Source organism: Silene latifolia, chromosome 1, assembly GCF_048544455.1.
Source record: "Silene latifolia isolate original U9 population chromosome 1, ASM4854445v1, whole genome shotgun sequence".
Taxonomy (NCBI): domain Eukaryota; kingdom Viridiplantae; phylum Streptophyta; class Magnoliopsida; order Caryophyllales; family Caryophyllaceae; genus Silene; species Silene latifolia.
The window spans coordinates 10,096,631-10,239,864 of NC_133526.1; the positions used below are offsets into that span (position 1 = coordinate 10,096,631).

The window sequence follows — 143,234 nt, forward strand, 5'->3', positions numbered from 1 at the left end:
TTTCGTATAACATTTCCCCCCTAATTTAATTGAATTAATAAAATTAATGGATCGATATATCAATTTTATCGAAATTGTTCGAAGCAGGTTTGTTTACCACGCTAGCTTTGTCGAATAATGCCTCTTCTAGCCTTGACTGCTCTCCTCGGCCTCTCCTGCAACAATGAGCAAACTGAGGGCTTGGCTTTGTGCCAAGCGTACTCACTCCGACGCTCTAGTCAGTGAACTTACTGTGATTAAGTAGGATGTAGCTTGATGACGTGTATTGTAGAGAGATGAGAGAGATAATACCAATTTAAGTGGTTCTTAGGTTAGATTCTGGATCGCCTCCTCAATGAGGATTGAGGAGTATTTATAGACTTTCACCTTTTGTCACGTAGTGGCCAAGTGGGCCAAGTGGCATAGCAGGTGGAAAGACTGATCTACCCTCGGCCGAGGGACCTATGGCGGCCGGCGAGCACAGTTGACTCCATGCGAGGGTTCTTGGATGTGAGTACGCGGGTATGGGCCCCGGCTGTAGGTTGCCATGCCGAGACCAGTGGCCGGGCAGAAAAGGCTGCATCGGTAGGATGTCGAGTCATTGGCTTCTTTGTGGATGTCTCGACCCCACTCAATATGTTGACTTGGTCGGCGGGTGCGAGAATATGCCCCATCAATTTGCCCCAGCGTAGTCTATGCCGTGGTATGGGCTCCGATGTATGTTGAGCGTATATTCTGCGCAAGTGAAAATTTTCTCGCCCCGGCTTCTTTTCCCTCGGCTTATTACGTGCGGGCCGTTCCATATCCCCCTCCACATGGATGGGTAATGGACATCAAATGTGGAAGAGAAAATGTTACTTGCCGGCGGACTCAAGGTTGAGAGTGCCGGTGTACTTTTGATTGCCCCCGGCCGGTGCTACCTAGCTTGGTTAGTCATACTGCCGGCGGAGAACAGATACTTTAGGATTTTGCTGAGGAAGATGAATAGTCAAAGGGATATAAAGGGGCGTGTTGAAGACGCTTGGTTACTGTTGCATTGATTGACATTCAACTGTTGCGTCGATTGACATTCCGTGTACGCATGCCTGACATGTGTCTCTTCGTTGATTGGCTGACGCTTTATGGGCTGCGTTTTGATTGGTCCTCCTTTATGGGCTTTTGCCTATAAATACCAGACTTTTGAAGTGAAATTGGTTAGCAATTTCATTCATTCTAAAAATTTTCTTCTTTCCAAAATTCCAAGTCTTTCCCTCTCTTCCGATCTTCAGAATTTTTACGTCGGCGTAGCACTTTTCTTCAAGGTAAACCGAAAAACCTTTTCAACTTTTTGTTTTGTTTAAGTAATTGTTGTGAACCATGTCTTCTATCGATGCCGGTCCCAAGATGCCGTGCGCCGGGGTTCCCCGTCGCGTTTTGATGAGGAGGAGGTGGTAGCCGCAATTCCGTTAAGGTCGAGGGCCCTAGGTCTCCTTCCCTAAAGTTGACCGCAGAGTTCTGGAGGAGTGGGAGGACGATGACGATGTGGATGACGGTGATGATGATGAGGAAAGGAATCCTTCCGGGGCGGAGAGGGCGGCGATCTTGCATCATTACGATGCCTGTACTACGGCGCCGATCGTGGTTTTATCGATAAGTTGGTCCGCTGCTCCGCTCTGAATTTTAAGAGCACTTCTTTTTTGGCAAGGGGTACAACATTGTCATCCCTGGGGAGGGTCAGGCCGTCTGTTGCCCTCCCCCGGGTCACATCGGCGTATATATGAGGCACCTGGAGTATGGTCTCCGGTTTCCTCTCAATATGTACGTCTCTTCCATAATTCAGGCGATGAACGTTGCAGCGGCGCAGCTTCACCCTTTGGCCGTTAGGACTATAGTCGGCTTCGTGTGGTCGTGTCGCCAGGGGGTGATCCCAACGGTAAACTTATTCCGCCGAATTCATTTTCTTCGAATGAATGTTCAAGGTGGCCGGGGTGGTATAGCGTCCCGGATCGAGCGGGCTATCTCACCGTGCCTAAGCTCACCTCTTGCAAGGGCTGGAAGGAACGGTGGGTGTATGTCGAGGTCCCAGATGATTATCCGTTGCCTCGGTCTTTTGAGCACCATGTTAACTTGCGGTGCGAGAGCAAAGGGGAGCGTGAGAAGATGATCCCCAAGGGCAAGAATAAGATGGACGCCGGAATGTCTATCTTAATGAGGACGAAAGCGAGGCACTCAAGCTTTTCGAGGTCGATGATGATGGGCGCCGAAGGTTTGGTTGCCCCAGACGCAAGTCATCCGGATGGATGAGCCGCTTTGCCACGTCGGCCTCATACCGGCCCTAGCACGGGGTGAGTGGGGTCGGTGTGAGGCCCATTTCTGCTTTAATGTTTTTCGTTGTTTGTTTCTTGACATGTCCCTTCGTCTAAGTTTTGCTTTGTTTCTTTTACGAGCACTTTGGTCCCGAATGTCGAGCAACTCCTCGAGAAGATGGGGCTGGACAAAGACGGAAACGTTAAGGAGAAGAGTCCGAAGGTCGATGTGCATGACCGCCGTCCGTCGCCTCGACCTCCTGAAGGGCTTGGATGATACGGCGGCCCAGGCCAAGGTAGCTGCTTGCCATTCCTCGCCGGTCCGAAAAGCCAAGTCTACGGCGGCGACGGTGTCAACCTCTGTTCCGCCTCCACCCACCGGAGGTGGAGGTCGTTGACATTGTCGATGGAGAGGATTCCGATCTTGAGGATCTCCGCTTAGGCGCAAGAGGAAAAGATCGACCCATGACACCGATGCTTCGCTTCCGTCGCTCATGTTAATGCCGGTAGCCGAGAAAACGGATCAATCGGCCAAGAGGAGCAAGCCCTCCGTGCGGTCTAACTTGCGGCTCGGTTTAGCCGGCTCATTAGATATACCTGATGACCGGCTCTACGGTATGTCCATGAACGTTGACGTGGACTCTTTGGTTGAATTTTTGTAGATCAACCGGCGCGATCTGTCCCGATTCTTGAGCGGCGAGTTGAGAAGAGGCCTATGCAGACGGCGGGAAAAAATGCCGACTCCGTACTCGCGTCGATATCCAACGACCGGCTCATAGCGGAGGGTACAAAGCTGAGCAAGAAGGTTGGGATTTGGTCCGATCTGGTCGGCTCTCGTATTAGGGAGCAAGAAAAGGCTTTGGCCGAGACGGGGCCGTTGATAGAGCAGCTGAGGCTCGATGTTGTTGCCGCAAAGGGGGTGGCCGGAAAGGCTAAGCATGACCTCCTTGCCGCACAAGCGCGGGTCGAGGAAATTGAGAAGCTGCTGTCGGCCGAGAAGGCCAAGGTAGAGGCTGCTGACTCTGCCGCCGCCAAGGCGAAGGAGGAGGAACGGGACGGTACAAGGGCGGCTACGACGTCGTTGTCGCCCAAAGGGAGGAGTCGAAAGGGCGTATCGGCTCCAGCGAGTCGCATAGGGAGACTAGTGCTATCCTTGCCCAAAGGGAGAAGGATATTGAGACACTTCAAAACACGCTTCTCCCACGCATGTGTGCTCAGTATAGGGACCTGACCGAAGAAGCTTTCAGGGAGGTGGTAGATGAGGTCTATCCGGATGGCTCCTTTCTGTGGACAAAATTTGACGAGCTGTTCGATGATAGGCTCGAAGCTAAAGAGAAGGCTGCGGCAGATAAGGCTGCCGAGGATGCCAGGGCCAAGAAGGAGGAGGAGGCGACCGGCTGCAAAGGCGGCCCTTGCGAGAGAGAAGACGAGGGCGGCCGAGGAGGAGTCTCGCTGATCGAAGGCAGGTGAGGATGCTAAGGCGCTAAGAAAGCCGAGGATGCTAAGGTGCCCGGAGCGCATCTAAGTCGCTCACCGAGGGTAACGCTGGCGATGGCGGTAAGGGCAAGCGACGACAGCATAGGGAGACGGGCGGTCGTCACCGAGGCTCACCCGGCGTCTCGGATAGCTTCACTATTCGGGGGCCAACTATTAAGCCTTTTCTCCCGCCATCCTTTTGGCGCTTCAAAGAACCAGTCCGTAACCTTTTGCTTTACTTTTCCTTGTACTTTGTAAAACCTTGGTAGGTAGAGTCTTGGCTTATCCCAAAGGGGACGGCCGTCGTCTGTATTTCTCCTTCTTGTAACTTTGTTATCTTTTCCTTAAATGTGAACTCGCTTGTTTTGCCTCTGGCTTGGCCGAGGCCTTTGATTTATTCCTTCACTTGTCTTCTTGCGTTAATTAATTGAGCGCTTTTTCGTTTCTACCTTCGGCTTCAGCCGAGGCGGTTTAGATGCGTATCTCAATCGTGTTTAACGTCTTTAAGCTCGGTCTTAATTTGCCGAGGCGATTGCGTTAACTAATTGAGCGCTTTTTCGTTTTTACCTTCGGCTTGGCGAGCGGTTAGAATGCGTATCTCAACCTGTGTTTAACGTCTTTAAGCTCGGTCTTAATTTGCCGAGGGCGATCGCGTTTCACTCGTCTCTTCCCGGCCGATTCCGGGGCAACGGAGTTTACGTTTTGACCGCCGTTGAACATATGTTAGCATATCGGCTCGTCCCCGTCACTCCCGTTAAAGGGGATGAGACGAGGTTTTAGCTCCGTCTGTTGTGTACGTATGTTAGTATGCCTTCTGATTGGGGTGGATTAACACTTTGATGAAAAAACTTGGATGACTCCTCATTAGATATGAATATGCATTGGGGTGCCAACAATTGTTTTGGGCAACTCATTTGTTAAACAAAGTATTTTACGAGATTGTCGGTGTTCCAATGGCTCATCAAAGGTACATCTCCCATGTCCGTCAGCCGGTATGTACCCGGCCTCATTTCTTCAACTACCTTGTAGGGACCCTCCCGATTGGCCGTCAACTTGCCATGGATGTTTCCTTTGTTGGTGGCGGCTGACTTCCTTAGGACCAGATCTCCTACTTTTAAGTCCCTTTTGTGGACTCTTCGGTTGTAGGCCCTTTTCATTCGGCTCTGATATACGGCTAAGTTGAGGCGTGCCGTATCTCGGCTTTCTTCGACCAGGTCCAGGGAGGTTCTTAGGCCTTCCTCGTTTTCATCCGGGTTAAAAGTGGCCGTTACGAATGTTGGCACCGTTGCTTCAATCGGCGGGGATCGCCGGACCCGTAGACTAGGTGAAAAGGATCGTACCCGTTGCTTCTTTCTCCGTGGTCCGGAGGGACCATAGAACGCCGGGTAGCTCATCGGCCCATCTTCCCTTGAGGTCTTCAACTGTCTTCTTCAAGCCGTTGAGGATCGTTTTATTGGTCGCCTCACTTTGTCCGTTGCTGCGGGGTGGCGGACGGAGGAGTATGCAAATTTGATGGCGAGCTCTTCCAACCAGCTCATTATTGTGTCACTCCAAAATTCTCGGCCATGGTCGAACACCATGACTTGGGGTAACCCAAAACGAGTTATGACATTTTCCCGGATCACCTTTCTTACGGCCGCCGCGTTTTCGCAGAGCCGCCCACGGCCTCAACCCATTTGGTGAAGTAGTCGACGGCGACGATTAGGAACTTTCTTCCTCCTGGATGCCGTTGGAAATGGCCCTAGTAGATCCATTCCCCACATGCAAAGGGAAGGGGATTAAGCACTGTTGCGGTCTCGGGAAGGTGCGTGTATCACCGGAGCGTGCATCCGATAAATTGTTGCATTTTCTGGTTTTGTTTCGGAATCCTCAAGCATGGTGGGCCAGAAGTAGCCGGCTCGGAGAGCTTTGTGGGCTAGTGTTCTTGCCCCCATGTGATGAGCACGATGCCTTCGTGTATTTCACAGATTAGCTCTGCATCGGTTGGACCGACACACTTCAGAGTGGCCTTGTCACGGACCTCCCGTATAACTCTCCTTCAAATACCAAGTACCTTCTGCGATCCTCTTTATCTTTTGTGAGAGATTGCGGTCCTCCGAACTCATTTGTCGGTTTAAACCTCTTTATCGGACTCATCCATGTCGTCTCGGCTTCCACGTCGCACACCATGCCGATGGTTTCGTCAATGCTTTTAGCGTTCTCGATGTCCACCAAAGACGGTGCGGCTGATATTCTTTATGGTCGAATCGGCCGGCTTTGAGAGAGCGTCGGCCCGGTTGTTCTCGGACACAGGGATGTGTCGCATTTTGAATGACTTCAATTTTGAGGTCTCGGCTCTTACCTTTTCCGGTATCTTACCATCCCATCGTCCCGAGCCAGTACTCTCCTTCGTATTGGTTAGTCACCAAGAGAGAGTCTGTTTTCAAAATGATGTGTTACTGCCCGGCGGCTCTGGCTAACTCAACTCCGGTTATCACTGCCTCATATTCGGATTCGTTGTTTGAGGTCGAGAAGGTGAACTTCAAAGCGTACTCGAATTCGTCCCCGTTTGGGCTGATGATAAGGATGCCGGCTCCCGAGCCGTTCGTTGTGGAGGATCCATCGGTATATACCTCCCACATGCCGGGACACGATTCTTCCCGATACGTGCATTCGGCCAAGAAGTGCGCGGCGCCTGCCCCTTTATCGAAGGCCTCGGTTTGTATTGAATGCCGAAGCCGGATAGCTCTCGCCCATTTGATAAGTCTCGCTTTGATCGTTCGAATTTTTCAATGCTTTTTCCAATGGCTGGTCGGTTAAGACCGTCATGGGATGTGCGTCAAGTAGGGTTTCAACTTCCTTGCGGCAACAACCACGGCAAGGCTGCTTTTTCAATCAGCGGGTAGTTTCTCTCGGCGAACAACAGTGTATGGGCGATAAAGTAGATTGGTCTTGCTTGTTTTTTCTTCTCGACGATTACGACCGACCGTGGCCGAGGTTCTTGCTAGATATAGATATAGTGTTTCCCCCAATCGGTCGGGCGGTGTCGGGAGAGTTTGCGGATGGGCCTTCGATTGTTTGAAAGCCGTGCTCTGTTCCTCCCCCCTGCCAAGTCCTTATTCCCCTTTAGCACTTTGAAGAATGGGGTGCTCTTGTCGGTGACCGAGAGATAAAACGGGCAAGGGCCGCCATCCTCCCGGTCAAGATCATGACCTCTTTGCGATTCCTCGGCTCCGGCAGGTCTAGAATTGCTCGCACTTTCTCGGATTGGCATCAATTCCCCGGCGCCGATAAGCACGCCGAGGAATTTGCCGGCCCGGTTCGAAGTTGCACTTTGTAGGGTTAAGCTTCATCTTGTATTTCCTTAGTGAACAAAATGTCTCGTGTAAATCGGCTAGGTGCTCGCCGTCGGACTTGCTCTTGACAATAGCATCGTCGACGTAAGCCTCAATGTTTCGTCCTTTTTGATTTTGGAACACTTTGTCCACCAGTCTTGTGTAAGTCGCGCCGGCGTTTTTCAAACCAAACGGCATCATCTTGTACATGTAGGTGCCGTGTATGGTGATGAATGCGCATTTAGGCATGTCTTCCTCTGCCATGAATACCGATGGTATCCTGAAAAGCGTCGAGCGAGGCTCGGCATTGTGTAGCCTGCCGTTGCGTCTATTAAGCTATCTATCCGAGGCAAGGGGTAGCAATCTTTCGGGCATGCTTTATTAAGTTGCGTAAAATCAACACACATCCTCCACCCCCCTGATGACTTTTTAACCATGACAACGTTAGCTAGCCATTCAGGGTATGTACAAGGGATGATAAAGCCCGCATCTAACAACTTATCGACCTCGGCCTTGATGGCATCTTCTTTTTCGGCCGAGGAGTTTCTCACCCTCTCGCTTCACAGGGCGGGCGCTGGGAGTACGTTCGGCTTGTGGACGATGACCTCCGGCTCACACTGCATCTCGGTGGCGAGTATGCAAAGACATCTTTGTTCCTTTTCAGCAGGTCTAGGAGATCGGCCCTGAATTTTGGTTCCAGTGCCGACACCGACGATCACGGTGCGTCCTGGATCAATCTCTATCTCTGTTCGGTCTCGGCCCCTTCGACCATGGCGACGTGGTTGGTGCTCATCGGTTCGTCCTCCTGTCTTAAGGATGGGTTCTTCCCTTTTTCCTCTTTCTTTGCCACTTTGAAGGATTGCATGTTGCATCCTCTTGCCGATATTTGGACGTTGACCACCTCGTCTTTTTTGTTCTTTGAGACGAGTTTATGAACCTCTCCGCGGTCCGAGACATACATCGGTGTCGGGGCCGGATGGACATTACAAAGATCGACCTCACTCGGGTGACACGACCGATGAGAACGTTGTATGCGGATGAGCCGTCGATGACCACGAACTCGGACATCACATTCTTGGCCGCGTCGGACCGGCCGAACATCACTGGTAACTTGATAGACCCCGGGGGACCAAGCCCGCCCGGAGAAGTCCGTACAATGGGTTGGTGCATGGGCTAAGGTCCTCAATTTTCGTAGCCGAGCCCCGAAAGCACTCCCTGAACATGATGTTCGTGTAAGCACCCGTGTCAATCAGGCATCTCATGACCAGGTGGTTGGCTATGTCTAAGTGGACTACGAGTGGGTCGCTATGCGGGGCGATGACTCCTTCGTAGTCCTTCCTCCCAATAGTTATGTTCGGGATGTTGGAAGGGCGGGCCGCTGTAGTGGGCACGAAGTTGACGGCCTGATACAGTTCGTTCAGGTGCCGCTTGTGCCCGTGAGCGGATCCGCCGTTCTCGTTTCCCCCGATGACAACATGAATTGTTCCCATTCGTTGAAAGACGGATTTTTTATCTGAGCCGCCGGTGCTAGTCTTTTGGCCTCCGGCAACATATTTGCCGAGGCTGCCTTTTCGGATCAGTTCTTCAATGGCATTCTTCAAATGCCGGCAGTCGTTGGTTAAGTGACCGGTGTGGCCGTGGTACTCACAAAGATGGGCTCGTGTCACCGTCCCCCCTAGGTTTGGGGGGCCTTTCCCACTTCTGCCCCTCGTTTCTGCTCAGGGAGAAGACCTCGGCGGCCGATACGACCAGGGGGGTGTGATCTTTGTACTTCTTATGGTAGTACGGACCTGAACTCCCCGGCGTCGGTGGGTTCTCGCTTCCTGGGGGGCTGTCGGTCCGCGACCTATTATTGTCACGGCGCCCTTCATCCGGCTTGTCCTCCCGGTGGCTCTTTCTTTCTCGAGTGCCGGCCTCGCCGTGGCCTATCCATATTTTGTGATAGTCTTCGACCTTAATGGCCTGGTCGGCCAATTTCTGGCGGACTCAAGGCTCGAGCCACCGCACTTGATGAGCTCGTTTTTCAAGTCCCCTCCGGGGAGGCCTTTCATCGCGAAGGCCGCTAGTTCATTTGTTCGGCTCCCTAATCTGCCGAACCCGGCATCGAACCTTTTCACATAGCTTCGGAGTGACTCGCCTCCCTCCTGCTCGATGGTCGGGAGATCCGACGTCTCGACGGCTCTCCTTTATTGGTAGAGTCTTTGGGCCAAAACGCGTCTCTTAGGTCGGAATAGGAGTATACCGACCCACGGGGTAGCCCCTTGTACCGGCTTTGCGCCATTCCAACCAAGGTCGTTGGGAAAACTCGGCACTGCACCTCGTCAGGTTGCTCCCACACCGACATGTGAGACTCGAAAGCCTCGGCATGATCGGTTGGGTCGCCTCTCCTTTGTATGATATAGACGGTAGCTTTAGCTTTGGCGGCACACAGGTCTCTAGGACGTAGGCACGAGGGGGCAGTCGACCACGTGTCTAATGACACGCGGCGATCGGCTCCTCGTGTCCCTAGTCCGGCCCCTCCCCGTGGCGGGAAGGGCTTCTTCTCCGACTGCGGTGAGTCGGACTCCTTCTTCGACTCGCGGTGAGTCGGACTCCTTCTCCGACTCTGGTGAGTCGAACTCCTTTCGCTCGTCTGGGGCATGCCTCGTGGGTGTCGCGGCGACATCGTCCTTCCGTGAGTGCGGGAAGGGCTTAGTTCTACCACCGACACTCTGGGCTCCCAGGCGTCTTGGCGGTTCGGCCTCTCTTAGTGCTTCGTTCGGGTTTCTCGGAGTCACCTTTTGGGCCCTAGCTTCCTGGATCAAGCTTCCGCCGCTCTTATCGGTGTGACGGTGTGAGCGAGCGCGGCGACAATCGAGTCCGGAAGGCGCTTCGGCTTTCTTTGCATCAACCACACGCCCCATGACGGTGACCTGGTCGGCGGGCGGCGGCGTATCGGCATTATTGGCATCCCGAATTCGGTTGAATTATCCGGTGGTGGAGGGGCACAACCCCAGGTGTGGACGGTATCACCTGGTGGAGGGGCTCTTGATTCTACGAACACCTCTTGTTCTTTTGACATCTTCTTAGCTTTTTTGGGTGGGTTTTCTTTTTTTTTTTTTTGTTTGGGAATGACTAGCTTCTAGTATCGGGCTCCCCACGAGGCGCCAATTGTTCCGGGTAAGAATTCAAAGCGGGTTTGTTTACCACGCTAGCTTTGTCGAATAATGCCTCTTCTAGCCTTGATCGCTCTCCTCGGCCTCTCCCGCAACAATGAGCAAACCGAGGGCTTGGCTTTGTGCCAAGCGTACTCACTCCGACGCTCTAGTCGGTGAACTTACGTGATTAAGTAGGATGTAGCTTGATGACGTGTATTGTAGAGAGATGAGAGAGATAATACCAATTTAAGTGGTTCTTAGGTTAGATTCTGGATCGCCTCCTCAATGAGGATTGAGGAGTATTTATAGACTTTCACCTTTTGTGACGTAGTGGCCAAGTGGGCCAAGTGGCATAGCAGGTGGAAAGACTGATCTACCCTCGGCCGAGGGACCTATGGCAGGCCGGCGAGCCTGGTTGACTCCATGCCGAGGGTTCTTGGATGTGAGTACGCGGGTATGGGCCCCGGGTAGGTTGCCATGCCGAGACCCGGTGGCGCAGCCCGAAAGGCGCATCGGCTGGGATGTCTGAGTCATTGGCTTGCTGTGGATGTCTCTGACCCCACTCAATATGTTGACTTGGTCAGCGGGTGCAGAATATGCCCCATCAGTTTTCGTCCTAAAATAAGTAATTCGAATGTAACCCTAATCCAAAATGCAAATAAACAGAAAAATTGTTTATTCAATTGATGATGAACCCTAATTGAAATCGTTCTATTAAGAATGATGAAACCTAATTTAATGACTTTGTGAATTTCATTGGTTTGGAATTAGTCGAAAATTTGAGGCTTAAAAAAACAAAAACAAAAAATATTGTGTTGGGGTTCGAACCCGCGTTGATGAGTATTGGGTAAGTTAGTTTTTGCAAGCATACTCGTAACCAGTTAAGCAAGGGGTATCAACACGTCAATTATACAATATAATTGCATTTTATAGTGTGAAATAATCTCAATATATAAAATAGTCAAACTTTCTTAATATATTGCATTAATATTCCGTCATTATTGTTGCCTATTTGGGTGCCCTAAATTTCGGCCATTTTGATTTATATGCATATTCTTTATTTTTGTAAATAAATTATTTAAGGAATATTTTCTATACCATTTACTTATTTAAATTTATTCTAAAATAATCTTATTATATTGTGTAATCTTATATTTTATATTTTTAATGGATTGTAAATTTATTCTTAAAGATTTGGTAATTCTTAAACGTGGGTATGATTTGTGGTTATTTTTGGAGGGAAATTTTGGAGGGAAAAAATGGAGGGAAAAAATGGAGGGAATTTTGAGTTGGAATTGTATTTAAGTTCAACCATTTGCTCATTTTAACTTGCACACAAATCATCCATAATACACAAAAAATTCTAAAACCTTATCAAACTAACCCTAAATTAGAAATGGATAAGCGAGATGAAAAAATTGCAAAACTTATGTTACAAAATCGTATGTTGAAGCATCGACTTGCAAAGGAGAAGAAAGGTCGCGCACAAGATGTTTTGGAAACAAGACGGTTCATTCAAGCAATGATGGAAATAACTACACAAAAGGAATTTGAAAAAGCTCTTTATGGGGTCCCTTGCCAAAATATCGAGTACATATATGAAGAGGAGTTTAATGCGAAAAATGCTCCAATTCTACCCGATGACCATCTTAAATGGCGTCAAGTAGGTGACTTGGAGTATCTACCCATGCCTGTTGCGGACGCTGCAATAGAGGTTCGGGATGAGTTTGGCAATAATGGAGATCAACCTACACCTCCTCCTCCTATCTATTTTGGATGGAGGTCTAGGGATCGATATCGAATGCCGCCACACGCAATTAAAAGCCTCCAGTTTTAGTTTCTTTATAGTTTAGGTTTATTAATTTTGTCATTTCACACGTTTTGCAAGTTTAGTTTTGTATTCTTGAATTTCATTCAGTTTATGCTATAGAATTTTTAATTCAAATAAATTTGATAGTCATTTCATCAATATCCTTTTAATTATTTGTTTGAATTAAGAATATGTGTGAACATCGAATCGAATTAAACGAATTATGGTTCAAAAGCAATTAAACTACTTGAAATAAATCGTAAAGTAACTTGAAATGATAAACCCTAAAGTGATGGACATGATGGAAAAAATGTGGTTTTTGTAGGTTCGAACCCACGATGCATAAGAAGACCTAAAGGGATAGTCATGGAAAAAAAAAGTTGTGTTTTGTAGGATTCGAACCCGCGTTGCATTAGAAGAGATTATTGTTTGCATTTGAGTATAATTTGAATGAAAATCAATTGAATTAATAAATTAAAATGTGATCTCCCAAAATAATATGATTTCTGAAACTTAAGTAAAGTTTCCTAATTTTATGCCCTAAATTTTGGCCCTAAATTTAGTTTCCTAATCGTATCCCTATATTTTTGCCAAAATATCTTGGTATAATTTTTAAAATCTTGAAATGAATATATTATAGCAAGATACAATAAAATTAAAAACGGAAAAGATATGAAATATATAGTTTATTATGAATAAAATTTGAAATGTAAATTTAAGAATAATGATTCGAAGATAGAATATTGCGTGAATCAAATTGAAAGCGGAAAATATATGTTCCTAACAATAAAAACGCAAATTCGATGTAGTTTATATTTCAATTTAAGTGATTAGTAATCGTGCTGATACCCATTGCTCAATTGGTTTCTGATAATAACGCATAGCGTAGGCCAATCCGTGTTCGATTCTTCATAGACACATTTATTTGATTTTTTTTAATTTACCAAATTTAAAACCATTGGCACAAAATTAATTAGTTTGACTAAATTCAAACATCATTGGTGCAAAATTGAATAATTTAAATTAAGTTTGGGAAAAAAATTTGAATTTCACACAGTTGGCGCAAAAAATGAATATACTTGTTTTGGTATAGAATATAGGGTTTAGGGTATAGAATATAGGGTTTAGGGTATAGAATATAGGGTTTGGGGTTTAGAATATAGGGTTTAGGGTTTAGAATATAGGGTTTAGGGTTTCTAAGTTTGATTGTATGGAATTACTTAATAATTTATTTTATGTAATTATGTGCTAACTAGTCCGACTATAGCTTACTATCGACAATTTACGTAAATTAGGAACTAACTTGTTTCGATTCGATTATAGCTTACTATCGAAATTTTACGTAAATATGGAACTAACTTGTTCCGATTATAGCTTACTATCGACATTCCATGTAATTATGTACTAACTAGTTCCATTATAGCTCACTATCGAAATTTTACGTAAATTAGGAACTAACTTGTTCCGATTATAGCTTACTATCGACATTTTATGTAATTATGTACTAACTAGTTCTATTATAGCTCACTATCGACATTTTACGTAAATTAGGAACTAACTTGTTCTGATTATAGCTCACTATCGACATTTTACGTAAATTAGGAACTAACTTGTTCCGATTATAGCTCACTATCGACATTTTACGTAAATTTGCCACTAACTAGTTCAATTATAGCTCACTATCGACATTTTATGTAATTAGCACTAACTAGTTACGATTATAGCTTACTACCGACATTTTATGTAATTAGCCACTAAATAGTTTTGATTATAGCTTCTTATCGACATTCCATGTAATTAGCCACTAACTACTTACGATCATAGCTTATTTTAACTATTTCATGTTAAAACGTAATTACGGAGCTATATTGATCCAATCTTTGTTTAGGGTTTAGTTTTAGGGATTAGGGTTTCAAGGAATTTGTTTTAGGGGTTAGGGTTTCTAGGGTTTGGGGTATTTCATAGCTTATTTTAAGTATTTCATGTAAAAACCTACTTAGCGATTCCGATCATAGGTAATTATCATATACATTGAAGGTCATACTTCATAGTTGATTTTTACTATACCGATCATAGTTTAATATCTTTATTTCATGTAAAAGTGTTTTAGATTTTTTTTAATTTTTAGCTTAATAACAAGTTAAACGTAAAAGAAAAAAAAGGTAAAAATGGGTTTTCCTATAAATCTAACCATATCCCTCCTTCAACTTCCTTCTTTCCCAGTATCGTCCTCCTCTACCATATCCCCCCTTCAACTCTTCCTCCCTAAAAAACCCTCTCCTTAACCCTAATTTTTTTTTCTCACAACCATCTCATCAAAATCAATGGCTAACCAAGGGGAACCTAATTGGGCAATCTACTGTCCTGCCCCTTATCGTCCTCCTCTACCAAAAGCCATTAAAGATCTCATGGGATCGTCTTCTGTCAGTATTGGTTCTACCCACGGGAATACCGCACAATTTCAAGTTGCTGCATGCAACGATTTGGTTGTGCACGAAATCATTCCAAGGTGTTACTCGTGGGATCGTGGTTCACTAGTAGCGGTTTGCAAGGCATGGGGCCGTGGATGGGCAGAGTACCAAGACCAGAAGTTCCGAAAGAAACATGGACTTGCATGAGGCCATGGATGGTTATACTAGCAATGGGTTACGTAAAATAGGTTTTTAATTATATAAAATCGTATATTAGGTTATCCTTTAGTTGCGTTTTAATTATTAGTACGAAAACTGTAATCCGTTTGCATGCAATCGGATTTCATTTTGGTAAAAAATCGGCCCAATTTGATTGCATGCAATAGGATTTGGTTTTGGTAGATAATGATCAATCTAATGTTGCATGCAAGGGTAATCATGATTTAGTTGGAGTAGACTGTTGTACAAACTGCTCTTTTAATTTTTTTTTGCATGGCGGCCTAATTGATGTAAACGGGTTGTATAATATGCCGTCTAGTCTCGTATTTAGGGTTGTAAATTGGTTGTAATCGGCATAATCTGATGGTTTTCCGTCTTTTAATCAGATTAATCGGATGGTATTTTCGATTTAAACTTCAATTTCAATTTCGATTTTATGTTCAATTTCAATTTTATGTTCAATTTTGTTAAATTACGATTTTATGTAATATTTCGATTTAATCTGATGGTTGTAATTTGCTTATAATCGTTCATTGTCGCTTGTAATCCCGTTAATTTAAGTTCAATTTCGATTTTGCATGTTGTTTACCAAGTGTAAATGGTTGAGTATGAAGATGAACATAATCATCACATGCACTTTGACTTAGGTTGAGTATGGAGATGCAAGGGTAATCATTATCTTGTAAAGATAATGATCAATCTTAGTAATTGGGCAGCGTAATTGGTTGATTGGTTCATTAGCATTGTGATTCGAGTTTACGAAAATAATAAAAACCGTAACACAATGAAAGTAATCATGTTTTCCTTAATCAATGGTAAGTCATCATTAACCCGTTTTTATACCACGGTTTTTAACCCGTTTTCATACAAAGTCATTAAAATCACCCTAAATTAAAACGGTTTTAAACCCGTTTTTAATTTAAACCCGTTTGACTGAATATGACTTTTACTAATTTTGTCAATTTTTGTCTAAATTTTGTTCATAATTTGACTGAAATTAAATACTCAATCCTATTACAAACCCGTTTACTAACCCGGTCACAAACCCGTTTACATACCCGGTCACAAACCCGTTTACATACCCGTTTACTTCCCCTTTTTTCTGTGTTAAAAAATAAACCAATTTGCGTAACTCGATCAATTTAATGACTGAAATTAACCCGTTTACTACTTTAACTCGATTTTAACCCGTTTTTTACTTTAACCCGTTATTTTAACCCGTTTACTAAAATGCCATTAGATTGTCTTCCTTCCGTTGTAGTCTCCTTTTCCCCCACAACCGATTAACTTCGCAACCTGTACCCATGTCGTTGAGGGTCTGAATGCCAACCGTTGCTTCCATTTCTTTCACCATCTTCGATGTATCTCTATCATATATGGCGAAAGCATCATCGGATTGTAATGCTAGCCAGAATATGTAGTCGTTCCTCAATGTCACCCCAAGTGAACGCCTAAGGCGTTCCGACTCACCAGGTGTGTGGTAGCCAACTCGAAGATGCTCATAACCTCTAACCAAATCCTTTCAAACCGAGGCAAAATGTACTTATCAGAATTAACCGCACTTTCTTCAAAGAACATAGCACGGATAATATGCCTACATAAAATTCCTCGGAATTCAAAACGTTGACAACTACAATTATACTCACCGTGCCCGTGTTGATTGTGACATTATAGTTCTTATCCCGTGGAGCCCAAAACGGATGTTTCACCTCCTCGGTTACAAAATAAAAGAAGAGAATTGCCCGATATTCATTTCACTAGAAGCATTAATGTGTATAAGGGCGTACACCTCTTTTTTTACCTTCGCGAACATCTTATTAGTATAAGCTTTTTGGAAGACTTCCTCAACGATTACACTCTTATCGTACGAAGACGGTTTATTGGTGCAAGCAAAGTTTAATCGTTCTTCCTCCTCGACCTTCACTCGTAGGGCATTTTCGTAGTTGCCTAGGAATGCGAACAAAGTTGTGTGCGGATTAACATAATTCTTGAAGAATCTATTCGTCTTCTCACTTCTTTGTGTGGATGACATACCTGCGCAAAACATGTGCCTCCAATACAACGGAACCCATGACTCCCTTTTTTCATACATCTCCTTGATCCAGCTATTCCCTCGTATCCCATATTTATCGACAAAAATTTGCCAAGATGCCTCAAAATCATCGATGTCCTTACTCTCATAAACCACATCCCTTAGGTCAGGCTTAATTTCACGGAACCTAGCAAAGTTCCCCAAATTCTTAAAACCATTTCGCATTATGTGCCAAAGACACAAACGGTGTGGCACATTAGGAAATACTTCTTCACAAACATAAGCCAATCCCCCTACACTGATCGGTGATTATAACTGAAGGAGGTCTACCCATACAGTCTAACCATCTCCTAAACACCCAAGTAAAGCTTACGGCGTCCTCATGTGAAATCAAAGCGGATGCAAGTACAACAGTACTACCGTGATGATTTACACCAACAAACGGAGTAAACGGCATTTTGTACCTGCAATTTAAACATAAGTATAAGCATTTTAATGTAAATTGAAATCGTATTTTAACCAAAATACGATTCTCCGATCCTACAAAAACAGCAATCAAGGATCCAATTCAATAAGAAAAAAAACCGTAGCATAAAAGGGTTCTCATGAATGACCATTTCGTTTTTTAACAATTACCCAAGCAATTGAAACACACTTAACACGAAATCAAACGAAAATCCAACAAAGATAAGGTCAAACAAGCAACGATTCAAGGATAATAACGTCTGATCAATTTAACCAAAAAAAAAGGAGAGAATTCAATTGTTAACTCTAATATCAATTTTATTTCGAATAGGTAATTTTATTTCGAATAGATAATTCAATTGTCATACCCAGCAATACTTGTACATACAACACGATTTTAATTACGAATGTCCAATTTATGACTGATAAAATTTGTCAAAAAATTAGGTGGAATAAAAGAAATTAACGGGGATGATAATGTTACCTGTTACAAAGGAACGTAGCGTCATATGAAATCGCATCACCAAATACCTTTGCCATAGCCCTGCAACGTCCATCGGCCCAAAATACATTAACCAACATCCCTTTTGAATCCGTCTGGATTGCATAGTAAAAATCGGGATCGATTTCTTTCAACTTAATAAATCTTTTTTCAAGAGCGTTAGCATCACCTTGAATTCTAAAGCGTCGTCGTTCTTGATTGAGCATGTTCCTCAAATCACGCTCAATGACTGTTAAATTCGCGTGACCACCGACTTCTCTGACCAAGGTGTTAAAGTTTTTAGCAATTGGGATACCGGCTTCGTCATTCATCATGACTCGTCTCTTAAAATATGCATCCCATACCCTATATCCGACCATATGTCGACTATTTTTAGGATTGAGATCATCATGATTGTGGTCCAATCTAACCTGCTTGATGACCATGAAATCATCAAGTAAAGTGGCTTCTACGACACATTCGCATGGCTTAAATGAGGAGACGTCAATGTTCTTTTTCCGTGGTTTAGCCGCCCATGTGCAACATAATCTGACTCGTTTATACATGTAGAAACGAGGCTCGCTCTTTCCCACACCATATCGCTTTACCCCTTTTTCTGAATAGCATTCCAATAGTTTGCTAGTCCTGATATAAAATTGAAAGCCTTGATTATAGGCATATTGGTAACAATATGCACCAAGCTCATCACCATTTGCAAAATGCATTCCTTGTGTCGGAGGGTCAAGTTCAACATTGTCGGTGTATCCGCTTTTTAGGAACTTAGCGACCTTCTGCACATACCTCCCTTCAACAACAGGAGGTTCATGCAACTTATCTACCTCATTTTCGACGACAGTATCATCGTTGTCATTGACGTCACCCTCATCGTTGACGTCATCATCATGGTTGTAGTTATCTCCAATGTTGATAGGTTCACCATCACCACCGTCATCATATAAAAAATCATCTAAGCTAAAGTTGTCAAAGCTAACAACCTCCTCTTGATCATCCTCATCCAGTTGAACTTCCACGTTATTAACAACGTCCTCTTGATCATCCCCGTCCTCTTGATCTTCAACGTTATTATGAACATCTTCTAAACTGATATTGTCAAGATCGTCTTCCCAAGGCAAAGGCACATTAAGATCAAGCTCATCATCTTCCCCAGGCAAATTAAGATCAAAATCCATCTTCAATTACTAATGCTTGTGTTTTTCTTAAAAAAAAAAATATCTCTTTGTTTTACTGTTAATACTTCAACGTTGATACAAGAAAATAAAAATAATTATACCAAAAAAATCTCAACAAAAAGATATGATTTAGAATACGGTATTCAAAATTATACTCGTATGATTTAAGAATCAATTTAAATAAATAAATTTAATTGTATCAAATAAAAGATTCTTATAACCATTTAGTTACCAAAAAAAATCTAATATGAGAATAAAACAATAAAAGGAAACAATAAAAGGTGAATATTTAGGGCAATATAATAGGAAAATTTGACTATTTTATGAATTAAGATTATTTAACACTATATAATAAAATTAAAAGGCGAATATTTAGGGCAATATAATAGGAAAATTTGACTATTTTATGAATTAAGATTATTTAACATTATATAATAAAATTAAATTGATTATTAGATGTGCTGATACCCCTTGCTTAAATGGTTAAACACCCTTCTAATGCACAATGCATCTCGTGTTCGATTCTTATTAACAACATTTTTTGGTTTTTGTATTCTTTTTTCCACTTTTTTTTCCCCCAAATTGCACGAATTAGGGTTCATCACGAATTAGGGTTCATCAATCATTAATGATAACAAATATCAAATTACATACTAGATCAATTTCACCTATTTAATTACGGTTCATAATCATTTGATTACTCGAATTAGTGCTAAATTTTTGCACCTATTGACGAATTAGGGTTCATCAAATCGCATTCAAGTTCAAAAAAAATCACGAATTGAATTAGGGATGGTATTTCGATTTTGATTAATGTATATGAAATATTAATCAATTTAACACTAGGTGTACAAATTTAGAAAACTAAATTAGGGTTCCAATAATTGATTTTTCGGATAAAAATTAGGGTTCCAATAATTAGGGGTTTTTCGAAAAATTATGCAACCATAAAAAATGGTGAATAAATTCTCATAATGTTTACGAAAATAAAGAAAACTAAATTGGAAATTTAGAAAACTAAATCAAATATAACAAACATAACCATAAATAATGTTAACTAAGTGTAGTTAACTAATTAACTATATATGTAAAATGACTAACCTAGCCCTAAACTAATCTAACCTAATTTACCACGGTTAGCCACGTGTCAAGCCACCATTGGTTTGTGTACAAATTTTTTGTACACTATGTGTATCTGTATCATCTTCCTAGGATCGATGCTATCTTATCTTATATATATATATAAAACTGGGTTGAAGCGTTGTGGATGCGCCACGAGTTAACCCAGTCATAAATACAAGTATTTGTTACAATTGAACATTAAATATAAACCTAATAAATGCTACATAAATCTCAGCAAAGTATTTATTACAGTTTAATAAATATATTATAAAATTATATATAACAATTACGGTAATTTGATACTAAATTTAGTAAAAATCATTTTGATAAAAATTCTAAAATGTAAATAATTACGTTCATTGCGAAAAATGCTTCAAATTGAGTATAACTTTCATTATATTTATTGAAATATTTTTATTTGTAGAGATGATTAAAATGAGTGTCTTATAATGTTTTATGTTTACATAAAAAAAAAACATTTTGAGAAAGTTATAAAACTTATTAAATCCTAAAAAAATATATTTGGAAGATTCTTTCTATTTCTTAAAAATATAACTTCAAGAAAACTATTAAAAGATAAGTTTTTATGTGGAAATGAAAAAAAAAATATATTGCGAAAAATTTAATACATGTGAGATTTTCATAGGTTTAAATAGTGTGATAACGGGTATCAGAGTATGTATGTACAAAGTAATCGAGAGTGCATTTGAATATAATTAAGACAAAAGTAATGATTATTAAATCATATTGTATTATAAACGACATGAAAAATTCGAAAAAACGTTGCAGTTTTCTTTAATATCTTCAATTAAAATATGTATACGTCAAGTATAAATATTGATTATGACTAGCTATTATTACTTTTAGTTAAATATTTGATATGTTATCTTTTAAATACTTGAAATTAAACCTCAAAAAATATTACTTAAGAAAGTTTAACCTATTTTATTTACAGGTAAACTCTTAAACATCATTTATATATAGTTGTTTAAAAATACAAAAGGTGCAATTCTTATATATATGTTTGACACATAACACATGTAAGACACAATCAAAACATTTGAATAAGTTGAATTTGAACTTTATATGTTTGATACACAAATATCACACGTTATACATAAAAATCTAAAAATACATAAAATTATATTCACATCATTTTAAACAAATATTAATTGATTTGGAACATAACGTATAGTGAAATGATATAATTTGAGAACTTAATGTTGATTGTTGCATTATTCGAATAAATTTTATTTTAGTTAATATGATATTTGATCAGTTACAAAATAAAATATAAACGTTGATCATGCATAATTAATTATCACTTATCAGTTTTAATTAAAATGATATGTATTTTTATTTTAAGACATTGAATTTAAATCTAAAAAAATGATTTATTTTTATTTATAATTAAAAATATTAAAGGTCATATAGAAATTATGTTATTTATTCTTCAATTATAATAATAAAATTTTAAAACAGGCCGCGCGAAGCGCGGGATACTACCTAGTAGTATATACTAATATGCGGTTGACTTAGCTTGCAACTGAGTTTTTCTCTATTTATTTTTCTTTTCATTTCCTTCCATTTTTTAATAATGGTCTAGATTCCGTCTCAAAACGATCTAACGGTCAGTTGAATGAAAAGATTGAAAGTGGATAATGATTAAATAATGTTCTATAAGAAAAAATGAAAGGAAATAGAGAGGATCCCCTCTCCTTAGTTTGCTTTAATAGGATTTCAAAGGAGAACCAATTCAACTATCACTTCGAGACTACTAAATTTATCTTCAATTAGTCTTGCTGAAGACGGGTTTCTGCCCAAATTAATAATACGATATAAACATAAACAAATCACGGGCCTAGATAGCTAGCCCAATATACCTTATTACCCCCCGGAGATGGAGCATACTGATTAAGAATGCCCAACTTGGAAATTAAAGATACAAAACGAGACGAGCCAAGTGCCTTGGTGAAAACATCAGCGAGCTACGTCACAGTATAGACATGGGACAGAGCAATGAGACCATCGCGAATAGCATCACGAACAAAATGCAAATCTATCTCAATATGTTTTGTCCGTTCATGAAAGATGGAGTATATGAAATAGTAATATTTAATGGAGTTGTGTGAGAATTTGATCCCACGAGGGAAACGTTGTACAATATGTGTGATGGCAATATACGTAATAGCCAAATTGGCAATCACCACGGTTTTGTAACATGTGATTTGATTCATCTTCACATTTTTGTTTTCACTATTAAACGAGTGGCGTCTTATCTCTCCGTCCACTCATCGAATGCCAACAGGGCTTAATGGATAATGCAAACACATGGAAATTCCATGATGGAACTAGAGTTGGCCATTAGCACGGGCTGACCGGCCCGACCTGCTCTGTTCAGACTGACACAACTCGGCTAGCCTGCCTCCTCTCTTTGGCCTGGCCCGGGTCACAAAATCTAAACACGCCCCGCCCTTGACCTGCCTATTTAGTGTAAAAAAAAAAACTACACAAGCTGCCAGCCCAACCCGGCCTCCACCCACCACGGGTCTGGCCCAGGTCAAACATACTCCTAGTCTGGCCCGGCCCGGGTCTCTCCCCCTAGCCGGTTCAGGGCCTAACCACATGAGCTCGGCCCGCCCTCGGGTTATCCCGAATCCGGCTCGAAGACAGCTCTACATGGAACTACGGAAGCATTGGTTGGTTGACAATTACGGAGTACAAAATATAAGAATTAGAAAATTTTATAAATAATAAATTTGACGGTTGATTAATTGTCATCGTCTTATGCTTATGATAAAATGGAATAATTCTAAAATTTCGATTTCAATATCTCTCATTTCTAATTGAATGGAGTAATTGAATTGCACAAGTCTCCGAAAAATATTACATTACAGAAGGATTTTATTTTGCATCAATGAAATTGTTACAATTAAATCTATAAAATCAAATTGTAGAATCAGCAAACTAACTATAAAACATAATTTTGTTGTTAAAATATGTTACGAGAAATTTATGCTTAAAACTCATGTCACTAGTTAAAAGCACTTTTAAATAAGAAAATTACTCGGTATATATCACATTTTCTATAAACCTTCTCGCAAGGTATACAAACAAAAAAGGAAAAAAAAAATTATATTGGGAGTGTAGATATCAGTAAGTGGATTATACATCTGAAGTAGTGTACATCAGATGATATAGTTTTTGAGCATTAAGAAAAAGTTTTTGAGTTTTAACTAGTTTTGCAGCCTGTGAAAAATCACGGGCCGTTGAGGATTTGATTAATATATATTCTTCGTTAATATATTTCTATAATGTATTATCAAATACCTCGCGTATACATACATAATAGTTTCTTCGGTGATAAAAAAGAAGAAATTAAAAAAGATGATTTTATTTCAAATTTTACGGATGTATGTACCTTTGGTTTTCCTCCATTTAGTAAATATTAATTTATTTATTTTTTTGTATCTGTTATTTTTGAATTTCATTTCATGTGTCAATCCAAGTCTAGTAGAGAATAAATCTTTTAATTAAGTTTGTCTAAACTTTACCGCTTCATTATTACGAGAAATCTCCAAGGTTGCATAAGTTATTCCATAAGTTAGGTTGTCATTAATCTACACCTATCAAGTAAAATAATGGAAAACTAAATGAAGGTTGTTAAATTTGTAATAGTAATCACTTTCTTGCTTGTAATGTCTTTTTCATTACTTTTTCGTGAAACGATTAAGCTTACCTCATCGGTTATATTTATTTCTAAAAATTGGGTAATTACTTTTAAAATGCATGATGGACATTGTTTCTTCAACTCTTTGGTATGTTTTTTTCTCCTTATAAACTTTACTTTTAGTCATCCTTGTTAATAATAATATATGCTCAACCTATACTGCCTTCATCTAAATTGATAACATTTCGGTGCTTTTAATATTATACTTTGTAATTAACAATTTATTTTAGTTTTGACTTTGTTGGTGACATAATTTTTACATTGGTGTAACCTTGTCGATAAGTTATAAGGATTCAGTTATGAAAGGTTAAGACCTTTATAAATAACCTACTTCTTAAAAAGATAACCTTGTTTACCATGACACTTGAAATTGATATTGTTTCTCATTTTATTTTAGATGACATTATATCATAACCCTGAATATAGAGATAACTCTTAAATAATCTATGTATGCATAAACCTAACACATCAAATGTTTTGTCTACTTGTTTTCCTAGGAAAAAAAATATAAGTTGCGTCTAACAATTCTATCCAAATGAAAAATTCATACAACGATAGTGGAAGAACATATTCCAAGAATCTTGATGATCTCATAGTATACACTCTTCCTTAATAACACCAATGCGAATCCCTAAATATACATAAAAAATTTCATCAAAGACTAATTATTTGCTCTACCATGATCAATTACCCAAAAAATATGTGGATTTACACTTCTTTAATGTTTAAACTCGTAAATATCACCCTTTGATAAATAGATTCCAACAATTTTCTAGCTTAACTCATTGAAGGAAAATGCAGAGTCACAACCGCATACCTGATTAAATAAGAACATGGTTATAAGTTAGTAAAACAAAAGACAAAAATATAGAGATCTAATCGTTCTAGGTAAGCATAATATCACAGAAGTAATAATTAATTGTTCTATAGAAAATTGGACACTAACCCATTACTTTCTAATAAATACACAACAAATATAAAAGTATCACCAAGACGATAAGAACACATTGACAACTTATGAGAAAGGTAATGTATCAAAATTATAATCCATCTTGAGCATATATTATATCCATATTAACTCACACGGAGTATATGTCCTCATATTAGAAAGAAAAAATAAAGACGTCAGAAAAGGAGAGAGCGCGATAAATATATTATTATTTTAGAAACAATTATAGATCAGAGGACGTGAATTTAGCAAATGTTAACACATTATAACCTTAAACTAACCATTTGGTATTATGTGTAAGAGAGATCTGGTTCACACTATAAAATTGTAACATTATCAAATAAGTTTACAATATTAGTTAATATAAAATTAGTAGCAATAGAGTTAAAATGCCAATACCTGATGCCAAATAACAAACTCAAAGGAAACGACTTGTAGAATAACCTTCCGAAATAATCATTTAAAAAAAAATTACATAAAAACACCGAGGATAACAAATACTATAAGTCCTCTATTAGATACCTTAAACACAACTAAACATGCAAGACAAACATTAAAAAAAAAATTAAAAAATGGTCGGAGGAAAAATAGCTTAGGACAATAAGAAGAGATGAAATGTTATGAGAAATTGTGAAACTTTTTATACAAAGAAGATTGATATATCATGAGTGTAAGTTAAGGGAAGATGAAAGGTGAAAGGGTGTAGTAAGATGAATAACTTTACTTTTTTTTTTATTAATAGCTGGGTAATAAATAAAAATTTATCACGAGAGTAATAAGTTAAGGGGAGATAAAAGGGGTGCTAGAATATGAATAGTTTACTTTTTTTATTAATAGTTTTTATTAATAGTTATATAGTAAATAAAAATTTATTCCAAGAGTAAATTAAGGGAAGATGAAAGGGGAAAGAGTAGGACGTACTTATGAATAGTTTTACCATATATTTTTTATTAAATAGGTGGCTAATAAATAAAAATAATGATTATTGTATAAATATCTATTCTAGGTGGAAGAAATTTAGACGTGACACGTGGTACTTCAAAAGAAGCTCAACATGCATTTTTATGTTATTATATAGATTTAAATTTTTTGAGTTATTATAAAAATTTTGAGTTCATTACTTAAACATTGATCTCAAAAGTTATATTATAACTCAAAAAAATTACATATAAGCTTAGAAAAATTTGATTTTTGACGTCACAAAACTAAAATGTAATTTAGAAACTCTATAGAACTAAAAAAAATACATAAAAACTCAAAAACTCATTAAGTATGAGGTAGTACATCTGATGTACAATCCTTTTTCTCGTGTAGATATGGATCATTGGGTCATAAAATAACGAATATTATTTTACTATTGATTTTTTAAAATAAAATTAAGCTGATCGATGTTACAAAATGTTTTTTTTTTCCGTCGACCGACAAATAAACGTTCATGGTTTGGATTTTTTAAAGAGTTTAAATTGCATGATCTACCAAACAATGAAACAACCATTGAGGTTTCTCTAGTAAAAGACCTTGTCATATAAATTATCATATAGAGAGGTAGTAATTCAATAAGTAAAGATTTAAACCTCACAAAACATGTTACTACTTATTTATTTATTTATACCCTTCAAACTAGAGTAGGCAATGGGCCGTGCTGGGACGGCCCGCGTGCCAGCCCGTCGTATCTTCCCCCAAAATTGGCCCGGCTTAGGCACGGATATTGGGCTCCTCGGGCCGTGCCATGCCAGGCCCACTGATCCAAACCTACGCTGCGACCCGCTCAAGGCACAACCATTTTCGTGCTCAGGCCTTATTCGTGGGCCGGCCCATGTGCTTTAATATTTTTTTTATTTAAAAAAAACGTTATATAATTGATATATTTTTAGTACTTTTTATTTAATAAATGATGATTAATGGTTTAAATATATATTTTATTAAATTAAATATTAATGTACTTTTTGTTTAATAAATGATGATTAATGGTTTAAATATATACTTTATTAAATATTAATGTACTTTTTGTTTAATAAATAATTATCAACGGACCATTCTTCGTGTCGGGCCGTGTCAAGCCCGTCGTGCCTAGTGCGTGTCGAGCTCCATCGTGCCTGGGTCGTGTCGTGCCTAGGCACGGATTTCTGAAGAAAATCGCGCCGGAGCCCGTCTAAAGCCCATTCATGCCGTGCCCGTACTTCCTCAATTTTTTCATCGGGCCGGGTCGTGCCATGCTGTGGGCCGTGCCGCCTACCGGCCCGCATCCTTTTATGCCAACTCTACTTCAAACCACTATACCAGGTCAGAGACCCGTGAGTATATTCCACAATTTAAATAAGGAAAATGAAAGAAGGCGCGCACCGGTGACATTTACCACCTTTGGGCGCCACCCTCACACACGGAAATGAGTGCCCTTCAATAAAGAATCTTGTGAGAGGGTGGACTAAATCAAAGGCCACCCGTGACGCTCTATCACTATCGTTTAAATAATTCCCTCTTTTATCCGGTACATAAATGTATGGTAATGGCCAATGGGGAGTGGGGACTCTTCCTATTTAAAGGGCCAATCTTCATGACTTTTTTATACCACAAAATCAATCAAACAACAACAAGCTCAGCTACGTTCTGCTACATATATGTAAGCCTCCTTGCCTATCTCAATATCAATTACTACTAATTACTCTACTTGTTTTGACGAGTTTATGGTAAAGTCGCTACTCTTTTTATTACATTTCATAAGATTAGTAAATTGTATGCTCAGATATGTCTAAGAAGTATTTTAGAAGCTAATTTACAAGTTGGTTTTATAACAAGCTCATGAATAACACAAATTCTTGTTTAAGACGACTAGATGAATGAATGAATTTTAGTATGATTGTTTGACTTGCTAGTTTTATTCAAGTAATTTGTTGGACAAATAATGTTAGTCACTCAATCTCAATTTTGTTGCCTCTGGATTTTTAGGCCATTAAGTAAAGATCCTCTCCATTTCTTTCTCTCTATTTCCTGTCCATTTTCTCTCATATTATAATTTAATGTTACACCTCTCTTTCTATTGCATGTTTCTGTTATTTATTGATTGAAAACATAAACCGTTAGATTACTGTGAGATGAAATCTTGACCCTTAATAGGAAATGAACCCCTCATTTCTTTTAGGAAATGGAGAAAATCCTAATTGGTTTTAATGAGATGATGTGGGGGTAAGAGCGAGGCCAGGAAACGAGGGGTTCAAAATTTTTTGGTTGATAATCAATCGTTCTTTGAACATTTATAATAGCACAAAATTCTAAAATGAAATTGAGATTATTACGAGAAGACAACTCCAGAGTTGATAATATTCTTGTTAGATAATCCTATATAATACTCCCTCCGTCCCGGTCATTTGTTGTCCTTTGATTTTGGCACAAAGACCAAGGAAAGAGGAGGGGTCAATGACTAAATGACAAGTGGAATAAATTGAATGTGAATGATCAAATTACTCATCAAATTCATTCTTAAAATAGAAAAGACAACAAATGACCGATACACCCCAAAATAGAAAAGGACAACAAATGACCGGGACAGAGGGAGTAGAACTGTAGAAGGTTCTATCGTACAATAGACAAAAGAATCGAGTGAAGCACGGCACATATGATAATACTATAATAGCACAACTGACATTGTTTATTGAAATAAGAACATGTTAAATGTTTTTTGAAATAGTTTTATAGAGCTATGTTTTGGTAAAGTTCGAATTACATTATTACAATTTACAAAGGTGTTAGCAGCTAGTTGCAGTAAGTAACAATTATAATGCGGGTTTATAATTTCCAATGTTTTAGCAGCGAATTGGTCACAAACTCGAAACAAGTCATAATGAGGGCGGAGGCCGTTTTAAGCCGGGTGGCAGCAGCAATAACATTAACATGCATGTTCCTGGTTATTGCACCGGCAACGTGCAATGATGTATTGTTTACGCTAAGACAAGATCAATACTCTCAATTTGTACAGCGGGTCCGAAATCAAGTCCGGGATCCCCGATTGCAATACCATGGCATACCTATGCTTAGCCCACCCAATCAACGTAACCTTTATTTTTACATTAATTTAAATGCTCGGTAAGTCACTCTTATGTACATATATACGGACCATTAATTTCGTGTTAATAGATTACCATAACTAATATATTGTGTGCAATGCAGACTCGCCAACAACCAGGCCTTCACAATGGGGCTCCAATTCCGAAGAAGCGACTTAAATCTGGTGGCATACCGTGACCTAGTGGACGGAAGAAGAAATCGAGCATTTTTCTTCCGAGGTGAAATTCCTGAAGCAGATGTTTTCCCTAACATCGCGAATATGCAACGCTTACCAATGAGAGTTCACTTTACTTATCAAAGCCTTGAATTTGCGGCGGGTCAACTCATAAATACCTTGCAATTTGGCGTAGATACTTTAGAGAGTGAAATGAGGAATATTTACGGCAGGAAAGACGAAATGTATGTAAACCCGTTTACTAGGGACCAGGCTAGGTTCCTCCTGATTACTATTCACATGGTTTCTGAAGCAGCGCGATTTATATACGTTGAGAGAAGGGGCAATTTCAGTTGGCGTAGTGATTATCAGGTGAAAAGCCTGGTGAACAATTGGGGTCCGCTTTCAGTGCAAATTGCAAATTCTGGGGAGAGTGGAATGTTTCGGAATCCTGTTTATTTACAGATCGCTTCTGACCGTGTTTGGACAATTACCAACGTTAATCAGATTAGGCCTGATATCGCGCTTCTTAGGTACGAGAGAGTATTGTCTGATCTTAATGATAATGTTGTTGATGATGATGATAAGCTGCCTCGTAGCAGCTTGGAGGATGCTCAGATTGGCCGTGCTGTTGCTTACTAGTACTCTCTGTATGTAAGCTTAATAATATCTCTGAATAAATGGATGTAAGTCAGGTTTATAATGTGGTATGTATTTCAAATCATGGCAGCGTTTGACGTTGAATTTCAAGCTATTGCTCACTAATTGATCTTCCGTGATAATCTTAACACAAGAAGAATTGTCCATTTATATTAGTAACTTCGTTATACAAAGTGGTTTCGTTGATTCGCTCCCTCTAAGCCGGCGAGAAGAGCTAATAACTCAGCCTTCTATAATATAATTGGATTGCATGAGAAGGTAGATTGCAAAACTCATCACTCCATAGTTCTCTAATTTCACGAGGCCACACGAGGGGAACGCCGTACGTCCCATGAAGGGTAATGGCAATGTACACGTAAAAGCCAAATTGGCAATTACAATAATTCAATTTTGGCACAAAAAAGTACAATAATTCAGCAAAGATTTGCAACATGTGATTTGATTGATTCATCTTCACATTTGTTTTCACTATTGTGAGTGGCCGTCTAAACTGTCTTATCTCTTCATCCACTCATCGAATGCCAACGAGGTCTAATGGATTTGTGATATCAGAAATGGATTTGTGATATCAGGATACAGTTGGCAGATTTTATTAACAATTTAACCATCAAATTAAATTAATAGAATTAAAAAACGTGTTTTGTAATTAGCAATTGAATATGTTATTACTAATAGGAATATTTATAATAGTTAGGCTTCAACCATCACCTTAAAATTTTGGTTGAGATGATTCATCTATCATGGTTTTGAGAACCATTGTGACTAAAGGTCACGGGTTCAACCTCAAAACCCCTGAAAAACTCGAAGTGGAAACCCAGCACATAGTACGGGGAAGCCGGTGCACAACTAACCACTCTTCAAGCTCGACGGCCATTTGAGTGAGGGAGCGTAATAGGAATATTTATAATAGTTGGGCTTCAATCATCACCTTAAGGTTTTGGTTGAGATGGTTCATCTATCAATTACAGCACATGGTACGGGAGAGCCGGTGCACAACTAACGACTCTTCAAGCCCGACGGGCATTTGAGCGAGGAAGCGTAATAGGAATATTTATAATAGTTGGGCTTCAATCATCACCTTAAGGTTTTGGTTGAGATGGCTCACTTATTTTTTCCTCTTTACCCTTACTTTTTTATCCATTTTCTTAAATTTTCTCAACTTCCTATTGTTACTTTTGGTGTAGGTTGGAGGAAGCATATGAATTATAAAATTTTATAAATTGTAAATTTGACGGTTGTTTAACTACCATCTTCTTATTACATTTTCGGTATCTCTCATTTTCTATTTAATGGAGGAATTGAATTGCTTAAGTCTCCGAAAAATATTATTACTATAATGATTCTACTTTGAATCGATGAAATTTTTACAATTAAATCGGTAAATTAGATTGTAAAATCGACACTGTAAAACATAATTTTATTGTTAAAATATGTTATAAGAAGTTTATGTTTAAAACTCATGTCACTAAAACCATTTATATAAAAAAATTACCCATTAATATCACATTTTCTATAAATCTGCTCGCAAAGTATACAAAAAAGAAAAGGTAAATTAGATTAGGAATGTAGTAGCAGTTCCCCTTTTAGTTTAGTCATTTGCCTGAAACGCGCAATCAGATTTCTGATTTTGAGTCGTCGGAGAATGTTACGTTGGTTGAAGATGAGGTTATTTTTCAAATTAATAAGAAGAAATGCCTAACTTTGGACTCTTTTATTGTTAGCAAAATTTCCATGAATCAGTATCATTTTGCAGCATTTAGAGATCATTCAAGCACGAATTGTAGTCGCAAGATGGATCACTTCAAAGGTTGAGGTCGAATGGCGTGAGATACGAGTAATTTGAAGGCCAAATCTTTTATTTTTGTGTAGCATTTTACATTTGTTTGCAAGTACAGTGAGACAATAACTGCGATTAAGAGGACTAAAAGAAAGGATGTCAACCTAATTCAATTCGATTACCATTATCATCCACCTTTAAAGAAATGTCTACTTTCATCATCGTTAGTTTCATCCATTTCTAAGATTAAGCTCGGTTTGTTAGACATCAAATAGCTTTGGGTATCTACTATCTAACACCCTCGTTTGTATTGTAGCTAGTTATTACGGAGAAGTATGTAATCAAATATTATGTAATCTCTTTTTAAATCTTAAGAAAAAAAAAAAGCTTAGTCATTCATTTGTGTCAAAAAGAATAATTATCACAAATAACCTCCTTTGATAGTTTACACTATCCATATAAAGTTGTTTTTTTTTTGTCTAAACCATCCGGTAATCCGAACCACATTAGGCTGACTAATCCGGATTTTGGGGCGTGTCCAAGGATTACGGTATTTAAACCCCTCACAATCGCAGTTGTGGGGGATCGATCCGCAGACCTCCCTACCAAGCGCAGCGCCATGCTACCACTGCGCCATCCAACAATTGGTATCCATATAAAGTTGTAGAAGGAGTAAATATGTGACTATTTACCTAATAAGACAAACAACAAGTGACATCGTGGGTTACTTTTCATGCAAAAATGAGATTATTTGACCCGTTTACATTTTTAGACAGATATATCCGTCTACATCTTTAGACAGATATACCAGTTTACAATGAGACTAATTGAATTTGGTATACATGTCAGTTGTCACACTACTATTTGCGCAATAAACTCTTAATATTCGTCACAAGCTTGCGACGGGCCAAATACAACCCACATAAGGAGATAAGACAAAAGCAAATTGTCTAGGGATTAGCATTCTCTTTTGTCTTATCTACCCATGTGGATAGTATTTGACCCGTCACAAGCTTGTGGCGGATATACCCGTCACAAGCTTGTGGCGGATATACCCGTCACAAGGGAGACTTGCTGAATTCTAAAATAAGACAGTCCATTTTTATAAAATGTTTATACATTTAATGAATATAAATGAGTTGGTTTTTATATAATAAGACCGTAACCGTCTCACAATGAGAGACTGTCGGCCCGTGCACACAATAATTGGTGCTATTTTATATAATCAAAAAGTAAAGACTATTTTAAGCATAGGAAAAAACACGATTAATCTTATCTATATAAATTAAGAAGACAATACTCAGTGTACAGCGCGCCACCTCATTAATGCAGTTTTTTTTTTTTTTTTTTTGAAAATCCATGGTACGGTGGGACCCATGAGTGTGCAATGTATTTAATTATTCAGATATCCGTCTTTTCAAACATGCTATAAATTCCGTCTTGCAACAAACTATATAAAATCATATTATGAAAATATTCTTCAAATTAATATTATGATAAAATTTTATGCATTCCGTATAAATAAAATTAATAACATATATGAAGAAGTAATTACAAATGCAAGTAAATGTAATGGAATTACATAATTTTTTAAACAAAATTACACAATAAAATTACATAATTTCAGGAAGGAATTACACTTATATACGGGATCGAACATAAAACGGAAATGATTTACAAAAATGAATTACATGTATTTTTGTTATTATTATTGTACCATGCAGCAACAAAATCACAACATAATTTTTTAAAACTATAGGGTACAATTTTTTTTTTCAAAAAATCAATCATGACGGAATATTTACTTGGAATATAAACTCGGCATCTTAACTATCAGCCGCGCACATCGAAATTGGTAGGTGACAATGATAGCCTGATAGGAAACCGAGTTAATATAGTCTTCAACAAACATTTAAAGCTATTATTATTTTATTTTTTACTCTAAAAAAACAAATAAATAAATTTTATTTTAATTTACAAGTGATTAAAAAAAATTTAATAATTTTTTTTAATAATTTATTTAATAAATAATTCACAATTGTTATAATAAATATTGTTTAAATAATAACAACACAATAAGGTAAAAGTCGAAAAACTTTAAAATATGTTTTTTTAGGAAAAATAATCCTCTCAGATCTGTATAGAAAGCCGTTCATCACCGAGGATTTATGTACATGGAACAAAAATTCTGGCAATTTTACTATCTGTCTCGCACTCCGAATTCGGAAGATGACAATGACAGTCTCGCACGCATGATAAGATGTATTGTCTTAACTGCTAGTCATAAAGATGATAGAGTGCATATTGCTCGACTAACACTTACTCCATCGGACACGAGTAGATTTTCGGTACGTTTCAGTAGAAGACAATTCCCCATCGCTGTTTGTTTTGCAATGGTGATAAACAAGAGTCAAGGACAGTCTTTATCTCAGATCAGCATCTATCTTCCAAGACCAGTGTTTAGTCATGACCAGCTTTATGTCGCACTTTCCAGGGTCACCCGAAAAGAAGGCTTGAAAATTTTAATTTGTGACTCAGATATGTGTACTTCTACTACTACTACTACTAATGTAGTGTATCATGAAATTTTTCAATTTTTAGAATAACTTGCATATGTTAAAGTTGATTATTAGATCATATTTCTTTTATCCGAATGTAAACTTTTTTATGTATGTAATTTTTATTTATAAGAGTTGATTACGTTATTTCCTTATAAACCAGTGCATGTGAACACAGTTTGTAACAATATAAACATTAATTATGTACATCATTGATTTAGACTAATTAGATAGGTACAATAGAAATGCAAAAACAAATATATATAAAAAAAATATTAATATTGACCCAAATACATACTCGTACAATTTTACACAGGTTTAAAACTAGTTGTATTTATTCCATAATTTAAATCCAATAAATAATTCCCTCTCTTATGCCGTACATAAATGTATGTTAATGGCCAATGGGGACACCTCCTATTTAGCAATAGGTCTTGGTATAGACGGTTGGGGCGAATAGACGGATAAAGACCTTTAATAAATGGGTAGGGGACAAGGTGGGACACTCCCATTTGCTTCCCACTTTATGGTAAATGGATACTTTGTAAGAGAAAATGGTATCCGTCTATACGTATAGACGGATAGTGTTCGTCTATAATGAGAATTTGTGCCTATTTAAAGGGCCAACCTTCTTTACTTTGTTATACCACGAAAGGAAATCAATCAAACAACAAGAAGCTCAGCTACGTCCAGTTTATGGTAAAGTCGCTACTCGCTACTTTCTTTATTTACGTTTCATAAGATTTAAATTGTATGCTCATACTGTCATACATGACTTCTGTATATAATCACTCTATGTTTCTATATATTATAGACCACAAAAATTTCTGAAGGACGGTTTCTCAATAGCGTTATTTGAGAGACCTCTCACATGATGGACTGAGCGACCTACCGATTTTTCTTTTTTCTTATTATGTCTTCCACTAAATTAGTGAGAGACGGTCTCTCATGAGACCTACTGATTATAGAGTATGGAGTATTTTAGAAGTTAATTTATTTATAAGTTGGTTTTCCGACAGGCTCATAAATAACACAAATTCTTGTTTAAGATGACTAGCTGAATGATTGAATATAAGCATGATTGTTCGACTTGAAGTTTTATTCAAGTAATTTGTTGGACAAATAATGTTAGGCCCTATTCTTTTGGACTGAAACTTATACGATCTGAACTGAACTGAACTTATAAGATCTGAACTGAACCGAACTGAACTTATAGGATCTGAACTGAATTTATAGGATCTGAACTTAACTTTACTTATAGGATCTGAACTTAACTGAACTTATAGGATCTGAACTGAATTTATAAGATCTGAACTGAATTGAACTGAACTAAACTTATAGGATCTGAACTGAACTTAAATTAAGTGACGTATAGGATTTGAACTGAACTGAACTTATAGGATCTGATCTGAACTGAACTGAACTTATAGAATCTAAAGTGAACTTAAATTAAGTGACTTTAAGTCCAAAAGAACGGGACCTTAGTCACTCAATCTCAATTTTGTTTTAGCAGTGAATCAGTCACAAACTCGAAACAAGTCATAATGAGGGCGGAGGTCGTTTTAAGGGTGGCAGCAGCAATAACAATAACATGGATGTTCTTGGTTATTGCACCGGCAACGTGCCAAGATGTGTCGTTTACGCTAAGACAAGAACAATACTCTCCATTTGTGCAGCGGGTCCGAAATCAAGTGCAGGATCCCCGATTGCAATACCATGGCATACCTATGCTTAGCCCACCCAATCAACGTAACCTTTATCTTTACGTTAATTTAAATGCTCGGTAAGTCACTCTTTTGTACGTACGGACCATTAATTTCGAGTTAATATATTACATTAATAATATATTGTGTGCAATGCAGACTCGCCAACAACCAGGCCTTCACAATCGGCCTACAACTCCGAAGAAGCGACTTATATCTCCTGGCATATCGTGACCAAGTGGACGGAAGAAATCGAGCGTTTTACTTCCGAGGTGAAATTCCTGAAGCAGATGTTTTCCCTAACATCGCCAACGTGCAACGCGAACAAATGAGAGTTCAATTTGATTATATAAGCCTTGAAACAGCCGCGGGTCAACCCATAAATACCTTGCAATTTGGGGTAGCAAGTCTAGAGAGTGCAATGAGGAATATTTATGGCAGGAAAGACGTATCATCAACAAACCCGTTTAGGAGGGACCAGGCTAGGTTCCTCCTGATTACTATTCAAATGGTTGCTGAAGCAGCGCGATTTATATACATAGAGAGAAAGGGCGATTTCAGTTTGCCTAGTGATTATCAGGTGAAAAGCTTGGTGAACAATTGGGGTTCGCTTTCAGCGCAAATTGCAACTTCTGGGTCTAGTGGTGTGTTTCGGAATCCTGTTACTTTACAGGTCGCTTCTAACCGTTTTTGGACAATTACCAATGTTAATCAGATTAAGCCTGATATCGCGCTTCTTAAGTACGAGAGAGTACTGTCTGATAATCTTAATGATAATGTTGATGATGATGATGATAAGCTGCCTCGTAGCAGCTTCTGAAGTACGAGAGAGTACTGTCTGTATGTAAGCTTAATATCTCTGAATAAATGAATGTAAGTCAGGTTAATAATGTGGTAATGTCTGTGGATGTATGAAGCTATGTAATGTCAAATAAGAGTATGGTAATGTCTGTGGATGTATGAAGCCATGTAATGTCAAATAAGAGTATTCGAGTTGCTACGTTTGTGTTACAAGGAAAATTGTCAGCAAAAAACCAATAACAGTATCTCAACCAGAGCTCGACTATCATATCAAGTTTTGCACCAAAAAACCGACATGTATTACAGCTTTACACGCCGTCAGTTATAAAAGTAAAGGAGTTGGGTATGAAACATTGTATATCACCTATATCTGAGTATTTGAGAGCCAAAAATTCAAGATAATCAACTGATGAAACTCAGTGTTGTGTAATTCCTGCAATACTTCAGTTTCGAATCCCAACTTCATTTCTTACGCTTCAAAGCCTTGCAAATGTAGCTGATAACCTCCTTCATTGTCGCCTTCCTTTTCTCTTTGAAATTCCACAGTTCACTGACAACGTATCGTCCACTTGGATTGTACTCGTTGAGCTCTTGCAAGGCCACAGTGACAGCACTGTAAACGTCGTCTCCCCATTTCTGCCTCAGTTTCTTCAATTCCTCATCTTCTTCATCCATTATTTCCTACACATTCATATCTTCCGGTTTAAGTTTCAAGCAAACAAACAAGCAGACAAATTTTTGTAAGTTGTGCTTTAAGATACCTCAGATTTTCCATCATTCTCAATTATCTTGTAAGGATGCCAAGCTGGATTTCCAATTTTGTCCTGCCACAGCGAGCTTGCTTTGGATGCCTTTAGCAATGCCTCGTCATATCTGAATTTCTTCTTGCATACAGCAACAAATGGTTTCTCATCAATTTCACCCATTCTCTTAATCCCAATATTAGTTCGGCGATTACTTGGCAGGTTTTCCAGCAAACCCTATAACCAACCATAAACACAAAGATTACATCTTTTCAGGCATGAAAAGATGACCGAGTACTCTGCAGGAAAATTTTCTAGGAGAACTTACCGCGATTAACTCTGAACGAGCTGGTAGTAGTTCATCATTACTCTGCCTTTGCTTCACCATAAGAACTTGATTAACAGATTCAATGTGGTTGAGATCTTCAATCTTTTGATTAAGTTCTTCAGTCATTTCCTTAACCTTAGACTGGATTTGAAAATTATCAGAATCTCCGAGTCCTAGATGCTTCATCACTTCCAATTTTCCTTTTAAATCCTCAATTTCGAGTTCCAACTTCTGCCTTGCATTCAGCTCTTTTTCTAGCTGAAGGATCTTTTGTAGAGCTTCTTCCTTCTCTTTCTGAACATTCAAAGCTTGGCAGGTAAGTTTTTCAGAAATAATTACCTCGTTATAACAACATATACTAGTGATAAGAACATTCACCTTTTGTTGTTCAACGAGCCTCAAAATATTGCCTTCTGCCTTTTGTTGCTCAATGAAAGCCATTTCGAGTGATTTATTTCTCTCGTCATTCTATCACATCAAACCAGAAAGAAAATCAATACATAAATGAACCACACTTGAAATTCACTTGATCAATTATTATCAAGCAATGTAAAAAAATTTGCATCACCTGCCGCTTCTCCTCATTGAGTTTGTGGAGTTCAAGTGCAGTCAGCGCCTCTTGCTTGCTTAATTCTTGTACACGCAAAGCAAGCTGTCTTTTTTCAGACTCTAATTCTTGATTCATCTTCTCTTGCTCGATAAATGCCTTACGAAATTGCTGCTGTGCATTAATCTGTATCTTCCTAGATTCTGTTATTTAAAACAGAAGTCATGTGCATAGAGTAATAATGCTTGTTGGATTACAAGATGTACAAGATAGAAGAAAAGAAATTGCCGAAAAGGTGAAAATATAGGTCTGAAATTGAGTTCGGAAAATCCAAGTGAATGGACTTTCAGAAAATAATTCCATCAGTTGAAAATTTAACAGTAAAGTGTATGATCCCACCATATACAATGTTTTCACAATTCTTTCCAAAAATTTCGATATCCTAATAATCCTGCACATTACTTGACTGCAAATAATGAAGTTATAAAAACTGCATAAAGAAGATGAATCAAGCAAGAACCAATACTGCAAAAATGAAAATAAACAAGGCAGATTCACGGAGTAACATTTACTGAAGCAGGAAACGAGCAGTCTAGAAATACAGAATCAGACAAGAACCAATACTGCAAAAATGAAAATAAACAAGGCAGATTCGCGGAGTAACATTTACTGAAGCAGGAAACGAGCAGTCTAGAAATACAGAATCAGACAAGAACCAATACTGCAAAAATGAAAATAAACAAGGCAGATTCGCGGAGTAACATTTACTGAAGCATGAAACATGCAGTCTAGAAATACAGAACCAGACCTTCATTAAAATCTTGTTCCATCGTGTCTTTCTCTGTAAGCATCCGGCTATAGGACAGATGCATCTCGATTACTTTGGAATTCAGCACATTCATATTGTCAGTCTTCATGTCAATCTCATTTGTCAAGGTCACAACTTTACTCTTAGAAGGATGTTTAAGTTCTTGATCAATATCAACAAGTGTCTTAGTTACTGTATTCTTCCGGAGGTACTCTCCTAATTGCCCTTCTAGATTATAATCCTCTTCACGAGCCAACCATCCATAAGCACCACAACCAAGATTTCCTCTATTTGCAACCCATTCCTTCTTACCTTGTTTACAGCTCTCAAATGACCTTTCAAAGTCCACAGCTTTCTCGAACCCTGTCCATTCTTTTCCAAACTGGATCACGGCTTCTCCTCCTTGAAAAAACTCGACTCCCAACTTTCTATACTTGGCATAAATTTTCTCTTTACTGTCATCATTCACAATGTTGCTGATGATTCCAATCCAAGGCCAGCAGAAAAGGACCAGTTGGTCAGTGGGTTGCGGGCCTGCCAAAGCGGGCTTGCTAGCGTGAGGATCGACATAGCCCAAGTCAAGTTCAATATATTTTGCCAGTGCGAGATGGTTGGCTTTTTGAACGGCACTTCTATGGGCGGCTCCTTTACCAACACCTGAGGAATGTTGATACAAATCCTTAAACCCGTATTCCTGTTTTTTCTTACCAGAACAAAACGGACATCTGAGGGTACCATTCGCGTTCATGACTTTGTATTTGTTATTTGTGAGTTCTTCATAGGGTTTCGACATGTATTCTTCAATCTCAGAGTCACTGATCCCAGAATCATCACCTGAACTGGACTCCATTGCCCCTGAAAAATTAAGAAAAGTTTGACATTTCACATCAAATATGTTCTGAAAATAACAGATACAGGTTTACAGTTTTACAGCATTACAGGCTTACAGTTTGACTGAATTATGCAATTAGTGCATTAAGTATAAAGAAAGCAATTATAACTTAGGAAGGACCAATACAAACAAGTAAACAATACATACCAACTACTAAAAAACTACTCTAAAGCAAAGACAAAGCCTGGACAGTCGTGTCACCGACCTAAAACCCTTGGTGCTTATTCTGAATGGGGGTTTCAGACGGAAAGGGAGGGATGTTCAGGGAGGTAATCAAAATCTCTTTCGATTAACATACAAAGTAGGAGGGATCCATTTTCCCTCCTAGTTTCAAGCCTAATCAAAATCTGTCTAACATAGCAGAAAATTCGGATGCAAAATCCCTTGCATTCTCCCCCCCTTCCCTCCCTTCCCTTCTCGTCTCTTTTCATCCACTTTTACCATCCAAACACACTCTTAAAGTTGGACCAACAGTCGAACATTTCCAAACAACAACATTTCTCCAACACGTAAAAGGACGACCAAAATTCAAACAAGACTTACAAACTATCAAGTTTATGACCACCAAACAACGTTAATCATATACGAGTGACATGAAAGCGCTATACTTCTTATTATCTCACAACTTAACAAAAAAAAACGATAACAAGCGAAAAGACAAAAGCTTTAAGCAATTATGCCTTGAACCATCTCAAAACCATTCGCGGATTAGGGACCAAGATGAATACAGGTCCTAGGATACTGTAAGTTAATTTTATTTATAACATTTCCCTATCGTCTCAAAAGATCGACCAAACCCGAAGACAAAATCACTAACAAATTGGGAAAACGCGGGAAACTGACGGACAAAATCCGTCAGTAAAGGGCAAACACCCTGACAACATTACTAAAGCACTACGTCAAAGTGTGAAAACTAGATCTAATGCAATATCTTCCATAATCGCGACAAATTTCGATGAACTGACAATAAAGATATAATCTTTCATGTTATACACAACAAAAAGACTATGAATGAGTTAACAAAACGAAATTTCCTTTACCCATTTCAATGAACTGACGATAAAAGATTATAAAGATTCAATCTTTCATGTTATACACATTTCAATGAACTACTGACGATAAAGATTCAATCTTTCATGCATAGATTTCATGTTTTCATTAACATACATACAAGCTAAGTAATGTCTTTTCTTTCATTACAAGCCAACCAAACAATATAAATTTCAACAAACCCATAAAAGTTTACATCTTTCGCAACCTTTTTACCATTTCATGTAGATTTTACCGTTAATAAACGAAGAAATGAACATGAGATAAAAAGGTTAAAGTATATTTACCAATATATGAGTAAATCTTCAACAACAGTGCTCAGATGAATATGCAAGCTAAGCTGATATATGCAGGTCTTTTTGTGAAAAGGGAAGTTACAGAAGTTTCAAAGAATGTGTAAAAATAAAGTGAAACTTGTTTTATTTGTAAGAAAAATCAGGATGTTTTTGAATTACCCCAGCTGGTTTTTACTGAGTACAAGACATTTGTTTGCTCAAAATGGGTAATTTTTAGATGTACTTTCTCAGAATTACTGCTCCACTTTGTTTCATGGAGTGTGTCTCTCTATACGTGAAAACTTTACAAAACAATCTTTTCTACGGACTACAGTACTTTTTTACTTCTTTCTTTAAATTATTAAGTATGGGTACCGGCTTCGTTCGGGCTACCTCTATTTAGCTTTAAATAATATTTTCAATTAACTTAAACTATTTTAATTTGCATAACTCATAAATTTATCATTAATATATTTTTCTATGATACGGAGTATATCTTAAAATTACAATAATGAAATAAATTATGAGTCAAATTCGCTACTTCTGCTATTAATATTTTATACTTAAATCGATTGCTTAGTTAATTGTTCATATATACTTTATTTTGTTCTTAGTATTGTTACTTTTTATATATAAATAATTAACATTTACTTTTTATATTATATTTTTTATGTTTAAATAATTAACATCTTTATACTAATTAATACTATAAGTGGGACATGTTTATTTTAAGGAAAATCATCATATTCCGGTGTTCTCTAAATTTATACTTCAACCAAAACTATATTATATTTACAATTAAGTCCTTTGTTCAGGTCCATCACACGGTGCTATTGATTTAAAACTTGATGGGGCATATTCTGCACCCGCTGACCGAGTCAACATATTGAGCAAGGTCAAAGCCAAAAGACAGGAAGTCAACGCTTTAGACAAAGATAACCGACGCACTGTCGGCTGTCACTGGGTCTCTACTGGGCAACTAGCCACCGGGAGGCATATCCGCGTACTCACATCCAAGTCCCCTCGATGGAGTCAACCAGGCCGTAGGCACCATGGGTCCCTCGGCCGAGGGTAGAACGATCTTTTCCACCGCTCGCCACTTGGCCACTTGGCCACTACGTGACAAAAGGTGAAAGTCTATAAATACTCATCAATCCTCATTGAGAAAACGATCGGATAATCCACAATTCACCCTAATACTCACTATAAATCTGGTATAAACTCCCTTATCTCTCTACAATATACTTTGCCAAGTAACACACAACTTAATCTCTTTAAGTTTACTGACTTGAGCGTCGGAGTGAGTACGCTCGGTACCAAGCCGAGCCCTCAGTTTGTTCATTGTTTCAGGAGAGGCCGAAAGGAAGAGTCAAGCAAAGACATCATTCTACAAGCTTATGTGGTAACAAATCCTGCTCCGGAATTACACCCGGAACAATTGGCGCCGTCTGTGGGGAAGGTACTAAAAGCTAGTCACCTCCCTTACAAAAAAAAAAAAAACAAAAAAAAACCCACTCAGCAAGCTAAGAAGATGTCAAAACAACAAGAAATAATTGTGAGCGACGAAACTGCATTCTACCAGGATGACACATTCCCTAATTCTGAGATCGGGCAGTCCCCCACCGGCCGAGTAATTCAACCGGCGTACGGGATGCCGATACTACCAGAAACACGCTGCCCACCGGCCAAGTCACTGTCATGGGACATGTGGTCAATGCGGCCAAACTGAAGCTATTCCTGGACCTGATGGGTAGTACGCCGATCACCCCCGCCGCAACGACGGTGACGGCAGCGCACCCACATGAGACCAGGGCCCATAAGGTGACCCCGAACAACTTGTCCGGGGCGATACAAGGAGCCATGCATACTAGGACGCCGGCGGAGCCCGTGCTGCCAGTGGCAGACCAAAGTCCTTCCCCCACTCGCGGGAGGACAGCGTCGCCACGGCAACAACGAGGCCCGCCCCGAAGAGACGAAAGAAGTCCGACCCTCCACAGATGACCAGGGCCCACAAAGTGACTCCGAACAACTTGACCGGAGTAATACAAGGAGCTGGGCATACAAGGACGCCGGCGGAGCCCGTGGTGCCAGTGGTAGACCAAAGTCCATCCCCCACTCGCGGGAGGACAGCGTCGCCGCGGCAACAACGAGGCCACCCCCGAAGAAATGAAGAAAGAAGTCCGACTCTCCAAAGTCGGACAACAAGAAGCCCTTCCCGCCACGGGGAGAGAAGCCGGACTAGGGTTGCGAGGAGCCGATCGCCACGTGTCATTCGACACGTGGTCAGACAGCCCCTCAGTGCCTATGTCCTCAGAGTCTCCGTGTCGACCAAACTGAAGCTGCCGTCCCTATCATACAAAGGGGATAGCGACCCAACCGACCATGCCGAGGCTTTCGAGTCGTACATGTCGGTATGGGAGCAGCCCGATGAGGTATGGTGCCGAGTCTTCCCAACAACCCTGCATGGGATGGCCTAGAGTTGGTACAAGGGGCTACCTAATGGTTCGGTATACTGTTATGCCGACCTGAGAGACAATTTCATAGCCCAGTACGCTTGCAACAAAAGAAGGGCCGTGGAGACATCGGATCTCCTCACTATCCGACAGGGGGAGGACGAGTCTCTACGAAGCTATGTGAAGAGGTTCGACGCAAAAGCTCAGCAGATCCGTGAGCTGAACACCGAACTGGCGGCCTTCGCACTGATGAAAGGCCTCCCGAAAGGCGAGCTCAAAAATGAGCTAATCAAGTGCGAGGACCTCAACCTGGACTCCGCCAGAAAGATGGCCGACCGAGCCGTAAAGGTGGAGGATTACCACAAGACCTGGGTAGGCCACAGTGAAGCTGGGCACCCGAGAAGGAGGAGCGCCCAGGGAGAATGCTGATGAAGGTCGTCGTGACATGAATCGGTCACGGCCTGAGAGATTTAACAGGAAGCAGAACTCGGCGGGCGCCGGGGGGAGTTCGGGACCATACACCCAGAAGCGGTACAACAGTCTCACCCCCCTGGTCAAATCACCGGCCGAGGTCTTTGCCCTAAGCAAGAATGAAGGGCAGAAATGGGCGAGGCCCCCCAAGGCGAGGGGGGACGGCGACATGAACCAGTTTTGCGACTACCATGGCCATGCCGGCCATAAGACCGACAACTGTCGGCATCTGAAGAACGCCATCGAGGAGCTGATCCAAAAGGGGGCCCTCAGCAAGTATGTAGCTAGAGGCCCAGAAACAAGCTCCGACGGGGCGAATAGAAAATCAATATTCCAGCGAATGGGAGTGATCCAGGTTGTAATCGGAGGAAACGAGAACGGTGGGTCGGCTAATGGGCACAAACGGCACCTGAATGAGTTATATCAGGCCATCAACTTTGTGCCCAAAACAGCGATCCCCGCTTCCACCGTCCCCGATATAACCATCGGAAAGAAGGACTACGACGGAGTCGTTGCTCCGCACAGCGACCCGCTTGTAGTCCACCTAGACATAGCCAACCACTTGGTCAAAAGGTGCCTGATTGACACAGGCGCCTACACAAACATCATGTTCAGGGAGTGCTATCTCAATCTCGGCCTGAAGATTGAAGACCTAAGCCCCTGCACCCACCCGCTATACAGCTTCTCCGGGGCCGGCCTGGTACCCCTGGGGTCAATCAGACTGCCGGTGATGTTTGGCCAAGCCGATGCGGCCAAGAACGTTTTATCCGAGTTCGTGGTCATTGATGGTTCGTCTGCCTACAATGTTCTAATAGGCCGAGTCACTTTGAGCGAGGCCGATGCAGTGATGTCCATCCGGGCCCTGACATTGATGTATGTCTCGGACCGGGGGGAAGTGCAAAAGCTCGTCTCAAAGGACGAAAGAGACGAAATTGTCAACGTCCAAATATCTGCCAGAGGGTGCAACATGCAATCCCTCAAAGTGGCGGAAAAAATCAGAGAAAGGGAAGAGCCCATCCTTACGACAGGAGGGTGATCCGATGAGCACCAACAACGTCAGCATGGTCGAGGGAGCCGAGACCGAGCAAGTGGAAATTGACCCAGGTGCACCGTAACTATCGGTGTCGGCCTGTAGCCAAAATTCAAAGCCGATCTCGTAAACCTCCTCAGGAAGAACAAAGACGTCTTCGCGTACTCAGCCGCCGAGATGCCAGGCGTGAGCCGAGAGGTGATCGTTCACAAGCTGAACGTACTCTCCACCGCTCGCCCTGTCAAGCAGAAGATGAGGAACTCCTCGGCCGAGAAGGATGAGGCCATCAAGGCCGAGGTAGACAAATTGTTAGAGGCAGGCTTTATCATGCCTTGTACTTACCCTGAGTGGCTAGCAAATGTTGTAATGGTGAGGAAGTCATCAGAGGCATGGAGGATGTGTGTAGATTTTACCAATTTTAATAAAGCGTGCCCTAAAGATTGTTATCCCTTACCTCGAATAGATAGTTTAATTGATGCAACGGTAGGCTACACCATGCTGAGCCTGCTAGACGCTTTCTCAGGGTATCATCAGGTGTTTATGGCCGAAGAAGACATGCCTAAGTGCGCATTCATCACCGACAACGGCACATACATGTATAAAATGATGCCGTTCGGTTTGAAAAACGTTGGCGCAACTTACACTAGGCTAGTGGACAAAGTGTTTCAAGATCAGAAAGGGCGAAACATCGAGGCTTACGTCGACGATGCTATTGTAAAAAGCAAGTCTGACAACGAGCACTTGGCCGACTTGAGCGAAACATTTTGTTCACTAAGGAAATATAAGATGAAACTTAACCCAATGAAATGCAACTTCGGTGTCCGGGCAGGTAAGTTCCTCGGCGTGCTTGTCAGCGCCAGGGGAATTGATGCCAATCCAGAGAAAGTCCAAGCAATACTGGACCTGCCGGAGCCGAGGAATCGAAAAGAGGTTATGACGCTGACCGGGAGAATGGCGGCTCTTGCCCGCTTCATCTCTCGGTCGGCCGACAAGAGCACTCCGTTCTTTACAGTGCTAAAAGGGAATAAAGACTTTAATTGGGGGGAGCAACAGAGCACAGCTTTAAGGCAACTGAAAGCTCACCTTCTGACACTGCCGACCCTGTCCAGGCCGATGCTGGGGGAGACGCTATATCTATACTTAGCAGTTACCTCGGCCACGGTCAGTGTCGTAATTGTTCGGGAAGAAGACAAGCAGCAACACCCGATCTACTTTATCAGCCATACACTGTTGCCCGCCGAAAGAAATTACCCACTGATTGAAAAAGCGGCCTTCGCCGTCGTCGTTGCCGCAAGGAAGTTAAAACCCTACTTCGACGCACATCCCGTGACGGTCTTAACCGACCAGCCATTGGAGAAAGCCTTAGAAAAATTCGAAAAATCAGGCAGACTTATCAAATGGGCAGTGGAGCTATCCGGCTTCGGCATTCAGTACAAACCAAGGCCTTCGATAAAGGGGCAAGCACTTGCAGACTTCCTAGCCGAGTGCACATACCAAGAAGAATCACATCCCGGTGTGTGGGAAGTATACACCGACGGGTCCTCCACGGCAAACAGCTCAGGAGCCGCCATCCTTATCACCAGCCCTAACGGGGACAAGTTTGAGTACGCCTTGAAGTTTACCTTCTCGGCGTCAAACAACGAATCCGAATATGAGGCGGTGATAACTGGAGTCGAGTTAGCTAGAGCTGCCGGGGCGGAATATATTGTGTTGAAGATAGATTCACTCCTAGTGACCAACCAAATCAGAGGAGAGTATGAGGCTCGAGACGATGGGATGGTAAGGTACCTGGAAAGGGTAAAAGGCGACACCGCAAAACGAAATCTTTCAAAATACGATGCATCCCAGTGTCCGAGAACAACCGAGCCGACGCTCTCTCAAAACTTGTCGATTCAAGCATCAAGAATGTCGATCGAACCGTCTTTGGTGGATATCAGGAATGCCAAAAGCATCACTGAGACCGTCGGCATGGTGGGCGACATCGAAGCCGAGACGATGTGGATGACTCCGATAATGAAATACAAATTAACAAAAGAGTTACCGGAGGACCGCAGTCTCTCTCAGAAGATAAAAAGGATCACCGCAAGGTACTTGGTGTTCGAAGGAGAACTATACAGAAGGTCCATGATAAGACCACTTTTGAAATGTGTCGGCCCAGCCGACGCAGAGCTCATACTGACAGAGATTCACGAAGGCATCTGCGGACATCACATGGGGGCAAGAACGCTAGCCCACAAAGCTCTACGAGCTGGCTACTTCTGGCCTACCATGCTTGGGGATTCCAGAGCTAAGACCAAGAAGTGTAAGAATTGTCAGATGCATGCTCCGGTGATACACGCACCTTCCCGAGACTTGCAACCAGTACTTAGCCCCCTACCATTTGCATAGTGGGGGATGGATTTATTAGGACCATTTCCGACGGCCTCCGGAGGTAGGAAGTACCTGATCGTCGCCGTTGATTACTTCACCAAATGGGTCGAGGCTGTCGCGGTACCTGCCAAGACAACGGCGGCCGTAAGAAAGGTGATTTGGGAGAACATCAAAACTCGTTTTGGGTTACCCCAAGTCATGGTATTTGACCACGGCCGAGAGTTTTGGAGTGACATGGTGATGAACTGGCTAGAAGAGCTCGGTATCAAGTTTGCATACTCCTCCGTCTGCCACCCTCAGAGCAACGGGCAGGCGGAAGCAGCTAATAAAACAATCCTAAACGGGCTGAAAAGGAAGGTTGAAGATCTAAAGGGAAGGTGGGCTGATGAACTACCCGGCATCCTATGGTCCCTTAGAACCACGGAGAAAGAAGCAACGGGGTACAGTCCATTCCACCTTGTCTATGGGTCTGAGGCCGTCCTGCCAATTGAAGCAGCGGTGCCGACATTCAGAACGCAAACCTTTGACCCAGTTGAAAATGAGGAAGGCCTGAGAGCCTCCCTAAACCTGGTCGAAGAAAGTCGAGACACGGCACGGCTAAACTTGGCAGTATATCAAAACCGGATGAGAAGAGCATACAATCGTAGGGTCCACAAAAGGGACTTAAGAGTAGGAGATCTAGTCCTAAGGAAGTCGGACGCAACAAACAAAGGAAACATACATGGTAAAATGACGGCCAACTGGGAAGGACCTTACAAAGTGGTTGAAGAAATGAGGCCGGGGACTTACCGGCTGACAGACATGGAGGGTGTGCCTCTAATGAGCCACTGGAACACAGACAACCTAAGGAAATATTTCATATAGCGGCGGAGGTGTCCGAGACCGTTGTGGACACCCCAACGTGTGATTATACCTTATGAAGAATGATCCAAGTTTTCCATCAAAATGCTTGTCCCCTCCGAAGTCACTACCAAAGTAGACGCCGAGGCCAAAGCCGGGCAGTCACTACCAAAGTATAAGAGCGTATAAGCACCGTTGAGACGCAAATCGATCGCCCCGCCAATCCGGAGTGGCGAGGAAGCGATCAATATGTCTATAGATACGGAAAGCGATCAAAACGTAAACTCGATTGCCCGCCAAAGCCGGAGTGACGAGGGAAACGCGATTTGCCAACAAAGCGCTTGATACTGCGAAAGCGACCAACATGCTTAGGAACGTATAAGTACGGTTGAGAAACGCAAATCTGACGCCTCGGCCATACCGAGAGTGAAAGAGGAAGCGATCAACATGTCTACAGATACGAACGCTGTCGAGCCGTAACCTCGATTGCCTCGGCCAAAGCCGGGAGTGACGGGGACACAACGACCGATACGCTAACATGTTCACAACGGCGGTTGGGAAGCGCAAATCTGACGCCTCGGCCAGACTGAGAGTGAAGGAGGAAGCGACCGACATGCCAACATGTTTAAAAACGTTTAAGTACAGTTGAGTTACGCATTCTAACTGCCCCGGCCAAGCCGATGGTAGAAACAAAAAAAGAAGCACTCAATTAAAAACGTAAGAAGACAACTAAAGGCAAATGGACAAACTTTATTAAAAATATTTACAGGTGATACAAAACGAAGTCGACGGCCGTCCCAATAAGGATAGCCTAAACTCAACCTACCAAAGTTTTACAAAAAAAGAAGAAGGAACAACAAAAAGTATCACATTGAGACAATGAAGCGCCAAAAGGATGGCAGGGAGAGAAGGCTCAAAAGTTGGCCCCCGAACAGCTGAAGCTATCCGAAGGGCCAGGTGAGTCTGGTGACGACCGCCCGTCTCCCTATGCCTGTTGCTGCTCGCCACCGGTAGCAGCCGCACCATCTTTGGTGGCCGGCCCAGAAGAAGGCTTGGCAGCTTCACGTGCCCTTGCTCTTTCAGCCTCCTCTCTGGCCTCCTTCACCTTGGCATCCCGGGTCGCCCTCTCCACAGCCACCTCAGCGGCCTTTGCCGCCTCTGCCTTCTCCGCAGCCTTTGCCTCCGCAGCAACCGCCTTCTCATCAAGAAGCCGGTCAAAATCCTGCCACGGGAAGGGGTCTTTAGGAAAGAGCTCTTTGATTACTTCCCTCGTGGCATCTTCGGCCTGGTTCCGGTACTGGGCACACATGTTAGGGAGGATGACAGTTTGGAGCGTCTCAATGTCCATCTCCCTCTGGGCGAGGATAGCCTTTGTGTTCTTGTGACCCTTCGCCTCAGCCGAATGAAGAGTCTTCCACCTCTCCTTTTGCCCAACCACGGCGTTGCAGCAGCCCTCCAATTTGTCCCGCTCCTCCCGCAGCTTAGCGGCATCAGCCAGTACAGCCTCAACCTTGGCCCTCTCGGCTAGGACCGCCTTCTCAGCGTCCTCCCTGAGCTTTCGCTCAGCGAGGAAATCATTTTCGGCGGCCTGTAAGTCCTTCTTCGCCTTCTCGGCCTTTTGCTTAGAGGCAGCAAGCTCAAGCCTAAGCCGTTCAAGCACAGGGGCAGCTTCAACCATGACCTTTTCTTGCTCCATAATGTGAACGCCGGCCAGTTCAGTCCACTTCGCCAGCATCTTGGACAACCTTATGCCTTCCGCCCTAAGCTGGGCGGGGGAAGGCTTTAGGGATGAGGAGTCGACAGTGGCATTTTTATCGCCCGTCTGCACAGGTCGCTTCTCCAATTGTCGTTCAGTGAGAGGGACAGCCGGCAGCGGTTGATCTACAAAAAATTCGGACAAAGCATCCATGTCAACATTCATTGACATGTCAGAAAGCCTGTCATCGGGAATGCCTAATGAACCACTAAATCGAGCCATAGGTTAAATCCGTACCAGCCTTGGCCTTCTTGGTTGGAGGACCCTTTTCTTTACCGGCCTCGGTAACAGCGGCAGCAGCAGACGCTGTCTCTTTTCTCTTATTTGAAAGAGGAGGACCCTCCGCAACGGTGACCTCCTCTTCAACATCGACGACCACCACCACCTGCTCCTTTTGGACCACATGGATTGCATATTGAGCTGGGGTTGATGTCGTTGCCGCCGTAGACGTTGTCTTTGGTTTCCGGCGCAGCACGTTACCGGCAACCCGCGCCTGAGCCGCCGTCACATCCAGTGCCTTCAACTGCTGCTCCATAAGTTCGTGAGGAGCCGGTCTGCGATCACGTGGTCCGGCCTTAGGATGCATCTGAACAACTCTCCCGTTCTTGTCAAGTCCCAACCTCTCGAGGACGGAGACAGGCAGTTCCGGGCCAAATCGGTCTACAGAAGAAACGAAGCAGGAGTTAGGTAAAAGAAATAAACCAAAGTTCAAAAACAGAAACATAAAAAGCAAAAATGGGCCTCACACCGACCCCACTCACCCTGTTCGAGGGCCGGTATGAGGCCGACGTGGCAGAGCAGCTCATCCTGAAGAACGATATGCGTCGGGGGCATCCATCCCTTCGGCGTCCCATCCTTCTCAGCCTCAAACAGCTTCATTGCCCGTTTTTCGTCCTCATTAAGATAGACCTTCGAGGCGTCCATCTTAAGCTTATTCCGGGAGACGTATCTGTCATGCTCCCCTTGATTCTCGCACCGCAAATTGACGCGGTCCTGGAAGGACCGGGGCAGTGGATAGTCCTCCGGAACCTCAACGTATACCCACCGCCCCTTCCAGTCCTTGCAAGAAGTAAGCTTAGAGACGGTGATATAACCCGCTCGATCAGATCTTGTACCGGCCGGGCCGCCTAGGGTAGTCCCCCGAAGGTGGTGGAGCCGGCGAAAGAGGTTCACCGTTGGGGCCTCCCCTTTGAAAAGACACAACCATACAAAACCAACAATCGTCCTGATGGCCAACGGATGCAGTTGGGCCACGACGACATTCATGGCTTTAATAATGGCAGCAACGTATTCATTCAGAGGAAACCGGAGCCCATACTCCAGGTGTCTGATGTATACGCCGATACAACCCTCGGGAGGGCAACAGACGGCCTGACCCTCCTCAGGGATAACAATTCTATACCCCTTGCCGAAGGAGTAATGGTGTTCAAAAAGTTCAGAACCGGAACAACTGACGAACTTGTTCGTCCAGGCACGATCAGGACTGATCGAGCAGGCATCACCGTGCCACGAAACAAGCGGCCTCTCTACAGCAGAAGGGGTCGCCTCATCATCGTCATCATCAATACCCTCCAAATATCTCTCATCAATTTCAGGAGAAGGAGACCTGGGCCCCCCGAACCTTAGCGGGGTAACGGCAAGTGGCTCCTGCTCATCGAGATCGACAGTTCGCCCCCGGCCAAATCTGGTCCAAGATCATCGAAGACATGACAACAAATACTTAACAAATGAAAGTTGAAAAAATTTGTTTGTTTACCTTGGAAAAGTGTTACGTCGAGTAACGCTTTGAAGACTAGAGAGAAGTTTTTTCGAAGAAAGCTAGAGAGAAGAAATTTTTTGAGAAAATGAAATTTGTGCGGAAAATTAAGGGGCACACTGCTCTATTAATAGAGCAAAGCCCATGAAATGGACCAATCAGGGCAAAGCCCATGAAACGTCGACCAATCAATACCAAGCCACGCGTCAAGCATGCAGCCATGGAATGTCAATCGACATACAGTTACAAATCTTCTTCAACACGCTCCTTGGTATTACTTGCTAACGGCCAGCTAATCAACAAAGCAAAGACAGCACCGGCCGGGGGCAATCAAAAGTACAAACGGCACTCTCAACCTTGGTCTCGGCCAGCGCCACTTTCTTTTCCACATAGGATGTCCATTACACATCCATGTGGAGGGGGGATATGGTACGGCCTGAACAGAACCAAGCCGAGGAAGAAGAAGCCGGGGAAGAAATTCAACTTGCGCAGAATACGCTCAACACTCATCGAAGGTCCATACCACGGCATAGACTACGTTGGGGGCAAATTGATGGGGCATATTCTGCATCCGCTGACCGAGTCAACATATTGAGCAAGGTTAAAGCCAAAAGACAGGAAGTCAACGCTTTAGACAGCATAACCTACGCAGCCTGTCGGCCTGTCACACTTGGGTCTCGGCTGGGCAACTAGCCAGCCGGGAGGCATATCCGCGTACTCACATCCAAATCCCCTCGGCATGGAGTCAACCAGGCCAGCCGGCCTGCCATGGGTCCCTCGGCCGAGGGTAGAACAGTCTTTCCACCTACTCTGCCACTTGGCCACTTGGCCACTACGTGACAAAAGGTGAAAGTCTATAAATACTCATCAATCCTCATTGAGAAAACGATCGAATAATCCACAATTCACCCTAATACACACTATAAATCTGGTATAAACTCCCTTATCTCTCTACAATATACTTTGCCAAGTAACACACAACTTAATCTCTTTAAGTTTACTGACTTGAGCGTCGGAGTGAGTACGCTCGGTACCAAGCCGAGCCCTCAGTTTGTTCATTGTTTCAGGAGAGGCCGAAAGGAAGAGTCAAGCAAAGACATCATTCTACAAGCTTACGTGGTAACAAATCCTGCTCCGGAATTACACCCGGAACAAAACTATATAGTATAATTAATTTGTATAGATTTATTTAATTACATTGAAATCCCTTGATTTCTGGAATTAATATATAATATTGATTGGCTTAGAAAAATCAAAGAAAGCAGATGAGCAAAAGCTTCTAAGGCCTTGTTCTTTTGGACTTAAAGTCACTTAATATAAGTTTACTTCAGATCCTATAAGTTCGATTCGATTCGATTCGAGATCCTATAAGTTCGATTCGATTCTATAAGTTCGATTCGATTCGATTCAAATCCTATAAGGTCGGGCTCGATTCGAGATCTTATAAGTTCGATTCGATCCTATAAGTTCGATTCGATTCGAGATCCTATAAGTTCGATTCGGATCCTATACCTCACTTAATTTAAGTTCACTTCATATCCTATAAGTTCGATTCGATTCGATTCGGATCCTATAAGTTCGATTCGAGATCCTATAAGTTCGATTCGATTCGATCCTATAAGTTCGATTCGATTCGATCCAATAAGTTCAGTTTAGATCCTATAAGTTCAGTTCAGTTCAGATCAGATAAGTTTCAGTCCAAAAGAACAGGGCCTTGATTCTGATTGTCAACGGTTAAAAGTATTACTTCCGTTTTACACTTTTACATTTATGGGCCGGATATATATGTGGGTAGGGTTACGTTGTGTTATACGTATTATATATAGTGGCGGAGTCGGAGTCCTCTTTTCGGAATTTCGGGACACCGTAAATAGGAATTGTTGGTGTATTTTAATTCAATTTTTAGGTAAAAATAAAGTGAATTTATATTTTCATACAGGAGTAGTATTATTTTTTCATGGGAACCAACAAAGAAAACATTTCGGATCCGCTACTGAATTTATATGTATATATAAACGTGAACATTGTAATTGTAAACACGATAATACGAAAAGGAGTAAGTTTTTAAAACGGTTTTACAATATCACATTGTAAAACGGTTTAACAAAAGACTTTAATGCCCTTATTACGAAAATTGGTGAAAGTTATTTTAGTGGAGGTTTTTAGATGAATAATCATTTTAATGACTCTCTGTGTAGGTGATATTTGTAGAAAGTAACGAGATCGATGGAGTTTCTGTCTATGCATGGCCAACCACTCGTTATTCTCAAAACACCAGCAATTGCTGCCGGCTACCCCTGACAAACATATCTTGGGTCCTTCGTACGTCGAACGACTATTGCACAATAGACAACTCCATAAAGAATATGGTTGTTCTATACTTGATGGCTTCATCAAGAACACCTTTCGAGTTATCCTCATATACTAAGACTCTTAAATATCCTCATAACATAGTTGCCCGTGTGAATACACATAGCTAATTACAGTTTATTTCTTACCTCGTGTTATGGTATCATAATACGGGTTGTTAGTAAACATTGACTTAATATTCATCGTCATCCATAAAGAACATTAACGGTGTTCATTCATGGACAAGTTTTACTCTTTCATGAATGTAAATGGCAAATTACCTTTCTCATTTCAACACACATATATTCAATTTCGACATACTCCCTCCATCCCGTCCCTAACCACCCCCTGCCGCAACCAGCCCACAATCCTGCCACCACCAGCCCACAACCCACCACCGTCAACCATGACCGCATATGTCCTCTGCAACTATCATCTCTCCACCACGACCTATCCCTCAACTACCTATGATTGAAAAAATCCAGAATTGAGGGAAAACCCTAATTGAAAAATAACTTAATTGATTCAATAGAAATAATAATTCATGTAATTTGTTCAACAACATCGAATATTGACTTATTTGATGAGGGGATTAAGATTCTTCACCGAAGAATTTGAGATCAATTTGATTATTAAGTTTGAAAGGAGAAAAGAAAAAAAGATATAATTTTTAGTTTTCATTTTTTATGAAAAGGGTAATGAATGAAATTTTTTTGGAAAAATGTCCATGATTAGGTAAAACCCGTCCATAATGTTTCATAATTCATACTCATCATGTAAAATATTTGTAATGTTAGTTATAGCATAAAAAAATAAAGAATATAATCTCAATATTAAATAAACGCTCCAACAATAAAAAATCAAGAATATAATCTCAATACTAAATAAGCGCTCCAACAATAAAATTATTTACTCATTTATGATGTGTCAGTACGCAAATTATATTATGTGTCACAAATAATTTAATTATTTACTCATTTAAATTTTTATAATAATTTGTCAGCCATACGATCAGGGTATTATATGTGAATCTAATTGACTCAAACCAATTACAAAGCAAAAAAATTTCATCATAAACTAAGAAACTATCTGAATCTGCGCACGTATATGAATTTAATCTATATTCATATCCACTAAATCTAAAATATTACGATCCGAAATCGACCTAATTAATCTGAATCTTAGGATCTAGGCAGAATTCGGGATCCATGTTATCCCTAATTCGGAGCCTGCTTAAACCGATTAGTTGAATTGGGTCCAAGAGTAATATGGATAATTGGGTTTGGGTGGGGCAAAATTGAATCCTTTTCTTAAGTCTGAAAACGGTTGGCGTCCTGTTACTGTAACAAAAGCGACAAGTGAACGAACCCCAGTGAAAGAGAAAGACTCAGAAATGTTGCCGACAATCAACGGCGGCGACACCAACGGCCACCACCAAATTCCGTCGGGAATGAGTCTGAGTCACCGGGATAAGCAGCGTAAAGCTCGTCGATTATCAGGTGAAGATGTTGTCTCCGACGACGCAGCTCCTCCTTGTACTGATTTCGACGTCGCCTACTTTCACTCTTACGCTCATTTGGGCATTCACGAAGAGATGATTAAGGTCTTTTCTTCCCTTCTTTCTCTTTATTTACACTTCTATTCAATCTTTTATTCTACTGCATTCGTCTCTCGTTCATTTGTTTACATTTGATTAAAATACCTCTTTGTGTTAGGTTTTCTGTTATTCATTCTTGTAGTCAAGAACATTGACTGTTACTCCTGCTACATATTCCCCCAAAACCAAATTGTTACCGTGTTACCGTGTTACCGTATTTACATTATGGATCTTCTTGCAGGATCATGTCAGGACCGACACTTATCGGAATGCAATATTCAAGTATCAACACTTGATTGCAGGCAAAGTAAGCCCCTCCTATATCTAGGTTTCTACTAATTCCTTATGTCGGATACTCGTGATAATTAAGTCATCTCTGAGGCGAGACGCTAAATATAATTAGTACTCCCTCTGTCCCGGACTCCCGGTCATTTGTTGTCCTATTCTATTTTAGGGTGTCTTAGTCAATTGTTGTCCTTTCTATTTTAAGAATGAACTTGATGAACAATTTGATCATTCACAGTTAGTTTGGTCCACATGTCATTTAGTAATTGACCCCCTCCTATTTCCTTGGTCTTTGTGCCAAAATCAAAGGATAACAATTGATCGGGACGGAGGGAGTACTACAGATGGGAGACATCTTGCTCTTAATATCGCCTTTATCATTGCCAATTTCACTCGTATTTTTTTTAAATAAACCTTGGTAGTTAATCACAACCGCTAACAGTTGTATCTTATAGCTAGACACTACTCTACCATGATGCAGAATTGATACTGTAACTTCTGGTATCATGACATTGTGCTAGATGGAAGTTATTGTGTGCAACAAGATACGATAGGAAGGACGAATTCTGCATGCTTACTTCTTGTTCGACAATCTCTACAGGTCGTTGTGGATGTTGGCTGTGGGACTGGCATTCTTTCTATATTTTGCGCACAAGCTGGTGCTAAAAGGGTAATATTTTTTTGTTCATGTCAAGACTCTTTAAGTACTCGTTTTGTAATCTTGTAAAACTTCTTTGCTGGTAGGTCAGGAAACTTTCATGTGACTGAGTGTTAAACCCATGCTACTCTGTATCTTTATATTAGCTCTCATACCCCATATGGCCATATCCCACGTTTGACAGTCGGGCATGGTTATGAGTCTTATGACACACTAAAGACATGAGGTTGTTTTACATATTCACTGAGCCTGAGTAACAAACATAGTCGCTAAGACTTTGATTGCGACCTAGTATACATTGTGAAACTAGCTTGAAGAAGCATGGTTATGTCAACTCTAGTGATGGACAATGGGACTCATGGGATGGGATATGTTTTAATATTTAATCTTTCATGGTTAATGTTGGAGCAGGGATACTGAAACTGTGTTCAAAATCATATCTTTATGGTCTTGCTTCCGTGTGTCAGTATTCTGAAATTTAGCATTTTAAAACTAATGTATTTGAAATCAAGTCCTGCAATATGACTGTCGTTGGCTTTTTTTTTTTGTTGTTGTTATTGATGAAATTATTTGTGATAGCTAGAGAAAAATTATATATCTATCTCATTTTGCAAATGGGCGTGACCCATGGGCATATTTTGTGCATGACATGTACCCTTTCAGTTTTTTGTGTCTCCTAATGTTATACTCCCTTCAATTTTTGGATCTGCAACATTTCATATTTTGGCAGAACTATCACACTAAAATTAACGATTATACCCTTGTTTGTTGGAATCTAAAGCACTCATGTTTGAGTATGACCCACCTTATTTATCCAATTATGCCCTTGCCTTTTTTTAACTTTTGCTACAGTACGTCTGCTTTAAGATGACATTATCCAAGCTTAAGAAAGTTCAAGTACATACCACTTGTGTATAATAAGAGTGCATAGGGAAAAGCAATATATTTGTATTATATACACAAGTGGTATGATACTTGACCCGTCTTAAGCTTAAGACGGATAGTGCCATCTTAAATGAGAATTCAGGCTTGCGCTATATGTCACTTGCATTCCTAGAAACTTGTGCAACAAAGAGAAGATGCTATATTTTTAAGAATTGAAAGGTCTACTGTGTGTGATATATATAATCAAACCCGTTGAGATGGAGTTAGGGGTCTTGTAAGGGCTATGTTGTTTTTCCTATGAGATTGCAATATTGTAGTCTCCTTTTTTTTTTTTTTTTTTTTTTTTTTTTTTTTTTTACGTTTGCTTATGGATCAACTATTTAGTAGACCAACAACAAGCAGGGTTCAGTTTGTTTGCTTCCTTCCTATTTCTGAATTTACCTTCCCCTTAACTACCCTTATGAGTCACTTTCTCCTATCTCCATCCTGACATATTCAAACAACCACCACACCCTCCATCCAACACTAGATCACCAGGCTCCCACTCCACTCCACCCTACCCCAAAACCATTGGTGACCAACCAATGAAATCACCTCCCTCACGGCCTCACCCTTGAAACTCATAAGGCCAAAATGGATGCATAGAGAGAGAGAGAGAGAGAGAGAGAGAGAGAGAGAGAGAGAGAGAGAGAGAGAGAGAGAGAGAGAGAGAGAGAGAGAGAGAGAGAGAGAGAGAGAGAGAGAGAGAGAGAGAGAGAGAGAGAGAGAGAGAGAGAGAGAGAGAGAGAGAGAGAGAGAGAGAGAGAGAGAGAGAGAGAGAGAGAGAGAGAGAGAGAGAGAGAGAGAGAGAGAGAGAGAGAGAGAGAGAGAGAGAGAGAGAGAGAGAGAGAGAGTTAGTTAGTTTGGCTAGTCGTCAAGTTCCTTCTTTAAATTTTACTTTTTTTTTAACGAAAGTACGAAACCTTACATGACTTAATCACATTGTGCATAATATGAAAAAAGAAGTTGCTTTCTATCTACATATGCTCCCATAAATATGTGAGGTCAAAATGAATTTAGTTTCAGTCTTTCTTACATGAGTATTCTTGTCATATCAATTTTGTCATATTTAGTTCCAGTTTTTCTTACATGAGTATTCTTGTCATATCAATTTTGTCCAGGTTTATGCCGTTGACGCCAGTGGCATTGCTGTTCAGGTGCCTTTTTTACACTGCGTTGTCTTCCAGGCTTATACCATTCTTGATTACTTGTTCCTTGTCTATCTCCATTCAGCTATTCATTGATCATGATTATGGTTTGGTCTTTTGTATTTCCTCGTAGTTTCTGATTTTGATATGGCGCATGTATGTACAAGAGATGTATCACACTGTTTTACGTTTCCTTCGCTTTTGAAAGTTATAGTGATTATATCCTTTTGAGTTCATAGGGCGAGCGAGATGCCTCTAGGCCCTCATGCCCCCCGCTTTAGTCCGATGCACTCATCTAAGGAAGAGTTAAAGATCATTATTGATTTTTTCTAGCTGTAGAGAATTGTCATAGCATTTTGGATAAAAAAGCCCAAATTTGTGTGGCTAATATAATCCGTAAAGACCAAAGTCTTACCTTCATTTTGCCTCCATTTCCTCCATCTTGGACTCACCACTTAATTAAAATGTTTGACTCCTTCCCAACCCCAAGTGCAATACTATCTATCCTATTCGAACAGAGTAAGTAAATACTTCAAATTTCAAATTTGTCTTTGGCTCTCCTTTTAGGATGCATTGATTGAACATCAGCTTTTATAATCACTTGTGTACGGTTTGTGTTCTCTTTCGTTCTTCTAGTGATCCTTATTTCAAAAATTATAGGGGTGTTGAACTTTTAGCTACTACCGACCTACCGTAGTACCGATATCATCAAAATAGTTGGGTTGCTGAAGTTTGGAAGATGGTTCCTTTGCCTATTTGGTGGTGCGCTTGGATCACGCGGAACCATCGTATTTTGATGATATCGCCACTTCATATCAAGAGTTCAAGTTTCATTTTTTGAAGCTATTATATATTTGGCGCCATATGCTTCACCAAAAAAAAAATGTCTTAAGATTACCCACGATAGTTTGAGGCATAATTATCCATCTCTCATTTTGTATATGGGAGTCACATTTATGGTATCTTTTTGTATATGGGCGTCACTTTTAGGGTGTGTTTTTGTAAATGGGCGTCACCCCCATGGCGTCCTCTTTTAGATGGGCGTGACCTCTATGCTATCTTTTGTACATGGGTGTCACATGGCTACCCACTTGCTTTTGGGTGGTCTTCAAGGCACCACTTTGACCATCTTTTTCTCTATGTATACATTACATTTTGTTACAAAAATTATAATTTTGTAAAAGGCTTTGTCATAACAAATCTAAATAATTACTTTCATCTTTCAAAATTTGATATTTTTTTTAACATAATTACGGTCGAAGGTTTTCCAAGTGTGACCTCTAAAAAGCAAGTGGGTCGAATTGTTTGGGTTGTAGGGAGTATTATTATCTTATCAAAAATAATATTCAATATGTAGTCCCAAGGTCAGGGTAAAAATTGGTTCTTGAGGATGGCACATGGCACGAGATAGGATGGTCACTTGCTTGATTACTGCTTGTTGTTTCTCAGCTTGCCCAGGTAACATGAAGAATAGTGATTCAAGTCAATTTCGAGTTGGGATTCACTCATAATAGTATCGACACCAAGGAGTTACAGGGCTCATAGTTATTAGCAGTTAACAATGATTTGAGTTGTGATGGCAATGTTCGTATGCAAAATCATTATCAATAGTATTCCTCTAGTGCCTCAAGGGCTCCACAATGGAGGGATATGGTAGAATGTACACAGCCTTGTTCTTTAGCAAAGAGAGGTTTTTAGATGAGTGGATGACCTATAATGAAAGTTGAGTTGACAATTTCATCGAAAAAGACTATCCTTTCACAATAGAACGAAGTGTAACAAGTTCAATGTCATTTTGATCTATTTGATCATAATCCATAACAAAAAAATAGTTAAGTCGTTGATTTCAAAACGAAAAAATATTTAGTCTTTGGCACTGGCTGTATATGGGATGAAAGTTCTTTAGGAACATCCGTTGTAAATTTTTATTGGGGTCTCTCACTAGACCGACTACTGTTCCTTTTGAGTTTGGTGATGATCTATTATGGGATTCTAAAGTCTCTCTTAAGAGGCAGTGATTTTGCAAGGCTGTGGTGTTTGACAGAGCTAATACTTTTGTGTTTGCATGGAGTTTTTCCCTTTCTTCTAATTCATGCTATTTTCCTCTTAGTTATGTACTCCATTCTGGCAAAATCTAGTGTTTTCCAAGTGGATACTTGTAGAAGTTTCTTTGCTCTTCATAATAATACATGTATTTTCTGGTCATGTGATGAGTGAAACTTTTGCTGCAGGCAAACGAAGTTATCAAAGCCAATAACCTGACAGACATTGTCAAAGTTTTGCATGGAAGAGTCGAGGTAGGGTGCTGACATGAGTCAACTGCTCGGTGACATTACAAAGCTTACCTATCATCTTTGTTGAGTTTGCTTGTTATATATCATAAAAAAATTCATTAATAGTTCTATTGCATTTAGAGATGGCAGAAGTCAGCATGAAAGTAGTGGCTTTAGGTTGACACATTTCACCATATATTTAGATGATTTTTTATGAGCCTAGTTAACCTTAATGGTTCTGGTTTAGGTCAGCATCTAATGCTATGAACACAATTATAACTCGACTGATCAGCATCTTATTTCTTTCTTCTCGTACCATTTCTTTATATTGAGAACATCGTTGCAGGATGTGGACATTGATGAAGAGGTTGATGTTATAATTTCTGAGTGGATGGGCTACATGCTTTTCTATGAGGTGATGATTCAATTTGTGCGAGATTTGTTGGTTATATTACATGTAGAAATCAATCATTACATGCTCCCACTTAGGCTTTTTTCTGACGGAGTCCCAAATGATGACAATCAGTTTATACGATTGCATTTTGGCCCGTATTTGCCAAGGCAATACTATTGTAAGAGAGGTATCTGCTGGACCCTTGATCAGTCAGCCAGTTGCTCTAGGGGGTTGTCTTCATTGTTCTCCCGAAGTGCTCACTTCTTAGAGTACGGAAAAAAGGGGCAAACATCGAGAGAGTAAAGATTGTCTCATAAGAAAATGCTATTTACCAAGGGAAACCTCTATCTGTAGACTCTGAACTTCGTGGAGAATGGATGACTATGTTCTTGTCGAATTTGTCATATATTGAAGTAGTGTTAGGATTGGATGCCTTATCACAAAATAGTAAACAGTTGCACTATCGTAATTTTCTTGACTATGAATATTTCTCTTTATAGAGCATGCTAGGAAGTGTAATCATTGCTCGAGATCGCTGGCTGAAGCCTGGAGGTCTTATTCTTCCTTCACATGCAACGGTATACTCTCTGATTTCCCTTCTTATCATCCTCTACTTTGACCTTGTTTTCATCTGTAGGAGTATGAGTATCTCTTTGATTTGGACTATTATGCTTGCAAATTGTTTATAACATCCCATTGTCAATGTTTAATTTTTTGCAGCTATATTTGGCTCCTGTTACGAATCCTGACAGATATAGTCATAGCATCGATTTCTGGCGTAACGTTTATGGAATTGACAGTGAGTACCTTATCTTGATCAAGAAATGAAATTTTGCCAGCTTATGGTCAATGCAGACATTGCTTCAGGTTATTATGCCTGTTTCTCCAGTTTTCCTGCATTCCAGAAATCTGGATGATTCAAAACTCTGCTTGATTTGATCTGAGGATTTTAGTCTGTCACTGATACTTATGCAAATGTTAACTCTGCTTATGTGAAATGTTAAGTTGGACTTGGACTGCTAGTATGTATAGAATATAGATAGCATCATGTTACACTAGATTTGTGGCTAAACTTCAACAACATTACCTTAGTGCCTCAAAGACTGGAAAATTTATGGTAAAATGTATGTGAAAGAGTAAAACGCGTATGTGAAAGAGTAATTACGTTGTATAAACCATTTAAAAGAATTTTTATGTCCCAGAATTTTTTCCGGAAGGATGTGGAATGCTTTCTAATTTAGAAAGTACTAGGGTTTGGATTTAGTCAACACAAATCTGCTGAAGCTACTTGTTGCCCCTGTAGTTTCGATTTTCTATTGCAATTTTCGACGCAATTTTCATCATGTGTCATTCAAACACAACCTACTTCTGTTGAAAACGCAGAGGGGTTCTCCCTATAAGCAGAAGCCTTCAATGTAATGCAGACCATGGGGTAATGTTTTAGTGTCTAATAGAACAATAACCTATGACGAACAGGGAATGCACTAAGAACTCCATCATTCTCCTTATAAACTTGGCATCTCTCTATTCATAATTTAAAGGCTTTACCCTGTTTACCTCTGGAAATACTTAGTATCATTTTTAACTTGCAGTGTCCGCTATGGTGCCATTAGCCAAACAATGTGCTTTTGAAGAGCCCAGTGTAGAGATTATATCGGCTGAAAATGTCTTGACGTGGCCCCATGTGGTTAGTCTCCTGACTCTCTCCTCCCCTGCTGTCACTTCACAGTTGTTATAAATCTTCATTGGCTATGAGATGATCCTTTTTACATGCTTTGCTTTATATTATTGCATCAAAATTAATACTTCTCCTGTTTAAAATTATGCGCCATTGACTAGTTTTTACTTTACACATGGTTTCTGAAGCTCTCAAAATGTCCACTTTTTAGTAAACGTGAAGTTATCTAGATCTACCTAAATATGGCAAACGGTTACTTATTGTAGAATATCCCTATATGTATATTTATTGACTGATGCTGGGAAATGACACTAAGGTGTTTGTTTCTCTCCAGCGGAGAGAAAAAAGCTGCATATATGTGAGGCTGGATTTTTTTTTTTTTTTTTTTTTTTTTTTTTTTTTTTTTTTTTTGCAAGAAGTTAGCTCTTCATTCATCCAAAAAATGGGAACAAAGATGGGTCTTACAAAATGCTCACCGACTTATGCCTAAGCATTTAGAGTCTCCTAAATATTCTTTGGAAGAATAAAGCTTTCTAAGTTCTAATCAGGAAAATGCCGTTTCTGATGAGCTGTGTAAGGTCCTTGAATTCTTATATGCAAGAATAACAACTGATCCCTAATCCCAAACTGATTTGGGGTCAGCTACCATGAATACTAGGCCTAGCATGACTACTGAGAACGTTAACGACGGTTGAAATAATTAAAAAAAAAAAGAAAGGGAAAAAGAGTATACAGTTGGAAGATAAGAAAGTTATATAAATGGAGAAAACTACTTGTAATTGTAGTAAAGATAATTAAGAAATAATATAATATCAACAAAATTGAATATTGGGATAAATATATTAATATTAAATGAAATTATTTTAAAAGCGAGAATAAAGTGAAAAAAAATGATAATGATGATCACATAATACGTCAAAAAATTTTTGTTATACTGTTAAAACGAGAATCGCTTTGAGTTTTACGTCATTGGACAGTGTCCAGTTTCTCTGGCAGATACTGGGTATTTCTCTACCCCTTGCACATATCCAATACTTCAAATCTTATTTGTCTTTTCTGTTTCAGGTGAAGTATGTAGATTGTTATACCGTTAAAGCTGCAGAACTTGAAACTGTCTCATCAACATTTAAATTGTTTTCCATGATGCGAGGTACGCAATGCTGGGGTTTACTATCATGCAAGCACTATTTTATTGTCTCAGAAATTTCAATTATATATCTGCATTAAAAGGGAAAATTCATCAGGCCCATCATCATGCTCTATGGCGTCCATGGTTTAAAATTGCGGCATCGTTCACGATTGCGGTAACGGTGTCGCGGTATTGTCCTCGACTCGGAGTAGTGAGGGGAACCTAGCTAGTAGCAAAGGGTAGCATTCGCTACCCCAAAATTTCAAAAAATGATTAAAATTATCGATTTTTGCTACCCAAAATTCTTATATATCGACCTTAACATAAGTATAAAACAATATTTGAAAAATTTGCTACCCCAAAATTTTATTTCTAGGTTCGCCCCTAAGTCTCGGACGTCAGGCTCTGAGTCGTGGTTATCGCGGTGATATTTATTTTACAAGATTTTGTAGATATTTATCGCCTTTGTCTATTTCACGTAAAGTAAAGATTAATTTAATTTATAATATTCATTTGACCAATGCTATACAGTTTTTAAGAGCGTTTCATTACAAAATTTGGCCGGTACAAGTTATATCTTGTTCACCTTAGGTTCATAGTGGGACATATCGGCTCGAATTGGCCAAGACATGTTAAAAATCGGTTGTCTCGGCCGATATTGTCCTATTTTTGATTTACCCGATACATCTTGGGATATCTCGTATCGGCGACTCTGATACCGATACATCTCGGATTCTCAGGTGATACGATACGGCCGAGATTTTAAACCATGATCGTGTCTTCTAGCTTGTTCATGTAAGGGTGTGGCTAAAATAAGCAAGAAAAAAGAATGACAATGAGCACTGAGCAGTGTACATATGCCTAGGTTAAATGCTTGATTTTGACCATTTGGATGGTTATGGTTATTTGTCTCTACTAAACTTCTATTTCCATTCTCCTTACAAGTAATAGTGTGTATTGGTTGAATTGTTGAAAGGGTTGACATTCATATAGAAAAGACGCTACAATGTGTCGCCCATGTGTAGAAGAAGAGCGAGAGGTTTAAGCCTATGCACTTTCTTTGACTCTAAGAAAAGAAGCTGAACTAACTCCTCATTGGCTGAACCTATGCACTTTCTTTGAGTATTAATAACAGTTGACTTAAGTCACATCTGTTGTTGTATTTTCAATGAATGCAGCTCCGCTTCATGGTTTTGCGTTCTGGTTTGATGTTGAATTTGAGGGACCTGCTACTTTACCTACGAACAATGGAGCTACATCTTCTGATGATATAAATACGGACCACTGTGAAAATGGTGGACAAAGAAAGAGACGCACAAATCCTAGCGAAAAACTTATTCTCTCTACAGCCCCTGAAGGACCTCCGACGCATTGGCAACAGGTACACCTTTTTTTCATTATGATTATGATGCTTACCGCCATGTATCAAACTATCAATGCTTACAGGCAGTGTCCAGTTCTGATGGAATCAAAGAATACTATTTTTTGGTTCTAGATTATATGTTACAATAAAGATAAATGGCGAGACTTGTTTTGTTATGAAGTACAGTTGTGGAATGCTTATGGGTAGTCTCCACTTCAATGGAGTCAAAGCCATATGAATTTTTTTTGTTCTGGATTATGTTGCAAAAATATAGAAATGTGGTAATTTTTTTATATTATGTACAATTATGATGGAATAAATCAAAATGACTCACTAAAGTGGCTGCACTTTTTTTCTCTTAAGTAGCGGTCGTTCGATGCAGTTCTCGACGTAATTTCATCTTTGGGTCATTCTGAAACAGCCTCTTTGTGTTGCTAACACAAGAGTAAGTAGCAATCCAATTCTAAACCCGATGTATAACCAGAACTCCATAACCTGATCTCTATCTAGAAATATATTTTATGTAATCCTTATCCAAGGTCCAAACCCAATCCAAATTATGATCCAAAACTTGTTTTGACTTGATGGGAAACTATTTTCACAAGGCTAGCCTAGCGGGGGCTGAAAATCAAAACTTTTGAATTAAGTGTGTTTTGGGCATGAAATGGATTGGCAAAGGATTTGGTTCAAAGGTTTTAATAACGGTTTGGGTTTGGGTTTGGGTTTGGATCGTACTTTTCTCTTAGGGTTGTGTCGGTTTCAATTTGGTTGTGTACTCCATTGCCATCCCTAATCTTTGTGTTTCTATATAAAACATCTTCTCAGAATATAAGATGTCAGGTGTATATTATGCCTATTCTTTGATGATGACCAATACTAATAATAAGTAGTAACCACTTGGAAGGATAGATTTGATTCGTTTAAGGTTGTTATTGCTTTCTATTTATTGTTATCTTGTTTTTTGAGTGAATCTATTGTCATCTTCCTGTCTATGAGATGCTTCTGAAATATTGGGTGGGGATACAGAGTTCAGGAAAATTTTTGGACATGAACGCCCCACAATAACCTTTGTAAAGGAGAGGTGAGGATTCAAAGATTCAGCTGACATTTTAAAGTTCTAAGTTGAAAACTCGCCTAGCACTTGACATCATCTTGTTTAGGCAACTCTTTATAGAGTATAAAGGACAGTCTCAGTCATCCGACTTTATGCAAGTTCATCATATGAAGATTATGCTTACAATTTTTAAGCTTGTAGTTGTGAAACTATTTAGTCATTGTATCCTTAATTGTGAGGGTGATTCATCCCCTCATTTAAAAAGAAATGAAAGAGAAAGCAATGTTACGCTTAATTTATGAGAGAAGAATTGACGTCTGTGGCTACAGGGTGGAAATGAAGGAAACTCCTAATACTTTTGACGTTTTGGAGAACAACTCTTATCTTTACTATGTACTTGATAGCCTACCAAACTACCAGTTTCATTCTCAAGAATCAGGACTGTAACCTTCCTCTCATATGAAATTATTAGCGGCTGTTCTAGTCTTCTGGACCATTTGTGACATGGCATTACCCCTGGTAGTTTTCAATTTTAGTTTCAGTTTTTTTCCTGTGAATTGTTGCAGACGCTGATCTACTTCTATGAGCCTATAGAAGTCGAGCAAGATCAACTCATTGAAGGATCTATAGCACTTACGCAGAGCAAAGAGAACAGGCGGTTCATGAATATCCATTTTGAATATACGTGAGTTCTTCATCTATTACCATTACATTTGAGCACAAAGAATTGTATCAGACGGCTTACATGTGATCATTACCTTACAAGTTATAACTAAATGAGAAATAACTAAGTTGTGTTTGGAGTTTGGCTCATGTTTTCAGTATACTCATTTTGCAGATCAGGTGGCCGAACGTTTATAAAAGAATCTGTTATGCGCTAAGTCTGCTTGCTTTCCCAGAGTTCTCCGTGCATTACGAAGTGGCTCCATTTGCCATTGGTCGTTTACCATTTTCGACCTTCGCTGGCAGCTTTGTGATCAGGTCTATACTGAAGCGATACCAAAGGCATTTATCACAAGTAATTGGCTGTTGTATACTTAGGACCCAAACATGGAAACGACTTGGTGGTTTGATATATGGGATTTACATGATTTTTAAAATGTAAACTTGAGTTCTTGTAGGTTTCCTTTTTCTTTTTCCAGATTATTTTCTAATATTGTAATTTTTTTGAATCAGGCTAAAGATGTGTAGTACTGTAGTAGTAGTCATTGAATCACTACCCACTTTTTTCATCGGTTTTTCTAACGTGTGCTCTTAGGACAGACCATAAGAAGCCATGTCAGACAATATTACTTAGCCAGCTCGAAAGGCAACCCAAACATGTTATCTTCTCTGTCACATTTAATTCCATTGCTGCCTCCTAACCATTCTTGATAACCTCTTTACATTCTGGATCCGAGAGCCAAAAAATCTCAAATTTGGAAAAAAAAAAATTCCAACACTAGCCGTCAACTTGAGTATCGTCTTTAGGTATTATAGCTACATGCCCTAGGAAAACAGATTAACCCAACCTGATGTAGCCGGTCCACGATCAAGGCATTCTCGAATAACTTGTCTCTCGATACGACCCTCCTGCCATGTAAATTTGTTGCCATGAAAGTCCAGGTCATAGAGAGCGCAGTCATATAAATACTTGTCTCAATTTGTTTGTATTATATACCTTTCTTGTGCGTAATATTTGCCAAGAAGGTTAGACTATTATAGGAACGGTAATTATCAATCCAACAGTCGAAAAAAAAAAAACAACGCTTTGTTCCTTTTCAAATGTTCTTCCTTATTACGAGAAATATTACTACTTCCGGTTATCTTTTACTCAAAAAATATTGTGAAAAATACAACTGTCCCCTGAAGCGATTATGATCTATGAACGTCTCTTCTCACAATCTTTGTGCCAAATTTGTAAAGCAAGAAGATTTTCCTCTTCAATTTCTACCAACAGATTGTTTTAAAAGTTGCTTTCAATAAAAAATAAACATCTTTTGTACTTGAAATACCTCCGAGTAGCAGCTTCGCCGCGAGAAAACTCACACGAGACTTTTTAGAGAGAGAAACTTTAAGACTTATTAGCTAGGTTATGGCAAGCACCAAGCTTTTTCTATTTATAGTACAACCTAAAGGGCGAAGTTTTAAAAAGGAAACTTGATGTTAAGAAAGGTAAGAGCGAAGTTTTAAAAAGGATTTAAAACGCAGGAGTAGTTACATAATAATCTAAACTGAATTTTTGATGTCCTCAACGAATGCTCAATAGGGCTTCATCGGAAAAAACTGAATTTTCTACACGTAAGCAAATTTCTGGTTAATGGTGCCCTAATCAGAATATTAATTCAATAGTTTCATGAAAGACCCGTCATACAGAGTGAGACGGTCATTTTATATATACAATACTCATTCATTAACCAACAAAGGGACCGTCACACAGGAGAATACCATCTCCTATAACGTGTGTATTAATAAGGATATTGGTCGATCAAATGGTCCAACAGCTGGAAAGCAAGACGGCTCCGTACAACAAAATCCCAAAACAAGGGCACAACTCGAGAGTTGCTGCCTTGTTGCCTCTTGTGTTAACATGAAAACGGATGTGCACAAATGTCCAACACCTTGGAGAAGCTCTACAAGAGCGCCATTGCCCCACTCAGGCGACTCGGCAACCTAAATGTACAGTGTCTTGAAACACCATGAATACTATTGTACAAATAGCGCATCTGGTAATCCATTTGTCAGTTAAGTGAGCTTAACAAAGCTAAACTAGCTACTAAAATTAGTTCTTACCTGATTCAGATATTTACATATAAGAATCCTAACCTTTCCTGGCCCAAACATCCTGGCGGCGTCAACAAAAAAAATTGATTAAAATAAGTAGAATCAAGCCTAAACTAAAAGTGCCACCTAACATAGTTCAGAGATGACGGGGCAGAAAAAATGACGGCCTGCTCCACTGCACATTCGCAAGACTCCCTAACTATATTCACATACGCAACCAAAAATGGGCAACCTTGGGAAGGGGGTCGATTAAAGTAGGGAGTCATGTTAAGGTGCTACAAAACACGACTTCCCAAAAATAGATATTTGAGATCGTCAATTGTGAGACGAGCACCAGAACCACCAACGTGGTCCTCACCAAATGCTGATGCCACCATTTTCCTCTTCTCTTCCTGCACACATGCATAAAGTCGTGAATCCCAGGTGCAACAAATACTGCTTCCCTACCAACAAAGAAGCGAATCGAAAATGTTTTCGGTAAACCATGAAAGATTTAGGAAGACAAATGGCGGCTATCATAGCATACCTGAAGAGCTGGGATACAGCCCTCAGAAGTTATATGAAATCAAGAAAAGATTCCGCACGAAAATGAAAAAAAAATGCTAGTTATCTATATTCCTCTTGCTACTCTATCAGGATATCTCTGAGACCCACAACCATCCATTTTAAGAGGGTACTTTCACATCAATGCAGGTCAACATAACTGTCAGAAGCCATGTTACTCGGGAGAGAAAAGTTAAAGCTGTCTGCAATAAGAAACTAAGGCCTAGACTAATGTCCTTGCAGTTCTAACTTATCATGTTTGAGATAACTGCATCGTAAAAGGGAAAAGGGAGGGTTGTTCAAAAAGGGATAGAGGGACAGGGAGCGAAGGTCGAGGCAGTGCCATAGGAGTAGGTCGTGGCGGACTGGTGGTACGAATGATGGTGAGTATGGTGGAGGGAGGTGGGTAGTGGGCTGTTGAGGTGGTGATGATGGAGAAGCAGGTGTGGAGTGGATGGAAGTAGGGTGTAGTTATGAAGGTGGAGTTAAGTGGTAATATGAAAATTAGAACCAACAAATTATAGTTTTATTGTAATGTGTAGAGTTAAGCAATGATAAGTAGGTGTTTTAATCTCTTAATCCTGCCAAATAAGAAAAGTTCTCTAATGGGAGAAACAAATATAAATGTCCCTAAAAGGAATATGGAAGAAACAAAAATAAATGGAGGGAGTACTTTTATTTAAGCTCGTTGCTTTTGTAATGTACCGGGTCAAGGTGATTGGCATTTGGCACTCTTCAATACAACAACAACAAAGCCTTAATCCCAAAATGATTTGGCACTCTTCAATGAGTACGGAAAACCCTATCCCGTCATTCATTGTAATTTACTGGTTTTCATAGTCATTCTCTTGTCTAGAAAGAATTCTGGTTTGATGTTTCTGGCTTGATATCTGGTTTTTTAGTGGAAAAGGGTGCCGACAGCCGAGAGAAGAAAGGTAATTCCTAGACATTCTAGTTTCCTGGCATAAATATCCATCTATATAATAAATTGTTTTTAAAATATATTAGGTGCAGCAAGAACTCCCTTCCCTCAATACAACATCCAACTGAAAATTGTTTCAGCAGTGACGTGAAGTTGTGGGCTAAAGCCTCGTGCGTGACTAGGAGCTTGAGATTTTGGGGGAGTTGAGTTTTGAGTGTTGATTAATTAAAGGATTTTTAGTTGTTGGGTTATCTTAGCATACCTGCAGAGCTAGGATTCGATCCTCGACAGTATCTTTAATAGTAATCCTTGACACTGTAACAGGGCGAGTTTGGCCAATACGATGTGCTCGATCAATAGCTTGGTCTTCCGTTGTTGGATTCCACCAAAGATCTAAAAGGATAACATGGCATGCCGCAACCATGTTCAAACCAAGGTTTCCAGCTTTTAAAGACATCACCATAACAATAACCTACATGAAACCCAAACAATTAGAACTGCACAAACAAGACGCCAAGAGATGCACCTCAAGTGCTGCAGCAACAATAGCATTGTTCAAGTGCCTCAATAGCTACTGAAAATGTTGGACTAAGGATGGTCGGATGTAGGCATTCCTACGCTTGTGGTAACAGCATAGAGGATATTTTTAAATGACCCATAAAAAAAGCGTTGAGAATAGCATCAAATGATTGTTATTTGACAGCAATAACAAGAAGCACATCAGTCTACTGAGCCATTCTGTTTTGTTCAATCAAAATCCGGTACCAAGAACCAAGGAACATATAATGAGCCAATGGCTCCATTTGAAAAGGAAATTCATTACTGTACAGATGGGCACTCAAGCTGATCCAGCCAATTAGAATCTCTCTAGAAATTTAAGAAACAATCGACTCATTCCACAAAGAAATTACTGATAAGACAGATTGATGCATATTGCCAAGAAACTATAAACAATTTGTTTTCATCTCCCCATATCTATGATCAATTATTAACAATAAAAGCTATCTGTTGTCATCTTCCCATATTGTGAGTATTAATCAATCAGTTTATCTAACTAAAGCACAAAAACGAGTGGCACCATATATTTCTGAGTGGCATTAGTGGCTTCTGAAAAACTCTGGGTTTTTCTCAGAAGAAGAATCAGGTAATATTCGTTATCAAAAGGGACAGAATGAGCTAACTAAAGCACTCAGAGACATCAAGAATTCAACGAGAACAGAAATTAGGAGGCAAACCTCAGGATCAGAATTGAACTCTCTGACGGCCCTGTCTCTTGCAACCAAACTCATACTACCATCAAGCCTCCTATACTGAATGCAGTGCTGATTTAAAGAATACTCAAATAAGTCCAACATACGAGTCCACTGGGAGAAAACAATGGTTTTTATGGGCCCTTTTGAGGCTGAATTCCCCACATTTTCAGTTCTCACTTGTGCACAGGAGGAATTTGTCACATCTGTGTCTTCTAAATCGTCCAACTCTATACATTGGCTATTTATTTTACTATTAGAAATGAGTATTTCCATCGCAGCCTTGATTTTAGAAGAGCTGTACTCACTACTCAGAATTGAACTCTTGGAACTACTTCCGTTTGAAAAATGGTCATTATAGTCACTTGAAAGACAACTCCTGAGAGTAGCCTCTGAAAATAGAACATCTTCACAAAGCTGCTCCTTGCATCTCTGAACTGGGCACATAGTGTCATCCCCAGTAAGGTAGTCTCCCACACATTGGTAGCAAAAGACATGGCCGCAGATAGTAATGACGGCGTCTTCTGCAGGGTCCTGCAAAGGCATTAGGTGTGCACCACATTAGCTACACTAGATTCTGGCAAACAGAACCAACAAAGTGTCAGCATACACAAACAGTCATCACGGCAGGTACAGTGCCTGACCCCTAGATGATACTCCTGAGGCCCTGATTGAAGAGTTAAGCTAAGCTAAATTGGCAAGGACTTAGCTCAGTCAGGTAGTCATTGTCAAATACTTATAATTAATCAACTTAGGTATCATTGTGTTAAAAAAATTTACAACTCAACCTATAACCATCATGTAATCAGTGACGACTGACGAGGCTATGCTTAGGCAAAAGTGGGCCATGACCTGAGTCATATTTACCTAAAATAAGCAATAGATACTTATCAGCGGTCTGCAATTGGCATAATGGTTAACATGATGTTTAGTCAAGTGATTCCCTTTGGTCTTGTAGGTCCCGTGCAAAACAATTTCAAGCAGGGTTTAGAGAAATGTGGTTTTAAATAAACTAAAAAGGGAAATCCTTATGCTGCTTATATATCTCTTCATTCATTTATAGTACTGAAAACTTAATTCATCAATAAAAAAGTCCCAATTTCTTTTTCAATATCAATTTTAGTGTCAACAATAACTGTCAGTAAAATGACCATTTCACAACTTTAGTCTCGCGTTCTAACTTTCTATAAGATCGTCTTACAGCAGACTAATTGTTAATTTTTTCTCTTATTTTTGTAATTGCATATGGACCGAAAAAAAAACTTTATAAAATATTGTCATTTTTTTTTGAAAGAATTGAATGTATAACAAAATAATCAAACAAAAATAAGTACTTCGTATTAATTTAAGGATCTGTCAGTTCTCTGAGGACAGTTCTCTGAGGACAGAGGATGGATATCGATCGATATAGGAAGTCGGTATGACCAAAACCAACTTTGGTGAGTTGAGGGTAAACAGTTTCCCGCTTCGATGACCAAGGGTCTGTGTATTTTCCCACTTTAGCAAATGACTGGTAAAACTTTGTTAACTTCTGTAAAACGTAGTGACGTTTTAATACAGAAGTGTAAAAACAAACAATACATAGAACTGAAGTAATTTCCACATAAACTTTCAAAAAATTACTATATTACTACAAGAAACTATTGTGATAGGAATATGTTGAAAGTTGAAACCACGGGTTACCAAAACAGATTTAGTGAAACCTCCAGGCACTGAAGGAAAGCAGATTTTTTCCATCATGCATCTACCAAAAGGTTTTTTCTGACAAGGATATTTGTTTGCCACAGGCCAATATCACAGGAAAAAAAACACATGTCAAGAAAATTTGTGATTTGTTTGGCACAGCTTAATATTACAATCAAAGCACACAACTAACAATTGACAAACAGCCAAAGGGTGTACACAATAGTAAAGCAAAAGGGACCAACGTCCACTAAATTGATTACCATAATTAACAAAGTATAGAAAGTGTTGCTGGGCTTTACAAGCATCTTAACTCAAGCACAACATACCCAGAAGACTTTTCATGTCCATCTTAACATGATGTAAGGTGCAGAGTCTCTTTTTCTTTCCTGCTGTCTAATCCGTATCATGTATTGAGACTCCATGCCCAAACATCTTGTGTACGGTCCACAGTCCATCTGGTTTGGTCCAAGACCAGACCGGAGAACGAAATAACTAACGAAATAACATAAACAGGATGACCGTGGACTGGACCAAATGTAGTATAGTCCGGTCTGGTTTGGAACAAATTGTGCGGCTTGGTTTGGTCTTCGCTCCACACTATGAGCGAACAACCTTAATTTAGATGAGTTTAGAGTTGGTTTCATATATAAGTAGTCGTCTAGGTTACGTATTGGGATCTATGTTTAGTGACTCGATTCGGTTAAGGCCCAAAAGAAGACGAGTAAAAGTAACACAGCAGTTTATGTACAACAGCAACCCAACGCGATCACTACATAAGTTGGATTTAAGGGGGTAGTTTGTGACAGTCTTTGATAGAGTCAATCAAGCAAAAAGAAATGAAAGGAGCAAAATGCTTGTAGGGAGAACATACGCTGCAAATCCTGCAAATTGCAGACGGTGCTTCCAAGCGATCTACCAGTTGCAATAATGTCTTTCTAGGGAGCTTCGCAGCCTTCTCCATGCTTGTTCTTCTAGCAGGTTCTGCATTAAAACCCTTAACAAGAAGTGGGTGATCACACGCCTGCCGAAGGCGCAAAATCATGAGAAGAATGTTGGCATAATTTTGATTCACTGTGCCAGCAGCAGCATAAGCCTGTAAGGTAAATTTCACACTTTAGAACCTATAAATATATAACAATCACCTCAAAAAAAAAAATTACTCAAAGAAGACTGTCAGAATACAGAAACTAGGCAGCTGTAGCATTCTCACTAGTCGTTACAGCTAGTATTTCAAAAATAACTGAATGTGGCTTGGACCATTTTAGAATATACTCCCTCGTTTTTTGAACATTGCTTGACTTTTATGTAAGATGTTTTTAACCATCTTTTGTCAATTTCCACTCCCAATTTAGATTAAGAGCTGTGATTTTATATTCTCACAGAAGGTATAACAAAACCCTAAGATGACTTTAGTTTACTCTTTAATCTTCATGTAAAGAGCAAGAGATATAATCACATTAAAAAAAAATTACAGTGTGCAAGCAAAAAAAAATGTTATATAAGAACATAGAGAAACTATATCCGTATCACTGGCAAGTTGTTATATGCTGATTATCATCAACTCTCATGAGTCATGACAGTAGATAGTGAAGAGCAGTAAGTGGAGGTAGCTTCAAAAAAAAAAAATAGTACTCCCTCCCTTCAAATCCAACTTGCCCATTTTCCTTTTTGGTCCATTCAAATCAGTGTCCCATTTCCTTTTTTGGCAACAAATATCCCCATGTGGTACTAATTACTTTCATGAAACTACGAAATATGCCATTGATTAATGTTCATTTATCTTTTAACCCACCCCTACTTAAAAACTAAATCAAAGCTAAACCCTCTCCCAGATACAAAATTGTGAGATTTCTGACTCCCGTCAGCCGCAAATTAAACCTCAACCCCTTTCTCAGCCACCATAACCTCTTTATCCACCACCACCACTACACCCTAGCTGAACCAACTACCCCCACCCACATAACTGACCCCAGTGGACCACCAACCCACGGAAACCAGAACCAGATGATCCCACTCAAACGATGCCCACAACCAGCAGATCACCACCAGAACCGCATTAGACACTGATCCAGAGCTCAACCATAAAAAATTGGCCCGGATCTTGCCTCTCTACATTCTATTACGTCCAGATCTGCGTCCCTCCCCTCATTTTCCTCAGATGAGGGGTAAGTTTTAAGGCAGTGTAAATAATTGTGGTGGTAGTGATGGTGGTGGTTGTTGTGGGGGAGGGACAATGATGGCATCGACAATAATGGTGGATTGGTAATGAGTTGATGATGGTGGGCCGACATGACGATACTGAGTTTATCTGGTACGGCGGTGCCGAAGAGCCTGGTGGTGACGTTGGCAAGCAGACGACGATGTGATTGGGCTGTGGTAAAGAGCTTGGTGGTGATGTTGCCCACCGTTGATGGTGGTTTATTAAAAAATGAGCAAAAAGAAAATGGGTAACTTGGTATTGAATGGAGGAAGAAGCAACTAAATGCAAAATGCGACATAGCAATTTAAAAAAACAAAAACCTTAAACTGTGAACGAGATTCCGCTTCTAGTTTTGCATAAAAGGTCCGCTCCTCAATGGTAAAGTTCACAGTCTTCATGTTTATAAATTTTGGAGGTAGGCATATAATGGGCTCCCCATCAAGTAATGTATCTGCGCAATGAAGATATGTGAGCACTATAATCACACATGAAGAGAAAACAAACCCATCGAGATAAAACAAAATTAACAAAAGCTGAAACATATCAAACAATACATATGTTGAAGAAAAACCCACATAGTAAATCTACAAACTTGACAAGCATATCTCGTATATGTAACACAGCTAACACAGAATATCAGTATAAACACAGCAGCATATTTATGACCATAATTGATTGTAATCAGAGGCTCAGATGTCTTTCGATTTGATTGCACATTTTGGACTTCTACAAAAGGTACTACACTCTCATAGAGTCAAACATAACTACAAAAATAGTCTTCCCGAATCTTGGAAATTGGCAAAACTGGAAGTGAGTGAAAGTGTGAGACTCCCTCTGTCATATTTGGTAGTTTACATTTTTTTAAACAGTTTTTAGGTAAAAAAAATAGACCAACTTCACCCTCAACAAAACAGTCATTCCCCACCACCATAGTCACTCTTTCTCCAACCCCATTCCACTCTGCAGTTTGCTTCCACTGCCACTATCATCAGCCCACTCCTGGTCAAAGTCTTACTCTCTCCTCCTTGCAACACGCAAACGTCTTTCTATCTCCCCTGAAACTGTCTATATCACTTTCCTTTCAATCTCCGACTGCCTTCTCTCAGACTCACACCTCATCCTGGGTTCGCGGACATGGCCAGGGTTGGGGTCACAAGAGTAGGTTGGGCTGGCTTTGCAAGGAGAGCATAAGACAGAGGTTTGGCTATGCAAGGATTCACTGTGTTTGAACTTAGAAAGGGAAACATTGGTGAAGAGCAACTGGAACGAAATAGGGAAGGTTAATTATAGAGATCCCGACTTGCGGGGAGACAGGAAAATGTGCGGCCAGCTATGATCTAGGTTATGTATTGCATGGGTGGATCAACCTAGGATATAAAATGGTTGTGTTGGGTCGGCTGCAGCTAGGGTCGTCTGCTGATAGCAATGAGATGTAGTGTAGAAGTTAGCATTGGTGGTGGAGTTGGGGTTTGGGATGTCTGTGGTGTAGTGTGGTGTGGATTGGTGTAACTTGAAGGGGGTGAGGAGACAAGAAATGGGGGGAGGGGTAAATGAGCAAAGACTCTAAGGTATAATGCCACATCCCCCTTATACTAAAAGAATAAGAGATCCTAAAATTTTCCCGCCTAAATGAATTAGGCTATAATTGGGTTTTGGGTTTCATTTTATCATGTTTATAACTGGGCCATATTGATTTAATTCCATACAATAAATAATTTTCTGTCATTTAAAAAAGGGATAATATTTTTTCAACATGCATAGAAAAATTAATAGAATATTCTTATTTTGTTACATAAATGAAATTGCACTTACTATACGTATGATGTGATAGAAATATTTTTCGACTATTATTTATATAAATAAACATGATACAAACGTACTACAAGTTAAGAGTATAAAAACGAAAATTTACGTATAATATCTATTTTTATTACACTTTAACTTAATATCTACATTTATTTCATAATATGTAAAACATTTAAATATTGGTTAATTTTACAATTTAACAATGTTGAACCTTCTCTTTTCCCCTCTTAATACAAAATATTATTAATAGTAAATTTCATAATTAAATTTTAAGGGAGGTTAAATACCAGTAATTTAATTATTAAATTTTCTAACATCCCTATCTAAAAAACCGCGCAAATGCGCGGGATCTATACTAGTAAAAATGTAAAAAGTTACTTGGAACGGCCTAAAATGGAATAGGTCGACAATCAAATGGAGATGGGATATCTAAATTTCAAAACAAGTAGCTAACAACAAGGACTCAGAACCCATAAGCACTTAACATTAGGGTGCAAAGAATCGATTGCCCACACAGCTTACCTTTTGTGCGACGGAGAAGTAAAGTCTTCAGTACAGCTTGAAGTTTCTTGTATCCCATAATAGGATCTCTGGAGATCGGAAATTTTATCTTTTCACAAAATATTTTGTAATTTGAATACATTTCATGTCGAAGAAATCTGAAGTAACTGTACAGTTCATCAATAGAATTCTGAATTGGAGTTCCAGATAGACACCACCTTGTTTTTGCTCTAAGTCCACAGCAAGCTCTAGCCGTTTGGGTTCTATGGTTTTTGATTGTTTGGGCTTCATCTAATACAACTCTAAACCAAGTCACTCTGGCAAGGGCACCAGATTCGCTATAAAATGAGCTATCATCTAGTTTTTTGCCTTTTTTTCCTTTTTTGCCTGAGGTAGATGGATGTTTCCTTTTCTTGGTAGAAAATTCAGGTGAAATTCCAGCCCTTTCCCCAAATTTTAGCTCGCCATCATCCTCATCAACTATCGGCTGTTTAGGAACCTCGTTACTGACTATAGCATATGTGGTAAGCACGACATCATACTTAGCCAGCTCCAGAGGTTCCTTTGTCCTATTGCCACCATGGTACAACAAAACAGAGAGTTTTCCTTCCTCTGCAACTTTGTCGTCCAACTCTCTAGCCCACTGCCTCAAAACAGTTGCTGGGCACACTATCAATGTACCTGCAGCAGGCCTCTTCCTTGAGAATGTCTGGCGTGAAGAGCTAGCACTTGAACTACATTTTGGGGGATCCAACTCCTTAGTAACTGGGGCATTTCTATTATCATCATCGTCGTCATCGTCATCCAGATTCAAAGTTTCAGGTTGATTATTGCAAGTTTTCACTAAATTGCAATTTGCATCATCGATTTTCTTCCCCTTGTCATCGTCATCATCATCCAAATCCAATGCTTCGGCATTTTTATTGTCAATCTTTTCTGACTGAAACTTCATCTGCAAGTTCCTCAGCTTTTGTACAAGTGCAATAGTCGATATAGTTTTACCAAGTCCCTGAAAAAGACTCAAAACTGAATATGTTACCAAATTGCGCGGAGAGAGATAATCAAACACAAGAGACACAACCACTTAAGGAAAACATCTCATAGGATGCTCCAAGAACATTAAATCACCTAGAAAGGCACATAACCAACAAAAATGGACCCTTAATACCCAATTGACTTGGGGTCGGCTAACAAAAGGCATAACTTGCACAGCTGCACATAACCGTTTACAAAAAGAATTTCACATCAATCATTAACATTCAGGCACATGCACGCCAAAACAATATAAGAGAGGCTGAGACCTGATCATCTGCAAGAATACCACCCAAGCAATGCACTGTAGACTCCTTTTGAACCATCCAACAGAGTGCGATTTTCTGTTAACAAAAAATATGGTGCCCCTAAGCAAGATAGTATACTCATGTGCAGATGTTTACTATAAAAGCACCTCGATACCAAATAAGTCGTGAATTTCAGAGCTTTAAAATTAAACGGGATTAAAGTAACCAAAACAAACCTGGTGTCTCAAAAGAGAGATAGATAAAACACCTTCAGGGAGGTCAAGTTCTTTTTTGGGCTGGCTAAGGTCCTGCATGTAACCACAGATGACCATCAAACACAGAACTTGGTAATACTTTAATACATTGGCTCAGTCAAATAGCATCACGCAAATTACTTTCAGAAGTTTTGGGACTTTCAACTGCAGAGGTTCTTTGCAAGGCTTGACATAGCCTACAAGAACACATGATAGGCCAGTCCCACACTCCTACCCAAGTTTTAGCTTCAGCTATAGAAAGGTAATGTCATGCTGTATAACCTGCATTAGCCCTTTCAAGACAGGTAGGTAGCTGGAGCATAGTCATCAGGCCAGATAAATTTTACAGATTGAAGGTTCAAAACAAAGGGGGAGAAAAGAAATGAGAGAGATAAGAGACACATTCTTCGAAAAAAGAGCACTAAAACAGAGAAGAGTGAAATATCCCATGTGCTACACAAGCTCTGTTTGCCAGATTCGTAGTATTCCCCGTACAAAAATGCAATCTATCAATACTATATATTAATTCTAGAAACCAAGGGACTTCAATGTAATTAAAGAAATCTATACAAATTAATTATACTATATAGTTTTAAATCGATAGCACCGTGTAATGAACCTAATAAAGGGACCTCAATGTAAATATTACTCCCTCCCATTCACAATAAACCTCCCTATTTCCTTTTTCGTTTATTCACAATAACCTCCGTATTTTCTTTTTTGGTAAGTGTTTGTGTGGTCCAAATTTAATTGTATGGTGGGGTAGTATATTTGTGTGGTCCAAATTTAATTATATGGTGGGGTAGTGTGTTTCCTTAATTTTTGTGCCAAAATGAAATGGGAGGTTTATTGTGAATGGGAGGGAGTATATAGTTTTGGTTAAAAGTATAATATAAGGATGCCTTGATAAAGAATATTTATGGAAATACATTAAATTAAAGTAATTAAATTTAGAAAACACAAGAATATAGTGATTTTCCTCAAAATTAACATGCCCCACTTATGTAATTAATTAGTATCATCATATAATTATACATTAAATTAAATGTAGTAAAAGAGATTAATAAAATTAACGGTATTAATGTGGGAGTAGAGACAGTTATAATAATGATAGTGGGAGTAGTGAAAGTAACTACGAATGTAGTGAAAGTAATAGTGGTAACAATGAGAAAAAGTATGAACAATTAAATAACCAATCGACTCAAGGAAATATTTTATTTATTGAAATATAGGCCGGATAAAATTAACGGGAATAATGAATTTAACAAAAAAATAGAAGAATTAGTAAAAGAAACAATAGTAACCACGGGAGTAGGGAACATAATGATATTAAGAAAGAATGTTGTGAAAGTAATAATATTAATAGCGGGGTAGTGAACGTGTCTCATAATTTGAAAATAAATTTTACATTTCATCATAATTACAAGATATGTTGTAGAAAAATATATTACAAATAGTAAACGTGTGAGTTAGACAACTCCAACATAGTTTATTTCATTGAAAATAAAATTTAACGGTAAATAGAGGTAGCCCGGGCGAAGCCGGACACCAAACCTAGTTCACTCTTAATAGAGTATCCAATATGCTAGGAGTATTACAATAAATATAACAAGCGGATTCATAGTTATTACGGGTGATTTTTGAAGACTAAAATACAAAATAAATGCCTGAAAAATTAACTTAATTAATAGAGAATCATAATAATTTAATCCTACCACAAACCCTTACATTTTGACATCATTTTGCCTAATAGTTAGAGCGAATGGATGTTGTCACTCACATTCAGAGAGCAAAATATCTAGGATCCTAGGCAACACTACTTAATATTCATTTGCAGTAACCTAAAAACCTTGACAATTTGGCCGAAAAACGATATCACAACTCATATTTAATAATTAATACCACGACCAAAACTATAAATTTCATAATTTTTCTCGCTATATAAATAACACATAATTTGCTATTTTTTTAACGAATTTAACACAAATTCGTGCAAAATGCAAATCATTGCACGAAATTAAGTAAATCGATTTGTAAACTCTCTGAGTTCGCTAAGTCGCAGGGCAGTTAAGCGGACATGGTTACCAATACATAACCTAAGGACCTTGAAAAATCCTGAGTTGGTAAAGAATTGCTAGTTTAAACTACTACTAGCAGCGTGGCATCAAGTAGGGGTGTTCACCGGTCCAAAACCGGACCGGACCGGATGAACCCGCGGACCGGATAACCACATATCCCAAGACCGCGGACCGGACCGGTTAGAAGGAGACCCGGATAACCACATATCAAGTAGTAGTTAATATGTTTGAGAACTGTGCAAAAGCCATTATTTTTATATTTAAGGGGAATCTTCGTCAATATATACAAGTGCAACTAAACTAGTTGACAAATCAGGTCAAATCAACTAAGATAATGTCTATTTATTCCATTTATTATCAAAGTGGGGTACGATTATACTTATTTGATACAAATGATGTTTTCGTATCTAAGTTATTAATTTGTGATTGATGTGCTTGACCCCATTTTCCATACCCCATGTCCTCAGAAACTCCCACCACTGAACAATTTATAGTTTGAAGCCTTCACTCAAATTTCCCATGATAATAACTTATAAGTAAAAGGGCAGCAATGAAAGACCTCGTGGAAACGGGTAACCGGATAATTGAGCGATCCAAGGTAACACCACTACCCATGGAGAAGCAAAAGACAGCTTTCTGATGGAAAGCTAAGCATATCTCCTGGTTAAGAGAATAATAAAAGTCATGAAAGGTAACGGCCCACCCGACAATAAGCAAAGGACAGCGAAATTTGACCATTTTGCTATTCCCTGAGACTATTTCAAAGTTTGACGATGAACGTCATGAAGAGGCATGAGATTCATTTTCTACGATATAACATAATAGCATCATTTATATTCGGGAAGAGTGACTCAGCTCAATTGACAAGAGATAGACAAACTACCTGTAACGCTGCTTGATATATTACACTTTCATCTCCCGAAACTCTCTCTTCTCCAAACCCCATATTTTGGAGAGGATCATTTGAAACAGCCTTGCCGCGTAATAAAGTGTGGGGAAGAATGCGAGGACGACTACCGTCAAAAGTATGCTGATCATTGAGATTGCCCCGGGAAAAACTGTCTCTTGCAAAGCTCGAAGAGTTTGCCTCACCTAGTGCCACTGGATTGTAAAACCCATCATTGTTTCCACAGCGACTACTACTTAAATTCTCCCAATAATTATTTGGTTTAGAACGTGTTCCAGATGGCTGGAGAGAAGATGGAAGGACCCTCTTATTTGAGTCTTGCTGGTAACCTGCATTACAACATGAAAAGTGTTATTCCAACAAAAAGTCTCATCAATTCTTTTGAACGGAGAACCTACTAATCTTTTTATCCTGAGACAGGACTGAGAATTAAATTTCAATCATGTTACGAAAAAAAATAGCATTCGGATAGCTAATATTACCATAGCTTGCGCTACCCGAAGATTCAGCCTGAGAACGATGGCCAGCGTACAAATTTCTTCCTCTACCAGAACCCGAAGGCGTAAAATTTGCTACTCTATCAGAACCAAAGGAAGGCTTCGGACGTTCCATTTGAAAACCTAGAAAGTAAAGCAGCATGCTGAAACAACCCAAAAAACTGACAGAAAAACACAATTGAAGCTTATTCAGTACTCACCATCATTTCTTGCATTAACATTTTGCGGCTGACGCCAATTAGGCAGCACCCTTGTACTTGAGGCACCAGGTCTAGGTACAACCCCAAGATCTCGAGGTTCAGATCTAACCTCTACTTCATCGTCTTCTGATAAATCAAAATCACTATCTAATGAAGATGAAATCTCGACAATCTCTGTTCCCATGCCGTGCGTGAAGCCTGCTCTTTCACTGATATAAGATACAAGGGCTCGTAGGAGATTTAACCTGCAATAGCCGAAGGGGCACAGCATTTATAGTAATTCAAGAACTCAAGTGCCAGATATCATCACAAAGCAAATTAGCCGATTGTTTAAAACTCAAGATGCATGTACATTCATTAAAGAGAGAAAAATTGACTAGTACATTCAACGAGCCCTGGATTACTATCTCCAGGGTCAGGCAGTCTAGTCTAACAATCTCATTGATGCATTTCCAGCCGAATGTTCTGCATTAAGTAGAGAAGAACATAAACAGTGTAAGAATGTGGGTTTGAAAGGCGGACGTCATTGACTCAACCGGAGTCCCACTAGAATACTAGACATTAGGATATACTAAATCTCTCAAGTCTTAATCCCCCGAAAATATTAGATGCTTAAAACAGCCCTTTGCATGACTAACATTATTTCTCCAAATCATCAACATTTGTCCAATCATTTGTTTGCCTTTTTTATTGTTAGTGACTGGTATTTTAATCAAAAGCAAATAAATGATTGGGACGGAGGGAGTAATAAAGTGCACTTTATTTCTCCAAATCAACTACCATTAAACTTATCATAACTTGTCGCCATTCATTACAAATATATCACCTGAATATCTATAGAAAAACAAAAATCTTTACCCTAACCAGCCAATACGAGGAGATGGGTTTTTTATCTAATCAATTACAATTACGAAAAATCGGTAAATATCGGATCTTCCATAAATTAGAATATACGAAATGATTGCATCACAATTGAGTATATATAAAGTAACATGCACAAACATTACAACAAATTGAGCAGATAAAAAAATAAAAACTGTTTAAAAGATGAAATCTAAAAACCCCAGAAATATTTGAATTTGAATTTGAATATGAAAGATAAAAGGGTAATGCATGAGTGAAATTAAGAAATGGGCATCGAAGATTAGAGATAAAATTAAAGAAATAGTAAAGATTAGGAAAAGGGCTTACCAGAAAATGAAGGATTTGAGGGAAATCGAAGCGCCAGTGGAGAAAAATACTAGGGTTTATTTAATTTAAATTGGGTTTAATAAAATGAAAAAGGGGTGAAAATGGAAAAGCGAGTAAGAGTGAAAGGAGGAGGATTGATGGAGTGCAGAGATTGCAAAACACTAACAGCAACACGGTTTAGTAATTTGGAAGAAAGGGAAGGAAGGAGGAAAGTAGAGCACGAGGTTGAGGTTATAATTTGGTCAGCCTCCTCGTTAACCTACAACAACCACTTCACTTTGAGTTTCATATTCACACAGTCGTACGTCTCTACTCGTGTTTCCCCATTTATCCTTCCCATTCCCTTGCATTTCAAATTTGAGTAGGTCTTTCTGTAACCAGATCCGGTAAAAGTAATCTGACTTGATTGACTGATCTGAAAAGGCTGATCCGAACTACATTACCTGAATGTGATCTGAAATTCGAATTGATCCAACCCGGCCGGAACATGACCTGCGCTTTCTTGACCCGTAACTGACCCGATCCAAAATCACTCAACCCGAAAATGACCAGACAAAACATAGCTCTAATTGAATTGAAAGAACTTGAGATGGCTTTTTCTATCTTATTCATCGACTCGAAAATGACGCGACCCAAAATAACCCGAACCACTTGCCCGAAAATGCTCTGACCAACAAACCCAAAACTTGAAATGTCCTGACCCGCCCGAATTAACCCGAACTGCCCCGACCCAAACCCGACCTGATTGACCCGTTTGTCAGGTCTACTCAAAAGTCAAGATAGATATAAAGAATAAAACGGGTTAAATAATGTACTCCATTTATATAGTTGAGACGAATTTTTTGCTAATCTCAACACATTCAGTTTTTGTCTTATGTATGATACTTAACCCCGTTTTAAATTTAAGACGAATATGTCGGTTCCAAATATTTGTGTTCAAATTTTACGAATCAAACTTATTTTCATTTTAAATATATCTTTTTAAATACGAGTATGTAAATATTATCTTATGAAATCTTTTAGGATGGTATAATTTGAAAACTTTGTACTCCTAGTAGTTTCAGTTCATAGACTATACATCTGAGGTAATATCTCTTTTCTGAGTTTTATTTTAAAGTTTTTGAGCACATTTACTAAAATATTACACTAAAAAAATATAATATTTCTTAAAAACTATATTTATAAATAGTAATATCCTCAGAAAAAATATGTATATGCTCAAAAACTACAAGGACTACCTCAGATGCGTAATCTTTTTTCTCTACTAATTTGTACCCCTCCGTACTCGTCATTTATTTACCTATTCCTTTATCATAATGAGTGTCTAAGAGCATGTTTGGCCTAACTTGTTGAAAATGAGTTTTTGTTTATTAAGCTTAATTTTCTAAAAGTGTTTTTCAAAAGCAGAAGTAACAAATTGCTGCTTCTATTTTTATGGGCAAAAAGATGATTTTTTGGCTTTTGAGAAATCTTGCTTTAGCTTTTAAATAATGATGTGTTTGGCCAAAAACTATTTTTGAGGGCAAAAACACTTTTAAAAGTCAGCCAAACGCACACTCAATCATTTGTATTTCACTACTACTGCTATTTCTATATTAGGAATATTTTTAAAAGTATTTTGATCATCCATATACATTTTATCCACTTGTAGTTGTCACCCAACGGCAATTCCCCAAATGGTCCATTCTCCTTTCATTAATTTTTGTACTAAAACTAAATTTAAACAACAAGTAAGCGGGATGGAGTGAGTATGACTTTAGATTTGTATCGGTATAGATATTGTTTGTAAATTCATGGGAAGTCACATGGTATTAGGCCATTAACATCCTTCTTCTTCCTAACTGTCCTCTCTCCCTTTTTTGATACTGTATATCATGTTTGGTGATGGGTTAACATTTTACATGTTTTTAGCCTCATTTTTCGTACCTTTATCATGTTAAATGCGCTCTTAGAAGCGGTTTTGGGAACTAATTTTTCCTCTAGTGTGTTTTATAGCGTTTATGTAATTTTGTACGAAAATGTTGGATTTGGTTACTGGTTAGCCTTTTCCTTCATCATAAGTTTGATGTTGGCATGTTGCTATGACGTTTTGTGGATGCTACGAAAGCTCTCATGGAGTGACAATTCATCATGGTGATTGTTCAATTAAAGTAATCGTATAATACTACTAACTAAATATATTGCACGAGTAATTGAGTAGTAATTTTATTTTTTTCAATTAAAAGTTTATTTTGAGTTACCAACCTACTCATCATAGTATAAGTTACAGTTTGCTCCATGCTACAAACAAACCAACATGAACCATACTACACCGTTGAAGGCGCTGGAGTATATTGTTTTTCATTCTTATCTTAATGCCATTCATTTCTTTCTTTTTCCTGCAATCCCGCCTTTTAATTCCTATGATAATTTGTATGTGCACTTCGTCATGTTATCCGACACTAAATCTTGTTCAGACTTAAGGTCTTGTTGTTTCCATTTAACTTGCAATGTAAAGATAAGTAAGTTTTTAGCGCTTTTGTTTCTCAACCAAATCACATCAAATAGCATATTATTACTTGCAAATAAACTACAATACATTGGTTTGATCCAAACAATCATACAGTACAGTACACAATTACCAACTTTCTCCATTATTTTTAACTGCTCAACAAAGATTCAAACACTGCAAATATGCAAGTCGAAATTCATCTAACAAGTCCTAAGTTCAGGATACCCCAAGAAGTCTGAGGCCAAGACTTCTCCTTGGATTTCATCAACAAAACTCGAACCCAAGCAATCCAACCTTCCCAAGACATCCTCTTATCCCAAGGACTTGCCCATTGAAGCAGTAGGATAAGTCCCCTCTCAGCCTCGACCTCAGCCTCCTCAAACCGGCCTTTACTCAAATATAACTGACTCAAAACCACATGAGGCTCTCCAATAAACGGGTTCTTCTCGACGCTCTTCAATAGTAATTCCTCGGCTTTTTCCAGTCCTATCTTCGCATAATCACACACAGCTTCCCAGTACAGATCTCTTGCTTCTATCTGCTCATTTGAATTCAGAACTCGAGTGCAGTTATCAAAGACGGGTGGAATAACAAGCTCGATTTCCTCGTCTCTCCCTTCCACTTTCTGAATCTTTCTCTCTGCCATCATTATCTCCTCTTCCCTCACCATTAACATATAAACCGCTCCCATTTTCGACAGGGAGCTAGTCCACAACCCCGGTTTCCCATCTCCTGGCCAAAGCGACACTATATCATTCCCCTTGAACTCGAGTCGTCCATCAAAGTTCTCAAACAACACATCTTGAAAACTGAAAAGCTGATCACTGAAATCAGCTATAGTCATCAGTAGAAAAACCGCAACAACCCTTCTCGAAACCCTGACATCTTCACCTGTTTTAATATGCTTAACAAGCACACCATCTTCAGGCACCAAAGAGTTAATCTTAACCCTCCACGCCTCGTCTCTATTAGACAAACCATTCTCTTTCGCATCGCGCACAGACTTTTCAGAAACCTGGAGGTGGTCCACGAGTTCAGACTCAGCGTAGTGAAAAATAAGCTGATCATGAATGAGAGGCTGGCGAGGGACGATACAGAACAAATGGATGAGATTCTCGGCTGCCTCCCCCACGTGAGCGCGGACAGTGTCGCGGCCAGTTGAAGGGTCGAAGATAGCGAGATTGACATAAGAGTTGGAGTAAGCAGAGTGGAATAGACCACAGAGACAGACAGCATCAGGAGCACCCCAGAGTTTAAGGATACGGTAAATGTCGAAAAGATGTTCTAAGAAAGTGCCGTGCTTGTGCCAGCACTCGGCCGCACCCACTGATCTAAGAACAGACACCAAGGCGACGAGTTTGTCATCAATCTTGTCCAAGTCACCTCTGATGAAAGGTCTTGCAGATTTCAACAGGGTTTCAACAGATTTGGATTGAGATTGAGACATGCTGTTATTGTTTGACGATGAGAATAATGATTCAATTCATTCAAAGAAGAAGAAGAAGAAGATAAAATATTAGTAAATGTAAGATAGTAGTTAGTTGCGTGGTGGGACAAAATGCAAAATGTAAGATGCCAATTGCCAAGTTTTATTAGTTTACGCTCACAACTGACAAGGATTGTACTTTTGTTTTTCTCAACTAGTTGAAATGAGCCGCGGCTTCGCACGCGGCATCCAACATTTTATTTTTTTGCAAAAATGTAAATCGATTAGAGGCGTCATGTAAAATGAACGCATGTTTTTATTAAAACAGTATTAGTAATATACAAAGTCCATGTGTTACGTATTTTGAACTAAACTTATATATGCTTCTATTTACACAATTGTCACATATGAAGTATATCACCCATTGACATTGTCGCTCAAAATTGATAATGTCTCGACTGTTTTGAAAAGTATCTAACACATCAGCCAAAAGGGCAGGGCCTACCGCCTACAAAGGGTTGCCATGGCTCGGTGCAATTAAAACAACCTTATTATTATACTCGATAATCACCAAGTTTATCAATTCTACGAAAATAAAGAGAAGTGTCATTGATATTAAAAGATACAGAGTATATAAATAGCTATATATTGAGTATAAATCATATTAGCATATTTGAAATGTGTGTTGTTTTGATCCTCGTTTGAATGTCAAGTCCAAAATAACGGGGGCTTTAATCCAGCGGGTTATCTAACTTTGCTTTGCACTATGAAAAGATGGCCACATTCATTCTTCTATAAGATTGTTTTACACAAAAGTTATTGTAAAACCGCCAATTCACTATGTTTCAAACAAAAATTAACCTTCACTAAGTGCATTACAGTGCTTTATTAATGATTTTCAAATATTTTATCACAATTTGTTTTACGAAAAACTTACCCATAACATTTACACATATACTCTGTATTATTTAAGAGCTAACATCTATAAAAAATACTACATTTTCAAAGCGTTTAGCTGGCCTTCTACAACGATCATTGTTCAAGGAATTTGTCACTTACTATTTTTTTGTTGCCCATCAATTTCTCTCCAAGCCTTTTTTTTCTCCCGTTCTAGAAAAGAAGCAAAAGCGAGGATCCGATTGTTATACTTCGTCTCTCTTTGCATCTTTGATGTTCACATACTCTTAAGGGGTCGTTTGTTTCCGGATAATGGAATAGAGTAGAATGGAGTATGTTAACATAGAGATATGGTGTTCCAAATTCATTCTTACTTAAAATTATTTCGTTTAATCTAAACTTGTAAAGGGAAGAATAAAGTTTGAAACTTTGGGTAAATGTGAATCTTCTCCATTTCCTCTCTAATACTCCAATTTTAAATATATTTTCTATGTTCATTTACTAAAACATTACTTTTATAAGACGATTACAATCATTAGAACTTTATAAGATTTAATCCGGACCGTTTATAAGAAATGGAGGTTCATTTCTTTCAAGAAAATGGAGAGAATACGTACCGATAAGATTATAAGGGGTTAGAGTAAAGTTAAATATCATGGGGTATTTAACTCCATTCTATAACCAAACATTAGAATGAATCAAATTCAATTCATTCCATTCTGTTCCAAAATAGTCGATTAAACAACTCCTAAATCTTACAAAAAATGAGAGTCCACTTCTTTTCGATGTTCCAGCTCGCGTTTTGGGATCGTTGAACGGTTCTAAATTAATGCGTAAAAATAAAGGGGTAATGGAATTTAAATTCTAAAACTACCTCTTCTTAGTACTTATCTCTTAACATCATCAAAATGACAAAATCTTGTACTTCACCATTGCTCAACAAAGACTACATCATCGATCATTGAAAATAACAAATTTAAATTGGAAATAAAACATTCAAACCAAGAAAATTTATTGGAAATCTGATAATTCCCACCAAATTGAGAATAGAGTGAGGCAGTAGTGAGGATTGTTTCTCACGTGAATTAAGAGTCGCAAGACGATGACAAACTAATATTAGAAGTCATCGGTTGCCGGCTAACCAATCGAAGATTCATAACGAACCAAACATGGGATGTAGTGTAAATTAATTTCAAGGATGTAGCTAAGTCACAGTCCCAATTTATCTAGAATAATTTTTTTGGATCAAATGTGTGTTTGAATAGTGGAAAATTAGTTTTGTGTTACATTCATTTATGTATAACTGATAAGAAAAGGATATGCATAACGGTAGTTGGTAGTGCGGAATGTATGCACGGTATCTATAGAGAGTTACTTTTTAGTGTATTATTTATGAAATTTAAATTGACAATTCATTTATTTTTCATGTTTTTGCTCATTGTATTTTGATTTGAGAAATAAAAATCAAATAGTAAGAAGTAATGAAATGAGTATTTTTTTAAAAGCTTTTTCTTTTGTTTTTTTACCGAGAAATTAATGTATCATAGTGGCTAGGGACTCCAATCCCCTAGCAATTATGTCCTCACTACGTACAACGTTGTTCTCTAGTATGTTGACATGCTTTTGCCAAATCTTTTGCAAGATTGGGATCAAATCAGGCCTTATATCAAATCCTTCAAATTTTGCTGTTGCAAAATCACTCTGCCTCTACACAATAAATAATGCAAACGCTTCCCAATGGCGATAAAGGGTTGTACATCACCCCTGGTACCAACAATTAGCATCACAATTTGCATAGGAGGTAGATCTTCATACTCAGCTGAATAGTGTTCTTCCATTTCTGAGGTATGATCATAACTTACTCCAGGTCCTAAATGAAGGCTTGGATTTTTAATATTTGCAGGTACTTCAAATTGTACAGTTCCATCTTTTTTAACAGTTGCAAGTCGGTTCATCCATTTCAGCTGGAAATACATGGAGAGGTCAATGTAAAACAAAAAAGTTCAAGTCTATCCATATATTAACGTTATTGCTTGTGCAAGGGACTGACGAAAGGGAAAGATCACAACTTTCACCTCATCGGGCTCTCTTCACCAAGAACAAAGGAAACAACATTGTCACTAACTCACTATCCATAGTTCCATACTGTTACTTGTTAGCCAGATTTTTTTTTTATCCACACGACAAATAGACAAGCAAAAACCATTGTATACCCCGTCACCAAACCTAAGTTTGTACTTTCGTCAATAAAATAAGAAATATAACTTGAGTTAGAGAAAAACACACCTTTGAAAAGCAAAGCAAACAATCAGCTGCAATAAATGCTTTCCACGGATAAAAACGCAGCAAAAATTGAAACTTTGGCTGACATCTGAAAATTGAAATTTAAGTGTAAAATTGCAATTACGAATGTAGGATAAGCTAAGAAAAAGATCACCGCTTCCATGGACTGTGGATGAAAGACTGAAAGAATAAACAAATAAGATAACAGCAGCAAATTATTTTGTGTGTGAAGCCAAGTAATGCACAAGAGGGGCTTGACCGTAAATATAGATGTGTTCCAAGGAATACAAGCACACTAAAATCCCTCTCTGTGGTATATTGCTAATCTAAAATCAATGCTAAATACCAAAGTTGGAGGCAGTAACAAGCATGTAGTATCTCTAGAAAATCTTAGCATATACACAGAGCAAAAAGCAAAATTATCAAGAGATAAAGATGACCCGCTCAAACATGCTAGCTTCCACAGGTAGAGAGGAGTCATCCATGAGATCGATTGGTTTTATGGTAATCGATAAAATCGAGTCATCTAGAAAATATGTATCGGCAGAAACAACTACTCAAGCCAAAATAATTGCAGCTAAGATTAAGCACAACTTCGTCCTATCAAGAGAAATATCATTGTTGTTCACCATTAACGCATGTGCTGAAGCTTAGGAACAAATTTCTTAGTGAATTCTATGTTCGCAAACTTATTTTAATTGATATCTTACTCAAAATCACGTATTGGAACTACAAAAGAAGTTTTTCCGACAATAACTTAAGTTATTAGGCTCAACACCTGCCTAAAATAATACTACCTTGTCCCACACGATTCTTTACGTATGATTAAAATACTCCTCATAAATGACTGAAAATGTAAAGAACCGGATGACATGGAGGTATTGCACAACGGAAAAACTTCGACACAACATAGTCAATGAGATAACACTGTCACTTCATTTTGACACGTAATCAAACATTTGGTGCTCACTATAAGAAAAAAATCACTTTAAGGAGCACAATACAAAGACGATTATGGTAAAGGAAGATGAGCATAATTCATTACCTCCATTCTAGAATGAACCAAACAATCGCACAAAATTTATGGGTGATCGAGAGGTGGTAGCCGAGGCATGAACGCAACCTGAACGCAGACACGCAGTCCTTACTGCGACGGACTGGTGCGCACAGCTACACCATAAAGTAACATAGGGAAAATGAATCATAAATACAGAAGTAGAGTGAGAGAAGAAGCAAGGACGGAGTTGTGAATAAGCAAAAATGAATCTTTGACGAAATAAGACAACTTGTTGAAGTTTTTAGGATAATACATTACACATGAGGATCTTTAATGTTAAACCATAAACTAACTTTATGTTCTTAGAAATGCGTTATGCATTTGTAGTTTTCCTGATTTAAGTTTTATATTCTTATTAGGATAATCCTCATATGTTTTAAACGGCTCACATTTGAAAAAATAAAGAAAAAACAAATCAAATCAGAATACAAAATCAAACTTGGAATCGAACAGAAATTGAAACGATCCAATAATAACTACTTCAAAAGCTAATTATATACCTAACTGAAACAAATTCAATATGCAGGTTATGCATAGCTAAATTGTCGCAAATTAATAACAGTGACGGATTGTAAACATGGCATTGTTTCACTTACCTTATTACACAAACTCAGCAAAACCAATCCATTATTTCGTACTTCTTTATACAAGGCAAACCCGTCACAGACTGAAATAATAAATTTTGACACTCTAAAACAACCAGAAGGCCGAAATAATACAGATAAGCTTTTGTGTTATTGTATTTTTTCTGTTTTCAATTCACAATTCCAAGCGAATTTTTAGCTCTATGACAAACATAGTTTTACATGTGTATATTGTCGTCGATTGTTTTAGCTTGAACAACGGATTCGTAAATAGGCGTGACGCCAGTAAAAAACAAGAGGCAATCCTGCACCTCAGGTCACAATAGGAGCACACAAAACCTTAGAATAGTGAAACCCTGAAACACATAACGAAATCTCTTATTCTATTTTCGATGAAGGATTTCATCTTTGTATCCTATAAAAATACAAGGAAACAAAATGTGATGTGCGATTGCCGTTGGTTAATCCAACTATGATTACCGTTCAAATTTTATAGATAGCAAAGTTAGACTCAAATAAGACTCGCCAACGAACGAAATAAAGTACAGAAAACTGCTTTAGCAAATGCTCCATGAATTGGGATCAAAGCTAAAATTCGACAAGGAAAAAAAATTAGATGAAGGGGGTTTAAGTAATATACCTGAACACAAAAATTGGACAATACATATAGCATTATCTATCATTTTTCTCTGACAATTAATCAAACACTTGGTGTGCAAATTTCATGTTCAGGTATACAAGACAAAAGACGAATATGATATAAAAATCTTGTTAAAAGAAGATGAGCATATTCATTTACCTTCATTATAGAACAGTCCAAACAATCGCCCAGAATTGATGCGTTCATTAACGGTTGTAGGCGATCATGAGTCCAAACTGAATTACCGACAACATTGAGATGAAGTGGAAGCAGTACTGTAAACTGTTTTCCTTGAGGATAAAGAGTTGCAAGACATAGGGAATTCAATCTACGATTCCGACCGAACAAACACGAAAACAGTATAAATTAATTTGAAAGAACTAACAAAGTAAAAAATCCCTATTATTGTCACTGCAATTCAACTACAATCAGTTTTGTTTTTGCATATAAGATAAGAAAAAACATGAATATGTGGAGAATGGAGGATGGAAAAGATAAGAATGATAAGGAGAAATGTCTGGATAGAGATGAATAAAAATATAGTAAGAAAAGATGAAGAAGAAGTTTCAGCGGTGGAAACATAAGAAAAACAGAAAATAGTAGGAAATTGGAGTTGACCGTAAATATTGGTATAGTCGAAGGGTATAGGCCGCGCCAAAATAGCCAAACCCCCTATTCTCTTTTTATATAAGACTAGTTGAAATGAGCCGCGGCTTCGCACGCGGCATCCAACATTTTATTTTTTTGCAAAAATGTAAATCGATTAGAGGCGTCATGTAAAATGAACGCATGTTTTTATTAAAACAGTATTAGTAATATACAAAGTCCATGTGTTACGTATTTTGAACTAAACTTATATATGCTTCTATTTACACAATTGTCACATATGAAGTATATCACCCATTGACATTGTCGCTCAAAATTGATAATGTCTCGACTGTTTTGAAAAGTATCTAACACATCAGCCAAAAGGGCAGGGCCTACCGCCTACAAAGGGTTGCCATGGCTCGGTGCAATTAAAACAACCTTATTATTATACTCGATAATCACCAAGTTTATCAATTCTACGAAAATAAAGAGAAGTGTCATTGATATTAAAAGATACAGAGTATATAAATAGCTATATATTGAGTATAAATCATATTAGCATATTTGAAATGTGTGTTGTTTTGATCCTCGTTTGAATGTCAAGTCCAAAATAACGGGGCTTTAATCCAGCGGGTTATCTAACTTTGCTTTGCACTATGAAAAGATGGCCACATTCATTCTTCTATAAGATTGTTTTACACAAAAGTTATTGTAAAACCGCCAATTCACTATGTTTCAAACAAAAATTAACCTTCACTAAGTGCATTACAGTGCTTTATTAATGATTTTCAAATATTTTATCACAATTTGTTTTACGAAAAACTTACCCATAACATTTACACATATACTCTGTATTATTTAAGAGCTAACATCTATAAAAAATACTACATTTTCAAAGCGTTTAGCTGGCCTTCTACAACGATCATTGTTCAAGGAATTTGTCACTTACTATTTTTTTGTTGCCCATCAATTTCTCTCCAAGCCTTTTTTTTCTCCCGTTCTAGAAAAGAAGCAAAAGCGAGGATCCGATTGTTATACTTCGTCTCTCTTTGCATCTTTGATGTTCACATACTCTTAAGGGGTCGTTTGTTTCCGGATAATGGAATAGAGTAGAATGGAGTATGTTAACATAGAGATATGGTGTTCCAAATTCATTCTTACTTAAAATTATTTCGTTTAATCTAAACTTGTAAAGGGAAGAATAAAGTTTGAAACTTTGGGTAAATGTGAATCTTCTCCATTTCCTCTCTAATACTCCAATTTTAAATATATTTTCTATGTTCATTTACTAAAACATTACTTTTATAAGACGATTACAATCATTAGAACTTTATAAGATTTAATCCGGACCGTTTATAAGAAATGGAGGTTCATTTCTTTCAAGAAAATGGAGAGAATACGTACCGATAAGATTATAAGGGGTTAGAGTAAAGTTAAATATCATGGGGTATTTAACTCCATTCTATAACCAAACATTAGAATGAATCAAATTCAATTCATTCCATTCTGTTCCAAAATAGTCGATTAAACAACTCCTAAATCTTACAAAAAATGAGAGTCCACTTCTTTTCGATGTTCCAGCTCGCGTTTTGGGATCGTTGAACGGTTCTAAATTAATGCGTAAAAATAAAGGGGTAATGGAATTTAAATTCTAAAACTACCTCTTCTTAGTACTTATCTCTTAACATCATCAAAATGACAAAATCTTGTACTTCACCATTGCTCAACAAAGACTACATCATCGATCATTGAAAATAACAAATTTAAATTGGAAATAAAACATTCAAACCAAGAAAATTTATTGAAATCGATAATTCCCACCAAATTGAGAATAGAGTGAGGCAAAGAGGAGGATTGTTTCTCACGTGAATTAAGAGTCGCAAGACGATGACAAACTAATATTAGAAGTCATCGGTTGCTTAAGCTAACCAATCAAGATTCATAACGAACCAAACATGGGATGTAGTGTAAATTAATTTCAAGGATGTAGCTAAGTCACAAATCCCAATTTATCTAGAATAATTTTTTTGGATCAAATGTGTGTTTGAATAGTGGAAAATTAGTTTTGTGTTACATTCATTTATGTATAACTGATAAGAAAAGGATATGCATAACGGTAGTTGGTAGTGCGGAATGTATGCACGGTATCTATAGAGAGTTACTTTTTAGTGTATTATTTATGAAATTTAAATTGACAATTCATTTATTTTTCATGTTTTTGCTCATTGTATTTTGATTTGAGAAATAAAAATCAAATAGTAAGAAGTAATGAAATGAGTATTTTTTTAAAAGCTTTTTCTTTTGTTTTTTTACCGAGAAATTAATGTATCATAGTGGCTAGGGACTCCAATCCCCTAGCAATTATGTCCTCACTACGTACAACGTTGTTCTCTAGTATGTTGACATGCTTTTGCCAAATCTTTTGCAAGATTGGGATCAAATCAGGCCTTATATCAAATCCTTCAAATTTTGCTGTTGCAAAATCACTCTGCCTCTACACAATAAATAATGCAAACGCTTCCCAATGGCGATAAAGGGTTGTACATCACCCCTGGTACCAACAATTAGCATCACAATTTGCATAGGAGGTAGATCTTCATACTCAGCTGAATAGTGTTCTTCCATTTCTGAGGTATGATCATAACTTACTCCAGGTCCTAAATGAAGGCTTGGATTTTTAATATTTGCAGGTACTTCAAATTGTACAGTTCCATCTTTTTTAACAGTTGCAAGTCGGTTCATCCATTTCAGCTGGAAATACATGGAGAGGTCAATGTAAAACAAAAAAGTTCAAGTCTATCCATATATTAACGTTATTGCTTGTGCAAGGGACTGACGAAAGGGAAAGATCACAACTTTCACCTCATCGGGCTCTCTTCACCAAGAACAAAGGAAACAACATTGTCACTAACTCACTATCCATAGTTCCATACTGTTACTTGTTAGCCAGATTTTTTTTTTATCCACACGACAAATAGACAAGCAAAAACCATTGTATACCCCGTCACCAAACCTAAGTTTGTACTTTCACAATAAAATAAGAAATATAACTTGAGTTAGAGAAAAACACACCTTTGAAAAGCAAAGCAAACAATCAGCTGCAATAAATGCTTTCCACGGATAAAAACGCAGCAAAAATTGAAACTTTGGCTGACATCTGAAAATTGAAATTTAAGTGTAAAATTGCAATTACGAATGTAGGATAAGCTAAGAAAAAGATCACCGCTTCCATGGACTGTGGATGAAAGACTGAAAGAATAAACAAATAAGATAACAAAGAAAGAAATTATTTTGTGTGTGAAGCCAAGTAATGCACAAGAGGGGCTTGACCGTAAATATAGATGTGTTCCAAGGAATACAAGCACACTAAAATCCCTCTCTGTGGTATATTGCTAATCTAAAATCAATGCTAAATACCAAAGTTGGAGGCAAGAATAAGCATGTAGTATCTCTAGAAAATCTTAGCATATACACAGAGCAAAAAGCAAAATTATCAAGAGATAAAGATGACCCGCTCAAACATGCTAGCTTCCACAGGTAGAGAGGAGTCATCCATGAGATCGATTGGTTTTATGGTAATCGATAAAATCGAGTCATCTAGAAAATATGTATCGGCAGAAACAACTACTCAAGCCAAAATAATTGCAGCTAAGATTAAGCACAACTTCGTCCTATCAAGAGAAATATCATTGTTGTTCACCATTAACGCATGTGTCAAGCTTAGGAACAAATTTCTTAGTGAATTCTATGTTCGCAAACTTATTTTAATTGATATCTTACTCAAAATCACGTATTGGAACTACAAAAGAAGTTTTTCCGACAATAACTTAAGTTATTAGGCTCAACACCTGCCTAAAATAATACTACCTTGTCCCACACGATTCTTTACGTATGATTAAAATACTCCTCATAAATGACTGAAAATGTAAAGAACCGGATGACATGGAGGTATTGCACAACGGAAAAACTTCGACACAACATAGTCAATGAGATAACACTGTCACTTCATTTTGACACGTAATCAAACATTTGGTGCTCACTATAAGAAAAAAATCACTTTAAGGAGCACAATACAAAGACGATTATGGTAAAGGAAGATGAGCATAATTCATTACCTCCATTCTAGAATGAACCAAACAATCGCACAAAATTTATGGGTGATCGAGAGGTGGTAGCCGAGGCATGAACGCAACCCGAACGTTGACACGCAGTCCTTATCACGGCGACGGACCAGCGCACAGCTACACCATAAAGTAACATAGGGAAAATGAATCATAAATACAGAAGTAGAGTGAGAGAAGAAGCAAGGACGGAGTTGTGAATAAGCAAAAATGAATCTTTGACGAAATAAGACAACTTGTTGAAGTTTTTAGGATAATACATTACACATGAGGATCTTTAATGTTAAACCATAAACTAACTTTATGTTCTTAGAAATGCGTTATGCATTTGTAGTTTTCCTGATTTAAGTTTTATATTCTTATTAGGATAATCCTCATATGTTTTAAACGGCTCACATTTGAAAAAATAAAGAAAAAACAAATCAAATCAGAATACAAAATCAAACTTGGAATCGAACAGAAATTGAAACGATCCAATAATAACTACTTCAAAAGCTAATTATATACCTAACTGAAACAAATTCAATATGCAGGTTATGCATAGCTAAATTGTCGCAAATTAATAACAGTGACGGATTGTAAACATGGCATTGTTTCACTTACCTTATTACACAAACTCAGCAAAACCAATCCATTATTTCGTACTTCTTTATACAAGGCAAACCCGTCACAGACTGAAATAATAAATTTTGACACTCTAAAACAACCAGAAGGCCGAAATAATACAGATAAGCTTTTGTGTTATTGTATTTTTTCTGTTTTCAATTCACAATTCCAAGCGAATTTTTAGCTCTATGACAAACATAGTTTTACATGTGTATATTGTCGTCGATTGTTTTAGCTTGAACAACGGATTCGTAAATAGGCGTGACGCCAGTAAAAAACAAGAGGCAATCCTGCACCTCAGGTCACAATAGGAGCACACAAAACCTTAGAATAGTGAAACCCTGAAACACATAACGAAATCTCTTATTCTATTTTCGATGAAGGATTTCATCTTTGTATCCTATAAAAATACAAGGAAACAAAATGTGATGTGCGATTGCCGTTGGTTAATCCAACTATGATTACCGTTCAAATTTTATAGATAGCAAAGTTAGACTCAAATAAGACTCGCCAACGAACGAAATAAAGTACAGAAAACTGCTTTAGCAAATGCTCCATGAATTGGGATCAAAGCTAAAATTCGACAAGGAAAAAAAATTAGATGAAGGGGGTTTAAGTAATATACCTGAACACAAAAATTGGACAATACATATAGCATTATCTATCATTTTTCTCTGACAATTAATCAAACACTTGGTGTGCAAATTTCATGTTCAGGTATACAAGACAAAAGACGAATATGATATAAAAATCTTGTTAAAAGAAGATGAGCATATTCATTTACCTTCATTATAGAACAGTCCAAACAATCGCCCAGAATTGATGCGTTCATTAACGGTTGTAGGCGATCATGAGTCCAAACTGAATTACCGACAACATTGAGATGAAGTGGAAGCAGTACTGTAAACTGTTTTCCTTGAGGATAAAGAGTTGCAAGACATAGGGAATTCAATCTACGATTCCGACCGAACAAACACGAAAACAGTATAAATTAATTTGAAAGAACTAACAAAGTAAAAAATCCCTATTATTGTCACTGCAATTCAACTACAATCAGTTTTGTTTTTGCATATAAGATAAGAAAAAACATGAATATGTGGAGAATGGAGGATGGAAAAGATAAGAATGATAAGGAGAAATGTCTGGATAGAGATGAATAAAAATATAGTAAGAAAAGATGAAGAAGAAGTTTCAGCGGTGGAAACATAAGAAAAACAGAAAATAGTAGGAAATTGGAGTTGACCGTAAATATTGGTATAGTCGAAGGGTATAGGCCGCGCCAAAATAGCCAAACCCCCTATTCTCTTTTTATATAAGATATAAGATATAAGAAATCGGCCATGAAAGGGACATGTGAGCCCTTTTGATATAAAATATGTTCCGCCAAATTCAACTCTTGTTTTAGAGTCCACTTATGTTACAAAAATGGGGTTTTCTGTACTAGAGTAAATTACAATTATAGTTAAACTCTTTAATTAGGGGCGAAATTCTAAAAATAAAATTTTTTGGTAGCGAACTTTTCTAGTATTGTTTATATTTATGTTAAGGTTTATATATACGAATTTTGGGTAGTAAAAATCGATAATTTTAACCATTTTTTGAAATTTTAGGTAGTGAGTGCTCTACCCTTTGCTACTAGTTAGGTTCTCCTCTTCTTTAATACAAATTTATCCTCTTCTATATTATTACAGTTGTTTCATTACTATTTTCATCTATTCAATTTAACCGGTGTAACTTGTAAGTTTAAATCGGATATACTTTTCCTAAGCAAAAATTTGTGTAAAACAAAAATTTTGCTGCAGAATTAGCATCGCGAGAATAGTACGGAGTATATGATAAGACTTCGGACGGTGCTAGAATTGCAACGGCGGCTATTAGGTAGAAATTTGAAACCCCAAATTTCAACTAACTTGAAATTAGTGCTTGTTTGGTTGTCCGTTGGAATCTAACTCCACCGGAATACCGAATTCATGGGAATTAACTTCCCACATGAAATTCATGTGATTTTAGTAAACCCGTTTGGTTGCCCACACAGGAATTTAATTCCATAGGAGTTTGCAATTACCTAGGGGGAGCTAGGTAATTCAATCAGAAAGAAGTTAAACCCAATTCCAATTCCAAATTCAAATTTTTTTCAACACACTTGAAAGGTCTTAATTATGGAATTCAATTCCATTCCAATTCTGTAAATCAATCTTCAACAACTCTCTCTTAAAAAAAGTCTTCAGCAACTCAAGAATGTTAAAGTAAAATATATGTACCTATAATTCGATTAAAAAAACAAAGCATCTTGCTTGTGACGGGTTAATCCCATCACAAGCTGAAGACCTCTCACAAAAAGGGAGAGGGGACAAGGTAGGGCACCCCCCATGTGCTTCCCCACTCACCTCTCATAGGTATTTTGTGAGAGGAAACGTTATCCGTCACAAGCTTGTGACAGATATCGCCGTCTTCAATGAGATTTTGTGTTAAAAAAATGACAGGTAAAAGCAACTCAAGAATGTTAAAGTAAATATATGTACCTATAATTCGATAAAAAAAATGACAGGTACAAGCATTCCGCATAGAGTACAAACTGAGCCTGCCTGCAACAACTACAACCGAGAAAATAAAATGCACATATGGAAGAAGACATGTCAGAGTTTAATTTCTGGAGGAAATAAGGTAACCATCATCTTCAGTTCAGGTGCATTGTCCATCACGGGATGCCTTTGCCAAAACAAGCTGCTCAAGAAATAGACTTATCTCGAAATCATTTTTGTAGCTTTTCAAGGGCAGGAATCAAGTTTAAAGTTTTCAGCAAGAATGTGTATGTGAAGGCGACTTCCTGGAGCTTCTCAAACCTGACAAAGAAAATCCTTTGCTAAAGATATCAAAGATGTATAATAAGTAGTAACACCGTCTTCTCTACACAAAGAAACAACCCACATAAACCCTCTTACGTGAGTGTGACCGTGACCCTTAATAATCTTATCACATATTTTCCATCTCCTAAATAGAACGCAAAATGTAACAAATAAAACTTTGTATTTAGGGACATGTAGAGTACTAAAAAATTATGTATTCTCATATGAAACAAGTAAAATCCAGTGAAATTTCATTAATTCAGGGTTCAGGGAGGTGGAGATGCAGCCTCACACAAAAGTTCTTGCATAACAAAGGTAAAACTCGCAGATTAGCATGAGATTTACGCAATTGTTTGGACAGCGATACAAGCCAACCACCTCAGAAAATATATGACTGAGCTAGTCAAGGAAATAAAGAGCAAGTGCTTCATTAGCCATTAGGTTCAAATTACTTGACTAGTTTGTCATTTTCCCGCGACTCAGTTTTCATCAAAAAAAATTTAACGTCGAGGATGGTGCATCTAATTCCAGTAAATGAATATATATACAGGAAAGTAAACAATCAAATGAAAATTAAACAACATAAACCACTTAAATGATACTGAAATTGACTCAAAAAGAAGATTTACCTTCCCGATTTTGAACAGTGCCCAGCACCAAATTCACATTTAAACAACACGGCATTATTATCAGTTTTTAGTTCCCTAAGTTTTGCAACAAACTTGGCAGGCTCTGAGTACATCACACGTGGATCTGTCAGAAAGAACACAGATTAGTTAATGGAAACCTCATGATACAAGTATCCAGCTTCATGCCAATTGGCATTTGTGAATTTGACGTACGGAGTATAATTTATCAAGCATCTAGAAGAGCATAAAAGAGCTCCTGTGCAAAACGGAATATACGAGCGAGTTTACTTAGCTCTAGGTATACCCCAGCATAATTCTTATGCTCGCTAATGTGTATAAGCTCAATGAAAGAGTGTGCTTAATTACTTGATGAAAATGTTGTGCTACTTCTAATACATGCTTGGCCATTTTTCTGTCATTGAGATAATACATTTTGTTCAAAATACTCAATTGTTAACAACTAATGCTCAGTTAATTACTCTACATTTCTACAAAGATGCTCAAATATTCAAAGATTATGCTCACTTATTTCAAAAAATGCTTGATCATATATCTTTAATATTTATGAAATGCTTAATATAAAGTGTAATCTCAAAGTGTACTTGAGCATATTTATAGAGTAATTGACTACACGCCTACACGTGTGTACCTAGAGCTTGGTACATGATGAACAACCTAGTGACTGCCTGTCAAAATTTTATTAGATGCCCACGATTTAAATACTCTTAACGACATGTTGTCTACTGACGTTTACTAACAGCGGACCAAATAGACCTTTCACTTTTTCATTCATGGGGGAAGGGTCTCTTGCAAACCAATAACAGGAGAAAAGATCTCAGAGAGATGGCGAGAATATTGATGGAGCTCTGTGTAGATGCACATGTAGAACAACCCCCACTGCTCTAAGATGTTGTGTAATGATATTTAGTTATGTCCAATAATCAGACTATCAGAGCACAAACCAGAGAGTCTTGCTACTCACCATTCAGACCAGCTGTAACAAGTATATCAGGATACTTTTGTGCTTTAACCTGGAAACTCATAAGAATGCAAAAGGATAAATAATACAGTATGTAAACATAATAAACACTTCCAAGTAAAAATTAGAGAGGGAATCAAAAGTTAATAAGCAAGGGGAGGGGGACTGGAATATCCAAGAACTCACGTTATCCACAGGAGAATATGACTTCATATAGAAATAGAACTCTCGCTCACGAGGATCGCCCCATTCCTGTAACAATATTTTGATAGTTCATTACATGCTCTAGTTTAAACTAAAAGAGTACAAGAGGAGAAATATAGATTCTGAAAGACAGTTTATCACGCTATTCCTGGTCACAAAAAGTTCAACATAAAAGCATATTGAACTGAATGTACGAAAATGCGTAATGCTTGATGACATGATTCAAATTTATAGCATATAATTCAAAACTGAACGCTAACTTCCGAGTTGGCTTGATTCTCGAGGTGATAAGGTCTTTGTAACCATGACCAAGATCAATCTACTCTTACAGAGGGCAGCACACGCACGGTACCGGAGATTTTTGGGGACCTTACCCCGCAATTTGTGGGAGCCATTGAGGCACTGGGGTAATGTTGTTGTTGTTGTTGCACTTTATGGGGGTGTTTGGTAAATGGCGGATTGGGAAAATTTCAGCATATTCAAGGCTTTTAGCATGTTTGACTCACCAATCTACTATTTTGAGTGTTTGGTAAATGGCATATTGAAAGAGTAGATTGAAGCTCAATCTACTGTTTTTCTATATGCTGCTCTACCCAGCATATTCACGTTAGTAGATTGTGAAATATGAATCCGTCAACAATCTACACATAGATACAACAATCTATTAACCAAAATCTGCTAATTACCAAACACTTCTACTAAATCTGCTAATTGAAATATACTAGTCAAACCTGTTAATCCAATTTGTCATTTATAATCTGTTTGACCAATCTGCTTCTGCTAATATCAATCTGTTGATTACCAAACAAGGCCTATATGAGGCTCTGAGTACTACAGAGTATTGTTTTTTGAATTTTTTCACAAAGTTAAATGTTCAATTTTTTTTTTTTGCTGTTTTTTATATTCCCTTGATTTTGTAAACTTTTTGTCTGGAAAAACACTAGTGCAACTGAATCTTGTAAATGGTACGAACAAAAATATTAAAGTTTTCTCCCTCCTATTTGTGGGAAATACCTCACATAGTCACATGAATGAAAAACTACTTATTTCATACTTGTATACCTCGATTTATAAAGAGTTAAGGACTTAGTTGTAACAGCCTCACACAAGTACCAACAGAAAGTTAGATTTAAGTAAAACCAAAATATTGAAAAATAAAAAGGTTATTTCACAAGAATAATCCAAACTAACCCTTGTCTTCTCATAATAATCCCAATAACATTTTAACTCATAATAAACCTATCTTTAACTATACTCTTCTTAAATTAGACTAGATGACTTGTTACCTGTTAATCGGGTTATTACTCTATTTTTCTCAAAGAAAAAGGAAAAAGTATAATTGTTATTATTACTGCCAAACCAACTCCATCACTGACCTCCTCTGATCCCACACAACCTCCTCTCTAGGATCCCACCACCAACGAGCTCCATCACCACTACTGACACCAAACCACCCATAACTCTCTCTATACCCTCTGCACCCTTTACATATTCATATGTTTCTCCCCTTTTCCCCCAATTTCATACTTTCCCACTTCAAACCCTAATTTCGCGCGATTAATCCAAATCTCACTCTCACTTTCCGATCAACGATTTCGCTAGTCTTTCAGGTTCACGCAATCAATCCATATCTCACCCTATTTTAATTTGGATTTGGATTTTAATTTGTGGTAATCACTGAAACTATTTGATCAAAATATTTGATTTGGATTAGCGTTTTTTTGTTAAATTTGTTGGATTTTTGGGTTTTAATTTTGATTTGGATTTTTGGGTTGAGGAGAATGAATGATGAAGGCACACTTCATGATGAATATACATATATAAATGTTCTGGGTGCTTTCTACTAGTGTTGGCTTTTATGGAACCGGAAGGAAAATACATGCTCGGATTTTTCGAAAGGAATTGAAAGGCAGAGTTAGACTTACACCTTCTATATCTAATGTGCTCGTCACATTGTACTGCAAAAGTGGTACAATTCGTGAAGCAAGGCATATTTTTTAAGAGATGCCGGTTAAAGATGTAATTTAATGGAATTCAATTCTGTCGGGTTATGTAACTGATGGGCAGGTTTTAGAAGCTAGAAATTTCTTCAGTAGAATGCCGGAGAAGAATCACTTGAGCTGGACTGTGATGATAGCCGCTTATGCGCAGACTGGACTCGGAGAAGAAGGGATCAGGTTACTAAATAGGATGAGACTTGAGGGTTTTCAGCCTTGTGATTTTTCATATGCTGGGCTGCAATTGCCTGCTCGAATCTTGGAGCACTCGAGACGGGGAGACAACTCTATTCTCAGGTGGTTCACTTAGGGTATGCCTTGTCGAGTTTTTCTATGGGAAATCCTCTGATTACTATGTATGGAAGATGTAGTACTGTTGAGGATGCACACTTGAAAATGCATCTATCATGTTATCGATCAGGAGTTTTCTGGGTTTCGATGAAATTTGGGTTTTGTTTTTAATTTAGGGAAAGTTATTGATTTAGGAAGATGAAGACTAACAAACAATGGAAAAAGAAGTCAGAAAAAATACAAAAGAAATACACCATATATAGTCACCTGTTAAAAAACCTGTGATATTAGGTAAATTGTGGGATAAGTTTAGTACAAGTTAAATGATGTCGAAGTTTGGATTTTTCTCAGTTAAACACTAGGTTGGATTATTATGAGAAGAGGGGTCTTAGTTTGGATTATTACCGTGAAATATCCCAAAATAAAACCCAATAGCACATAACCATGATACGTAAGACGAAGAAATCAATAAACCAAAGACAATAAACCTCCACGTGAACAAAAACAAAATGGTCGCGATTGGAATTTAAAATCGAAAGAAAAACCGTGTTAACTAGATGGCGAAAGACTATGAACCTGGGATTGGCAGTAGTTGGGCTTGGAGGAAGATATGCCAGTCAAGAATATTTATAAAGCTAATTTATTCTCTGATTCAAATGTAGAGCATTATAGTATCAAAGCAGGCTACCAATGGCTTAGACCAGATGGGGATAAGGTTAATTGGTATCCTTGGGTGCTCAATAGATGGATTATACCCAGGCATTCCTTCTTGTGTTGGTTAGTGGCTCAGAACAGATTGCTAACACAGGACAGGTTGTTAAGAATGCAGATTGTGCAGGTTAACTGCTGCTATCTGTGTGGAGAACTGGAGGAGAGCCGTGCCCACCTTTTTTGTCGAATGCAAGTAAAGTAGGCTTTGTTTAAAGTTGATGGCAAACTGGTGCATGGTTGAGCTGCCTGTCACTAATTGTATACTATGTCACTAATTGTATACTATGGCGGACACAGTGGAGACAGTCTTCTGCGTGTAGTAAACATGCATGTAGTAAACAGGAGTTGGCCATGGTGGCCATGATTCTGGCTTGTCTCATGGCTCACCTCTGGCTTGGCAGAAATCAGTGCAGGTTGGAGGGGTACATTTTACGCCCTCAGGTTTTATGCAACAATGTTAAAAGAGAAGTAAAGATGAGAATTAGTCAGTATGATGTTAAATGTAGAAATTGTTGTGTGTTAGATTGGCTGAGATATATTAGCATTCACTAAGAGTCCATCTATTAGTATGATCAGATGAGATGAGATGTAATATGTGATGTATGGGATAACTTTTGATTATAATGAGAAGCTTACACTTCCCCCAAAAGAAAAAAAAAAAAACAAGATGGCGAAAGGAGGAGGGGGTTATAGGGTTGTGCGGGTGGTGGGTCCGGGGTTGTACTGGTGCCCGGTGGTAGGTTTGTGGATTAAGTAGGAGTTAGTTTGGACTAGAGATAAGTTGACAAGGATTATAGTTCTTTTAAGTTGGAAGTTAATTGTCCCCAACCTAAGTTACTGCGAAAAAATGAAAGGGGAGAATTCGGACTATGTATATATTATAAACTTCGAAGCTACTGGTCCCTCTAGAAATCGGGAGCCCTCTACGACTGCACATAGAACACTTGCTAATGACCGGCCTTGGGCAGCATACAGCATGACTTGAAAGTTCAATATTTCATCGATCTTGTTTGAATCAGAGCACGTGTAAGTCCAAACACAATCACTCTTGGAATCTAAGATTAGGATTTCCTTTCCTTGTATTTTGCATCACAAGGAACTATAGGGTGAAGGGGCTACAAGCGATGCCTATGTGCATAGTGAGTTGGTGACCAACCTACAGAACCAGGAACAAGTTTACATATGATGGCATTTGTGGCCGAGGAAGGCCTAGTGTGTGTGTGTTGTGGACACATATGAGTATAATTATGCACTAAAAACTGCTTCAAATTAAAATCTTACCTCATACTCAGAAGTTGTCAAGGGAATTGTCGGGTCAAGCATTGTTGTAACAACGTCAACAAAAGGTACACCAAGTATAGCAGCCTTAAAAAGCTCAGGACGCATATTTAGGACAGCACCTATTAGCAAACCGCCTGCACTTCTACCATGTATGCAGAGCTTTTCCTTTGAGCAGTATTTGTTTTCTATCAGATACTCGGCACAACATATAAAATCAGTGAAAGTGTTCATCTTCTTCAAAAATTTTCCATCCTCATACCATTTCCTTCCCATTTCACCACCACCACGAATATGAGCTATTGCAAAAATTATTCCTCGGTCTAGCAAAGACAGCCTTGATGTGTTGAAGGTAGGATCGATGCTTATCTGTCAAAACAGCATAACTTTAGCTTTCAAGCAGAAAGATAGTCCCTCATGCCCCACAGCTATGTTATCAACTCATAGCGTTCTCCAATGTCAAGTGAACTGAAAAACAACATTCAATATGCTCAAGGTATTTTGCACAAATAAAAAGCAAATACAAAGCCATGTCTTCGTATCAGATAACTATTTCTGGTGACTTGGGGGCTTAATAAATTCAATTCAAAACGGAAGGCAGAGGCACTGCTTGACATAGCCAACCACTAATAAAAAGGGGGGAAAAGAGGCTATTATGACCCAAAATGAAAATTGTGTCGAGAACGGCATTGAAGGACCGCTACTTCACAAGAGCAAGAAAAAAAAACTGGCAAAAGCAATTTTCTACAGCATAAGCAATTTTCTACAGCATAAGCAATTTTCTCCATTGGAAATATGAAACAAAAACAATATATAGGTTCCCTGCTTTGACGAGCGCCCAAGGCACATGCAATAAGCAAGCAGAAAAAAAAAATGGCAAAAGCAATTTTCTACAGCATAAGCCTCACCTGATAGGATCCATAGCCATACAATAATAGTGGGTCCGAACCATCAAGCTTCACAAGATTTTTCTGGTATACAACTGATATAGGAATGCGAGTACCATCTGAAGCTGTGGCCCATTTCCTTTCAGTGACATAATTTGATGCATCAAAACCACCAAGCACCTGAAAGGCTGAAAGATAAGTGAAGCTCCAACAACAAACATATACCAGATCTGGACCTTAAAAGAAGGGAACATGTACAGCAAAGCACTACTATGACCTCAGTGTCACTTGGACACGGTGCATTTTGGTATGTCGAGCGGGTAAAAATGTTTTTTTGGTAAATGGGGGAAGGTTGATTGGTAAACTGACCAGTAGAGGAAATTGTATCCAGAATTGCACCGATCGTTTACAACTTCACAATGTAAGAAGCGCAAAAATTTAGAAAAATGACTGCTTCATTCCACTATACTTCAAAGCCAAAGAATGGTGAATATTTGGGTTCATTGGAAAAGGAAACTAGCTTTTCACGCCCTTCAGTAGGAAACTATCTACGAAATTTACAGGATAACTATTTTCCCACACATCAAATAGTTAAAGATCTATTTTTAACTTTGTGAGTAAGGTCGAATTCTAAGAAAATGACCAACAACATAAAAGAGAAGTTCAAATTTACACTAAATTAACAGGTTCTCGCCTACGAGAGGATCCGATAGTATGACGTCAGCACCAAAAGCCTAAAAAAAAAACTAAAGCAGGGAAATTATTTTATTGCAACATGCAATTCTATTACACAGCTGCCTATAACCTCTCACCCTCACAATTCTTTTTTACTTTTTAACTTGTGTCACTTATTCCTCTTTCCTCTCCAATCTATCATTCATGAAGTCCTTGGCTCCATTTTTTTTTTCTGGTAAGGCATTTCCCATCTCCTCATCTTCTTCAAGTTCCACACTTGCGCCTCATTAATGATACTTTCTGCAAGCAGCACCAGAGTTGTAACGAGTGACATGCCCAACTTCCGGAGTATTAGACACGTTCGAGGTGCTGTATCACAGCACGTATCATGTTGTATTGATATGCAACTCGCAGGCAATTTGAGTTATTGGAGTAATATAGATATAAACATCAACAAGTTTTTAGGATGAGCAATTGTTAGTTAACTAGTCTTACCATTGAGACTATCCTATACGGCTGTACAACAACTTTTCATATTGTAAACTGTGGAATGTATAAAAACGTTGAAGAAGGAAACAACAGATAGAGCTAGGGCAAAGAAACGATGACAACATTTTGTTGATTCAACGATAGAACATCTATCTTTGCCATTGAGTTTTTTTGACATTAGCTGTATTAAAAATAGCCATCCACGATTCTGTGGTTGGAAATTAGTTTAGTACTCTGAAATCTGAATTCAGTAATTGGGAACTGAAGTGACAGCTAGTTAGTAAAGTATGGAAAAGAATTTGGTAATAGAATAAGCACATTGTAGGTGGCAATATTATGTATTAACCTCATGAGGGAAATCACATTGTCTTATACACAAGGGAAATTTCGCCGATAGTATATGACAAATATAATATTGAGAAATTTAGTGATTAAATATCATTACATCCACACGGTGAGAGGGAAGAAAACAAAAAGAAAACCAGCAGACTGTAAGACAAGTACATCAGAGGTCTGCGAAAAAGAAAACTTAAGGTGTAAGAGGAGCAATTTGGGTGGCATTGCCAATAGAAAGTAATAACAGGTTCCACAAGCATGAGGATTCACCCAGGAATGTGATACGGAGTATTAAACTAGATTAAAATTATATGGACAACGGAGGATGTAAGACAAGTGTGAAAAAAATGAGAGTTAAATTTGCGTAGATATTTCTTTATGATTGTTGGTAGGCCATCTGAGTTTTGACCTTTACTTAGTCCAAAATTAAATAATTCAGAATTGAGAAAACTCTTCACAGGTCAAAGTGGCGCTTAACTTATGATAGAAAATGCTCCAAATGTTGCTTAATGATGCACTCCAAGAACACTTCGAAGACATATTTATGCACGTAAATAGATTACAAATGTATCAAAAACAAGTTTTATAACATAGGATAATTATAAGTAAAGGTTATTAGGAAACATACTGTTTGAGTTTTCTTCAGCACAGTCTTCCCAGTGTCCATGTCGTGGTCAAAAACAGAATGTGGAGTCCTCAAAGAACTGTATGAAAATCTTAGAACGGTAGACAAATATGGTGACTCCAAAGAATCCACATCATATACAGGGTCAACAAAATCAACTGAGCGGCCCACTGAAAGTGTTTCAAGTGGCTGGTGAGCTGCAGGAAGATTATAAACAACTACTTTGGGAAGACCGTCCTCGCGTTGAAATACAACAAGATGATTGATAAAGAGTCGAAAATACACTATATTTACACTGCACAAAACAAACCAATGATCAGTATTATAAATTTATAATTCCAAAATATAATGCTTGTAGCCTCGGATTGGGGGAATTATAATGCTTGATACAGTGATTCTGGTACCATATCATTACAAGAAATGTGGTAAAGTCAAATGGGGTGAAAAAAAAAATTAACTGATTAGTAATTAGATGATTACAAAGTACAAACCAATCCTATTATAGTATTGATTAACATAATTTTTACATTGCATAAAACAATCTAAGAATGTCCCGCTCTCTTCACTAAATAAACAATCATGAGACATGAATTTCCAAAGTTTATGTTTTATTTTCGAGTATCATGTCATATACTCATTTCTACTTATCAAATGCCCTATTTTAGCCTCTACGCTAAGAAGCGGAATGTGAATAATCAAAAATAAACATGTGTCTATTAAGATGCCGCCTAATAGTAATCGTCTTCTCAATATCATTTCAGCAAGAATAATTAGGATAGCTGCTAAAAGTAATTATTTAGGTAACCTAAAAGAGGCAAGATGGAGTTTCTCTTGTTTCCCTAGAACCGTTGTCATGGTAAATGAGTTTGTGGCCCTTTCCACAACCTTTCATAGAAAAAGTAGGTGACATTATGTTTGAAGTAACAGAGCAGCAAATGTAAGTATGATTACACGAACATAAAATGTGATGAGATTCCAGGCTGGGATCTTACCTTTCTCTATGCGGTAGGAGGATTGTCAATGCAGACAAATTGTCCAACGGACAAGCAAGAAGTTCTGAATTGAAACATAAATCACTCCTCCTCCTAATAATGAAATGATTGCCACGATGACTGGCGTATGTGGATACACCTTCTATGCGAGGAGTCAAAACCTTGAGGCCTTCTTCAGGTTTTGAAGTGTCGAGATAAAAGACAAACCTTGTCGTTTTACTTCCAGATGAAACAAAAACATAATTCTTGCTTTCAGAAACCGTAAGACCAACTGAAAACTTGTCATCCTTCTCATGGTAAAGGCAACAATCACTCGACTGCTCTGTTCCCAATTTATGTAACCACACCTAACAAACAATTTCACCATCGGATAGAGGAAGCTCATGAGAAGAAACGCTATGATAATAACCTCCATAAAAGTTCCATGTAACCATTCTTACCAACCCAAAATACTCTAATGTTAAAACATAATATTCCATCCAAAATATGTTTTCTTTCATTTTCCAAATGTCAAATATTTAGCTTGAGGCTTTTACAAAACTAACAGAAAATACACAAATAATAACTTCTAGTGCTTCTATGACGACAAATGTTTGCAATTACTTTGCCTAAACAAAGACCGAAAACCTGTTAGCTGGCTTTGAGGGTCTCTAGACCTGAAACAGTTGACCAAACAACTCACTACATAGATGACTTCAATACTTGGAAGGTATCTTAAAAAAGAGAGGTAAGCGGGCACTAGTATATCATATAGCAAAGGATATATTCCTTGGCAAAGTCCTCAGTACCTGAGGTAGAAATTAACTATTGGAAACAGATATGGTAAACCAGCTAGTGAATACCACATTATCATTATCATTACCGCAACGCCCAATAAAAGTGGCTCGTGTTCAAAGCAGGGTAAGGGGTTCTTATCAAGAATCCTTTGAATTTGTTTCCACGAAATTCGCAACCAAAATGAAATGGATTGTGCATATCATGTGAAAGACAGGGTTTTCAGCAGTTATTTATGAGTTCAGGTATTATCAGACTCTCTTCAAGTGTCCCATAAAAGACACATCCCATCAGCTTGTCAAAATGAATTATAGGAGCAAGAGACAGTTGAAATTGATACCTTGAAGGGTCGAAGCGTCTCATCCATAGTGACATACATTAAGGCTGTATCTCCCGCCCATTCAACATCATCTGTAACTCCTACAAGAGGCTTTTCAACAGGCTCTCGAGTCTGAATATCAATAACGCGAAGAGTATAAATCTCATCACCTTTAGTATCTTCTGCATATGCTACCAACATATTGTTTGGACTAACCTGGCAAAATAAAACTAATATACATAAACAAATGCGGGCACGAGTGCACGACTGGTAAGAAGACAATGATTTGCAAAGAATAACAAGCTAACCGCAAAAGCATCAACACAATAGTAATCATGTTCCTTAGCATTAACATTCTCATCAAGTATAACATGCTCAGGTGGTGCATCAGGCCCGTCTGGCATAGTATCAAACACAGATTGTTCGAGTTTAGTTTCGGTATCAGAAACAGCACGCCTGCAATATCGGACATACTCCTCTCCTTCCAAAGTCCTACGGTAATAGTAAAAATTCCCTCTCCTTACAGGTACAGACACATCATCTTCTTTGATTCGTCCCCGAATTTCTTTGTATAGCTGTTCCTCAAATTCTTTGGTTCCTATAAACAATGAGTCCATTTTTGAAATAATGGTCAAAAATAAAATATTTGTCGTTTTGGGTCGGTTTTGAAAATATTTGTCAAAATGGTGTCCACGTAGGCTCGGGATTTCTAGACCTGAAACACGCCACTACTAATGGCGTGTTTTGTGAAGGAAACACGCCATTAGTAGTGGCGTGTCTTTACAACAATTTTTGTACTCAACTGACTAAACTTAAAAAAAAAAAAAAAAAAAAAAAAAAAAAAAAAATTACACAAGACACGCCATAGGGAATGGCGTGTTTCCCCTCCGAAACCCGCCATTCCCAATGGCGTGTTTGTTTTAGTCCATTTTTTAATGAAGTTTCTTTCCCTACTCATTATAAACACGCCATTTGTAATGGCGTGTTTTAGGTCCAGAAATCCCGAGCCTACGTGGACACCATTTTGACAAATATTTTCAAAACCGACCCAAAACGACAAATATTTTATTTTTGACCATTATTTCAAAAATAGATTCATAAACAATCAACTAATCAATAATCAAATAATTGATCATCTCCTCTTTTTTTCAGGTGATTGAATTTGATATTCTCCCTCTCTATCCCGATCATTTGTTTACCTAATCCATTTTAGTCCACCTGTCATCAAATAATTGACCTCTTTTTTTGTGGCAAAACGAAAGGTAAACAAATGACCGGGACGGAGGGAGTAATTGTGAAAAGAAATGGAAATGAAAATTATAATCATCCCGATCATTTGTTTACCTAATCCATTTTCTTTGGTTCATATAGACGATCAACTAATCAATAATCAAATAATTGATCGTCTCCTCTTTTTTTCAGGTGATTGAATTTGATATTCTCCCTCTATCCCGATCATTTATTTACCTATTCCATTTTAGTCCACTTGTCATCAAATAATTGATCGTCTCTTTTTTTTTTTTTTTTTTGCCAAAACGAAAGGTAAACAAATGAGCGGGACGGAGGGAGTAATTCTGAAAAGAAATGGAAATGAAAATGATAATAATACCGGACATGAAGGAATCAACAAAGGAATTTTCGAGGCGGAGATGGGAGAGAACATCGGGATTAGAGCGAGTATCGTCGCGAAGCCAGTAGTAGTTGTCGACTCTAACGTCGCCAAACATATCAATCTCATGCTTCTCCTTCTTCGCCAATGGTGCTGATATTATCTTCGCCGCCTCCGTCGCCGCCGTCGCCATTGTAGATAATTGTCGCCGCCTTAGAGTTGATTTAGTAATATAAGAAGTGCGGTGGCGGCTGAAAAGTGTGGTGGACCAGGATGAGGACTGTTGCAGTTTGGTGTTTATATAATGACAGAGACAGACCCAAGACTTCGGAACTACTGCTCCTTTCATTCATGCCAATCAATTATCGGATATTCTATCCTATGTTTTTTTTGGCGAAATCACAAATTCTCATTTTTTTTTTTTTTTTTTTTTTGGCAACTGGAAAGAAAGGTTCCTTATACAATGCACTTATACAACTAAATTCATAAGCTAAGACAGAAAAGTAGCTACATCGGTTCACAAACACGTGTTGATGGCGTACGGCTGGCTGAACACATAAACTTAAATCTTCATCCTCCACCTTCTTGAAGGGACGAACCGCGTTGGCCAAATAATAGACCAAATCTTCACTTATCTTAGAAACCAAAGCTTCGGAGAAATACCTGCAATAAGACCCAAAAGAGTGTCTCGGAGATTCATCTCCTCGGCTATGATACGCATCATCTGAAACCTAACGAGACTCTTGATCTATCGAGAGAGAGAGCCAAGTGTACTTACGCCACACGAACGTAGAAAGGGAAAGCGGAACACAGACCAATAACATCTGCCTCCAAATGAGAGAAAACTCCTACACTTTGGACCACCATCACTAGAGACAAGAAACTCGTATCCCAGAAAAGCGAGTAAATAAATAACTGACAATCGAGAAAACCATTTCCGCATCCCCCTGACCAAGACCATCTCTAAAGGCCGGGTAGAGATGGGCACAACACAGACCGAATGTAAAACTACCATCACCATTATTAGTCCAACAACTAAAGCAAAAGACCCATAGATAAGGGGACAGGACACCCAAAAATCCATGAAAAAGTCGGTAAGATAAAGCTGTAAGAGGTTTTTATTTGGTATAATGAAAGGCACAAAATAGAAAGATAAAACATTAATTATAAAAGAAAATCACCGCATCCGACCCAACCAACAACACTGCCAAAACCCCGACTCCACCCTACCCAACACTTCTCCAACAGACATGACATACACCCCAGGCAAGACGTCGCACCAATCCAAGAAACAAACGGACCCAACATGTCATCACGAGAAACACGACAGACCACAAAACCCGAAACATACACCGAGACTCCAAATTCCAACAAACCCCCCAGGACCATCGGCTTACATGCAAACAAACCAACCAAGAGATCGACTCAGACCGACACTAGAAAACCAGTAAGTGGGACCGATCGGTGGGGGAAGGGGCGAGGGGAAGGGGAAACACCAAATCGTCTCAAAACCAGCACCACATACAAAAAACTACAACAAGATGAGCTATACTCATCGACCAACCCATATAGCTGACGGACAAGGGGAACTCACCAGGGGTGGGGAAAGGGGAAAGGGGGAGGGGAAACACCCCTGGGCATGCAAGGCTTCGATGACAGGACAAGGGAACGGAGGAACGGACCGACCTCGGAGCACCGACACGACAAACAATACCACGACCAGCCGGACGATCGCGACAGAGACGAGCGCTGTCAAGGAGGAGGGCGCGATCAAGGCTTAGGGGGCAGAAACAGATAAGGGAGAAGTGCAATCGCCGGAGATAGGTCCAAAGGGGAACCCATCTCCGGCGAAAGGGTAGGAGGAGCGGAGGAGAAGTGTGAGGTGAGGGGAGACGGCGGAACACTAAAAAAAATTAGGGTTTTTTTGTGTTTTTTTAGAGAGAGGGGAGAGTAAAGTTTTTAGAGAGAGATTGAGACCTTGTCACACAAATTCTCATTGAAAAGTGAAAACATGCACTATCCGACATGTTTAGGCGCGTGTCTAAATAAATGAAGAAAGTTAGATACGTTTTATAGGCGTTCGATATGTTTAGGCGCGTGTTCAACAAGTGTCGGCGTCCGACACGGTGTCAGATACGAGACGATTGGCTAAGAAGAGTGTTCATGCTACCTAGTGTACAAGATGGGTTGATATTGAAGAATGCGTTCAGCAGTTTGTATGTTATTAAGACATTTTTGTTAACCGATGTAGTTGTTAATTTGTTATTAGGGGTGTTTATGCAGGGTTTGCTTGGATTGAGGGTAAAAACGGGGAAATAAATAGGGGAGTAATAAGTAAGGTGTATTTTCCATGTTTGGTATGGTAGTAATTATTCCGAAAAGGCTACACATACACGAGGTGTATGAGAAAACCATACACGGCCAATGATTTCGTGACACGTGGCTAACTTGAGTCAATCTTAAGTGATTAATTAAGGGTTAAATTGGTAATTAAATATATATAGTTAAGTTGATCACCACATGTAGTTAACATTATTTAAGGTAATTTTTTTATTCTCTTGTTTTACATATTATAACTATTATTATTATTACTATTATTATTAATAATTACAATTTTTTTTATCAGTTATCCCTAATAAAACTCGATTTATTCAATTAATTAGAAATCAATTAATCCTAATTCAATTAATTAAATATTGTTATTATTTTTTTTTTTAATGAAATGTTTGTTTTTTCTTCACTTAATTTTGTTTTTAATTTTTACGGTTATTTTGATAAGGTTTATTCATTCAAAAATATGGGAAGATTTTGGTGCCTCAAACTATCAACAGTAAGATCAAATTTTCAAAAATAAATTCCTAAAAACAAGCAAAAATATTTTCACAATATGAAATCTAAAAGATTAAAAAAATCTTTTTAAAAGCGCAGTTTCTATACTTAAAAACTAAATTCCTAAAATCAAGGAAAGAATACTTAAAAAAAGGAAACTTTAAAATCTAAAATAGATTTTTTTTTTAAAAAGCAGTTTCTATACTTAAGAACCTAATTTCCTAAAATTAAGGAAAAAATATGTTTAAAAAAGGAAAATTTAAAATTCGGAATTAGAAAATGTGGAAGTTTTACAATATAAAGATTTGTAATGTGTTAGTATTATGTGCTGATACCCTTGCATTCCTAGGGATGTCAATGGATCGGGTTCGGGTCGGGTGAAGCTTCATCCGTCATCCATCCGTCCTTTTAAAATCTCATCCAACCCGTCCGCCATCCGTGAAACATATCATCCGTCATCCATCCATCCATCATCCATGAATGAAACGGGTGGATCGGGTGATAAACGGGTGTTGTGTATTTATATATTTCAAGTTAAAAAAAATGATGATTTTTTTTTTCTCTACAAAAATAAATTTAGATAATTATCTTAGTTTAACTTTCTAGTGGGTAGGTTCACAAAATATTTATTTTGAGAGTAGAAAAATATGAAAATTTAAATATTTAATATCTTAATAATGTGTTATAAGTAAAAAAATTAAATAAAAAATAATAAAATCGGGTGATGGCGGGTGGAATTTCTTCATCCAACCCATCCGTCATCCATCATCCGTTTCATCCGTCATCCATCCTTCCATCATCCATTTAAATCGGGTTTTCATCCATCTTTAGGATCAGGTGGATCGGGTTTTGATGGATGAGGGTGAAATTAACATCCCTAGCATACCTGGTTATTAGTTGCTTTGCAAAAACATGCTGCTAAGTCCACCCGCGTTCGAATCTCAATAGCCACCTTTTTTTTTTTTGCCTTTTTTCCCTAATTCCACACTAACGCAAACAATTTACATCAAAACTAACCTGCACTACGAGATTAATTTAACCCTAAAAATTGATTAAGAATACGATTTGATTAACCGAGTTAAAAATATTTGATTAATTTTGGTTGCTATTTGATTAACGCAAACAATTTGATTAAGTTTTAGGTTACGATTTGGATTAATTGTGGTTACGATTTTGATTATTGAGTTAGGGTTCATCAATTTGATTAATACAAATGAATTAGGTTATGATTAATCAAATTAAATTAAGATTAATTCGATTTTCATTGATTAACAATAGGATAATCGAATTTCATTGATTAACCGAAATAACAATAGGGTTACGATTTTGATTTTAATTAAATTTGGGTTAATTGATTTTCACGAATTAAATTAGGGTTCATAAATTAATCGATTTGGGTTAATTCATTTTGACGAATTGAAATAGGGTTCATGATTAATCAATTTGGGTTAATGGATTTTAACCGAAAATGATTAAGGATAATCGATTAATTAAAATGTGTAAAACCCATTAATTTTTAAAAAAATAACTAAATAAAAATGTATATACAAATAAATAAAATTTCATGAAAATCATTAATAAAAGGAAGAAATATAAACAATTCCATAAATAATGATACCTAGATGTAGTTAACTTGTTAACTACATATGTCAAATTACTAACTTAACCTTACTCTAACCAATAGATGTTAACTCTGGTTTGCCACGTGGCATAATTTTATTGATCGTGTATGGAAAATCACATACACCTCGTGTATGTGTAGCATCTTCCTAATTATTCAGCTCCCGAATTTATTACTCTCGTGAAGAGGTAATACATTACCGACACTCCCCCCAGGTAATGATTATGGGAGTAAAACATCTTCAGTAATCATTACTCTTATATGCCAAAACTATCATCAAAACTATCATCAAGGAACTCATTACCCAAGTAATTAACTTCTCTAGTAATTATCACTCAATTAAAATTTAACCCTTAATTATTCCATGGATTTCAGGCAAGCCCTCAGTAGTCGGACCAGATCGGATCGTATTTTATTAGGTTTGGTCCACATTCCACCTATTTCTTCTACTTTGGTCTTCGGTCATGTGCTAGACCAAACCGAATGGACCGCGGACCGTACCATGGACGAACTTATATAACAAAAGAATCAATTAAAATTGTAACATTGTTGATTTTATTTTTTACTCTGTTTACCCGTATTATAAGATGTGTAATTATATATTTAAATCTAGTAAGAAGATAATTTTGTTTATTTTGATTGTTACAAACTTTTTGAGTTCTAATTTTATGTATATTATACCATGTCAATGACAATCCTTGTTCCGGGTGTAATTCCAGAGCAGTTATTTGTTACCACCCGTGCTTGTAGAATGACGTCTTTGATTGAATCCTCCTTTCGGTCTCCTGAAACAGTGAACAAACTGAGGGCTCGGCTTTGGACCGAGCGAACTCACTCCGACGCTCAAGTCAGTAAACTTAGAGAGATAAGTTGTTGTTACTTGGCGAAGAATATTTTGTAGAGAGATAAGGAAGATATTACCAGATGAATAGTGATTCTTAGGTTAAATTGTGGATCTCCTCCTCAATGAGAGTTGAGGAGTATTTATAGACTTTCACCTTTGTCACGTAGTGCCAAGTGGTCAAGTGGCTAGCGGTGGAAAGATCGATCTACCCCTCGAGGACCCATGGCAGGCCGGCGGGCCCCGTTGACTCGCCGCCGAGGGGTCTTGGATATGAGTTCGCGGATGTGTGCCCTACCGGCTAGTTGCCCCGGCGGACCCAAGTGACAGCCGACGGCCGCGTCTGTAGAGTAGTAGGCATGGGGTCGTCTTTGGGTCGGCCCGCGTGCCGCCCGTCGTGCCTTCCCCAAAATTGGCCCGCCCAGCACGGATATTGGGCTCCTCGGCCGTGCCGTGCCAGGCCCACTGATCCAAACCTACGCCGCGGCCCGCTCAAGGCACGGCCATTTTCGTGCTCGGGCCGTGCCTGGCCCATGGGCTTTTCGTGCCTTGTCCGTGGGCCGGCCCATGTGCCTTAATATTTTTTTTTATTTAAAAAAAAAACGTTATATAATTGATATTTTTTAATACTTTGTGTTTAATAAATGATGATTAATGGTTTAAATATATATTTTATTAAATATGAATGTACTTTTTGTTTAATAAATGATGATTAATGTTTTAAATATATATTTTATTAAATATTAATGTACTTTTTGTTTAATAAATAATAATCAACGGGCCACTCTTCGTGCCGGGCCGTGCCAAGCCCGTCGTGCCTGGTGTGTGACGGGCTCCACCGTGCCTGGGCCGTGCCGTGCCTAGGCACGGATTTCTGAAAAAAATTGCGCCGGAGCCCGTCTCAAGCCCAGCCGTGCCGTGCCCGTGCTTCCTCAATTTTCTCGTTGGGCCGGGCCGTGCCGTGCCGTGCGCGTGCCCCGGCCGTGCCGCCCACCGCCCGCGGCCCTTTATGCCAACTCTAGCCGCGCGGTTAGGGGTCAGTTTGTCTAAGTCGTTGACTTGCTTGTGGATATCTTTGACCTTGCTCAATATGTCGACTCGGCCGAGGGTGCGAATATGCCCCATCAATTTGCCCCCAAATAGTCTATGCCGTGGTATGGGCTCCGATGTATGTTGAGCGTATATTTTGCGCAAGTTTGAAAAAATTTTCTGCCCCGGCTTCTTCTTCCTCGGCTTGGTTCTGCTTAGGCCGTACCATATCCCCCCTCCACATGGATGTGTAATGGACATCAGATGTGGAAAATAAAGTGGTGTTGGCCGAGACCGAGGTTGTGAGTGCCGTGTGCTTTTGATTGCCCCCAGCCGGTGCTGACAAGCTTGGTTAATCATGTGGCCGGCGGAGAACAGATACTTAGGAATTTGCTGAGGAAGATGAGTAGGCAAAGAGATGAAGGGGCGTGTTGAAGACGCTTTGGTCACATTGCATTGATTGACGTTCAATCGTTGCAACGATTGACATTCCGTGGTTGCATGTCCGACACGTGTCCGTTCGCCGATTGGCTGACGTTTCATGGGCCGTGCCCCCGATTGGTCCTTCTTCATGGGCTTTCCCCATAAATAGGGCGTTAGTCTTTGAAATTGGCCACCAATTTCATTTTCTCTAAAATTTTCTTCTCTCTAAACTTTCAAGGGCTTCTTTCTCTTCTAATCTTCGTAGTCGTTACTTTCGCTAGTGCTTTTTTTCAAGGTAAACAAACAAATTTCTCTCTTTTATTTTGTAAGTTTTGTTGTAAACATGTCTTCTGCTGATGCCTGGTCCTAGAATCGTGCGCGGGGTTCCCCGTCGCGTCTTGATGAGGAGGAGATACTAGACGCCATCCCGATAAGGTCCGGGGGCCCTAGGTCTCCGTCTCCCGAAGTCGATCCAAAAGCTTTGGAGGGTTGGGAGGATGATGATGTTGATGATGACTTTGATGATGACGGTGAGGAAAGGATTCCTTCCTGGTGAAGAGAGGCCGCATATCCTGGATCACGCGCGAGGCCTCGCATGACCGTCTCGACCGTGCCCGGACCAATAAATTCGCCAGTTGTTCAGGTGGAACTCTTTTCGAGGGTCATTTCTCCTTCGGTGAGGGGTACAAAATTGTTATCCCCGGGGAGGGTCAAAGCGTCGTTGCCCCCCCCGTTCATATCGCACTGGAGTATGGGCTCGGTTTCCTTTGAATAAATACGTCACGGCCATCATCAAAGCTATGAACGCCGCCGTGGCTCAACCGCATCCGTTGGCCATTAGAACGATAGTTGGCTTCGTGGGCTCTGTCTTTTTAAGGGGAGGTCCCTCAGTTAACTTATTCCGCCGGCTTCATCATCTTCGGCATCGACCCCGCAAAGCGGGGTGGTACAACAGGCGGATGGAGCCGCCACGTCTCTGTTGATAAGCTTTCTTCCCGCAAGGACCGGAAGGGGCGGTGGGTGTATGTCGAAGTGTCGGATGACTACCTGCGCCCCGGTCCTTCCAAAGACTAAGTCAACTTGCGGTGCGAGAGTAAGAGGGAGCGTGAAAATGGGTCTCCCGCAGTAAGCTCAAGATGGATGCCGTAGGTTCCTCTTGGTGCGGATGAGGAGCGGCGATGCACTGTTGATGCTTTGAGAAGGGATGGGTGCCCCCGACTCGCATTATTCTTCAGATGAGCCGCTTTGCCGCGGCCTCACCTCATACCCCTCAACCAGGGTGAGTAGGGTCGGTGTGAGGCCCATCTTTGCCTCTTACGCTCCTGTTTTTAGAGCTTTGTTTTACTTCTTTTATGTAACTCTTATCCTGGTTTTTTGCAACCCGGTTTGGCCAGGATCTGTGCGAGAGGACCTTGAAGAGGTTAGGGCTTGATAAGGACGGAACGCGTTGAGCGGCACCTCAGTCGACGCGCGTGATCGTAGACGCTCCCAACGAACTTATGGACAAGCAAAAGGCACCGGATCCGGCGGTGGCTCAAGCACGGGTTCTCGGAGGCGTGCAAGAGAAAACCAAAGGCAGCGCCTGGTCGGCGACGGCGTCGATCCCAACTCCTCCTCAACCCCACGGTCCAGAGGAGCATGTGGAGGTCGTCGATATTACCGCGGAGGTGGTGATCGTCATGCGAAGGCCCTCCTCCTCCAAAGAAGAGAAAAGAACCACTGCCGCCTCTACTGCTGCTCTGGGAAAAGAACGATTCACCCGGTCCTCCATCTAAGAAGGTCCAGACTGTACGGACCTAACTCCGTGGTTCGACTTAGCCGGTTCATTATGCATTCCCGATGACAGACTCTCGATGTGTCAATGAATGTCGACATGGATGCGCTACTGTGTAAATTTTTTGTAGATCCGCTGCCGGCACCGCCGTTCTCACCGAGCGGCAATTAGAGAAGCACTGAGAAAGCGGGTGATAGAAATGTCACCGTTGACTCCTTACTCTGTAAGGTTTCCCCACCGAGCTTGTGGCCGAGGGGACGAGAATATACAAGAGGTCAAGCGAAATGGACTCAACTAGCTGGCTCCCCACATTATGGAGCAAGAAAGGCTATGGCCCAATCTGGGCCATTGATCGAACGCTTAAGCTTGATCTTTCCGCCGCAAAGGGGGAAGCCGGAAGGTTAAGCTTGACCTCCTCGTTGCATTGTAAAGCGTGCGGAGGAAGCCGAGAAGCGCCTATTGGCCGAGAGGGCCAAAGTTGAGGATGCCGATGCTACCGCCGCTGTTCTTTCGGAGGAGCGGGATGATATAAGGGCGCGGTTCGACGCCATTGTTGCCAAGAGGGACGAATGGAAAGATCCGTATTTGTCTCGATCGGAGGCACATAGGGACACCAGGGATATCCTTGCCCAAAGGGAGAAAGATATCGAGATGCTTCAAACCGAGATCATCCCTAACATGTGCGCTCAATTCCGGATCGGTCGAGGAAGCGACTAGGGAGGCAATCAAGAAGCTCATTCCCGAAGGCTCCTTCCCGTGGGAAAAATTTGACCAGCTTTTTGGATGAGATGGCCGATGTCATGAAAAAGCGGCCGCGAAAAGGCGGAGGCGGCGAAGGCGGCTCAGATAGCTGAGGCCAAGGCGGCCTACGATGCAAAGGTGAAGGAGGCCCATGAGGAGGCTGAGAGGCTAAAGGCACGTGAAAATGACGAGCTTTCCTCTGGGTCGGCCACCGAAGTTGATGCACTGCCCGATGGGGGGCAAAGAACAAGCGTAGGGAGACGGGCGGTCGTCACCAGACTCACTCCGGCATCTCGGATAGCTTTAGCTGTCGGGGCCAATTATTAAGCCTTGCCTCCCTGCCATCTTTTGGCGCTTTATTGACATGTCTGATCCTTTTGCTTTTCCTTGTGTTTTTTGTAAAAACTTTGGTAGGTTGCGTTTTGGCTCATCCCTATGGGGACGGCCGTCGTCTGTATTCTTCTCATTTGTAACCTGTTATCATTTTGAACAAGAGTTTGCTCATTTTGCCTCTGGCTTGGCCGAGGTCTTCCCTTGTCTTCTTGCGTTATTAATTGAGCGCTTTTTTCATTTCTACCTTCGGCTTGGCCATGGCACCTAGAATGCGCATCTCAACTGCGTTTAACGTCTTTTTCTTGAACATGTTAGCATGTTGGTCGCTTCCTCTTTCACTCTCGGTCTAGCCGAGGCGTCGGAATTGCGCTTCCCAACCGCCGTTGTGAACACGTTGGCGTATCGACCGTTGTGTCCTCTGCCAGGCCTTCGGTTGGCCGAGGCAACTAGAGGTTACTGTAACATTCCGTTTTGATGGTTGATCTTCTTTTGTAGATTGAGTGTTATTGAGTGTTAAGGAAGTGATACAAGGTTGGCAACATTATACTGTGGTTTGGGTAATGTTATGGAGTCAGTATTGGGAGCCTATGCTATAGTTGAGACGATATCGTGAGCCATGTTGTGGAAGGAAGAGTGGTTTGTGGAGTTGGTGTTAAGTGTCCATGTTTTATAGGTTGGGTTAGAACTTCGCGGTCGTGTTTTGTTTTGTTTGTTGTTTTGCTTTGAGTCGGGGTAATGATTTTTGTGGTGACTTGTATAGTTGCTTGGTGTTGTTATATGTGGTTGGTATAGTCTGGTAGCGTAGTATTGTGCTTTGTTTTATAGTAGAGTGTGAACTTCGGGACGAAGTTCTTTTTAAGGGGGGAAGATTGTAACACTACGGATTTTGTTAAGTTGTATACTCGACCGAGTAGAGCCTGCTCGGCCGAGTAGTGTTAATTGTGGAGTCTGTTTTGGTTCTCACGGGTAATACTCGGCGAGTATGGAGAATACTCGATCGAGTAGATGATACTCGGCCGAGTATAGCTTTACTCGACCGAGTATCCTGGCCTGCGAGTTATATTTCAGTGGTTTGATGCGGGAGTGTTTAGGGATTATTTATTCGATAAGCGGTTTCTAAACATCATTTTACAACCCTAATCATACTTACGACATCCTAATCACTCCCAAATCTCTCCTCTGTGTGTGTGGTCATCGTAGCTTTTGCATTCAATCCTTTATCCTCTCGTCGGTAAGTCTTTATTCCTATGTTTGTTGATGATTAATTCTAGGGTTTACCTTTAATCAAGAATTGGGGGAAATGGGGTTTTGCTGTTAGTGATTGGAATTATGTGATTGTTGTTGTAGGTGACGATGTGGTATTTGTTATGCATTTGTATGGTTGATTGCAGCGTAAGCGGATTGCGAAAAGGTAGGGTTTCTCTACTCAGTTCTTGTGTAATTGATTTGAGATATTTGTTGTATTGTGTATGATTGTTGTCTGCATGATCATCGGAGTGTTTGTATTGTATCTTGTGGGTGGTGATGTGGTTGTGTTGTGACTTAAGTGGTGTTGTGACACTGTGATGTTTGTGGTATGTGTGATTGTGGTGGAGTCACTTGCGGAGTGGCTTCACACCCTAGTTCGCCCTCCGTGGAACCCGTCACGGGAGGGGATGTGCACATTAAGGGACAGGGATTGTTAGTCGCTCGATGATGAGTGGACTAGGTGGGGATGGGTCATGGTCACCATCGGCGCGAGGATTACCTGTGCGATGGGTAATCTGCGGGGCTACACACTTCGGTGTGTAGCTAATGTTAATGTGAAATCGGGAGACCGGTGATGGAGGATGATCACCGGTTACATTACTTGTTTGTCTTATTTGAATTATGCGAAATCGACCCCGTGTTGTTGTTTTGTAAAACTGCGGTGATCCATTCGGGGATGGTGAGCAGATATGACAGTGTAATGCAGATGTTTAGTTATGGGACGTACATGGGGAGACATCGCTTGAGTCTAGTTTCCGCCGTTACGAGTTTAGCCGTCAATGATTTCAGTTGTATTGAAGTTCTTACACTTTTAGTTTGAGTTAGTTTGAGATAATGTATTCGTTAACACTTATACTTTGATAAATGTTGTTTGGAAATTGTAACTTTGATATACTAACCTCGGGAAACCGAGATGGTAACAGCCTTTCATGCTAGGGTAGTCCTTGGTAAGGTACCTTGGTATGAGGGGGTGTTACAAAGTGGTATCAGAGCCGACGATTCCGGCACCTAAAACTAATGAACTCAATGAACTTAGGGAGTCTAAATAAAATGAACCCGGGGAGAGTTGTTTGGAGCTACCGCAAAGACTTGGGAGACGTCCGGTCGCACTAAGGCCCTTACGATCTCAAGCCTGGCACATGGGGGGAAACCGTTGTATGTTTGAGTTATGTGTGTTTGATATCTATAGTTGAATCTTGTGCATGGTTGGATTAAATGATGAAAGAAGTGGAATATGATAGTGGTTGAAAGATGTATCGATGATTTGTTGATGTTGAAACTTTGAGCATGGAATATGTTGGCATGTTAAGTGTTGGAACATGGTAAAATATGAAAGGTGAATTGTGAATTCGTATACGATATATCTTGAACATGAAATATGTTGAGCATGTTACCTGTTTAATACGTGGCTTTCAAAAGGGTAGTGGTACATGTGTATATGACCATGATGATGATAGTGTTTTATTTGTTGGTGTAAGCATGTGATTAAGGTCGTGCGTCTATATACCTAAATGTCGTGTTTAATTTTCATATGAGAATGATAAAAGTTCATCCATGTACTGGTATTTAGAAGTATTAAGTTGTTTTTGTTGCCTTGTGCATGTTCAAGTTGTTTTGGCTTAGAAAACTTGATTTATCTGAATACCGATTATGGAAGGGTTGTCTTAAAACTGTCATAAGTCGAGTTCTAGAAATGATATTGCTGTAATTCCAAGTTGAGGTGATAGCTTGTCCTCTTACGATTCTAACGATAGGTCACACGCCCAAAATGACCAAGTAACGAGTGAGATATGACTGTTTTACGAAAACTGGACGGTGCTGAGAACTGCGCCGATACTCGACCGAGTAGTCCCTACTCGGCCGAGTATCTTTTATACTCGACCGAGTATTCCATATTCGGCCGAGTAATCTCTCTGTGATAATACTGTTTAGCGTCTGGAGTCGTGAACTCGGCCGAGTAGTCTCATACTCGACCGAGTAAGGTCTACTCGGCCGAGTATTCCCAATACTCGACCGAGTAATCCTTCTGTGACAATTGAGTTTGCTTCTGGAGTCGAAAACTCGACCGAGTAATATAGTTACTCGACCGAGTACCTTTTACTCGACCTAGTAAGTATTGTACTCGACCGAGTACCTCTTTGGGTGGTCATTTTGAGTCGGTGGTTATGTTCTTACGGTTGTTTTGAGTCGTAAGGTATGTATACACGTATGTTTTGAGTCTTAACGCATTCTTTTATATGTGTGACGGTCTTGATACGTAAGTTACCAAATCCTATGATAGGGAGGATGCCGGAGTATGAAGGATAGGTGTTAGATATAAATGACGTGAGTTATATGTGGTTGTGAGGGATAGTGGAACAAGAAAAGAGTAGATTGATGAGCTAATCAAGACAAGGAGCATGTTTTGTGAGATATGATGAGTGATGTAGCCGTGGATTGAGTAATATAAAAGTAAGTGCATATGGGCAAGGGTGATGTAAGTGTAAATAAACGTGAGAATGAAAGATTGAGATGAGGGATACGAATAGTGGCGTATTGGGAGGTGTAAGGATTTATGGAGGGAGATGGTTTGGATTGAGTTGCTTAAGGTTATATGTGATAAAAGGTCGCTATAGAGAGATGGAAACGAATAGTGTATAGTGAGGTCAAGTTATCTTTGTGATAAGTAGACAAAGGGTTGATTTGGGAATTTGGAATATCAAGGGGTGAGCCTAGTGTGTAATTCCTTGGGAAATTAATGGTATGAGGTAAATTTTTGGTCTTCTAGAGATACGAAAGGGAGATACGACTAATTGAAGAGTGACTGTTAGTGTGTGGACTTGATGGTGACAAGGGAAGTGAGAAGAAAGATAAGAGATGATAAATGATAAGAAGAATGATAAGATATTGATATGAATTAAGGGAATTAGAGTTGTGGAGCTATGGAAAAATAAACAAATTAGTAAAGAGTTAGGTAGGAAGAGAAAGGAGATGAATTATTAATTGGTATTATTGAGTAAAAAGGGGGAAATAAGGATGGAAGTAAGTTGAGAGAATGTTGACCGGAGTTAAGGAGCATGAAGGTAAGAAATTATGGAAATGTACGATAGTCTCGCTAGAGGGTGTGAGTTAATGATTATATAAGAGAGTAGGACGACATGTTAGCCGTGATTTTCGAGGTATTAAGGGAATAAGGAGCTTGTAGAGTGTTTGCACGATCTGAGATTTTGGTGGAGAGTTAGGTAACGATATGATAAAGGATAGAATTGGGAATAGTGTTGAGGTAAATCTTGTTGATGGATTGGATGTTCGTTATTTGGGATGATAAACAAAGAGAGAAAGCGGATTGTGATATTAAGAAGTGATAGTAAGAGAGTAGTCACATGAAGGATGTTGGTGCCATAGTATTGTCACTAGTGGTTGAGGATGATGTTACTTTAGGGAAGCTAGTTGATCTAATGAGGTTGATTTTGTAGAGACCAGATAGATATGTATGGTTGTGAGAGAGTATAAGATGTGGTTATATGAGGTGGTTGTTAGTAGTTGAGTATTAATAGTATGGTTACATTTGGCAGGGGGTGATGGTTATACGGATGGGAGAATATGTTATGAAGGGTGTACGAGTTAAGCTCGGGTGAGAGGTAACTTTTAACAGGTGGTAACTTACGTGATCAGGATTGACTAGTTGGATGTGATTACGGGTCTATGATATGTGTAAATGTTTGTGTGAGGTTCTGACCTCACAAGAAGTGGCATGGTGTGATAATTATAAAGTTGTTATATGAATGTTTTGTAATTTATGATGGGTACGGTATACTAATGGAATGAGGTTCAAAAGGTAATAATTTGATTGATCTGGCATGGATAGTTAAAATTGTATGTGTATTGATGATACATGTTTATTCCGTGAAATGGTAAGGATGATGTTCATGAGATTCTTGTATGTTTATTCCGTATAAAATGTTGTGTTATGGTCGAGTAAAGCAGTTTTGAGTAAGTTCTCTTGTCCGGAGAGTTATACTTGAGTCGTGTTTGTGGGAATTATATGTGGGCGTGATGTTTATCGATGTGGTTGTTGTGCCTCGGGTGGTGATCCGATCCTGCACGTACTTACTCTTGTGATGCGGGTATTTTCGCATCGCGGTGCGGTCACGTTGGTGGCGGTGTTGCGATGCCGTCACCGGTTGTGTGGAGTAGGTGAGATGACTATGATACGAGTTTTCAAAGTGCATACCATTAAACATAGATTGTTGTTTTGTTTGTCATTGCTCCTTGTGAGCTTTGGTTGAACATAAAGACCGTTGTTTTTGTTTGTTGATGTTTCTTACCGCTTTAGTTTGGGAATGAGGGTAGAATATGATATGAAAGAGAGTTGTATATGTTTTCGTTGTTATCATGGTATAGTGATATTCATTGGTGGGACACAATTGTGACAAAGTTGTTACTGATAATTTTTATCTTGTTCTAGATGAGGCATTGGTAGACAGGGTAATGGCAAGTGATTCGTAGAACATGTGTGGTAATGATCTGATATATGCAGGTGGTTCATAATCCTTTGTGGAGACAGTGAGTGTAGGGTGTTGGGTAATTAGTGTCGTGTTAAGTTATGTATGAGTCTTGCGGTAATGAAAGAAAGGAACTTGAGGATCTAGTATGAGTGTACGTAACAAGTGTGGATCGTGAGTTATGCTTTCGGCGATAAGAGTTTTATATAGCGTATATAGAGAGGTATGTCGTGTTGCGGTAATGTGGGAGAGTTAGAGTGGTTGTCATGATCAGGATTGTGTGGTATTGGTTAGATGGAGTGCAGAATGAGTTGAGGTATGAGAACTGTTTAAGTAAGAGAGCCTTGGATATAGGAATAGTAAGTGTTTAGATTATAGGCGGGTATCTTTCACATGTGGTGGTGATGAAGATAATGAGAGGTATAGCTAGGGATCTAGTATTAGTGAGTTACGAGGACGTAACATGTGTCTTAAGAGGAGTAGGATGCGGCAAAGAGCGTTTGAGGGTTGTGCATGTCGTAATATTATTGGAAGTAGAGTGTTGGTGTAGCATAAAGGACGGATATTTGTGTTGATTTTATTAAAGGTGTTGATTTTATTAAAGGTCATGACCGTGCTTGTAGTGGTTCGATGTTTAGCAATGAGAGAATATTTTAATAGTGTTGACAATTGAATGATGACGATTATGAATCCGATAGTTTTGACAGTTGGAAGATGATGTTTATGTGTTTGAGTAAACTTCGAGGACGAAGTTCGTTTTAAGGATGGTAGAATGTAACATTCCGTTTTGCTGGTTGATCTTCTTTTGTAGATTGAGTGTTATTGAGTGTTAAGGAAGTGATACAAGGTTGGCAACATTATACTGTGGTTTGGGTAATGTTATGGAGTCAGTATTGGGAGCCTATGCTATAGTTGAGACGATATCGTGAGCCATGTTGTGGAAGGAAGAGTGGTTTGTGGAGTTGGTGTTAAGTGTCCATGTTTTATAGGTTGGGTTGGAACTTCGCGGTCGTGTTTTGTTTTGTTTGTTGTTTTGCTTTGAGTCGGGGTAATGATTTTTGTGGTGACTTGTATAGTTGCTTGGTGTTGTTATATGTGGTTGGTATAGTCTGGTAGCGTAGTATTGTGCTTTGTTTTATAGTAGAGTGCGAACTTCGGGACGAAGTTCTTTTTAAGGGGGGAAGATTGTAACACTACGGATTTTGTTAAGTTGTATACTCGACCGAGTAGAGCCTACTCGGCCGAGTAGTGTTAATTGTGGAGTCCTGTTTTGGTTCTCGCAGGTAATACTCGGCCGAGTATGGAGAATACTCGATCGAGTAGATGATACTCGGCCGAGTATAGCTTTACTCGACCGAGTATCCGGTCAAGGCGAGTTATATTTCAAAGGGGTTTGATGCGGGAGTGTTTAGGGATTATTTATTCGATAAGCGGTTTCTAAACATCATTTTACAACCCTAATCATACTTACGACATCCTAATCACTCCCAAATCTCTCCTCTGTGTGTGTGGTCATCGTAGCTTTTGCATTCAATCCTTTATCCTCTCGTCGGTAAGTCTTTATTCCTATGTTTGTTGATGATTAATTCTAGGGTTTACCTTTAATCAGGAATTGGGGGAAATGGGGTTTTGCTGTTAGTGATTGGAATTATGTGATTGTTGTTGTAGGTGACGATGTGGTATTTGTTATGCATTTGTATGGTTGATTGCAGCGTAAGCGGATTGCGAAAAGGTAGGGTTTCTCTACTCAGTTCTTGTGTAATTGATTTGAGATATTTGTTGTATTGTGTATGATTGTTGTCTGCTGATCATCGGAGTGTTTGTATTGTACTGACGGTGGTGATGTGGTTGTGTTGTGACGGAAGTGGTGTTGTGACAGCTGTGATGCTGTGGTATGTGTGATTGTGGTGGAGTCACTTGCGGGAGTGGCTTCACACCCTAGTTCGCCCTCCGTGGAACCCGTCACGGGAGGGGATGTGCACATTAAGGGACAGGGATTGTTAGTCGCTCGATGATGAGCCGGACTAGGTGGGGATGGGTCATGGTCACCCATCGGCGCGAGGATTACCTGTTGCGATGGGTAATCTGGCAGGGCTACACACTTCGGTGTGTAGTCGGTTAATGTGTGAAATCGGAGACCGGTGATGGAGGATGATCACCGGTTACATTACTTGTTTGTCTTATTTGAATTATGCGGTAACCGACCCCGTGTTGTTGTTTTGTAAAACCTGCGGTGATCCATTCGGGGATGGTGAGCAGATATGACAGTAATGCGATGTTTAGTTATGGGACGTACATGGGGAGACATCGATTCGAGTCTAGTTTCCGCCGTTACGAGTTTAGCCACAATGATTTCGATTGTATTGAAGTTCTTACACTTTTAGTTTGAGTTAGTTTGAGATAATGTATTCGTTAACACTTATACTTTGATAAATGTTGTTTGGAAATTGTAACTTTGATATACTAACCTCGGGAAACCGAGATGGTAACGACCTTTCATGCTAGGGTAGTCCTTGGTAAGGTACCTTGGTATGAGGGGGTGTTACGATTCTGGCACGACAAAGTATGTTAGCGTATCGACCGTTGTGTCGCTTTGCCAGGCCTTCGGTGGGCCGAGGCGACTAGGGGTTACTGGCGCGATAGCGTCTTTTTAGCGTATCGACCGTTGTGTCCCCTCGCCAGGCCTTCGGCGGGCCGAGGCGATTAGGGGTTACTGGCGCGATAGCGTTTTTTTTTAGCGTATCGACGACCGTTGTGTCCCCCCAGCCAGGCCTTCGGCGGGCCGAGGCGACTAGGGGTTACTGGCGCGATAGCGTCTTTTAGCGTATCGACCGTTGTGTCCCCCGCCAGCCTTCGCGGGCCGAGGCGACTAGGGGTTACTGCGCGATAAGCGTCTCAGATCCGCAACCGCACCGTAGTGACCGCGTGTGGCGTCTCGCTTCTTGGTAATGACTATGGGGGGAAAATGAACACTTTGATGGAAAAACTTGGACGATTCTTCATTAGACATAAACATGCGTCGGGTGCCCACATTGTCTTAGGCACCTCCGCCGCTATACAAAGTATTTCCCGAGGTTGTCGTGTTCCAATGGCTCATCAAAGGCACACCCCCATGTCCGTCACCCGGTATGTACCCGGCCTCATTTCTTCAACGACTTTGTAGGGACCTTCCCGCTTAGCCGTTTACCATGAATGTTTCCTTTGTTGGTGGCGGCCGATTTTCTTAGGACTAGATCTCCTACTTTTAGGTCCCTTTGTGGACTCTTCGGTTGTATGCTCTTCTCATTCGGTTTTGGTATACTTTGCCAAATTGAGGCGTCTTTGTATCTCGGCTTTCTTCGACCAGGTCTAGGGAGGCTCTTAGACCTTCCTCATTTTCAACCGGTTAAAGGTGGCCGTTCGAATGTCGGACCGTTGCCTCAATCGGCAGATCGCTTCGGATCCGTAGACTAAGTGGAATGGACTGCACCCCGTTGCTTCTTTCTCTCGTGGTCCGGAGGGACCACAGACGCCGGTAGTTCATCGGCCCATCTTCCCTTTAGGTCTTCAACCGTCTTCTTCAAGCCGTTGAGGATTGTTTTATTGGTCGCCTCCGCCGTCCGTTGCTTTGTGGGTGGCAGACGGAGGAGTACGCAAATTTGATGCCAAGCTCTTCCAACCAGTTCATTATTGTTTCACTCCAAAACTCTCGGCCGTGGTCAAATACCATAACTTGGGGTAACCCAAAACGAGTTATGACATTTTCCCGTATTACCTTTCTTACGGCCGCCGTGGTCTTGGCAGTACCGCTACGACCTTCAACCCATTTGGTGAAGTAGTCAACGACGACGATCAAGTACTTTCTTCCTCCGGAAGCCGTTGAAATGGCCCTAGTAGGTCCATCCCCCACCGTGCAAAAGGAAGGGGATTGAGTACCGCCGCGAGGTCTCGGGAAGGTGCATGTATCACCGAGCATGCATTTGACAGTTGTTTCACTTTTTGGTTTTGGCTCGAATCCGCAAGCATGGTGGGCCGTAGTAGCCGGCTCGGAGAGCTTTGTGGGCTAGTGCTCTTGCCCCCATGTGATGGCCGCAGATGCCTTCGTGAATTTCTGTCAATATTAGCTCCGCGTCGGGCCGGGCCGACACATTTCAGAGTGGCCTTATCACGGACCTCCTGTACAATTCCCCTTCAAATACCAAGTACCTTGCTACGATCCTTTTTATTTTCTCGCGAGAGACTCGGTCCTCCCAGAACTCATTTGTCAATTTGTATTTCATTATCGGAGTCATCCACGTCGTCTCGGTCTCTATGTTACCCACCATGCCGACGGCCTCGCAATGCTCTTGGCATTCCCGATGTCCACCAAAGACGGTTCGGCCGACATTCTTGATGGTCGAATCGGCAAGCTTTGAGAGAGCGTCGGCTCGGTTGTTCTCGCACTGGAATGCATTGTCTCGAAAAGATTTCAACTTAGAAGTGTCGCCTTTTACCCTTTCCAGGTATCTTACCATCCCGTCGTCTCGAGTCTCGTACTCTCCTCTGATTTGATTAGCCACTAAAAGTGAATCCGTCTTTAAAATGATGTGCTCTGCCCCGGCGGCTCTAGCTAGCTCGACTCCGGTTATCACCGCCTCGTATTCAGATTCGTTGTTTGAGGTCGAGAAGGTAAATTTCAAGGCATACTCAAACTCGTCCCCGTTTGGGCTGATGATAAGGATGCCGACTCCTGATCTGTTCGTCGTGGAGGACCCGTCGGTGTACACTTCCCATACCCCGGAGTTTTGCTCTTCTTGATATGTGCACTCGGCTAGGAAATCTGCAAGTGCTTGTCCCTTTATCGAGGGCCTCGGCTTGTATTGAATGCCGAAGCCGGATAGCTCTACTACCCATTTGATGAGCCTGCCGGATTGCTCAAATTTTTCCAGTGCTTTCTCCAATGGCTGGTCGGTTAAGACCGTCACGGGATGTGCGTCGAAGTAGGGTTTCAGTTTCCTTGCGGCGACGACGACAGCAAAGGCTGCTTTCTCAATCAGCGGGTAATTTCTCTCGGCGGGTAACAACGTATGGCTGACAAAGTAGATTGGGTGCTGCTACTTGTCTTCTTCTTCTCGACGATCACGACCGACCGTGGCGAGGTAATCGCTATGTACGATATAGCGTCTCCCCAAAGACCTCGACGGTTGGGAGAGTCTCGAAGATGAGCTTTCGCTTGCTTGAAAGTCGTGCTCGCTCCTCCCCAGCCAAGTCTCTGTTCCCCTTCAACACCTTGAAGAATGGGGTGCTCTTGTCGGCTGACCGAGAGATGAAACGGGCTAGAGCCGCCATCCTTCCGGTCAGCATCATAACCTCTTTTCGATTCCTTGGCTCCGGCAGGTCTAGGATTGCTCGGACTTTGTCCGGATTGGCATCAATTCCCCGGCGCCGACAAGTACGCCGAGGAACTTACCTGCCCGGACACCGAAGTTGCATTTCATTGGGTTGAGCTTCATCTTGTATTTCCTTAGTGAACAAAATGTCTCGTGTAAATCGGCTAAGTGCTCGCTGTCAGACTTGCTTTTCACAATAGCATCGTCGACGTAAGCCTCAATGTTTCGCCCTTTTTTATTTTGGAACACTTTGTCCACCAGTTTTGTGTAAGTTGCACCGGCGTTCTTCAAACCAAACGGCATCATTTTGTACATGTATGTGCCGTTAGCAGTGATGAATGCGCATTTAGGCATGTCTTCCTCGGCCATGAACTCCCGATGATACCGAGAAGGCGTCCAAAGAGGCTCAAGATAGTGTAGCCTGCCGTCGCGTCGATTAAACTATCTATTCGAGGCAAGGGATAGCAATATTTGGGGCATGCTTTATTAAGATTGGTAAAATCCACGCACATCCTCCATGCCCCCGATGATTTCCTCACCATTACAACATTAGCTAACCACTCAGGATAGGTACAAGGCATGATAAAGCCCGCCGCTAGTAATTTATCTACCTCGGCTTTGATGGCCTCATCCTTCTCGGCTGAGGAGTTCCTCATCCTTTGCTTGACATGGCGAGCGGTGGGGAGTACGTTTAGCTTGTGAACAATTACCTCCCGGCTCACGCCCGGCATCTCGGCCGCCGAGTAGGCGAAGACGTCTTTGTTCTTCCTCGGCAGATCTAGGAGGGCGGCTCAATTTTGGCTCCAGTTAACACCGATAGTTACGGTGCGGCCTGGGTCAATCTCCACCTCTTCGGTCTCCGCTCCTTCGACCATGCCGACGGTGGTATTCATGCGTTCGCCCTCCCGTTGCAAGAAGATGGGCTCTTCCCCTTCTCGACTTCTTCGCCACTTTGAAGGATTGCATGTTGCACCCTCCGCGGACACTTGGACATTGACCACTTCGTCCTTTTCGTTCTTTGAGACGAGCTTATGCGCTTCCCCCTGGTCCGAGACATACATCAATGTCGAGCCCGGATGGACATTACTCGCACGGCCTCGCTCGGGTGACTCGGCCTATGAGAACGTTGTAGGCGGACGAGCCGTCAATGACCACGAACTCGACATAACATTCTTGGCCGCACTTCCTCGCCGAACCTCACCGGCACTGATTGACCCAAGGGGTACCAGGCCGGCCCCGTAAAAGCCGTACAACGGGTTGGTGCGTGGGCTCAAGTCTTCAACCTTCGACCGAGGTTGAGAAAGCATTCGCAGTACATAATGTTTGTGTAGGCGCCCGTGTCAATCGTGCACCTCTTCACTAGGTGGTTGGCTATGTCCAAGTGGACTACGAGTGGGTCGCCGTGAGGGGCGATGACTCCTCGTAGTCCTTCTTCCCAATAGTTATATCGGGATGTTGGAAGCGGAGTCGCCGTGTTGGGCACAAAGTCGATGGCCCGATACGGCTCGTTCAGTGTCGTTTGTGCCCATGAGCGGACCCACCGTTCTCGTTGCCCCCGATAACAACATGGATCCCTTCTATCCGTTCAAAGACGGATTTCTTGTTTGAACCGCCGGCGCCTCTTTTGGCCTTTGGCAACATATTTTCCGAGGCTCCCCTTTCGGATCGCCTCTTCGATGGCGTTCTTCGATGCCGGTTGTCGATTAAGTGACCGGTGTGGCCGTGGTACTCACAAAGATCGGCTCGTGTCACCGTCACTTCTCGGCCTGGGGGCCTTTCCCACTTCGACCCTTGTTTTTGCTCGGGCGAAGACTTCGGCGGCCGATACGACCAGGGGGTGATCATTGTACCGCTTTTGGTTGTGCGGTCCCGAACTTCCCCGCGCCCGCCGAGTTCGGTTTCCTGGCAGACTTGTCAGAACGTGACCTATTATTGTCACGTCGTCTTTCATCCGGTTGTCCTCCCGGTGGCTCTTCTTCTCTCGAGTGCCCAGGCTCGCCGTGGCCTACCCAGTCCCGTGATAGTCTTCCACCTTGATGGCCTGGTCGGCCATCTTCCCGGCGGACTCGTGTTCAGCCGCCGCACTTGATGAGCTCATTTTTAGGTCCCCTCGCGGAGGCCTTTCATCGCCGCGAAGGCCGCCGATTCATTGCTCACTCACGAATCTGCCAACCTTGGCGTCCGAACCTCTTCACATAACTTCGGAGAGACTCGCCTCCTCTCATGTCGATAGTCGGGAGGTCCGATGTCTCAACGGCCTTCCTCTTGTTGCAAGAATATTGGGCTAAAAACGTGTCCCTTAGGTCGGCGTAAATAAAGATACCGACCCATCGGGTAGCCCCTTGTACCAACTTTGTGCCATCCCATGCAGTGTCGTTGGGAAGACTCGGCACCAAACCTCATCAAGTTGCTCCCAAACCGACATGTAAGACTCGAAAGCCTCGGTGTGGTCGGTCGGGTCGCCTTCTCCTTTGTATGCTATGGGTGGCAACTTCACTTAGTCGGACCGGGTATCTAGGACGTGGCGCCGAGGGGTCTGTCGACCACGTGTCGAACGACACGCGGCGATCGGCTCCTCACATCCCTAGTCCGGCTCCTCTCCCCGTGGCGGGAAGGGCTTCTTCTCCGACTCGGTGAGTCGGGCTTCTTCTCCGACTCGGTGAGTCGGACTCCTTCTCCGACTCGGTGAGTCGGACTCCTTTCCGACTCGGCGAGTCGGACTTCTTTCACTCCTCCGGGGAATGCCTCGTCGGTTCTGCGGCGACGCCGTCCTCCGCGAGTGCGGGAAGGACTCGGTCTACCACTAGCACTCGGGCTCCCCCTGCGTCTTGACCGGGCCGCCTTCCTCCAAAGGTTCGTTCAAGTCTCTTGGGGTCACATTTTGGGCCCCGGTCTCTGGACGGGTTCCGCCGCTCTTGTCGGTGTGACAGTGTGAGCCGCGTACTACCAATTAAGTCCAGGAGTAGCTTCGTTTGCGCATCAACCACATGTCCCATGATGGTGACCTGGTTGGCGGCGTGGCGTATCCGTATTATTGGCATCCCGTACTCCGGTTGAATTACCCGGCTAGGTGGAGGGTCGCGCAACCCGCAATTGTGGACGGTATCATCTTGGTAGAATTCGGTTTCGTCAATCGAAATACCTCTTGTTGTTTCGACATCTTCTTAGCTTTTTGGGTAGGTTTTAACATTGTGTTTTTTTTTCTGTTTGGGAATGAATGTGACTAGCTTCTAGTATCTTTTCCCACGACGGCGCCAATTGTTCCTGGTGTAATTCCGGAGCGCTTATTTGTTACCACCCGTGCTTGTAGAATGACGTCTTTGATTGAATCCTCCTTTCGGTCTCCCGAAACAAAGTGAACAAACCGAGGGCTCGGCTTTGGACCGAGCGAACTCACTCCGACGCTCAAGTCGGAAACTTAGAGAGATAAGTTGTTGTTACTTGGCGAAGTATATTTTGTAGAGAGATAAGGAAGATATTACCAGATGAATAGTGATTCTTAGGTTAAATTGTGGATCTCCTCCTCAATGAGAGTTGAGGAGTATTTATAGACTTTCACCTTTTGTCACGTAGTGGCCAAGTGGCTAGCGGTGGAAAGACGATCTAGCCCTCGTACGAGGGACCCATGGCAGGCCGGCGAGCCCTGTTGACTCGCCGCCGAGGGGTCTTGGATATGAGTTCGCGGATGTGTGCCCCGGCCGGGACCCAAGTGACAGGCCGACGGGCTGCGTCGGTTAGGTTGTCTAAGTCGTTGACTTGCTTGTGGATATCTTTGACCTTGCTCAATATGTTGACCCGGTCAGAGGGTGCAGAATATGCCCCATCAATTTCTATTTGGTCCAATTTGTTCCATTTGGTCTGGACTGGTTCACATGTTTTTCTGGTTCAGACCGGACCGGATGAATATTAATATGGTCTAGTTTGCGATGCACCTTTTAACCCTTAATTGGTCTTCGGTTCACAGAGTTTTGGTTCGGTCCGGTCCCGGACCAATGAAAACCCCTAGTTGTTATGGTGCTTTAGTTTATATTTCAGTTCAGACAATTTCAGTCCAAAAGAACATAGCCTTAGTTCAAGTAGTAAAAGTTCTCTTACTCCAACATAGAAATGCAAATTTGACTAAGGCCACGTCCCGAACAACGCGTCCTTCTGTGATTCATCATGGACTTCCCATTATCGATCCAATAAGACGTATGAATATGGACAAGGGAAAAATATCACTATCCAGCTATAATGTTTTGAAGCATTGTACAATCTGCTACCATTTGTAATTAGAATTACTGTAATACCCGCTTCAATCGAAATTTTCAAATGAATTAAATAAGGAATGGCATAATCGAGTAGCGTAGCAGTTGTGTGAGGTATATGAATTGTGAAATAGAATTAAAAAAAAGGAGAAAAATTAAGAGAGCAAGTAATTGAAATTAGAATTCGAAACTAACTACTTAGAAACGGAGTCAAGAAGTAATGAAACAAGATAAGTTAATGGTGTCGGAACTTGAGACAATGGAGTCGGGGTTTGGTGGTTAATGTGTCGGAGGTCCTAATACATATAGTGAGTGATTGTCGAAGGGAGGAGCAGTTGCAAGATCGGTTGGGCGTTGGTGGCTGGCCAACCGGCTGGCGACTAGGGGTGATGTTATGCCCTAATAATTTAAATCAGTTAAAATCAATTTGAGGTTTTCTAATTTAACCTTTATAGGTTCGAATTTTAGTATTATTAGGGTAGTACTCTATTACCAGTTCTACAAACAAAAGAGAAATTAACGGAATCAAAACTATTACACAAAAATAAAATAACGTCAAAACTATCAGATCAAAGAGGCGTATTTTGTACAATCTTTTACTGAATGTCAGTCAGTGGAATCCAGATTACAATTTCAGATGGAGTAAACCGAGGCCACATCCAAAAGGAAAACACAATTGTTACTCCTTTGAACAACTAGATACACAATCACATCTATCCATGAAATGTTAACCCAAAGATGAAAGATCAATCCTCGTACCGTAAGTCATAATATCGATAGATGAAAGGCTTGTTTCTCTTCCAATGCCGAAACACAACATGAGCTTCTGTTCATTTCCTCCCTCTAGTATTAAGATACTGCAACCGAAGAATAAAATCATTCATCATAGATGAAAGGCTTCTAGCAGAAACACAAGAACCTCCTCATCTATAAATCATTCACTTCTTTTTCTTACTCTCCTCGTGCTTAATGAGCTGAACTGGAGCAGCTGGAATCCGGAACCACCATTCCCGGACACGCCTCAACCATCTGTAACTGCTTTCTCTTCTCAAAGGCATTTCTCTTGTGTAAGACTCCATGAAAAGAGACAGGATTATATATTTCAGGGGCACTAGTATGAAGAATCCAGCTATCAAAAGCAACAAGAGGGCAACGCTGTATGTGGCCTGCAACACAGCCGCGGTAGGGGGTAAAGATATGAAAAATCAACAAACATCAAAAGTGAGAAGCTTACTAACTGTACATCAGGGGGAAGAAGAGCTCAGAAACTAATACTGTATTGCCTCTTAGCTATCAGAGATCTTTAGCTACCTTAATTTACAGCTTACTATCTAACATCAGTAAAATTTCCCAGACTTCCATTTATGGTGAGATAAACAGGGTAGATAATGTAATTTTAACCGTGTTGTTTCACACAGAGATTGTATTCAAATTATCTATAATCGTAAATGGCATCAAGCTGGTCTGCTAGTACTTCACAACAACAATTTTGTGAGGCAGTTTTATTGCATCAAACTACAAAGTCAACGAGTAGTGTACGTTTGGCTTGATTGGAAATGAAAATGGAAATAGCTGTCTGACGAATATCCACAAAAAAATATTAACATTTTAGGATACACAAATTGCAGCACTACCTGGGGAACCACCGCAAATAAAAGGGCTCGTATCTTCAGAAGAACAATATTAACGGCCTGGACCAATGCTTCAACCTGAGAGATTGCCTCTTGTAAAGTAATCAGCTGTTCCACAGCGTTTCGATTTGGAGGGGCTGTGATTCTGAAGGCATCTACAAGCTTCCCTTTGTTGACAACTCGGTGCCAAAGCATAAACGCTGCAGTGCAAACAAGAATGGATGGGAGGACAAAAGTGATCCATCCACTGAAATTGAAAGAGAAACCCAGGTCAAAAATCTGGGCAGAAAGCATAAGCAATATGGTTGATACCGATTTCCCAAAAACTAGGTCTATCATTCTATGGTCATTAATGGCCTAAGTACAGTTGTTGAATTGCCAATCAGAAGTGCAACGTGAATTCTTTTAGCAAGAGACGGTAGGCTGAGACACTATGGGTCCTAAAGGAAGATCAGTTAATTGTACTTTAAATCTCACTTTTTCAAAGTAGTATCTTGATATTTCAAATCTAACATGTGCGTGCCGTAACGTTACTATAGAATTTAACCATTTGTATTCTAATTACTCCCAGCATTTATCTGTGAGTGAGCAACTATACAACTCATGAACTAGGCTTTCCAAGCCATAAAAATGCCTTCATAAGGGAAAATTCTTTAAACATAAATTTCAACTTAAATTAAGACCAGGTTTTAACAACTCTCTCACTGAAAAGAGCATATCCCAGAATTTAACAAAAAAATGTACATATTGTTCTATCTGTTGTTCTAGCGCGGTTTCCAACCCAGCCTCCAGCAAAAAGGTAATAAAAACTTAGTTAAGACTTACTTAAGACGATTAAGTTTCATCTTACACAAGAGAGAGAATAACTTATTGAACTGCTCCGCTCTTGTTAACTGACCATTTTATGCAGTCAGAACTATATGACTTGAAACTTTGTGATTGCAACCAGACACAAACAGAACTCAGACAGAAGAAACAAGACACGGGGCCAGACGTTCAGATCCAAACCCACAACCAGACTTATCCCGACAAAAACATCCACACCCACAATCAGATACAGTAAGGGGGAATCAGAGTGCTCAGTGACAGGAAAACTAGAGTTCTGAGTGACTGAGATCAGTGGTAGGCTGATTTTGGTGATATAAACTCGTGAAGGGCTAAATTTGGACTCAGTAATTACATTAGTTAATTACTGTTAGGTATATTGAGTGGCAGGTTAGATTAATTCGAGAGTAAAAAAAGGGCATCACTGTAATTTTAATACAGAAATCAGGAAAAGTTGTTATTTTGCATGGTAAAACCTTCTCTGGTATGGATGGAAAGTTTAATGAGAGATGTCCGGGAAAGGAAACACAGTTTAATCAGAGATAGGCGTAGTAGTGAGATTACACGGAAAAGTTGTTGACTTGTTGTTGGCCAACCGTACGTCTAGACACGCCCATGATCATATGAAACAAAGATTCATGGGCCAGTGGGCAATGTATGCAGTTAGCTGAACTATTAAAAGTGAAGTGTCCTACAAAATGCCACCAAAATCAAAATATCAGGGCATGACAAAGTTACCTCACAAATATGTAGCACATCAGCACCATATAAACAGTTGATTTAAAAGGCTCCTCCCAGGAAGCCAAGACTTTTAAACGGCTAGCAAGTAGAATCAGTGGGAAAAGCAGCTCCTACAAGAAAGGATCATGCTATGAGTTTTTGGGATCATTAGAAGGGGAATAAAAAGGAAATGACAAAAGCAAGCCATCACGAAAGCAAATTAATTTGAAATTTTGATGACT

General features: G+C 39.7%; 10 protein-coding genes across 18 annotated transcripts in view; 3 read left to right on the top strand and 7 right to left on the bottom strand.

Moving 5' to 3' along the window:
* The first annotated feature begins 27,113 nt into the window (after window positions 1-27,113).
* Window positions 27,114-29,590, top strand: LOC141597807 (protein synthesis inhibitor PD-S2-like). Of its 4 annotated transcripts, none has more exons than XM_074418045.1 (3): window positions 27,114-27,220; window positions 28,408-28,680; window positions 28,765-29,590. In XM_074418045.1, exons 2-3 carry the CDS (start codon window positions 28,439-28,441, stop codon window positions 29,456-29,458), a joined length of 936 nt encoding a protein of 311 aa, XP_074274146.1. In that variant the 5' UTR covers window positions 27,114-27,220; window positions 28,408-28,438; the 3' UTR covers window positions 29,459-29,590. The 4 variants fall into 4 exon arrangements, with proteins under 4 accessions (XP_074274146.1, XP_074274147.1, XP_074274144.1 ...); XM_074418046.1 differs by having other exon boundaries at window positions 27,116-27,287; XM_074418043.1 differs by having other exon boundaries at window positions 27,116-27,220; window positions 28,405-28,680.
* A 4,830-nt stretch (window positions 29,591-34,420) lies between these two features.
* Window positions 34,421-36,514, top strand: LOC141597879 (protein synthesis inhibitor PD-S2-like). 2 transcript variants are annotated; one of them, XM_074418050.1, is made up of 3 exons: window positions 34,421-34,510; window positions 35,325-35,594; window positions 35,674-36,514. In XM_074418050.1, exons 2-3 carry the CDS (start codon window positions 35,356-35,358, stop codon window positions 36,332-36,334), a joined length of 900 nt encoding a protein of 299 aa, XP_074274151.1. In that variant the 5' UTR covers window positions 34,421-34,510; window positions 35,325-35,355; the 3' UTR covers window positions 36,335-36,514. The 2 variants fall into 2 exon arrangements, with proteins under 2 accessions (XP_074274151.1, XP_074274152.1); XM_074418051.1 differs by having other exon boundaries at window positions 34,422-34,510; window positions 35,322-35,594.
* On the bottom strand, window positions 36,489-41,057 carry LOC141597853 (factor of DNA methylation 2-like). Of its 2 annotated transcripts, none has more exons than XM_074418048.1 (7): window positions 40,971-41,057; window positions 38,742-39,596; window positions 37,955-38,136; window positions 37,765-37,854; window positions 37,387-37,680; window positions 37,077-37,295; window positions 36,489-36,996 (listed from the first exon to the last, which is right to left on the bottom strand). In XM_074418048.1, exons 2-7 carry the CDS (start codon window positions 39,589-39,591, stop codon window positions 36,778-36,780), a joined length of 1,854 nt encoding a protein of 617 aa, XP_074274149.1. In that variant the 5' UTR covers window positions 39,592-39,596; window positions 40,971-41,057; the 3' UTR covers window positions 36,489-36,777. The 2 variants fall into 2 exon arrangements, with proteins under 2 accessions (XP_074274149.1, XP_074274150.1); XM_074418049.1 differs by lacking the exon at window positions 40,971-41,057 and adding an exon at window positions 40,805-40,962.
* A 14,230-nt stretch (window positions 41,058-55,287) lies between these two features.
* On the top strand, window positions 55,288-67,718 carry LOC141597905 (putative protein arginine N-methyltransferase 6). The gene is made up of 13 exons (XM_074418052.1): window positions 55,288-55,586; window positions 55,822-55,887; window positions 56,467-56,535; window positions 58,569-58,604; window positions 60,827-60,892; window positions 61,215-61,283; window positions 61,763-61,840; window positions 61,983-62,061; window positions 62,855-62,949; window positions 64,006-64,090; window positions 65,248-65,450; window positions 67,053-67,171; window positions 67,325-67,718. Exons 1-13 carry the CDS (start codon window positions 55,377-55,379, stop codon window positions 67,365-67,367), a joined length of 1,218 nt encoding a protein of 405 aa, XP_074274153.1. The 5' UTR covers window positions 55,288-55,376; the 3' UTR covers window positions 67,368-67,718.
* A 1,327-nt stretch (window positions 67,719-69,045) lies between these two features.
* On the bottom strand, window positions 69,046-84,889 carry LOC141597921 (helicase-like transcription factor CHR28). 2 transcript variants are annotated; one of them, XM_074418054.1, is made up of 13 exons: window positions 84,565-84,861; window positions 83,757-83,838; window positions 83,374-83,618; window positions 83,159-83,296; window positions 82,653-83,005; window positions 79,674-79,745; window positions 79,459-79,533; window positions 78,179-79,166; window positions 76,171-76,301; window positions 74,522-74,743; window positions 71,950-72,498; window positions 70,977-71,186; window positions 69,046-69,641 (listed from the first exon to the last, which is right to left on the bottom strand). In XM_074418054.1, coding segments are annotated over exons 2-13 (3,102 nt in total). In that variant the 5' UTR covers window positions 83,759-83,838; window positions 84,565-84,861; the 3' UTR covers window positions 69,046-69,524. The 2 variants fall into 2 exon arrangements, with proteins under 2 accessions (XP_074274155.1, XP_074274154.1); XM_074418053.1 differs by lacking the exon at window positions 83,757-83,838 and having other exon boundaries at window positions 84,565-84,889.
* Window positions 84,890-87,080: 2,191 nt separating this feature from the next.
* Window positions 87,081-88,657, bottom strand: LOC141597948 (uncharacterized). Its single transcript, XM_074418055.1, has one exon. It carries the CDS (start codon window positions 88,500-88,502, stop codon window positions 87,252-87,254), a length of 1,251 nt encoding a protein of 416 aa, XP_074274156.1. The 5' UTR covers window positions 88,503-88,657; the 3' UTR covers window positions 87,081-87,251.
* Window positions 88,658-90,853: 2,196 nt separating this feature from the next.
* LOC141597964 (uncharacterized) lies at window positions 90,854-94,543 on the bottom strand. The gene is made up of 4 exons (XM_074418056.1): window positions 94,102-94,543; window positions 92,707-92,831; window positions 91,665-91,749; window positions 90,854-91,342 (listed from the first exon to the last, which is right to left on the bottom strand). Exons 1-4 carry the CDS (start codon window positions 94,147-94,149, stop codon window positions 91,040-91,042), a joined length of 561 nt encoding a protein of 186 aa, XP_074274157.1. The 5' UTR covers window positions 94,150-94,543; the 3' UTR covers window positions 90,854-91,039.
* Window positions 94,544-96,790: 2,247 nt separating this feature from the next.
* Window positions 96,791-98,717, bottom strand: LOC141597980 (sterol 3-beta-glucosyltransferase UGT80A2-like). The gene is made up of 3 exons (XM_074418058.1): window positions 98,646-98,717; window positions 97,603-97,687; window positions 96,791-97,281 (listed from the first exon to the last, which is right to left on the bottom strand). Exon 3 carries the CDS (start codon window positions 97,270-97,272, stop codon window positions 96,979-96,981), a length of 294 nt encoding a protein of 97 aa, XP_074274159.1. The 5' UTR covers window positions 97,273-97,281; window positions 97,603-97,687; window positions 98,646-98,717; the 3' UTR covers window positions 96,791-96,978.
* A 2,633-nt stretch (window positions 98,718-101,350) lies between these two features.
* LOC141597996 (uncharacterized) lies at window positions 101,351-115,331 on the bottom strand. Of its 2 annotated transcripts, XR_012523216.1 has the most exons (12): window positions 114,899-115,331; window positions 113,598-113,887; window positions 113,311-113,505; window positions 112,197-112,543; window positions 111,208-111,499; window positions 109,101-109,259; window positions 108,196-108,561; window positions 103,898-103,963; window positions 103,715-103,763; window positions 102,733-102,856; window positions 101,780-102,100; window positions 101,351-101,518 (listed from the first exon to the last, which is right to left on the bottom strand). XR_012523216.1 is itself a non-coding variant. In XM_074418059.1 (11 exons), exons 1-11 carry the CDS (start codon window positions 115,245-115,247, stop codon window positions 102,010-102,012), a joined length of 2,328 nt encoding a protein of 775 aa, XP_074274160.1. In that variant the 5' UTR covers window positions 115,248-115,331; the 3' UTR covers window positions 101,759-102,009. The 2 variants fall into 2 exon arrangements, 1 of the variants encoding a protein (XP_074274160.1); XM_074418059.1 differs by lacking the exon at window positions 101,351-101,518 and having other exon boundaries at window positions 101,759-102,100.
* Window positions 115,332-140,361: 25,030 nt separating this feature from the next.
* The window catches only part of LOC141598017 (uncharacterized), a 10,331-nt gene continuing 7,458 nt past the window's right edge, over window positions 140,362-143,234 (bottom strand). The window contains exons 8-10 of one of the 2 annotated variants that reach the window (XR_012523236.1): window positions 143,011-143,123; window positions 141,451-141,647; window positions 140,362-140,982 (exon numbers count right to left, since the gene is read on the bottom strand). Coding sequence is in view for 1 of the 2 variants with exons in the window: in XM_074418060.1 (XP_074274161.1) it covers window positions 140,755-140,982; window positions 141,451-141,694; window positions 143,011-143,123 (585 nt within the window). In the remaining variant the exon portion in view is untranslated. Of the gene's footprint in view, window positions 140,983-141,450; window positions 141,695-143,010; window positions 143,124-143,234 lie in introns of both variants that reach the window. The other variant, XM_074418060.1, reaches the window with a different exon arrangement.

Excerpts from the sequence above, each read along its gene's own strand:
- LOC141597996 (XM_074418059.1), bottom strand. The coding sequence starts at position 115,247 with ATGAAAGGAGCAGTAGTTCCGAAGTCTTGGGTCTGTCTCTGTCATTAT. Across the intron at positions 111,500-112,196 it reads CTCCTACCGCATAGAGAAAG|TGTAAATATAGTGTATTTTC; the intron begins GTAAGATCCCAG and ends TGTTTTGTGCAG. Across the intron at positions 103,764-103,897 it reads CATATTCTCCTGTGGATAAC|GTTAAAGCACAAAAGTATCC; the intron begins GTGAGTTCTTGG and ends ATGAGTTTCCAG.
- LOC141597807 (XM_074418045.1), top strand. The coding sequence starts at position 28,439 with ATGAGGGCGGAGGCCGTTTTAAGCCGGGTGGCAGCAGCAATAACATTA. Across the intron at positions 28,681-28,764 it reads TACATTAATTTAAATGCTCG|ACTCGCCAACAACCAGGCCT; the intron begins GTAAGTCACTCT and ends TGTGCAATGCAG.
- LOC141597879 (XM_074418050.1), top strand. The coding sequence starts at position 35,356 with ATGAGGGCGGAGGTCGTTTTAAGGGTGGCAGCAGCAATAACAATAACA. Across the intron at positions 35,595-35,673 it reads TACGTTAATTTAAATGCTCG|ACTCGCCAACAACCAGGCCT; the intron begins GTAAGTCACTCT and ends TGTGCAATGCAG.
- LOC141597921 (XM_074418054.1), bottom strand. Across the intron at positions 83,297-83,373 it reads TGTTAATGCAAGAAATGATG|GTTTTCAAATGGAACGTCCG; the intron begins GTGAGTACTGAA and ends TTTACTTTCTAG. Across the intron at positions 71,187-71,949 it reads AGTTCAATTCTGATCCTGAG|GTTATTGTTATGGTGATGTC; the intron begins GTTTGCCTCCTA and ends GGTTTCATGTAG.
- LOC141597980 (XM_074418058.1), bottom strand. The coding sequence starts at position 97,272 with ATGAACCGACTTGCAACTGTTAAAAAAGATGGAACTGTACAATTTGAA.
- LOC141597905 (XM_074418052.1), top strand. The coding sequence starts at position 55,377 with ATGTTGCCGACAATCAACGGCGGCGACACCAACGGCCACCACCAAATT. Across the intron at positions 55,888-56,466 it reads AACACTTGATTGCAGGCAAA|GTCGTTGTGGATGTTGGCTG; the intron begins GTAAGCCCCTCC and ends CAATCTCTACAG. Across the intron at positions 67,172-67,324 it reads AATATCCATTTTGAATATAC|ATCAGGTGGCCGAACGTTTA; the intron begins GTGAGTTCTTCA and ends CTCATTTTGCAG.
- LOC141597948 (XM_074418055.1), bottom strand. The coding sequence starts at position 88,502 with ATGTCTCAATCTCAATCCAAATCTGTTGAAACCCTGTTGAAATCTGCA.
- LOC141597964 (XM_074418056.1), bottom strand. The coding sequence starts at position 94,149 with ATGAACGCATCAATTCTGGGCGATTGTTTGGACTGTTCTATAATGAAG. Across the intron at positions 91,750-92,706 it reads TGGTTCATTCTAGAATGGAG|ATGTCAGCCAAAGTTTCAAT; the intron begins GTAATGAATTAT and ends TTCAATTTTCAG. Across the intron at positions 91,343-91,664 it reads GTTTGCTTTGCTTTTCAAAG|CTGAAATGGATGAACCGACT; the intron begins GTGTGTTTTTCT and ends ATGTATTTCCAG.
- LOC141597853 (XM_074418048.1), bottom strand. The coding sequence starts at position 39,591 with ATGGAGTCCAGTTCAGGTGATGATTCTGGGATCAGTGACTCTGAGATT. Across the intron at positions 37,855-37,954 it reads TCAATGAGGAGAAGCGGCAG|AATGACGAGAGAAATAAATC; the intron begins GTGATGCAAATT and ends TTGATGTGATAG. Across the intron at positions 37,296-37,386 it reads CTCGTTCAGAGTTAATCGCG|GGTTTGCTGGAAAACCTGCC; the intron begins GTAAGTTCTCCT and ends GGTTGGTTATAG.